Source organism: Ursus maritimus, unplaced genomic scaffold (assembly GCF_017311325.1).
Source record: "Ursus maritimus isolate PB19 unplaced genomic scaffold, ASM1731132v1 scaffold_15, whole genome shotgun sequence".
In the NCBI taxonomy this organism is placed as follows: domain Eukaryota; kingdom Metazoa; phylum Chordata; class Mammalia; order Carnivora; family Ursidae; genus Ursus; species Ursus maritimus.
The window spans coordinates 24,458,608-24,600,854 of NW_024423897.1; the positions used below are offsets into that span (position 1 = coordinate 24,458,608).

At 44.3% G+C, this 142,247-nt stretch overlaps 1 protein-coding gene and 1 long non-coding RNA gene across 6 annotated transcripts; one reads left to right on the forward strand and one right to left on the reverse strand.

Moving 5' to 3' along the window:
* Positions 1 to 42,804: 42,804 nt before the first annotated feature.
* On the reverse strand, positions 42,805 to 57,393 carry LOC103664621. Of its 5 annotated transcripts, XR_005834857.1 has the most exons (6): positions 57,267 to 57,393; positions 56,783 to 56,976; positions 55,977 to 56,079; positions 52,982 to 53,100; positions 47,238 to 47,340; positions 42,805 to 44,948 (listed from the first exon to the last, which is right to left on the reverse strand). It is a non-coding gene; the product is annotated as an uncharacterized LOC103664621 (long non-coding RNA). The 5 variants fall into 5 exon arrangements; XR_005834854.1 differs by lacking the exon at positions 52,982 to 53,100 and having other exon boundaries at positions 57,267 to 57,386; XR_005834858.1 differs by lacking the exons at positions 42,805 to 44,948; positions 52,982 to 53,100 and adding an exon at positions 46,243 to 47,091 and having other exon boundaries at positions 57,267 to 57,387.
* A 574-nt stretch (positions 57,394 to 57,967) lies between these two features.
* LOC103664834 (chondroitin sulfate proteoglycan 4-like) lies at positions 57,968 to 119,856 on the forward strand. Its single transcript, XM_040630623.1, has 10 exons — positions 57,968 to 58,072; positions 68,583 to 68,746; positions 69,082 to 72,645; positions 74,049 to 74,516; positions 79,460 to 79,636; positions 87,660 to 87,858; positions 91,346 to 91,477; positions 99,485 to 99,657; positions 113,806 to 113,989; positions 114,621 to 119,856. The coding sequence occupies exons 3-10, from the start codon at positions 69,244 to 69,246 to the stop codon at positions 116,666 to 116,668; spliced, it is 6,783 nt and encodes a 2,260-aa protein (XP_040486557.1). The 5' UTR covers positions 57,968 to 58,072; positions 68,583 to 68,746; positions 69,082 to 69,243; the 3' UTR covers positions 116,669 to 119,856.
* Positions 119,857 to 142,247: the final 22,391 nt, after the last annotated feature.

Below are 142,247 nucleotides of genomic sequence, written 5' to 3' on the forward strand. Positions count from 1 at the left end.
GTGCACAGTACACGCGAACAAAGGAGGGCTCACCTGCTCTCAGGCGTGGGCATATTTTCTAGCCAGCCAGCGTCCTGGTACTGGTACCTCTCTGCGCCTTTCACTCCAAGTGCTAGGCCCTGTCTATCCTACATTGCCTTCTGACTCTATTCTTCATAGCAGCGAAGGCAAAATCTTTGGATTTTGCCCTTCTTGATTGCAATATTTTTGAGCATGCAGTTTTAAACTGTATACTATTAATGCACTTTGTTCATTGTAAAACATGTACTCAGAGTAGAAACTTTTAAGGGATAAAAAATAAATATGAATAGAAGTTGTGAGTTTTTTTTTTTCCCTGCACCCCTATGGACTATCCCGGGAAACACTGGAGAAGTAAAAGAAAATGCCATGTCAGTGGTCTCCAGGGAGGCTTGACCTCATTTGCTGTTGAAGAGAAGCCAAGCTGGCATATATTCCACGCAACAAATATTTCTGGAATGAATAAATTAATGAATGGATGAATGGATGAATGGATGGATGGATGGATGGATGGATGAGTGGATGAGTGAAAGGTGGTTGGGTAGATAGATGGATAGAAGGATGTTTGGGAAGAAATATGGGTGAGTGGATGTCTAGGGGATTGAATGAAGGAAGGAAGGATTGAACAAACAAACAATGAAGCAGGGGACAAGCTTGTCTCCAGCAGATCAGATGGGGCAGATGGCCTCCCACCCCTTTCACCTGCCAGCTCCCACCTCCCTGATGGCTACTTATCCTGCCTATGGGGACCCGAGGAGATTGAAAAAAGGGGGGGCATATGTGAGAGTCAGTGAATCTGACAAATAGGGTTGTCCAGGGCAACAGAAACAGGGAGTGCTTCTCCATCAGGCAGTGGGGACATCACCCATGGTAATGAAAAGTGTAAGGTAATTTTAATGGTAGCCAGATTGAGCTGTCATTTCCCATGAAAGGCAAACAGGGAGGACTGTTGTTTCCATCCTGTATTTTATTCTTTTCCTTTGTCCTGAAGTCCCTCAGAGTAAAGGATCTGTAGATATAATTCAACATCACACAGATATTTGGAGGGAAAATTGATGATTTCTGATCACCCAGAGTTGGCATTAACCATTGAACTAAGGCCTGGCTTTAAAAGGTGCATGGCGTAGACCAGCGATTCTCTAAGTTTATTATGCATTAGAATTACCTGGAGGCCTTGTTAAAATACAAATTGCTGATTCAGTATGTCTGAGATGAGGCCCAAGGATTTTCCATTTTAACAAGTTCCCATGCGATGCAGATGCTGCAGGTCCCGGGACTGCACTTGGCGGATCACTGATTTAGCGAGATCTAGACTTGCCTAGAAAGGAGAGAAACTAAAGAATGATCCAAACCAGTTATTGCCGGCCTTATGAAAGAATGCACTGCGATACTTCTGAACTAGTTGGTTCATTCAACTTATTTTTGTTGTTTAAAGATACATAATTGGGGCGCCTGGGTGGCACAGCGGTTAAGCGTCTGCCTTTGGCTCAGGGCGTGATCCCGGCGTTCTGGGATCGAGCCACACATCAGGCTCCTCCGCTATGAGCCTGCTTCTTCCTCTCCCACTCCCCCTGCTTGTGTTCCCTCTCTCGCTGGCTGTCTCTATCTCTGTCGAATAAATAAATAAAATCTTTAAAAAAAAAAGATACGTAATTATTTAAGCAACTGCGAGGGTTGAAAAACGTCAGAGAAACTTTAAATTGTGGGGACTTGACAGGGACAAATAGAAAACCATCAAAGAAGGCTGGAGGAGGAAGAACCAGACAATCAGGACATGGTCAAGGGGTGTGTGGTCTCATAGGAAGAAAGGCATTCAAGAAGAGTGACCGGGGGTGCCATGTGTCATGAAGAGAGAAGGCAGAGCTGGAGTTCTCAGGAGGCCCCTGGTGACCATGGTAGAGCAGCGTCCATGGAGAGGTCAGGGTAAAGGCCTTAATGAACGGTTCTCAAAACTGCATGGCAGGTGAGCACTTTTCTAGAAGGTCGTCTGGGAAGGACAGAAGGACAGTTAGTCTGCAACTAAAGAGGAGAGCACCTAGATACTAGGAGAGTATTTGTTTCTTTCTGTTCCCCCAAGATTAGGGAAACCACCCGAAGCAACGATAGAGTCTGATATGTTTGTATTAATCCAGGTTATACAATTCCATTTACATAGATTCTTGTGACATAACTCTCACAGAGTAGATGTGTTTATACATTTTCCAGCCCTCTAGAAAATATAGGAGTACATAGAAAGCCGAAATATTGGCGTTGAGGAGAGGGGCCCAAAGAATTTTAGTCTAAACCTTTTCTTTCACAGATGAAAACACCTAGACCCAAATAAATTTGGTGATAAAATCTTGTGTATGGTGGTGAAAACTACTTATTATTGTATCACTTTTAGCCATTCATTTTTTTTTAAAGATTTTTTATTTATTTATTTGAAAGAGATAGAGACAGCCAGCGAGAGAGGGAACACAAGCAGGGGGAGTGGGAGAGGAAGAAGCAGGCTCATAGCGGAGGAGCCTGATGTGGGGCTCGATCCAACAACACCAGGATCACGCCCTGAGCCGAAGGCAGACGCTCAACCGCTGTGCCACCCAGGCACCCCTAGCCATTCATTTTTTTAAATGAAAACACTCGGATCTGTTGTTTATCTACCACATAATTTAAAAATATCTAAATATATATACCTACATATATCTACATATATATGTAGATATATAAATGAAGACTTAAAAAGTATGCATCACTTCATACAAAAATTCTATTGTTATGAATTTATTCTAAGGAAATAATTTTTGAGTGCACAAAAATATATAAACAAAAAACAGTGGCAATGTTTTTATAATATCGAAAAATTGTAAGCAGCCCGAAAAGGCCATTGGTAGCGTATTTGTTAAGAAAATGACCGTATAGCCAAGAACTGACTATGCTCTAGCCATTGCAAGTCATGAAGTGTGCTTGGAGTGACTGACTTAGATCGAGATCACGCCAAAGCAGAAGGTGACAACGTAACCAGGGCCGGGAGTCAGCCAGGGAGTGTGGCTGCCGAGACGCAACCAGGGTGCCGACTACTAGATTTTCATGAGTCCCTCTCCCCAGTGTGAAAGCAGCTATTTTATAAAGTGATAGCTTTATCAGGTTTCCCTGAAACATTCCCTTTAGTTTTCACAGAACAATCCTGTTTTGTATTTCTAGCTTATTGACCTACATTGAATATTTAATTCAGTTTTGCGACAGCGGTAACTGGCACAAACAGATTCAAGAACAAATGTAACAGACTCCGAGCTTTGATTTCAACTGGTAGAATTGCCAGGGTGCAGATGCATCGCCCAGCGAGGCCGGTATGCCTGCATCCTTCACTGTACAGCATGGACATACCAATAGTTGAATGGTATCGGGAGAGAAGGGGGACGCACGGTGATCTCCGTGAGACGATACAGTGGAGATTGCTTAAGAGCACTTCCACTGTGTGGTAGGTGGAAAAAAGCATGCTACGATGCCACAGGAATAATCTCATTTTTGTGAAAAAGTATATAAATGGATATAAATGGAGATATTAATAGGGATGCTTACCTAATTTTTATATTTTCAGCAATATTCTAAATTCTTTGCCATTAGTTTTAATGGAGAAAACGAATAAAGCTCTCTCCACTCTTGGAAATGTCAATTGCAGCAAATTCAAGCAAGCGAGAATGGATTCGTGGTTTACTGCCTACACGGTGGCTAAAGAACGTAATCGTATATTTCAGTAATTCTGAGACGTGCTTTATCTTGGCACTTGGTTAGATATAGAAATAGGATTTCAAACCAAGTAAATGTAGAGAACTGTAATTTTCTTGTAAATCCTAGAAAGGCCACAAAGCACATTAACACATTATACTTCTCTTCTGGAAAAAAAAAGTCTTGGGTCCAACAGAAGCAAAGCCAGTGAATCCTTAGTAAGTATAGCTGAAGGTCTCTGGATCGTGAGTACGCATTTCAAATTACAATATACCTCTGCACCTGTGCACAGAAATGCTATCTGCCTGGGCTGGTGGTTAGGCCACCAGGGTTTTTAAAGTATTTCCTGACACCTGTGAGGTTGGTAAATATTTCCTGTTTTTGTTGTGTCTAGAGCAAACAGGAATTTACAACTTGGAAGTGATTATTAAACAAACATTGTAATCGACGTCTCCATAGGCACTTTCCTGGTACGAGGCTTCATTTTCTTCAAATCTATCATAACATATTTCTCTTAGGGGAAAAATGTAATTGCCGTACTAATCTGACAACTAATCGAATGGAAGAAGACAAACTTTATAACCAGGAGGAATGGCACCTGTCTTAGTCATGTGGTGTGTACTACGCATTTTCAGAATTTAAATATAAATTCCATCGTAAGGCTTTAAAAGTAAGCAAAGTGAGAAAGTGAACAATGAATTCCTAGTGGTGGCTCTACGATGCATAGCTAGCTGATTTGGAAAATATTTTTGCTTATCTTAAGTAGTGTGGAAGGACCCTGGAGTTTTTGAGTCAAAGGGAGCCAGGATTAACTCATTGCAATTTCACTAATTAATGACTTGGGTTTGTTATTTGTACATGCAGCCCCTTAGCGTCCTCTGCAGAATGTGTGGGTAATGGCTCAGGGGCTAAGTTGTAGGACCTTTGCGCATGTTCAATGTATGCTATTTTATCCTATCGTGGTGTCTGGCATGTACTGAGCTTTCCAAGAAACAGCAGATAATTTAAGGTATTGTCACACAAGCCAACTTTTTTTCTTTCGTATTTCAAATGTCCATTAATTGCAAGGAGACTGAAAGATTTCAAATATTTTAAATGTTCCATTAAAGATGGAGAAATAGAGATTGAACAAAATTGACTGACTCCTTAACATGCTTGAAGATGTTCGTAAAAGGTAAATAACAAATGAGTGAAATTCGATTAATAGCATTTGAAACTCTCTCACAATTCTACAAAAGAAGTGACTATTTTTAAAGAACAAATAATAGTGTTCTATTTAAATCTCCAAACAATTATTAGCATGCTCCTGAAAAAAAAAAAATAAATAAAGGTACAATGCTCCAGGAGAATGCAAGGGAGCCCTACAGATGTGGCACACTTCCCTGTGTGTTATTTTTAGTATTCTATTCCTGCCTTTTATTTTGGGACTTGGCCCGCTTCCTTTGTAGTTTCCCCTTAACTTGTTCATACCTTTCTTTCTTATATAATGCATTTTAAACTGCCTTTTTTTTTTCACCTCTCAGAGGAAACTCAAGGAATGTTGGCCAGTTCAGAAACCCCTGCTAGTCTTGGCAGCAACAGAATTCTTGGTTTGAAAACAACCTTGGAAACCCAGGATCGTGGCTGACTCTCTAGTTATTTAATGAATCAGAGCTATGGAGGCAACCGAGACTGGAGAGCAGTGGATTTTGAATACCATTTTCCTGAAATTATGTCATGGCCTTGAGAAAACCAGAGGAATTGGAAAATGGACTCAGTTTGGTTAGATTTATACAAAAGCAAAATCCAGTTTACACGATGAGGAGAAGGTCCGTGAGTACACTGCACAGGGCTCTTTCACCTTTTACCCATGAGCAGTTAGGCAGTCTGCTGGGAGGAGCGTTCACTCTGCTCAGCTCAACGGAAGCAGAGTGAGCAGATGAGAAGGTGGGGTCCCTGTCTTTCAAGAACCCCAGGCAGATGGGACCGACGGAACTGAAACTCACAGGTGCCCAATTCAATCGTGTGTCTTAGTTTGTGGTTCTTTGGCTGCAAGCAACACCCCAAAAACAGTGGAAAAACTGACTTCGGCCAACTTCAACATAAATATAATGTATTTGTAGGATGGGGGTGCCTCGCAAAATGGGACAACACCACCTGCTGAATCCATTGGTTTGGAGGATGCAGGGCAGCTGGGGAGGTGCAGGTGCCAGGAGCAAATAGACATTACACTGGAGTGCTGCTGGGACAAAGAGCCACAGTCATTTTGTTCATATCCCAGTGCTTCTCGATAGTTCCAAGCCTCTCTGAAACTCCTTTTTGGGGATGTTCGCCTCTGACCTTATGCCCATTGTAATGAATAGCTCCGTTGTGACCAACATTCTTCCTTTGTAGTGGATTTCATTTTTGGACATAGCCAAAGCTGTTCAGAGCCCAGTCTAGCCAATAAGATGTTGATCAATTTGGGCAGTGCCCTTTTGGTGAAAAACAAGTTGCATAAGATATCAAGAAACAAGTAGGAGTAAAATTCGGGCAGGAAGGAGTACCCTTAGAGAACCAAGAAACTCACTCCATGGTCTTGGGGATTTAGGAAGTAGGGGCCCCCTGCAGGTCATTTGTGTTACTGGTGCTTTGGGGAGAAGCACCGAATGTGTTACTCAAGCGTTTTTGCAGGTTGGTTGAGGCTTCTTGGTGGATGGAGCAGAGGCATGGCTAGGTTCAGATGCTACAGGAAGGAGGCAAGGGCTATAGTGTTGATGGCAGGAAATCGTCACAGTTTGTGGCTCGCTTTACCTATGTCGTAATCTGAGCGATGATTACTTGCTTTTTTTTTCTTAAATGACTATTTGACAGCGAAGACAAAAACATTATTATTCACAGTCGCTTTAAGGCAAAATTGTCTTTTTAAAAACCCGGTTATTTAACATCAATGACTTTTTGTTCTTCATCTTGAAATATTACTTTTAAACACCTTCTTCCTTTTGATCCTACCCAATGGTTGCAATTTGTGCTCAAACAGGAAAAACGTACATGTACACATATCGAGAGAGAGAATGGGAACATTCGAGGAGTCTGGATGAAGGGTACGTGGGAATTTTTTCTCTTCTTCATTTTTTCCATAAATCTGAAATTAAGACAAAGTAAATGTTCAAAAAGGTGGTCAGTGATAGTTTGGTCAGCATTTCCAAGCTGCTTCCTTGACTGTCTTTTTTCGTTTTCTTTACAATGATTAGATCAACATAACACCTATTAAAAACCTTGAAAAGTTATCCACTCTTAGGAAATGTGCTCAGGGTGGTGACCACCCTCTTGCTTCCAAGGCCCTGAAAGGCACTACCTCTCTATCTCTGAGTCTGCAGGGGGCCATGACACCCCGAAGTAACAATAAAGACCAAGACTGCATCATCGGGGGACTAGAATACCTACTTTTTGCCAGCGGAGGGCAGGTAGGCCAGAGAGTCAAGACAGCTTCGACACCTGCGGCAAGGCAGTGATTAGAGGAGGTGTCCACACTCCAGTGAGACGATTGTTGGGGGCTGGGAGGTGCTAGGTTCCTCTTAACCCTATCTATGGTCATTGTCATTGTCAAGTACCACCCCTGGTCAACATCGCCTTCTTTTATTTGTGCCGTTATTTGCCAGGCAATAAAGGATGTATGCATTCAGCAATCCCACTTCTGGGCATTCACCCAAAGAAAATGAAAACACTAACTCCAAAAGATACATGGACTCCCAGGTACACTGCAGTGTTATTTACAGTAGCCAAGACATGAAAACAGCGTAAGTGTTCCTGGATGGATGAGGAGATAAAGAAATCGCAATACACACACACACACACACAAATATTATTCAGTCAAAAAAGAAAATGTTGCCATTTGTAATAACATGGATTGCATGGATGGATCTTAAAGACATTATAGTAAGTGAAATAAGTCAGACAGAAAGACAAATACTAAATGATCCCACTTATTTGTGGAATTCCAAAAGGAAACAAAAACAAAAAAACCTAGCTCATAGATACAGAGAACAGATTGGTGGTTGCCAGAAGTGGAGGTGGGAAATGGGCAAAAGTATAACGGATATGTAAATGTAATATATAGAAGCGTATTCTATATATTATAAATACATAAATATATTTATATAATAAATATAAAGGATAAAGGTGGTCGAAAGGTATAAACTTCCAGTTGTAAATAAATAAGTCCTAGGGATAAACACACAGCGCGGTGACTTTAGCTAATAATGCTGGATCGCATCTTCGGAAGCTGCTAAGAAAGTAGATTTTAAAAGTTCTCGTCACAAGAAAAATAAACTTGTAACTAGATGTGGTGACAGATGTTAACTAAAGCTATTGTGGTGATCATATCGCCATGTATGCAAATATTAAATCATTAAGTTGTGCACCTGACACTAACATAATGGTATACGTCAATTATGCCTCATGAACTATGTTTATTTGTTCCTATTCTAGCAAGATTAATACTCCATTTTCAGAGATGAGGAGGTTTTAATAGATGGGGCGCTTACTGCTCTATTTACGTATTTCCATCTTTCTGGGTTGGTGGCTGTGCTGGGCCTGGGCTGGCACGTCAGGTCTATAATTCTGAAATTGTGACATTCAGGATAAACGCGAATTTTGACTGCTCAGGGGGTGAACACTCAGATGGGAAAAGCTGGACCAGATGTTTTCACCTCTTCCAGCGTGTTTTCTTTCCCTTGAGTGCTGCTCTCATGGAGTTTTTAGGTATTCTGAAGTAAAGAGAAAAGGGAGAGAGGGAGCCAGTGGCCTGGGGAAGAAAGCGTACAAGGGCACTGGGCGAAACCTTCTCAGACCCCATGTTTAGCTGTCTCCTGATGGACAAGGGGGCTGGAATGAGAGCGGCTTTGGGGTTTCTTCTTTGAGGACATTTTCTGAGTCTTTTGGAATGACACACCTTGGCTGTGATGAAGTGAACTCCACTCATCGCACTGTGGGAAAAGTTTTTCCTGTAATGACTCAAAAACATGGGCTTGTTATTCTGAAAAAGCAGAGCACATCCTCATTCCACACAAACAATGTGACACAGACCTGGAGCCAGGCCAAGGTTTTCTATGAATAGAACTTCGCAAAGAGAGTGTTAGAAACACTTTGGACTCGCATGCCAATCCTGGCTGCCTGATCCCAGCAAAGGAAAGGACAGGCCTGCTCTTCAAAGGTGGAAATTAAAAGGATTCCCTCTTGAACTCCCACACATCCCTGGACCGGGGCTTCCGGGTTAGTTCCTGTAGATGTCTATACCATTGGGACGATGCTGGTGCCCGCCATGACAGGCGTTTGCTTTTGAGTTGCATTTCGAGAAGACGGGTTTCAACAGAAAGAGCACACATAAACGAGATGGCCCGGGGGCAGTGGATGGTGTCAAACAGGGAAGGGCCATCTGGTCTGGCCAGCACTGTGCTCTGCAAAGTCTGTGTTTTTGTCTTGGCTTGTCTGATTACGAGAAACAGAAATCCAATCACAAGGTTCACGTTAAAGAAAGGGGGATCGTTATTTTAAGAATATAGAAATCTTATAAAATTAGCTGGCCCTGTGGGAATTGAGAAGGCATCTGGAGTAGAGACAACTCCTCTCTCTCTCTCTGTGGTCAGTATTCTTATGACTTCATTCCTAATCTTGTTTGACTCTTTATGGACCAGAATGTCTGGTCCGTTCTCCTTTCTGTCAGTTGGCTTCTTCTGGCTAACAATAATATTAATGATCATAACATAATACCAGTAGTGGCTAACACTTGTTGCGTGTTTATTCTGCACAAGCCATGTTCTAAGAGCTTTTCATGTATTAATTTGTGTAGTCTTCACAATAAAGCATGAGGCAGATACTCCCTTTATACCCATTTTTCAGTTGAGTGCACTGAGGCATAGCAAGGCAGATAGCTTGCCTGGGATCACACAGTTGGTAGGGGCAGAGCTGGGTCTCAAACTCAGGCAGTCTGGCCCTATTCTCATTCCTCCATTACTTTGGCTTATACAAGGCATTACTATGTTTGGACAGTAATTCCTACTCCAGCCCTGCGTAAACTTTTTTAATTTCTAGAGCCCCAGCCCACTGGTTGACTACAGGACAGTCTTTGGGTGTTTTAGTACAAATTTGTGAGAGAAAAATTGTGCTTGGTCACAGGCCAACCAATTCACCTTTTCTAAAAAAATTTATCTATCATAGCTCTTTCACCATGAATTCAAGTCCTTTTTTGGTGGCAAGTGACAGAAACTCAGTATAAACTCATTTCAATTAAAAAAAAAAAAAAAAAAGGAGAGGTATTGTCTCTCCTAACTGGGCAACCCAGAAAGTGGGTCTTGCCAGCTTCAAGACTGGCTTAATCCAGGGGCTGCACTTGTATTGTCAGGATTCTGTCTCCCTCCCCATCTCTCAGGAGCAGGGGGTCTGGGGTTGCCCATTTAATGCGGTGGCTCCAGAAATTCCCCAATTAACTAGAGCAGAAAAGTCCCAGGAGGTGCCTTGGTGGGATAGTCTGAGTGACCGGGTCAGGGTTGGGAGTGTCCATGGAAGAATCTTCCACAGTCGCAATGAGTTATACCTGCAGGTGAGATAGAGCATAGTTCACATGCTACCAAATGAATTTAGGACCTGAACGGCTGGAGGAAGTCTCTAGTGAGAGGGTATGGGCGGGGCAGTGTGGTGACACATGCCTCACACAGTTGGCATTGAGACAACCAAATAGTTGAGTTCTGGGCAGCTTATTGCAGCACCTGTCCTTAAGAGAAAGAAACACTTAAGTGCCAAGGACGTGAATCTGGTCCATGTTGCATGACTAACTAGGGGTATGGCATTCAGCGGGTAACTCATCTCTCTGGGCCACAGTCTCCTCATCTGTAAAATGAGAGTCTTCACTGATCGACCTCGAAGACCCCTTTCTATTATCCTATCTGAAAATCTTGAGTTAGACTTCAATCCTGGGGGCTGTGGCAATTCATCTCATTGCTTGAGAGAGGATCGAGAATAAAGTCTGAGTCCAGGGAGGATGTGTGTATGCGGGTAGATCTATGAGCATACTGCATGATTGGCTGTCCATATAACACAATCCAAAGACACCAGAATTGTCACGTGTCCTCAAATCTCTCCCGGTCTAGCAAAATGCCTGAAACTCCGGTACTGATATATTTTTAGGTTTGGGGTCAGAGACCCAAGTTACTTGCACTACGCCTGTCCAGCTCTCTCTAATCACACGGGCTTTGATGCATCTTGTTCTCTTGCCCATAATGTCCCTGACTCCCATCCTCTGCTGAGTTAACTCTTAGTCATTCCTCAAATTTCAACGCAATCATCCACTTTTGGGGGAAACATTCCCTGGATGCCTTGACATTTATCCTCTCGATATAAACCCTTAACACCAAGCATCATGTAGAATCCAAAGACTCTCTTAAGAGACCCCAAGTTCAACCCTCATTTGGCAAGATATGAAAACCAACTTGCCTCTCCTGGAGAAGGCTGAATTCACATACCCAGGTCATGTTCCTTGTTAACGAGTGTTCGGTGATCGAAGATAGAGCTGGTTGTTGCTAATAGCGGCAATGAGAAATGGAGCAGAGCTTTACTGTATGCCATACATCTCTTCACTGTGCAAGAAAGACTGTCACCTTCACGGATCCTTGGTACCTGGGCCGTGCCATCTGAAGACCAGACACAAAGGCAAAATAGGATGCTAACACTTGAGTTTGCCTCATTGCGTCCCATTCTCCTCAGGATCTAGGAGGACATCAGGTCTGACTGTGTGGTCCTGATGAATCTGCAGAGATCCTCATGGCTCTGGGAAGCAAAGAGAGTGCTAAAGTGGAGAGCATTGAGAGCCAGTGCAGAGGACCATCCGCAGCTAGGAAGGATGAATATGGTTGTGCAAGTCTTCGGTGGGAACTCCAGTGCTATCCAGAGACTCCTTCAGAAATGGAGGACCTACGGCCCATTTGCTGGGCAGATGCCCTCAGCTGTCAGCTTCTAGCTTCTAGCATTGCTTCTGCTGAAGAGAGTCTTTCTGAGGGGCTGTCTGCATCCACAGACTAACCAATATGGGTGTCTAAAGACCCAGTCCCAGTGCCCCACTTGCTATAACTCTTAATGGTATTTCAGCTTCAAAACTTCTAGCAGGGTTCCCTGAAGTTTCCGTGGAGACGCCGTGACAGCTCAGGTTTCCATCAGTCCAATTCTGTTCCCTTCCCCTTTCCTTCCTTTCCCTTCCCTTCCTTTCCCTTCCTTCCCCTTCCCTTCCCTTCCTTCTCCTTCCCTTCCCCTTCCCTCCCCCTTCCCTTCCCTTCCCTTCCCTTCCCTTCCCTTCCCTTCCCTCCCCCCCCCCCCGGTGTTGCTCCTAGAGTACTCCCTAACAAACCACCTGCACATTCATCTCCATCTCAGAGTTGGCTTTACAAGGAATTCAAGCAGGGACAAGGACCCAGCCTAGAGGGTTAGTGGGGGTTTCCACACAGACCCACGTTCGCTCACCAAGGTGCACGTGCTTTTTTGTGATCATTCAGCTTGTGGGAAACTTCTCTGGAACTCTTCTGCCTGAAGGGAGCACCTCTGTGTAATCCATCGGCTGGGAGGAGCCACCTTTAGAATTCATCTGCCTGGTTGGTCACCTTTCACAATTTTCATTAAACCACCAGAAAGTGTCTTTTGCCAACCCAAGCTCTGTATCACCAGAGTGCAGGCCTATTCTTTAAGTTCGGATAAACTACAAAAAAGATAAAAATATTTCTGGGGGGAAAAGAATCAAGGAGGAAGTGAAATATACTGTCTTGAATTTGAGGAAAAAACTAAAAGGAAATTCCACAGGTAGTTCTTCAGGGCCCAGGTCCTTGGGATTTTATTAATACGAAGGAGAAAAATGCAGAACGGAAATCACGCTTGAGATTTAAAGGCAACTCCTCAGGTGGCAGGAAAATGGCTGAGGAGCCACTGCTGTTTGCTATTTAGGCACAATCAAAACATATTTTCTCGTGTTGTGTGGCATCTCCTGGGTATTGCGATAGCTCACCACTATACCCATGGGCTCTTGGCAAACAATAGACAGGAACCAGAGAAAAGGCACAATTCCATCAGGACTACTTACATTTAATTTTAGGCCAAGTAAAAGAAACTCTAGATGAGACATCCAAAGTGACCACATAGTAAAAATAGACAAAATTCCTTTGTAAGTAGCACTTGGGACAATAAGTTAGGTTTGAAGATTTGCCTTGAATTGTTATTTGTATGTGTCACTACCCTGAACAGAATGTAAGCTCCTTAAAGACAGGGGAGATCATTTCGTATCCTTGATAAGCCTGGTCCAACATTTCACATATGTTAGAGGAGCAGTAAGCGCTTAGATGTGAGTGAATGAATGAATGAATGAATGAACCAGCCCCTACTGATCAGTCCTGGTCTTTCACAAGGTATGTTTTCACTAATTTATTCATTCAATAAATTTATTAGCTGCTCTCTATAAACTGGGTCCTGGATCTCCAAAAGAGCTCACAGTTCAGGAGAAGGACAGACTCTTTTACAGAGGGACGACACACCGGGCTAAGCTCCGAAGTAAGGTGTGTCCTGGTCTACCAGCGCCTCAGAAATATCTCAGGAAAGGTCAATTGAGATCTGTAGCGGCCCGCTGAAGAACAATGTAGGTCGAGGATGTTTCAGGCAGAGAGAACAGTGTATGCAAAGGGCTGGAGGTTTGTGAGATCATGACACATATGAGGAATTTTAAAGAATTCTGTGACTAATGTGTCTAGGGGATAGAGAAATTCAAGATGAAGCCGTCAGGGCAGCCTCCAGACAGGGAGAGCAAGGTCTTTAGCGCTGTACGTAGTGAGTCGATTTTCTCCGATTCTGTCCACAATTGTCTAATGATGAATCCAATTCTGTGTGTGCACCAGTGGGACAGACAGAGAACGACAGGTGCAGAAGTGTTCTCTTAGCTTTCTCAAGGTACATGCAGTCCAGCAATGAAACAATGAGGATGGTAAGTACCAAGAGCCGGAAACGACCTGTCAGGCTGTTTATGACGTGGCGGGATGACCTCACCTCCAGACCTGGATAAACACAAATAGTATCCTTGCATGGGTAGAGAATTCCCAGTCCTCAAACTCCTCTAAATATAACACCATGTGGATCCCTACCCTAGACTAGGAGATAGGCTGAGACAGCGCTATTCCAGACTCCCCAGGGGGAGTGAAATGGCAGATCTAAAAACACCAGTGGTTTATGGCAGATACCTTCTTTCTATAGAAACTTAGAGTTGCCGAAAGTGATCCGTTTACTGGAAAGGCAGAGATCTGCAGGTGGGCCTTTCCACACTGTTAGTTAATCATCTCTGTGGAAACTCAGACCTACTGAGGAACAAACCTAAGCAGGAGGTAGGGCCCGGTAAGGTGACCTTGAAGAGGAATGGGTGGGGCATGCTTTGTGATCGCTGATTTACCTGGTACCGATACTTAGTCATCTGCAGCCCATGTTCAGTTTTATTGCATCTGGCAAACTTGCACAGTCTTCTTTAGCAAGATTCCAGAATGGAGATGGAGAGCCAACAACAGTGAAGAAAGCAGTAATCCAGGGGAAGAATAAAATTCTTCATGAAAAAGGAAGTGAGTGCTATTGGCTCCAAATTCTGCTGTTATGTTTAGAGTTTGTTCGCTTGTTTTAGCACTTTGTACAAATGTGACGGTTAGCAAAGTAAAAAAAAAAAAAAAAAAGTCAAAATTTTAAATATATTTGGGGTATTTATCCTAAATATTAGGATAAATAAAGACTCACATTGCTTTTGAGTGCTTTTTATTTTTATTTTTCAAATGGAGTGTTTGCCAAAGGAATGACTGCATTTTAAAAAGTTTGGCCCAAAGATCCATAGATAGACATATTTTGAATTTCCTATCATACAGTTTAAATGGAAAATCTTGCCATATATTTTTGTGGCTCTCCAAAGCAATCATTAGTTTTATACTTACTATGTTCAGCCTGGAATTTAGTTCATACAGAGTGTATTGCCAGGACAGTCCTTTATTTTATGCTGGATGTTTGTTTTTTTTGAAAATGGAATATATTTATGACTTAATAGTCAAGAACCAAAATTACTGTAAAACCACATTGCCACCAACATTTTAAAAATGTCTCCAGAAATAACAAAAGCTTAACTTCTCTTCTTAACAGAAGAAAGAAAACACATTGAAAATTTTAAATTACAAAGTTATCTTTTACAATTTAAAATGAGTTCCCATTTCATATTTTCTACCAGTAGAGCTAAGATTTAAAAGGAATGTGTTACTTTAAAAAAATTTTAAAAAGTAAAGACATTTTTCTTCTTTGTCCTTGAATAGCAAAAGTATTGAACGACTTCTGTCAAAATGTCTCAACAGTTCATGTTTGAGTAATGAAACACAGATACTGGGAAAATGAAAAAAACACAGCCAGATTAAAAGCAAGATAAATGCCCTCATGAACAATCCTCACGAAATGGAAGATGCTTGAATGTGGTGAGCAGGGCTAAAGCCACGAACCTGCCCAGCCGTATCTGGGTTGGCGCTGAGGGTTGCATTTCTGCAGGGGTGGTGGGGACAAGGAAGCATTTTAAAAGGCAGGCGAAGAGGACTCAGGCGCGCTTGAAATGACGAGACCAGGTAGGCTTCCACAGACGTGGAGGGATGTTGAAACCTCTGCCAGAAGCTGACTGAAGGAACATTCTGAACCGGGGAAAACCTGCCAATGTAGTTCTATAAGCCAAGATGCCCTTTGACTGGGAGGATGAATCTCTAGTCTCTCCGAAAACCGTACTACAGAAACTCCCTGGCCTGTTAGGTTACGAGCAGGCCAGTGGCGTCTGATAGAGTCAACTACAAAACCAAATAGGCATGGGAGCATGGAGGAGGAAGAGAAAGAGAAGAAAATCCCACAAAAACAAAATCCTAAAACTTTCCATTCAAAAATAGGCCTCGACTCCAGAATTCCAAAATACATGCAAAGAAATCAACAATTAGAGCATGAATTTTCCGAAAAGGAAATTAATTTTACAAGGCCTGAGGCCCTAAATATACATTTAAATTTTTACACAGACATACATACACGCATGCAAATAGAAAAGAAAGAAATGTATTAAGAATAGATGGCTTAAAAAAATCAGTTAGAAATCTTGGAAATACAAAATATATTTTACCCCAGAGGGTAAAAATAAAAATAAATAAATCCACACTGAGCTACAACTTAGTGAAATTGCAGAATATTAGGAATAAAGACCAAAAAAAAAAAAATCTGAAGTTTCCAGAGTGAAAAGAGAGATTACTTTAAAAAGAATAACAATTGGTCTGGAAGGGTCGTTGGTCTGGCAGGAATTTCCTAGTGGCAGCAATGGATGCCACTAGAAACTGGAATTACATGTTCAGGGTTTTAGGGAAAATGACTATCAGCGGAACTGTAACATCCAGATAAACTGTCACTCAAGGATGAGGGCAAAATAATGGTATTTTCTGACATACAAGACAGAAGGACTTTACCATCCATAGGCCTTTCGTGAAAGAAGAGCTCCTGTATCTATTTCAACAGAAGGAAATTTGCCGAAGAATAGGCATGGAATTAAAGACACCACTGTGAACACAGAAATAATTTTTTTAAGTCAGTAAGTTGAATTAAAAACTGACAGGGAAACGATCATTGTGTGTGTGTACATGTGTTCAAAAATAGGTAAAACTGAATTTTGACGATATGACAATAACAACGTTGAAAGAGTTCAGATCTTTCATTTGTTCAGGATATAATAACTTCAAACTGAGCAAGAAAAATTCAAGCCGTCCAAAAAGCATACATACTTAAGAGTAACCACAAAAAGTAAAACTAATAATTTCAAAACTCACTGAGGAAATAAGGAACAAATAAAGAAATCTTACAATCTTTTTTTTTATTGTTTCTGCCTTCCGTTGGATTTATGAGTACAAAAAACGTGTAAAGATAAAGGAAGAAATGAATTCAAATAAATGAGGAAGTTTAATAAAACGTAAGAGGATTGCCTCCCCCTCCATTAAGAAAACAGAAGTTAGGGGGCGCCTGGGTGGCACAGCGGTTAGGCGTCTGCCTTCGGCTCAGGGCGTGATCCCGGCGTTATGGGATCGAGCCCCACATCAGGCTCCTCCGCTATGAGCCTGCTTCTTCCTCTCCCACTCCCCCTGCTTGTGTTCCCTCTCTCGCTGGCTGTCTCTATCTCTGTCAAATAAATAAATAAAGTCTTTAAAAAAAAAAAAAAGAAAACAGAAGTTATTGGATTGGATAACAAAAAGCTGAGATCTATTTGCTTTCAAAAGTTGTACTTTGACACAAAGTGATATAAAAAGATTAATAATAAAGAAGTGGGAAAAATATATTTTAGGCAAATCTGGAAAGTAGTGCTTGCATATACATATACTTTAGGATTATTTTAAAACTTCAATGTGAAAATGAAAGTACTTCGATAACCGCCCCCCCATATCACCAATGATGGCTTCATGTATAAAAGAATGTGTTCTTGGATTCACCAGAAAGCCACACAGGCCCTAGCATACACCACACGATGCAATAATGGAGATGCAGTTTGTTCATACTGTCTCAGAATTGCTCAGTGTCTAACAGGGATTCTGAGAGCTAAGTTGGCAGCAGCCGTGCTGGGGTCTGAGGCCCCATCCGCGTGCCCCCACGCATCCACTCATTGAGAAAAACATCATCCATATGAAATCTTAATATTAGGAAGACAAAACACTTATCCTGAAAACAAAGGGTATCGGGCAGTGTTTTGCCTTATAGTAGATGTCTTTCCCCAAAAGCAGAGCCTGGGATAAAGTCTTCCATGTATGTTTAAGTACTCACAGGAAGTGGGAGAGAAGCGAAGAAAAGAAAACAGGGGAGCAGGGAAAGGCATTATTAGAAGGTGTTATCAAGCTGGTCAGTTGGGGGCAATTGGTCCTCCATCTATGGGCCTCGTTAGAAACTTCAGGAAATGTATCTCAGGACAGTAGTCCTGACAGGCGACAAGGTGAAGCATTCATGCCTCAGCTCCTATCTCCCATTAGTGAAGGGAGACCCCTAGGGGTAAACTCCCCGACATTTCTAGGTCCTGCTTATCCCCATTTGCATGGAACTTCAAGGAGAAGCCAGAAGCCACAGAGTGAGGGGTACTTAGCATGGATCTAAGGGAAGCGAAGAAAGTTGTGCCTCATGAAGTTTGTCAAAACCCCAGTAGAACACTTTGCGTTTCAGACAAGATATCCTCAAACCGTCTATGCAGCACGTGCAGGTTAACGGAGTGAAAATAGAGGACCATTTTGATGGCTGAGAGCATTAGATTATCTACCCAGAGTCTACAGCTAGACTCGGTTGCCCTCTATTTGAATAACGAGAGCCCACAGTGCTGCACACACTTTAAGTAAACAGAAAAACACAGTCTAGGAGGAGGTGGAAGATTCAGGTCAGGGGTAGGAAAGGAAAGCAATCAGGGTGGCTAGATTGTGCCAAAATTAGATTTAAACCGTTTCAGAACATTCACTCCCTTGGCCGATTCCAGCATTTGCTTGCCTCCCAAAAAGACTCAGTTGGGATACTGTGCCACCATTCAACACGCAGGGCCCTCGGTAGGCAGAATTAGCGCACACACACACACCCCAAGACTGGCTTTCTCCTGTCGCGCCCATTTGTCCTTGCCCTTCATCTGGCTCAGGCACTGAGCTCTGTTCAAATCAGCCGTGGCAACATTTCAGTAGCTGGCTTGGTCTCACTCAGTGGCAGTGGTAAAAATTATAGCTACTTGGGCAGAAAACTGCCATTTAGAGCCTCTTTCCCTAAACGGGATGGGGTAAGCGGTAGGCACGCCAAGGCTCTGTGACCTTCCCAGTATACTTTGGCTTCTCTCTCTAGCTCCTGACATGGCCAGAGCATACTGATTGCCCGCCCTGGCAGACTGTCCCCCGCTAACCCTGAAGGAAGCCTGACGGGGGTGAAAGTGTGATTAAGTAGGAAATAAGACTGGTGGCTATTGAAAATGTTACTAGTGTAACATCTGACACCAGAATTTCCCTAAGGGAAGAATCAATAGGTGGAAAAAAAAAAGGAGAGGGGGGGGTCTCCACTGCCTGGAAACTCTTAGGCAACAGTGAATTCCTCTGCAAGAAGGAAAGGAATTGATGTATTTCTCTAGAGGGGGGAAGACAGAGGGTCATTTGATTTCAGCTTCATGATCCTGGGCTACTTCTCTAATTGTCCCTGAGGTCTGCTACCTTCCATTTTGGAAATAGAGATGCTAGCAAGTCTATCTAAGCAATGAAGATAATATTCCATCTTTTTAGACCGGGTAGGGCTGGAGAGAGGAAAGAAAAGGAGAGAGAGGAGCCAATAAGATGGCAAGAGGCTGAGACCAGGTAAGAGGAAAGGGCATGAAGCTCAAAGTCGCTGCTGGGTGAGCTGGGGACCTTTCAGGGACGGCGATGTCTCTGATTTAACGTGCCATTGTTTTTGCTGCTTTGTTGTAAATGTGCTCTCCATCACCTGCCAACAAACCCAAAATCCTCAGGAGAGTCTACCACACTGTCGAATTGTTTTCTCCTTCCTCTGTGCTTCCTTAGAAGGTCGCTTGTGGTCGTCTTAGGTACTTGTCATATCTTTCCTTGTGTTACCGTTATTTGCATGCTCGCCTTATCACCCCTCCTCGAGTGTGAGCAGCTCAAGAGTGGAGACCATTTGGTTCACCTCTGCTTCCCTCCCGGCGCTGTCCGGGCCTCGCACATGGAGTAAGTGCGTGTTAAATGGAACTGACTATGCAAATTCAAGAGGGAAGAGGAGATCAGCTTATATTGGCACATGTCTTCCGTGTGCTAAGCTCTGGGCTAGCACGTTAAGTGCGGTAATGTGTGCAGTCTTCCCAGTATCCCGGAAAGCCGGCAAGTTGCACGTGAAGAAACAGGGGAACAGCAAGGTTAATTACCTGCAAATGACAAATTTTATGCCGGGGAAAGAGAAACTGTTGAAACTACAGAGCCATATTCTGGATCGTCCGACAGAAAACTTGGCTCTGTAATGACATTTAACATCCCTCTGTCTGTCTGTCTGTCTGTGTAAATCCCCAGGCAGTGGGGAGGAACAGCAGCGGTGTGCTGGAAGCCTGGTCAGAGATTTGTTGCATAAATGCCTTGGCTGGTATCATCCTGGCAAGAATTCCATTTCATGAACTTAAAAATCAATCATTCTTTCATCAACAAGGAAATCCTTCTCCTTAGAATCAAATCTGAGATGACCAGGTACAAAAGGGATAGAACAAAAGTTATTTTTCTCTTTGCTTGGAAAAGAATCTTCTAGTGAAGTTTCGGTGGAAAAATAGAACCAACTGTGTATAAATTATAAATGTTCTATTTGGATAGATGTTTCCCCTCCCTTCTGTCTCATTACACTGTGATTTTGTTTATTCTGTGATGCTCATGTTTATGTTACTTCTTATTGAAGAGTTTTGAAAACAATACCCAGATTAGGCAAGTTAAGTAAGATCATATAAATTAGATGACCTTAGTTTCTCATAAGGAACTTCAGCGTACGATGTCCAGTGGCCCTGACTGGCCAAGATTTGTGGGGTCTTGGACGAGCATTTTAATGCTGAGCATTGATTTACTCATCTCTGTAACAAGGTGAAAAACGCTGATTGAGCATCTTAGAGTTGGCGATGAATTGACGTGTCCAGTTTTCCTGGGACTTTCTATACATTGAGAAAATCAGTGGTTCAGTTTTCTTTCCACGTGACTCCCAGATGCTGTGGCCTTCAGAATCTCACATAGGGCCAATGGTGTAAGATAACTAGCGTCGACAGCCCCTTGCATTCGTGGTGTGCTCTACGCTCACCTGCCGTCATCACACCTGCCATCCCACGCAGCCTTCACGGCAACCTGTGGAGAAGCCCTCCTTTTGTAGAAGTGAGAAGTCATGGCTCAGAAAGGAGAAGTCATTTGCCCAAGGTCATAAAGCTCAAGGTCAGTGGCAGATCCAGGACTGAAAATCTGAACTAGAGGCTTTTCCCTCATTCTTCTCTTTAGCAAAGTTAAGAAATCAACAGACTGGAGGTCTGTGGATGGGGAGATGGGCAATAAAATTTGAGAGACCCTAGATGGGAAGGGCTCCATGCAAAGGGCAAACAGATCATAAAGGTAATTTTCCAACAACTGGCTTTAATGTCCACCTAACTGTGCACTTGCGTTTCATGCTCAAAAGGAGGGGAGAAGAAAAATGAAGAAGCATCAGGCAGATTGTCAGGTGGCCACAGTAAGCACTCTTTCCCCAGGACACAATATTGCAGTCCTTTTTTTATATTCCTGGCTCATTTTTCAGGTTTACCAGATCTATATGCTTTATTAACTTGTTTTCAAAATGAAGGAAAACTGAGTGGGCCCAAGGAATGCAGAGAGACGTCGGGTTTAAAAGGCCACTTCAATCACTGGAAATATAAAAGCGGAAAGGCTTCAAGCCTAAGTTTGAGGTTTAGCTGCAGTTTCCCTTAGTAAATGTTCATCTCAAAAGGTAGTAACTCTCTCGTTACCAGATTTTAATGGCAGTTGAACCTTGCTGCCCAATGAGAGAAATGTTCAACAATGTATGCTTTCTAGAAGATAGCCTCTAGCTGCATGTAGCTATTGAGTGGCTGAAACATGGCTAGTGTGGCAAAGAAACTCGATTTTTAGTGTTTAATTCTGATTACCTTAAATTTAAGTAGCCACATGTGGCTAGTGGCCACGGTATTGGACAGTACAGTTCTGGAAAGTATTTGCTGATGTCAGTCTTCAGCTCCTGTTTTGTAAGCATCTTGATATAGAAAAGAGGATTTATAAAAACACCTGTATTTCCTGAATGTTTTTGATGATAAGGATTCTTGTTTTTCAATTAAAGTGGGCCCTGAAAATCACGATAAATATGTAGTTAAGTGACCATAAGAAAACTTTTGTTCTTATCAGATCATTCCAAGTTTTGTAAAGTCTCAACTCAGTAATTAAGTAATACAGGTTTTCTACTTTAATTGGCACAAATACTTCGGCTTGTGAGAGTTCTAATCTATACTGATTAGACTATTGTTATCGGGCAGGTGACAATTTGGATTCCTGTGTTTTAAAGCTCAGAAAAATCAATTACTTCTCATTGATAAGTTTTTTGAATTGTTTTCTATTTTAGTACGGGCTCTTTCTAGACTGTGGAAGTTCTCCTACATAATGTAATACACATTCACTGAGATAACTATTTGCAGCACGTGGGAAAGCGGAGAGAACAAATGAATGATAACCAATTGTCTGTCTATACAATTCCACAGCGTTGGCCTGGCCAGAGTGTCCAGCCCCTGATGAAAACACATTTGCGAGGTTCCCAGATGATATCCCATGACTGTGATAATTGTCACGTGCCTATTTATTTTTCCCTTGAGAAACTGAATGAGTAAAAAAAAAAAAAAGATCACAACTAAACAAAAGTATATCAATAACAGGAAACTGTTGGTGAGAAATACCCTGATGTTCCTGTAAATTCACGTCACCAGATTCCCCAGGGACAAAGGTGCATGAACTGCATGGGTAAATAATTATGATTTAATACAGAGACCTTGCAATGCTGTTTACAGTAAAACAACAAAAAAGAATTGTTTCTGGAGGCGCAAATAAGCAAATAATAGAAACACATATCAATATAATCAGGAAGTGGTGATGTTATGTCTAGGTCAGCTACTGAAAACAATTTGTAATCTATCAAAGTATCTCCTTTGCAATTGCAAGCAGTACAAGGTGGGACCTTAAGAGGACGAATCATCCTCAGGGTGATTAAAAATGGTAGACAAAAATGGGAAATCCATCCTGGAGAATTTCTGAAAAGATTTCTGCATGGTGATACCTGTCTGTTTCTAGAGTTTTATTCTCATAGATGATAAGAGAGAGAATGAGCGAAGATTCTCCCTTCTTCTTTAAGAGGATTTCCAACCGGAGAGCAATGCGCGCCTGCGAGAGCGTGCCCACGGGTGCGTGTGTGTCACAGCTGAGAAAAGAAGTGGGTGGTGGGACTTTGACTGCTTGACTGTGTTCCTCTGTTTTTATTATAAATGATGTTTTCCTCGACAAAAATGGGAAACCCATAATTTTCCACTCTTCCTCAGAATTTACTTACTATAAAAAGCATGAAGTCATTTGTCTAGTAGCCTGAAGAGAAACTAATGTTTTACTGGGGAGTCTGGTTGGAGGCAAGAAGGGAAAGGGCCAGTAATCCACACCTGAAATCTCTCTGCTTTGCTTGGGTGATAGGATAAGACTGTGAGTCTCATTCTCAGGGTCTAAGAAATTTTTAAAATTTACCCAGCTATTCAGCCAAAGGTAATTTCATTGTGATGTACCCCACTACCATTTCTCCATTCTTAAAAGATTCTGTGGTGGGCAGGATAATAAAGCCCCAAAGATATTCACATGCTAATCTCTGGAATGTGTGAATATATTACCTTACACGACAGGATAGACTTTGCAGATGAGATTAAATTAAAGTCCTTAAGATGGGGGCGCCTGGGTGGCTGAGTGGGTTAAGCGCCTGCCTTCAGCTCAGGTCATGATCCCAGGGTCCTGGGATTGAGCCCCACATCAGGCTCCCCACATCAGGCTCTCCACTCAGCAGGGAGCCAGCTTCTCCCTCTCCTCTGCCCCTCCCCCTGCTCATGCTCTCTCTCTCTCTCTGTCAAATAAATAAATAAATAAAATCTTTAAAAAAAAAAAGACCTTGAGATGGAGAGATTATTCTGGATTATCAGGATGGGTCCAATATAATTATAAGGGTCCTTATAAGCATCTGAGAAGAAAATGTGACAGTGGAAGCAGAGAGAATAAGAGATTTTGCAGATATTGGTTTTGAAGATGGAGGAAGGGACCACAAGCCAAGGAATTCAGGTGGTTTCCAGATGCAGGAAAAGACAAACAGATTCTCCTTTAGGGCCTCCAGAAGAAATGCAGCCCTGCTAACACCTGGAGTTGGGTTCAGGAAGACCCATTTTGGACTTTTGATCTCCAAAACTGTAAGATGATAAACTTGTATTGCTTGAAATCACTAAATTTGTGGTAATTTATTACAGCGGTAATAGGAAATTAATATAGACTTAAACTGTGCTTTTTATGTTCAATGGCAGTATTAGGTCTGTGAAATTTTTATCCATTTTCTAGTTTTAATATTAGACTCTTAGGCTGCACATTGGAATCATTTTGAACACTTAAAAAATACGGAGGCCGGGGTTCCATCCACAGTAACTTAGATTTAGTACATCTGGAATGGAGGGGGCACACTGGTATTTTTCGGAGCTGGCAGATGATTCTGATGGTCAGCTAAGAATGAGAACACCATTGTTAGAGGACTACCTCCTTTGTATGATCTGTCGGCTGTTTAAGCTCAGGGAATAAGCCTTTCATCAGTATAAATGACAGCATCATTTTATTCCCGCCCGCACAGCAGAAAGTGTAGTCTAACTTCTTTGGTCTTGAACATTGCAGTTGTTTTTTGTCCCCATCTGAACATAGTGCACCCCCTGGGAGTAGATGTCTGAGAAGCAAAGCCCCCTCTGTCTCCACTTCTTCCATGTCCTCTGGGTCTCAGTTTCTATTCAGAAGCAGTAAAAAATGACTCCCCCAGCCAGGAGCCCTCCCTCACAGCAACAGTTCTGACATTTACGTAAAAGAGGTATTGAGTGGCCTGGAGTATGTGGCAGGGCTGGTGTCTCGGGATCGAGGGAGCGATACAGAGAAAGGAGCCCACTCTCCCCTGCACTTGTGTATTTCATGAGAGAAAGATGGCACTATGGCTTGGATATCCACCCTGGCCGCGTTTCCAGTGAACATCATAGTGGAGAGGAACTTGAACTGGTACCAGGCCAACTGTGCTCCAAACCTGGCACTGTCACTTACGTTAATAATACCAGCTCCTCCTCACTGGCTGCAGGCGCCGGACTGAGTATTTCACACAGGGTTGATCTCACGTGATCATCATCCATTCATATCTTCATTCATCCAGCAGACGCTGGACTCAGTATTTCACACAGGGTTGATCTCACGTGATCATCATCCATTCATATCTTCATTCGGGTGGTTCAGTCTTCAAAGAATGGTCACAAGTGGTCTCTGGGATCTCTGCATGTGTTGGTCATAAGTTGGAGCTGTAATTTCAGATAATGGAAAATGTACACGAGGAACTGTCTTAGTAGAATTTTCTATGCTTTGCCATCCTCTGGTTCTATACCAGTCACCTTCTGCCATCTCGTAACAGTAGCTGACTTCCGTTGGGTTTTGTAGTTGTTTGGGTCGAGGAAGTAGAAGAAGGAGTAGAAGCCGCTGGCCCATGATCCATCTTTCTCTACCCATTACTGCGGGGGGGGAGGTGCCCCCAAGGGGAAGACAAGAAGGCAGGTGACCTTGTTGAATCTCTTTGTCAACATGATAACTGGACCTCTGGTAAATAGACTAATGATATTTTCTAGAAGGAGAGTCTTTTTCTGTGGATTGCTCTTAACAGGATGTCTTTGGTTTGTTTAGGGAAACATAGCTGGAGTCTATGGATTATGAAGCATTGTTCCCTGGAGAGTGTCTTACAAGCAATACAATTTTCTTGGTTATGAAATGCTCCCTGCTATGTAAGGTGACCTATGACTGTCAGTTAGAGACTTTATCTACACTGGCCAGAAAGCATCACATCTAGTGTGGGAGGAAGGACCTGGGGAGCCACATGGGATAATCCAGACCTCCCTCTGCTTTGTGCTTCCTGAACGTTTGTATCCTTGCATTGGGTAAGATGTCTGATTCATGTGAGTTTGATTGGAAGATCTAATTCTTTGTGTTATCTCACTCTCCTATTAGAATATGTTATCTCACTCTCCTTCATGGAAGGCCAGAACTATACACAACTGATCTTTGTGGGCATGGCATTGTGTCTTTAATATGGTAGCTGCTCAATAAATAAATACAAATCAATATATTAAAGAATTGATGGGTTATAAGAAATCCAGAAGGTGAAGAGCCAATGGAAGATGTAGGAATATAAATATATACGGAGCAAGGATGCCCTTGCCAGCACTCTTTTTTCGGACCATTCTCTCTCCTCCAGGCATAATGTCTTTTAAATGTAAATATAGTTTATTTCCACATTAAACTCAACATTTCTTTATGTGAGTGCAGTGAAAACTGTAAGATGATTTGGGTTTTTAAAAGTTTTTCCACTTAAATTGAATTATAGGGTTTGTAGACCTATTTTGAATGCTGCTTGACCATTTTGGTTCATAACAGCTCATCAATCAGTGGTTGTATCTAGTCGTGCCAAATTTGACTTCCCTCAGCTTTTACCACATTCATCATTTGCAGTTCAGATTGATCCCCATGGAGAAAAAGTAGTTTATAGCTTTCCCTACTGAACGAAGCAGCTTGTTCAGACCTAGGACCTCCACGTGTCCCACTGAGGTTGTAAGTGTAACTATGGGAGGGCACACGCTCCTCTTCACGTGGGGCAAAAGCCTGTACATAGGGGTTTACATGGGTGTCTGGGGTATTTATAGACGCTATATGCCTTACAGAGTCTGCACTGTGGACTACAACTGTGCCACAAATCACCAACCCTACTGTCACCCTTTTATACCAAGGGATTCTTCTTCATTTCTCTAGAAGGGGCATCTGCAATCACTCAAGTGTAATCTAAAAATGGCAACTTAAAAATACAATGACTTGTTGACAGATAGAGTAGGTGATATCTTTTTGGGGTTTCCCCCAAAGGCAGACACTTACACAAAGACTCCAGTGCAGCCGCTTTTCTGGGGAGTGACTCCAGGAAGGTGGGCCGAGAGAGGGGAGCCCAGCTGTCTCCACAGAAGCTCTTTACCTGCCTTCCACTTCCCCTCCCCTCACTTTTCTTACCTCCTCTCTACTCCATCAACAGATTAACCTTTTTCTAGCAGAATTCACATCATTCTGCTTTCCTGCTCAAAAATATTCAGTGGGTTTTTTTTTTTTTAGGGCAAACCAATCTCAGCTCAATTTCCAAGCCTAGAAATCAAGTTTTTTCATAATATGGCCCCAGCCCAACCGTATTATGTTTCCCATTATGTCTCACGGTTGCCGCCACATTAGATGTTCCAACAAGCCTGAGGGCTTTTGACTTACAGTCTGTAGACTTTGTTCAGTTTGTCTTCATTACTAATTTAAATCACTGATTAAGATTGTTAATTATCGCTAATTTAAATTACTGATTAAATTATTGCCTGCCTTAAATTACTAATTAGTTGTTCACATTTAGACATGGAGGCATTTCACGCACACAGAGATGTAGATTTCCAGCTTGTTCTGAAACATTGAAAGATGTGGTGATACTGGGTTCACATCTCTTCAAGGTCACCACCAGCTGGATCTTAGTAGCGGCTATCACTTTTAGATCACCACAAGAACCACAGTGTGCCCCAGTCCCCCACCCACTCATGTCCCTTATTTACATAACCTACTAAGCCTCTAAGGGTACTTGGGTCCCTAGCTCTAAACATGGTCCAGTTCCTGCCCAGCTGTTTAATTCCTTGTTCTCCAAGGAAGCCCTCCCTTTTTGAGCACCTGCTGTCAGCACTCAGCTGTATCCCCTTGACACTCATCGTTCGCTTAGATATCAGTGACTCTCTACCGGGCTCATTATGACTCTTCTGGAGGGATTCTCTGCTCAGGAGCACGATCAGCCTACACAGAGAGCCGGCAGAAAACCAGAGCTGATGCCGCTAAGAGCAGCTCACAAGCAATGACAAGGAAAAGCAAACGGAAAATACCCCAACTTCTTCTTCGCGCTGCAGCGAGTGAGCCTGTGTCCTGTGCTGTCTGCAGTTTGCGGTCTTGCAAGGCTCTCCGGAGGGATCAGCTGCCACCGAGGTGACCTGCTCATGGGACACACCTCAAGGGCTTCTTTCCCTCCCTCTCTCACTGCCCCTCTTTCTACTGAGCTTCTTGGGATCACCTTCTAAACTAACCATTCTATTCAAATCCTTGTCTGGGATCTGCTTCTTGGACAACCCAGCTAAGGTGCTTTTCTGCACTAAACCCCCATCACCCTTGTCCTAGCTAGAATGCCCCTCTGTTTTCCCTTGTCTTACAAACTCCACTCCATTTCCACACCCCGCCAGCACTCTGAGTTGGACTCAAATGTGTCCTCAGCCGTGAAAATTTCCCTGACCTCTCTCATTCCCAATTTACGATCCCACTTCCTTCTCTGAATCCCACAAAGCACTCGGCTTAATGTTTTCCTAATGGCTCTTATATTTTACAACTTTTTATCTATATCTTCATAACTTGTACCACTATCCTCTTTACCCTTTTTGTCAATCAGTCCTTGTACACCATTTCACATCCCCTCTTCCGTAACTGTCTCTTGGTCCAGTTTCCAGCAAGTAGTCAGCTCTGTGAGGGCTGGGAGCAGCTCCGTGAGGGCCGGGAGAGACTTTCATACGGGTGCACTGACTGGATCTTTCCTCATGCTCATTGCAATCTGCCCAGTCTTCTGCTGTGGGGTTTCCCTGTGGCTACTAAGCACGGAATGCTCATGAACTTTGCTTAGAAATGGTGCAGTCACAACCTAGAAGTGAGGAAAGCGAATCTTTGGCAAATGGAATACAAGAGTCAACTGCCTATCTTTCCTCCCTTGGATCAACTGTTCTGTGATATTATAAGGCTTCTCAGAGGATGATCCCGTGGGATTGCTCATCAGTCTCATTTAATAGCAGCTAATTCGATGACACGTGTTGTGCATTGGCTCTTCTTTCTTCCCTGTGAGTGTCCCTTGTCCCTTACCACTGCCCCTGGACTTACATTCCCTAATACTGTAGTAACATATAAGCCTTTGCCTCAAGACTCTTGATTTCTGAGCCCCCAGGCAAAGACATCTACTATCTTGTTGATAAATACAGACAGCTCTTTGAGAGAAGGAAAAATGACCAAAGCTCAATAAGAAAACTGAGGTTTGTGGCATTTTTAACATACCCTATTCTCACGCCCTGTTCCCCCAACTCGGTGGCAGCCGGGAGAGTCACAGCCTGCATGCCTAGTGCCAGATAGAACAGAATAAAGCCTGAGCTCTTTCAAAGCCTCATTCTCAAAGAACTGCCACTCTTTGATCTGTCTGATGGTGCCCTTGGACACCCCAACCAAATGACTTCCTTTATTTGACCTGACTTGAGATCCTCCCCCAAGGCTAAAAACCTTTCCCCTGGATCCTTTGTTGACAGCATTTGTAGGTTAATTACAGCTATCTCACAGCTGCCCTGAGAGGATGGGTAACAGTTGGGACAAACAATAAACAAAAGCTTAAAAGGAAACAGTGAAGCACGAAGCATCCAAAGCATCCGTAGTTGCATTGAAATGCCCCAACATATTTCTGAAAACCTAGACGACCACGTGCATATGTAGGGCTGTGTGCATGCTCACGGCCCCAAGCTGTCACCTCTGGTTGACTTTAAAGCTCTGTGTATGTAGGAAGTGAAGGTTAAAGCGGAGTTGTAGACTGAATGTCGAAGGCATGGCCCAACATGCACCCAGAGCCCCACGGCAAAGGCTGCAAGATTCATTAGTTCCCGGCATTCAAGAAAATCTCTGATCATTAGCTGATTGTAAAGCCGAGTAGAGACTTCAGTGATAACACATGACAAAGAATATATATTTTACAGAATTAGTTAGGAAGAGTCACTGAATAAACAACTATAATGGGCAGCAGTAAATGGGGGAGGGCTGGGGGAAGAGGTGGATCTGATTTCCAGCGTTGGCACATTACATTTTCTGAAATGTACCGGTTTTAACAAAGTTTGTGAGACACACAGAGAAACAAGAAAGCCTCACCCATATACTGAGGGGGAAAAAAGCAATCAATTGAAACTCTCCTTTTGAAGGGGGAGAAAAGCCGGTTCCTCCCTGTCAATTTCAATCTTTTGAATGTAAACCAATTATCTCAGGAAGAGAAAGGGGAAAGTCCCTTCCCTGGAGTGCAAGCACGGGTTTGGTTCCTGGGGAGGTAAGTTTTATTACCCTATGAGTGGGGACGTGTGGTTTCAGATCTAATACCGTTTAATTTCCAAGGTTTGTCCTTTAACACAGGTTTTGCTTTTCTTTGCCTGGAAAGCCCTAACTGTGCAGAAAGAGGAAACTATTTTCTCTACCGTACCACAGTGAGGCTAAGATGAGGGCCACCAGAAGAATGCCTTAGGAGACATAATAACTGGATGATCTTACTTCTTGGCTTGCCTCAACAGCCCCAGTTTATGCCCATGGTAGCTCAGTTAATGCTTGTTAATGATTTGTTAGTGCCTACTTTCACTGGCAAAATCATCCCAGGGTGATGATTAGTTATGCCATCACCTGACCTAAAGCACCACTGGCGCCCTTTCCACATGGAAGGGTGGAGGAAAGCCAGAGGGAAGGGGATGGAGCCTGTGGGTCTTGACTAATTCGTCAGCTGAATGAGTCACACGTGCACAGAGGCTGATGTTTCATTTTATACCGCCAGTATTTCAAACTTGACCCCATACTTCCATGGCAATTAATAAAACGAGCTGTTCATGAAATAACCGTGCCATATTGAATTGAATAAGTCACCCAGTAGGGGAAGTCTAAAGTTCAGGAAATTATAGAAGGTAGATAAGCTTCAGCCAGAGACAATAACAAAGGAAATAGCACAAAATAGCATAGAAATGAGCCAGCCCTGAATCACAGGTAAAAAGAAAAAAATAGCCCTTGGTCCGTTTCAGAGATGTGAGACAGAGGAGAAAAAAAAAAAAAAAAAAGAAAGAGAAAGAAAGAAAGAAATGGTCCCAGAAGAGTTTGGCTTTCAGGGAAGCCCAAGAGTCAGTGAGTATCGACTCTGATCTGTATTTTTCCTCGGGAAACACTTTGATATTAATGATACAGTGGAGGTATATTAGATTCTTTGTATTATCTGAGCTAAGCTCCGGTGTTGCTGGATCCTCAGGGGTTCTGCTCCTGGGTAGTGGAAAGGTATGACATTGAGGAGCTTATCCCAAAGCTCTTTTGTCCATGGATTTCCTTCATAGATGCATAAAGGATTATTGGGGCAACATCTCTGTGAGGCTCTTACTAATCTCCTTTGCTTCTTGGCTTCCCAAGCATTTTACCCAGACATCTACTGCAGATTGATCACTTTTCATCGTTTATACATAGCATGCTCCACCATGAGGAGCCTCCCTGACCAATACACCCTGTACGAGATCTCCATTCTGTAGCTAGTTTTTTTCTGTGTGTCAGTGAGAACAGTTGTCATTGCCTCCAGGCTGACCTGATTCCAACAGAAAGAGAGATTCCTTCTCTCTTTGTCCACATATCAATGTGAAAACAGCTCCAATTATCACTGACCAGTGGCCCTATTCCTGGACCAATTACAGTTTCTAAGATGATGAAATGGTGTGACTTAATGGTTGAGTATGAATTCTCAAGCCAGACTGTCTGGATTCAAATCTAGGCTCTATCATTTTCTGCCTGGAATACTTTGGACTGGCCACTTACCTTCCCCATGCCTCCATTTATTCATTTGTCAAATGGGGATAATAACTAATACATTTTGCATTACTGTGAGGACCAAATGAGTTAATATATAGGGTTAGAACAGTGACTAGAAGAGTGACTTACACTTCAGTCCCCCTGGGTCATCTATGACTGTGGCTAAGAATGTCTACATGCTAGGAGATGTTGTAATTGAAGGAAATATCAGAAGTAGAAATGTTTTGCAGTTTGCAAATTACTTTTTATATCTATTTTCTCATTTGAATTCTTGCCTCAGTCCTGCAAGGTGGTCATAGAGGACACAGAGGCTCAACTAGCCCCAGACCACACAATTCGTAAACAGCAGTGGTGAATCTTGAACCCAGAACTTAGGAGCTTTCCAAGGTACGCTGAGTGGTATGGACAGAGAGGTGGTGAGTGCAGGCATGGGCTGGCCTGAGCAGCTGGATAATGCACTGGATAACACAACCCTTTGCTATCTGTGATTTGAAGTCATCCTCAGGAAGTGATTTACCCGATGCTGCAATGCAAGGAGCATTCTCTGTACTTCAGGGAGCTGACATCTAGGGGCATGAGGCACCATGTTCTGCTGCCATCTGTTGTGGTGCTCATGGGCTTGATGTTTGCTGTAGCCATGGTGTTTGATCTTTGGGGATATTGCTCAGTGTTCATAAGTCTACAAAAAGAGTCTCATTAACTCGGTAGCACGAACAGGTTGCAAATACAAAATGACCTGGGCATAGAACACAATCCCTAAGTCAAATTCACCTTTGTCATCTCTCTTTTTTTACGAATCTGAATGCAGCTCATTAATGTCATTTCATTTACACATAGTATCTGGAGTCTTTCAGCAAGCAGGTGTAACACAAGTTAGAGCCAAGAACTCAGGTACCTGACACAGATTTGGTGTTTGGTTTTTGTTTTGAGGACCAGATTGATTTTCCTTTAGGCCACATGAGGGCAAATAGACTTAAAACACCAAAGGCGGCTAATATGCCCTGATTGGGCCTTGAATTTGGGATGAGGAAAGGGGAAAGTTGCTTGTAGAGAAGGTCTGAAAGCTGCGTGCCAACAGGAAGTGTAGCAGAGTCTCCACATAGAGAAGCTGTCCTTCCTTCCTTCCCTGTTCACACATGCTGCTCCATCCACCGAGAGGTGGGGTCCATTTCCCTTCCACTTGAGTATGAGTCAGCCTTGTAACTTACTTTGGCCAATAGAATGGGCTAAAGAACACGTAGCCAATTCTAGACCTATCTTTAAGGAACTCAACATCTTTTACTTTCCCTCAGGAAGCCAGATGCCATGCTGTAAAGAAATGGTCTAGACCAGCACAGGAGGAGTGATTGTGGGGAAAGAAGCCACATGAAGGAGCACGGAGGTCTTCCAACGTTGTATGTGGTCGCCTGTCTTGTATGTGTGAGTGAAGCCCTCTCGGAAGCCCAACATGGCTGCCACCTAGAGGCAGCTGAGTCAGTGACAGAAGCCAATGCCTTGCGGAGTTGAGCGGCCCAAGCAAGTCCTAACTCAGTATCAGACTCACAGGATTGTGAGAAAGAATAAATAATTGTTGTTTTAGCCAGTGAGTGCGGAGGCGGTTTGTTACAAGGCAATAGATCTTCTTGAAACGTGAAGTATCCCTCAGTTGCCCCTGAAGGGAAGTCAACCTGGTCTATATACTTGACATGAATTCCAGAATGATGATGACACTGGAAAGTTAACCAACACAAGAAAACGTTACAGAAGGATAGGCATACTTTCAAAGATGGAGCCTTAAGGATAATAGCCTCTGTCCATGTTTCTCTTCTGAAATAGTATCTTCTGATGATTGGATAATGGCATTTGCTGAGTCTACTGAAGTGAATCCAAAATCTTCACTCAATTCCATTTAAAAAGTACTGACTGAGCCCCTTCTTTGCAGCAGATTATCTCATGGGAGCTGGAGGCTCAGTACTGGACATGAGAGACAGAGCTTCTGCTCTGATGGAGCATAGATTCCACAGGGGAACCTGAGGAGAAATGACAAACACAGTGTCATAGAAGGTACAGGGAGAAAAAGTGGGAAGATTTCTGTGAGGAAGCCCAGTCTAGGTTGGTACTGGATGAGGAGTGGAATCTAGCCAGGTCCAAGGGCAAAGGGAGGTGAAGGGGCAGGGGAGGGCCAGGCAGGGGTAGCAAGAGCAACAGAGACTGTCACTCAGGTGAGAAAGAGTGGGGCCCGAATCTCCAGAGCAGAATCTGTTGTCACACAGACTCGCACAGGTTGGACTGCACTGGGCAGCCATTTCCAGGTACTTCTTGTTCTCACTCTCATTCCAGAATCAAGGCCCATTCAGGAGCTTGAAACAGTTGTGTGGCTGTTCCTTTCTTTCTAGTTCAGTCCTCTTTCCCTTCCAGATGTAGGTTCTGTTCTGCTTCTCTCATCTCAGGAGACTTGGTTTGTCCATTCAGGTGGTGTCCCATGGGCTCTGTCTGCAGCGACACTATGAGCAGCTTATTCTTTGGCCCTGGTACTTAAACTTCCATTGTTTCCTTGAGCTCCTGAGCTCCGTCTCCTTCATGAATCAGCACAAATGGATTCATTCTCATTCTCTCTTTATCTCTCTCATTCCCTTCACACACACACACACACACACACACACACACACACACACTGGTCTCAGCAGTCTCTTTTCAAGTGAAGAGTTCATGCTCTCTCTTTTTCTTTGTAAACTGCTACAGTTCTCCTCTGGAAAGGTTACAGCGCTCTGGAATTTGTTTTCTCCCAGAGTCATCAAACATGGACTCTACCACTTATCCAAGATTATGAATCAATAGGTCACCTTTCTTATCTAAGATTCAGTTTCATCACCTAAAACTGGTAAAATAATAATAATAATAATAATACCTGCCCCTCAGAGATTTTGTGAGGAATAAATGGATTTATACTCATGAAAATAGTATTCATTACTCTTCCTGGGCAGGGAATCCAAAGTCGCCTGTGTCTGATGACAGCATGAATCATGATATTGGAAAGGTTAAAACAACAACTGCGAGAAAACACATCAGCCAAGTGGAAGCTGCTGGTCCCTGTGAAAGGCAGCTTCAGCCTTAGGCAACCATTCTAGATTACTTAGTGAGCATCTAAGTGATGGGACCACTGGCCAGTATGCTCACTGGGTGGTCAGAACAGCATTGCACAGACGGTGGGAACTTAACAAATCCATTCCGCGCCTGTGGCTGTTGATGATGGAGGCGATGATGATGGCCGTATCAAAGGTCAGCATGCGTAGGAAGATTGGTGCATGGAACTGCTGCTGACAATTGCAAAGATTTCCCCATTTTTGTAATGATGCTCTCTGAGGTCTTCTCATATCTAGATTCACTGATGACTGGGCAATTATTTTCCACAGATCTGGTTTTACCCTTTGGCTTTCCAATTTGCTGCCTGGCTGCAGAACTAATCAGCGGGTATTTGCAGTGGAGTCTTGCTGCTTGGCTGAACCCTGGGCCTGACAGCTGTGTCTGGGGGCCACGGGCAATTAACCACACAGCTTTCTTTCAATGAACCAATTTTCCAGGGACTCGTGATGGGCTGATGTCTTCTGAAATAATCTTGTGGGTTTGGACAGAGGACGATGGGCCACATTTCATGATTCAAGACACATGACCACCTTGACTGTACAGTCAAAGCTCCAGGCAATGATCAGAAGACTTTTGGGGGAAAGCTAGGGGAAACAGGATAGTCACCGCATCAAGTGATACAAACCTGCGGTCTTTTAGACATCTCTGGTGGCAGTTAAAGCTCCTGGAGAAAGTTTATTGAGCTTTCCATGCTGCCAGGGGACAATTTAGTAAGCTACTGCCATGTTTCAATAAATTAACTCACGTTCTGGTGACGATTCACATCTGGAAACCCGTTGGATTCCTGTCTTATTTTAAAGTAACCTGTACTGCCACAGACCGAAAAATTATCCTCTATTTTTTTTTCCTGGGCATCTGGGATCTGACATGTGATTCCCAGTGCTTAATACTGCCCCTCCCACCTCTTTCCCCCCTGTTGGGCTTTCCAGTCTCTGGGAGATGAAGCTGCTTGGTGTCTTGACCAACAGGGTGGTCTAGGAGTCAGAGGCAAGGCTTATGTTCCAGGTCCGCAGCGTTGCCTTGGGTGACTGCCCACCTGGCCCCTCTGTGCCCAAGGTTGGTTCAAAGTCCCCTTCTCTTACGCTGTATGTTAACTAGCTGGAATTTAAATAAAACCTTGAAAAGGGAAAAAACAAAACAAAACAAGGTCCCCTTCTCCTCTCTTGACTGCTTGCCCTTGGCAATCTCACAGCTAAAGCTATTAGTCTGCATCAATAATTCAACATGCCTTCAACTAATGTTTAGTGACTGCGCACCACGTGCCAGGCAGTGTTCTTAATGCTTGCCGAAACACACACACACAGCCTCTACTGTCAGGAGATGGACAATAAACAATTAACAGTAATTTAGTAAGCAGAGAAAATATGCAGAATGTCAGAGGGTGATAAGCCCTGGGGAGGAAAAAAAATAAAAAAACAGGGCAAGGAGAGTTGGTCAGGGGTGGGGTTACTGTCACTTGAAAGTGAGGGGTTGCAGGAGGCCTTACAGAGAAAATGATGTTTGAGCAGAGTCCTCCAGTAGAGAAGGGAGTGAACCACAGGGGTGAGTGGAACAGAGGCTCTCACAGGAGAAGCAGCCCGGGCAGAGGCCCAGGGTGCGGGTGGGACTTGCGGTGCAGGCTGGAGGCTGGTGTTGCTGGGGCTGGGTCAGCAAAGCAGGCGGCGGTGGAGGGTGAGGTCTGAGGATGCTGCCGGGGCTGCTACCCATCATGTGGGGCCCAGCAGGCTTCTGTGAGGACTTGGGCTTTTACTCAGAGTGTGGAGGGAGGCCATGGCCCGGCTTTTGCTGAGGAGCAAACCGAATGCCATGTTAGAAGGATGACGTTGCCTGCTGTGTTGAACACAGGTGGGGGGCAAGGGGGGGGGGCAAACACAGCAGCAGCCAAACCAGTTAAGAAGCAACCACGATAATCAGGACGGAAAGCATTGGTGGCTCGGACCAGGTGGTGTGGTATGAGAGGGAGTGAAATTCTGGATGATGTTTAGGTCACGGCCAACAGGATGGCCAGAACAATTTCCAAATACACATTTCCAGTTGGTGTGCCTCCCGGCCTCCAGTCCCGAGATTTTGAGCTGGGACTGGACAACTCCGTCTGGGTGTCGTTGTAGCGCTCCAAGTGTATCACGCCCCTCCCCCCCCCCCCCCCCACTCTAACCGCCTCGCCTCTGAACAGCTTTTTGCCCTGGACGTAGACTCTTAGAATCACGTGAAACTCTTCCCCACTCTCACATGTACTAGTTGAGAATTCTAGATTTTTTCGGCATTGCCATTTGAATCCACACTTCCCTTCCAGCCCTACTGCCATAACCGTAGGCAGACTTCCTATCTCCCTCTGGAAGGTATAATTCCACACATACTGAGTGCCAGTGATGGGCAAGGCCCTGCTGGAAATGCCGGGAGAAGTTGGATGTGATCCCAGCCCTCCAGGTGGCTGGCTGATAAAGAGAGGAGACCCCAGCGAGATGGGAAGCCTCCAGCTGGTCACGCAGCAGCACCGCAAGGCTTAGAGCCCAGGCCCCTGATAGAACAGGGGAGGGGCCGGTGCTCACACCACCCACGAAGCTGAGCTGGCAGAGGAGGGCTGGAGCCACGTCTCATCACTACTCTGCCCCAGCGCTGGCTGAGTGCTTGCTTGGCCTGCAGCTTCAAATCCCACAGACATTACCCCAGAAAGACAGGCCTCATTGTAGTGAAAGGAGCATAATCTTTGGATCACATACTCAGAGCTTGAATCTCAGTTCTACCACCCATTCGCTCCAGGCCTTCGATGAGTTGCTTAATTCTCTCCAAGCAAGATTCTTGGAGCTTAAAGATAATAAATATAAAGGGGCTTGCACAGAGTCAGCATCGGATAAACAATGACAAATATCAGATGCCAATTTTTCCCCCTTCTGATTAACCTTTACAATACTACTAGATTCATTTTCCTAAAACACAGCTCTTGGCTTGTTACATGGCTTGCAGGATCATTTACCTTTAAAAAAAAAAACAAACCCTGAGAGGGGTTTAATACGTGTGTATGTGTTTTAATATTTATTATTGGAGTATAGTTGACACACAATGTTGTATTAGTCTCAGGTGTACAACATGGGGATTTGCCCATCTGTACAGTACTCAGTGTCCCCAGGATAAGTATAGTCATCATCTGTCACCCTACAAATTATTACAATATTATCAACTATATTCCCTATGCTGTATTTTTCATCTTCGTGACTTTTTTATGGTACACACACGTACACACGCACAGTGGAATATTACTCAACCATAAAAATGAATGAAATTTTGCCATTTGCAACACCATGGATGGTTTCATGCTGAGGGTTTCATGCTGAATGAAATAAGTCAGTTAGAGAAAGACAAACACCATAAGATTTCACTGGTATGTGGAATCTAAAAAAAACCCAAAATAACAAACAAAAAACACGGACTCATAAATAGAGGATGGGGGACTGGGCAGACTAGGTGGAGATTAAGAAGGACAAATGTCCAGTATGGGCGTGTTTTTAAACTTGAATCCATATTTCAAGTCTTTGACATATGGAGAGGAGGAAGATGGCAGAGGAGTAGGGGACCCTATTTCAACCGGTCCCCTGGATTTAGCTGGATATCAACCAGACCATCCTGAACACCCACGAAATCAAGTCTGTGACATCCTCAAGCCTTTTCACTAATAGAAATCTCCTTCTTTTCCTTTAAAGACAAGCAAATGGAAGGAAACTTTCTTCATCTTCTTATTTCTCTTTAGACAACTCAGTAAATTTGGAAACATTAATTATGTGCCCAACATCTTCCTGGGCTGGGCAACAGAAATTCCAAAGATAGAATATTTGTTCCTTATTTTCAGGGGTCTTATAGTCCCGTGGGGAAAGCTGGATTTGTATATGAAACAATTAGAGCAATATAATGGCAGAAGAAAATTTAAGAAACGAAATGATCATTTGGAAAAATAAAAGAAAGCTCCATGGAAACCACGGACCTCACACTAGATTGGGCGAGTTGGAAGGTGGGGACAGGAAATTCCAATCGGGATCAATGCCCCTCTGTTCTGTTCTCTTTAACTCTCTGTCACGGTCTACTTCCCTACTGTATGTCTCATTCTGAAAATGCTGCGTGAACACTGATACAGTTTCTTGAATTTGAAAATCCACTCTAGAGCCTTCAGACACTCTCTCCTGCAGGACGCCTCCACGGCACCTCGTTCAGGAATCCTAGCCTTCTCTCGCATCTACTACTAGTCCCCGCTGAGATAGGACCAGCCTCGGGCAGACAAACCTGAGAAGGAAGCTGAGGTCACATAGCAGCTTTTCTTCTCTCTGGGAGTTTTCAAACCCCCAAGCAAAGAAAAGTTTTCCCCATGGAAACCGGACAGTTTCGATTTCCAGTTTAAAGTCAGAAGGCTCCTATTATGCAATTTGTTCCCACTATATTTCTCACTTGCCATTGGAATGTTGATCTTAAGCAACTGTCTCTTCTACAAAAATACACAGGACATCTTTTAACACAATATCTCTTTTTATTTCATTTGGCTGGGTAAAGGCAGCTTTGTAAAAGAGAATTTAGAACTTGTCAACTGAATCTTGGTTAATCCCACTTGAGTCTAAGGAGACTAGATTACAGTCTCCCTTCCGTTTCCTAGAAGTGAGACCTAAACTCAGTTTTATTTCATAGAACTCGTTGGACATAGATTGCGTCCGAAGACAGCACTTCAACGTAGCAGGAAGTTCTTTTCTTGAAACCTGATGGCGCCCTCAAGTGGCACATCCCATTTCAGGATCCTAAGTCTAACGACAGCCCTTTCGGAAGTTTTGTTTCTTAGAAATTGGAGAGATTATTTTTCTAGTGATCAAAGCTAACGGTTAGGTTTATTAACTTTTAAGATGACTATCCAAATTCTCCCTTATTAGCCTTTGATCCCTGGAGCACTTGAGATATGCCTCGCTACCTGCTGCCGTCAGAAAAAAACGTTTGGAGACATCCCCGGATGTTACAGAGCATGGCTGACGGGGCCGCTGAACATTCTCGTGGAAAGGGTGAATTTGCTCTTATACCTAGAGATTCATGCTGAGTTGATGTTTGAGTAACATATTTTACCCGAAAAAAATAAGTAAATGCTTTGAAACTGAGCATGGTGCGGACCTCTTCCTCCCACATGTCGAGTCTCCAGAAGCCACCGTGATTTATACTTGACAAGGTAGTAAACAGTGCTTCATTCTTTGGTTTCCTCAGAAGTATCAGTGGTCAAGTTACTGGTGGGATGAAGGAACCACTCTGGTCATTATTTTTTAAGGCTGACTGAACATAAAATCTTTGAAGAATTCGAAGTTGTTGGATTCCGAGCTTCCCCCAGGTTGGCAAACCGTTCACCAGACCTCTTCACAACCCCCGCACAGTAGGAATGCGGCAGCTGATATGAGACTCGGGAAGCCAAGGTCCGTGGCTGGACAGTTCAACTGCTGTTGCATGGGTGTTTTATTAGTCACCTGAATGAAACAATCAGCCCTCTAGAGGCTGGGAAGCACAGCACCCCGCCTCCCTCATTCTAGCAGGCTGAGTGGTTTGATCAGAGGTACACCAGAAGCCTAGCTTGGCGTATTTGGACATGGTCTGGGTACTGGGAGAGCAAATTGCTTCACCCAACATCAGTCAGAAAAGAACCGAGCATGAGTCTCAGGCTTACACTTTCCCAATAATTTCGGCGTTTTATACAGACTTCACATAAGGATCAAAGCCATTATCTAAGAGCCTAAAAACTACAGAAATAAGAAAGAAAAGCTCTAATGATGTCCCTTCACTGTTTTGAGAATGGAGGGTCAATTTCAAGAGGGTGTCATAGAGATGTACTGGCAAGTAAGGAGGTTCGTTGGTTTCACAGACCCCAGAAGGAGGTTGCTGTTGTTGCTAAGCTCATTAACATTCCTAGGAGAGCAATGAAGGTACCACTCTTCTGGTTTGGGGAGTACAAGTCCCCACACTGACTTGGTATGTTTAGTTGGCACAAAAGAGAAAGAGTTCCCTGGTTGTCATGCTCCGTCTTCAGGAAAGGGAACCTTTGTATCTTTCTCTTGCCACACAAAGCTGTTCCCATAAAGTTAACAAACTGGGGGATTAAAGGAGCCTCATGCCCAATGCTGTCACATAAATTTGTGTGCATGGGGGAGGGGACAGTACCTGTCCAGGGTAGGACACCCCTTGCGGCTCTTCCACTGGCGGTTGAGCAGACAGTGGGGAAAAGACTGAGACCTGGGGACACCCTTTGGATTTAGGATCCTGAGATTCACAATGGCCACTGGAGGGCGCCCCTGGGACTTAGTCTCAGGATGAATCCCTTCCCAGCAACGCCCACGGCACTTCTAACCATACAGGTGCAGCTCCAGATGTATTCACAGGGTTTCTCAGCATCAGCACTATTACTCTTTTGGACCGGATCACCTCTGTGGTGAGGGGGCTGCCCCAAGCAAGTGTAGCATGCCTAGCAGCATATCTGGCCTCTAACCACAAAATGCTGGTAGACCTGCCACCTCTCCCACCAGTCAAGGCAAAAAATTTCCCCAGACCTTGCCAAATGTGACCGGGGGACAAAATCACCCTCACCTGACAACCCTATGTGGATTGAATGTCGGGTCTAGGCATCAGTAGTCCATTGTTCTAAGGCTCAAATTCACTTTCCCCAAACTCTTATTTAGTCTGGGGTCAATGGACAACTCTGCATTAAAAAGACACAAAAGTTGTTTTGGTCCCCATCCGCAGTCATTGCCCAGTTAAACCCCAGACGCGGAGCTCCCAGGCTGATATGACATAGGTGTTTATTCCACTTGCTGTCTCTGCACCTGCCTGTGCTCTCTCTTCAGAGCCTCTTCCTCCAGCTCTGCCAAAAAGTGCAGCCTTCCAGGAGGTGAGGCATTTCGTACACTGAATTACACCAAGCTTTTTCTTCATCTGGACTACTTCATCACACTATCACACTGAGGAGCACGTGCGTCTAAACTGAGGGAATTGCCGGAAACAGGGTGGGGTTTAAATGATCTCTAAAAGCAGAATTCCAGGCACCACGGAATCTGTAAAACAGGGATATTAATAGTATTTATCTTATAAAGGTATAATGTGGATTAAATGAGTAAAACACTTACAGCAGTGTTTGTTAAAAAGCAAACACTCTCAAAATACTAATGTTTGTGGTTATGATTAGTAATTATTTTTATCAACCCAAGAGACATGTTGGGAAGAGAGGTAGAGTTTACAGCCTGAACCAACTTCCCATTAAACTATTCTTGTCTCCACGACCTGACCTGCATGCCTTTTCTAGACACCTGGAATAGACCCATGCAGATAGCAGAGCTCAATGTGGAAAAATTCATCCACCCTGAAATCACCCCCTTTGAAATCACTTTTTAATATTCCACCTGGAGTCCAGAAATCATTGAATAAGTGAGGGAGTAAACTATAGAGAGAATGGACACGAATATTTGTGAAGCGTCTACCCTGTGCGAGGTGCCGTGAGGCTATCTAAATACTAGATCTACTCTAACTGTGCTTTATAATGATGATGCGGGCACTCAAATCATCAGGACGCAACAGAGCTCAGGCCAGTGGGGGAGTGGGTAAGGTGTACGGTGTGGCGTGACGAGGAGGGACAGGTGACCCACACACAGCGGTTTGCTGGGAGGGCATGTGCCTGGGTGGGGGAGGAATGTTCTGAGCCTTTATTTTGGGGCCCTGCAGTGTGTGTTACCAGGAAGCCACTGCCCCTCAATCACAGAGTCTATGCTTGGCGCGCGGGGCGGGGCCGGGGGGGGGGTCACTCATGTGCCATTCGCACCGCAGCATTTGTGGGATCTGAAACCCCAAACTCACACAAAGAGCCTTTTCTGAACCTTCCAGTCATGCGGCCAGCACTCATGTTCTCTATGGTTTCTGGAAAATGCTCCGTGGAGAGTAAATGAACTAAGTCACGAGTTTTGCTGAGCCAGAGAAATAGGAGCCTCGCAAAAGTGCACACTTTGCCTAATTTCCTCTGTCCCTTCCCATTCAGGCCGAGAAGTGTGTGGAAGATCTGTGTGTGTGTGTGTGCGGGTGTGCATGCATGTGTGTGTATGAGAGAGAGAGACAGAGAGGGGAAGGGGAAGGAGAGAGTTATGAGTGCGAGGGAAATAGAAATAGAAACGGAGAAATTGATGGCTAGTGCTTTACACTGGAAGGAAGGTGAAAGCTACCCATGAGCGAAGGGCACTGGGGTTTCACTCCTGGCAAGTAGCGGCAGAGTCAATGATATATCGTCTTTAGATTAGTTTACTTTAAAATAATTTGTATGAACTATACTTTTTAAAAGATTTTTTATTTATTCATTTGAGAGACAGAGAGTGAGCAACAGCACAAGCAGGGGTCGGGGGTTAGAGGGAGAGGGAGAAGGAGACTCCCTGCTGAGCGGGGAACCCAACGCCGGGCCCGATCTTAGGACCCTGGGATCGTGACCTGAGTTGGGGGCAGACACTGAACTGACTGAGCCACCCAGGAGCCCCTAAACTATAATTTTTGTGTACAAGTTCAGTCCACGCTTCCTCCTAGAGGTGGCGAGGAATTTTTGAAAATCACAGGGTTATTAGTTATGCAGAATGCTAAACAGAAATCTAAACCCCAGGAGTCGATTTCAGGGCACTTAAAATATTCTTATTGAAATAAAACCTAAAAGAAGCATGTTAATTAGTTTAAGGGATGTCAGATGATTATAAGTATTCAGTTTGGTGGTGTGAGATAGAGTTCGATTTCGATTCTCTGTAAGACTCACTGCCCTTGAATGAATGGTATTTAAAATTCTGCAAAGCCCAGGATTTTAATAATTGGTTTCCAGATCTAAAATCCCTTTGGACCTGCTTCTGCTGGCTACAAGGAGGACGTTAACACTGGGCTTAACTATGAAGATGGGCGCCCACTCACTCATGTGAAGGCAAGTGTGTGACATGGGCAGATATGGGGCCTCTTCTCCCCCACACAGGAGAGGGGACTGAAATGGGACTTCGGGTGGAATTTGTCCCTCTCATTGTTCCACCGCCTGGTAGTGGGTTATGGTGAAGGTGGTGTCTTCCAACCCTGCCCCCCACCCACTTCGAATCACCAAAAGATCAGTTCCAGTATTGACCAAAAAAGCACCAGACATGTGCTGATGGTCAAAGAAACTTAGGCTGGTTTGCAACAGTGTAAGCAGACCTTTGACGGCAGTTCAGGGGACGGGGAACTGGTCAAGACCTCTCACTTGAAAGTCTCTTTTGGGAAACCAGGCTTCGTGAAGAGGGGGAGACACAGGGTTCCCCCACGTTCTGTGGAATGAGTAATGGAGTGAGTCACCACCGGGAGGATCTCTCCAATCCCCAAAGTTTCAATGAGGAGGCACAGAGCAACAGTCCCCCAGAACACACACCGTGGCTGGGTCACAGTTGTTTCCTGAATACCGCTCCATCAGGCGACATTTTCCAAGCCCGTGCCTGCGGCCGCTCTCACAAACTGCCTGGCTCGGTGCCAAGGGTATGGGAGCCAGGGTGGCATGGCACCTAAGGGCCTTGGCTTTAGAGAGACTTGGCTTTTGGTCCCGACTCTCTCACTGGTAGACGGGGAGGAGATTCATCACTCATCCCATGGGTTCTTTAGTCACATTTCCCTCTAGATATGTGTCTTTCTCTCTTGTGACGTAAAAACAGAAGCTGTCGCCCAGTTCCTTAATAGGAAGGAGAGATGGTGGGGTTAGAGGCTAGAGGGAATGCAGAGAAATGCAGATACATCGTGATGCTGTCACCTGGAATGCCACCTCTCGGTTTCAGCAACTCTTCGGGCAACTGTGAGGCCTACAAGGGACTTCTGGGCAGCTTGTGCTGAGGGGCTCACCGGGAATCTAATCGTGGCTAAAGGAAGAGTCTCCCACCGCCTTGAGTCTCCAGAGCTGACTCTGAGAGGAAACAGAAGAAGGTCCCCACGGGCCCCTATCTGTTTTCACCTTTCTTCCATCATTTTAAGGTCTGGCTCCCAAATGCTCTGGGAGAAGAGTCCTTGAAGTGGCCAACGGTGATTTCTACTTCCGGGTGGGAAATCTCGGACTATCTTCAGCATCGGCTTTCATTAGGAGAAGTCATGAAGACAGCAGAGGAACAGAAAGGCCCCAGGGCAGCAAGGGCAGGGCTGGCAAAATGGGGTGTTAGGAGGTACACCTCACTGACGTCTAAGTTTTTTCCGGGGCCTCTAAATTCTGCTGCAGAAGGAATTCCTGGTTCTCAAGTATTCTCCCACGAAATCAACAAACAACTGGCAACTTCAAGTTGAAAAAAAAAAATACTTCAAATTCATTCCTTCACCAAATATTGATAGAACACCTGCTATGTGTCAGCCACTGTTCCAGCCCCTAGGGGTATGTCGGCAGAGATGACGGTGACGAGCATGGGGGCAGCAGCAGAGATGGAGTGAGGCAGGCCGACTTGGGTCATGTTTAGGAGAGATGCCGAACTTGCGATGTGAGGAGAAGAGACGAATGAAGGTTGATTCCTAAGGTTGGACTTGAACCACGGGGTCCCCATGTGGTTTTAGACACAGAGATGAGGGAGGACCAGGCTGGGGGGGCAGAAATGAAGGGTTCTACTTTTGTCACATTAATTTTGAAATGTCTATTTGACCTCTGAGAGAGGAGGCAAGTAAGCTTTCCTAGGTAGCCCCGGGCTGCTCTCACAAAATGCCATAGACTGGGTGGCTTACATGACACACGTGTATTTCTCAGAGCTCCAAAGGCTGGGAAGTCCAAGTTCAAGGCGCAAGCAGATCCGGAGCCTGGCGAGGGCTCGCTTTCTGGTTTACAGATAGCCCTCTTCTATCCTCACACGGCCGAGAGCAGAGACAGGAAGACGAGCTCTCAGGTCTCTTTCATAAGAGCACTAATCCCATCATAAGGGCTCTGCTCTCCTGACCTAATCACCTCCCAAAGGTCCCATCTCCTAACACCATCACGTTGGGGAGTAGGATTTCAACACACGGATTGGGGGGAGGTCACAAACATTCAGTCCTTGACAAGGCTTTTGGCAACACGAGTAAGGCTGAAACCCAGGGGGTACATCAGAACTAGAGATACGAATTTGGGAGTCATTTCCATGTACTACTTCAAACCAGGGGATGGGAAAGAGTTTGCAGACGGAGAAGAACGGAGGAGGCAGGGCCGAGCTCTGGGGCTCTGCAGCGGGCAGAGATTGCTTGGAGCACCAGGAGCCAGCAAAGGAGCCGTGCAGGTGCAGGGACTGAGGCGGCCCCCAAGCCAGGAGCTTGTGCTGGATGGAAGCCAGGAAAGGTAAATGCTTCAAGGAGGGAGGAGTCAACTTGAACGCTACGGGTGGGATGTTATGAGAACAGAGACATGCCATCGGATATGGTGACCAGAGACTGTGATGCAAACACATGTTGGGGAGTTGGGATGAGAGACCAGGGGAGAGTTGGCCATAAAGAGTTTCCTTTCTCTGTTATAGGAAGGAAGGTGTGTTCGACTATAGAAACGTGATGAAATTTGGAGTCAGAAGACTGAACCCTAGGATTAAGACTCATCGGCTGGATGATTTTGAGCAAATACTGTTCCACATCTCAGCGTCGATCTGCAACGTCGGTTTGACAATAATGCCTGCTCCCCAGGGTTCTGGTTTTTGTTTTTAAATATTAATATAGTTTTTTATACCCTTGATCACAGAAACTGAGCATAGCTTTCCTGCCCAACAGATTTTCCGAGTGGGAAAGAGGCAACTCACCTACTCATATCTTAAGAATCAAGATTCAGTTACTCTCTTAGAATATCTCCCCAATTTGCCCATGAGAACTTACCAAAATTCCATGAAAACAGTCACTCTGTTAATATTCTTAGTAACCTATTCATTTATTTATTTATTCATTCATTCAACACATCGTCATTAAAAACCCATTATGGCCCAAGCATGGTTATAGATACTGGAGCGAGTGCAATGACCAAACCAAGTCCCTGCCCCATGGAGTCCACATTCTAGCGTGGGAACACAGACAATAACTAAGCACGCGTGGACAGCAGGTGCAGTAATAGACGCTACGGAGGGAAGCAGAGCAGGTTAAGAGGAATGGGAGTTACTTTCCAAAGGTGACCAATTAAAGGACATTTCAGCAGAGACCGGTAGGCATGAGAATGCAGAAGTGTCACGAGCAGAGGAAACTGGGAGTATCAAGCCCCTGAGGAGGGAATGTACTAGTCAGGTGGTTGTGTAGTGTGGAGTCAGCCTTTCCTTATCACTCCGCTCCAGACATAGCTGGCGTCTTGCTGTTCCTTAGAGCTCTGGGTTTCACAAACTGCTACTTAGAGAAAGGAAATAACGTTTAGTAAAATGATAGGTTGCTGAGGTTTGACTAGGAAGCATTGTAATCTCTTTAAAAAGCACACAATTGCCACTCCTTCCATGTGGCCTTTTCATGTTTGCTAATTTAGGGCCTACTATATTGCCCATCCTCTGGCGATCCCTAGATTTCCCCTCTAGCCCAAGGCCCCTCCGTCTCCGTCTGTGTATCACAGAAATCCCACACCCCTCCTTTGGCATAAGGCCGCTCTCGGGTGGTGGTAGTTGGGGTCTGTCTTCGGTTGTAAAACAGTCTGTAACTTTGATGTGTTAAGGATCTGGGCTGTGGTGTTCGCTGAACTTCTAGGCACTTCCCTCCTTCCTTCCCCTCAGTGCAGTCCTCACATAAATTCTGAGGCCATCTTCTTTGCCACAGAGGAATAAACAAGAGAGAAGGGTGGAGGGTCAGAGGTGAGCACAGGTCATATGGGCCTCAGAAGCCTTTGTAAGGATGCTGGCTTTTTCCCTGAGAAATCCCTAAAATCGTAAACTTTTCTTGTCTCCTTACCTGTAGGTCACAGAAGCAGCATTGATCGATGTTATTGTCCCCATGCTGCCCAATTGTCAGAACTTTCGGGTCTCATGAAAAGCCAGCCTTCTACTCCACCTACCTAGAACAATGCCAACACTGGATCAACATTATACTTTACCTCCTCTGTGTCTGATGCAGGAGTCTGCACGACAGGAGAAAAGAACACGGTTGTCAGGCTAATGAAAGACCAATCTCTCTCTCTCTCAAATATACAGTCACTGTATACTTTACTGATCCAACTGGGACACTATAGAGATTGAATGCTTACTATGAATAATTACACCATGACAATAGACACAAACCAGTCCTGTCTTGGACACACCAGGAGTAATGTCAATGTGCATACAAATAATTTTACATAACCAAAGGGAGATAGGAAAGCTGAAGGGACTCCATTTTAGAAAGGTTCCACCTCTGCTATTTTCCTGCTAGACCCTATTTAGTCATGTTCTATATTTTTCCTTGCATCTGAGTAAAAACCACTATGTTCCCACTCAAAGGAGGAAGCAAGAAAGTGAATCATTCTCTGAGTGTCTCCGAGGCCCCAAACACCTAATAACATCTAAGAAGAGCTGGATCCCAAACATGTTCCAGAACATTTGCCTTGAACACACCCTGGCTGACACTGGCATCAGTGACTCCTACCTTCAATGATTTATAAAATAACACCTAGTGTGCACCTGTCACTCTCCCCTGATGAGACCCGACTCTGGATTTCTGAAGGAACATGTGCCCTGGACCCCTTTCCAATATAAACCTCTAGCCCCAAGCAATGAAGAGACTCTCCTTTCCTTTCCGAGTCTCCCAGGTACCCCGTGTGCTATTCTCTGTCTGTCACTCAAGCTATTTAATATACTGTGTTTTCACGTTTTTTTGCTCAAGTTTGATTTCTATCCTGTGCAAACCCAGGGAACCTCTTGGCTGGTCCTGTGGGAGCCCCCTCAGGGTCCTCAGCCCCAGCCTGTCTACATCAAAAGGAAGGGGAAGAAGGATCACACCAAGGACAATTCTAAGTCTTTCCGGCCCATGTGGACCCACCTATACTTAGCAGACACCTTTCATCCCATTTCATAGAGAAAACTGGGGCTCAATTTTCTGTGTTCTGACTTATACACTTGCTATATGTCCCAGTTCATCCTCCCCGCCTCTCCTCTCGTTCCAGACCAATGTGAACTTGTGTCTGGACCCCATTTCCTCCTGCCTCTTCCAGGGCCTACTTCTAGCGTCCCTCTTCTAGGATGGTCCATCTCTCCTTCTTTCCCCACCTAAAAGCAAGCTTGAATTCTAAAACTCCCTTTCCTGATATTATGTCCCCCTTATTCTTCATCTCACTTCATTCCTCCTCTTCGATCCAAACACTTGAAGCACCATCCACACATGATGTCCCTTCTTTGTGTCCCACCCACTTTCGGCACTAACATTGCTGTCTCCCACTAAGTTATTAGAGCTATGTGCATCAAAATTAGCTTTATCCAAGTGGCCAAAACCAGTGGACGGTTTTCATCTTTATCTTACTTGACTTTTTTTTTCTTTTTCGCTGCCTTTAGCCCAGTTGAGCATTTGTAATCAACACTCTGGATTTCTTCAACCCCCATGCAACTAGAAACCCCCGGTCTCTTGGCCTCTCTCTCAGGTGGCTCCTATGTGGTCTCCTCCAGAGTCACCTTCACCAGTACCTTACGGATGAACTAATACCAGAGGAAGACAGAAAATACTTGGCCATTTCTACTTCCTGAAGGTGGCGCCAGAGACACAAGATCACAGGCAGGTGGGCTGAGACGGGGCTGTGCAAAAGTTGCTGCTGCTCCTTATTTCTGCCTTGAAAATACTCAATACTCAGGGCTCTCTATCTGGAGGAGCCGCGTGGCCGAGGGGTCTCCTTAGGGCATGTTTATCTTTCCAGGCTCACCAGTTGGGGGTGGAGGTGGGACTGAGTCATATGTATAACTTGCCTAAGGGGGAGGCCAAGCGCAGCAGTAAGTAGTCTTTGGAAAGCATAGTTCAACAATTTAAAAATCAATTTTTTTTGTCCTGAGATAGCCCAAAATGGTTGCTCGTGGTTTCTTATGTTTCTTTAACTAGGGTTACCAGAACCCAGCTTTGTATTAGAAATGCAAGCTTGGCAGAAATGTGTCTTCCCTAATGAGGCCTGGTGCCTACTGGTATTGCGTCTGAGTCCCTGGGGCTGGTCAGTGGGTGGTGGTGGCACTCTCTGATTTCCCAGTTGCTGAGAAGTCCACAGGCCTCCTGTGGACATACTAAGTGGCCATAAACTACCCCGGAGCTTGGGGACTCAGCACAGGGCTTCCACACGGGGCCTAACTCTACAGGGGCCCTGAGGGTGGGTTTGTGGGGAGAGATTCCCACTTAGAGCTGTCCACGGGGACCCCTTGTCACTCAGGGGGTGACTTTATATCAAAGCCTGTGGCCTGATGGAGCCTTGGTTCTGAATGAAGCCAGGCAGAAAATGGTACAGTTGGAAACGGAGGATTCACCACTTGTGGGAAGGTTACAAGAATTCCATTGTGGCTACAGATAAGAGCCAGCTTTGTGTGCTCTGTGCTGCTGAAAAGCCTCCGTAAGAGTGGATTTGTTCAAGGCAACATGGAATGTCCAAGCTGGCAGGGACCTCCCAGACCAGCTAACCCAACCTTCTCATTCTTTTAAATATGGGTTTCAAAATGCAGACTATGGTGGGACCCCCATAATGGCATCCAGTCACATGATCTCAAAAATTCTTTTTCCCATCCCTTCAATGTTAAGCTATTTGTTACCAACAGCAAAACAAACAAGGATAGTCAGGTAAAACATGGAGATTTTCGAAGCTAAATTCTTCACACTGACTGCTTCCGGGACGACCCTCATTTCTTTATCAACCCATGGCCAACTGACTTCTGCCCTCAGTCTCTATAAAAACAGTTCTCAAGGGCTTTGGGTCCCCCTTCCTCTTGGGTTCTTATGCCATTTCCACTGACCCATTCTTCAAAGTCTAGCTTGAACATTGAAGAGGGCCCCCGCGCCCCTCATATCCATCATATATAGTCTTTTGTTCTAGTTAAAACCCCCTTTGTGGGGTTCTATTCCTGGCAAGCAAACTAGTACGGGGGGGGGGTAATATTTTTTAAATGAAACAAATCCCTGCATCCTTCCACACCCATCTATTTCCTTGTTCCCTTGATCTTCGCACATCTTTGAACAGAATCTTTCAAGGAAGGGATCACTCACTTTGCTTAAGGGCAGGGATAGTGAGCAGTCCAAAATGCTGCCTCCCACCCAGTGCCAAGCATATTATGTAGATGGCCTCATCTCACCTCAAAACATCCATACGGAGGTAGATAGGACACCATGTCCATTTTTCAGATGATAAAGCAGAGGCACGTAGGTTAAATAGCTTGCCTTACTGAGCACTGGAACTGGGATTCGAACCTCTCACCACTCACCCAGTCAGAGGCGATAGAGCCTACATGAAAAGCTGCCTCCACAAATCATGGGGCTGTTACCAAACTGCTGCTCAGCTGTGCTATCCCCCACCCTCCCCCTCCTTACAGTTACTACTTAAACTTGAGTCTGGGGGTTCTTTGACGTCCTGAGGAAAAGGGGGCTGAATGAGCCTAGGTTTCTGACAGACTGGACCAAATCCAGTCTCCCAGGTTCCAAGCCTCCCCCTGCCAACCACCCGCAAATATGCCTCAGCATCCACATTAATAGCTGTGGGTTCTCTTCTGATGTAGAATCTGCCAGAAAGTGTTTATCTTTCTACAATCAAGGAAGAGCAAAAAACATCTGCCTTTTCCCACTTGGAGAAATTTCCCCTTTTCTACTGAGAACAGCTATCTTGAAACAGTTAGCTCGGGCTAGGCTGAGCGCTCCCCTGGCCTGAGTGGAGACTGCGTGCGCTCCAGGCCACGGTGGTATGTGAGTGTGGCATTAGCTGTGTGGGTTTTGCAAGGTAAGAAGGAACCTCTTGGTTGTTGGAGATAGTTGGTTTGGCTGGAATCATTCTGCTCCCCCTGCTCAGTGGTTCTGCTCTTTGAGAAATTCAGAATCCTTGACAGAGGCCCTTACTTTCCTCAGGTAGCTTTCTAGAACTCAGAGAATGTAATCTCTGCAGCAAACTCCAACGAGGTTGCATTTGCCCTTTCTTCTTTTTTTCTGTTGACTTCCCAGGAGATTTCAAGCATCGAGAGCTGTTCTTTTGAAGACTGGTGTTTCCAAAGTTAGCACTGACTTCTCAGAGTTCGCCTCATTTCCAGATATCAACCCCGCTGAGGTCACAGCCATTGCCTCAAAGAAACTGGTACAAATTAATCACCTTTAAACTAATCTCAGAGTAGGTTACGTTCCATGAGAGTTCTTAGCACTCCTGGACAGGCTCCTTGATATGGCAAATACAAATCCCAGTCTACACCTCAGATTTGCAAGAATGGTAACATTATTTTTCAATAATCAAACTCATGATTTCATATCCTATTCTGCTGAGTGGCTAAACGCCATCTTGGTCTATACAGTGCTCTTTCTCAACACCCAACTGGCTTAGAGGAATAGGGTTTCCTGCCTTGGGGGACAGGATGATCGGGGGGAACGGCCAGAACAGTGACATTAGTGGATCCCAAAGAAGGGCGGGGCCCCGTGGAAGCAGTGCAATCCCTACATGGAGATTTATGGGCCTCAGGAAGATGGTAAGACACCAGGACAGAAAATGTCTGTGGTGAGTTTTGGCAGCCAAGGCCTTTACCCAGCCTCACAAAGAGTTCTACCCCAGATTGGCTGAGAACATTCCGAGTGGCTTGGAAGAAATAGAAAAGTTTCTGACAGAGCCATTCATGTGGGAATGAGATTGTCTCTGTGGAGTCTGTATGGACTGACATCCAAAGTCCACATGGGGTAAGGAATGTCTCAGAAGTCGCCCCCACAAGAGCACTAAGGAGCAGATAACCACCATGGCTCTTTTCTCAGTCTTCCCTGATGTCCTGGCACTACGTAAGTCCCACAGAGTGTCAACACAACGTGGGGAGGGCGATGCGGGAGCAAAAACCTCAGTTGACTGAGAAAATTTTGCATCCACCACAGCAAATTGGGAGGTCAAAACGGAAAGCAAGTTGAGTTTGGGAAAAATATAGAAAAATTATTATTCATGCACCCCTGAGTTCGTGAAGCTAGAGTTGTGTACTAGCTCTAGTAAAGTGTGGATTTATCAAAAGAGCTCCGAAGAATGTCATGGAAACAAAATTCCAGAGGTGTATCTGGGCTTCGAGAAAGCCACCAGCAGCTGCTGCCTGAGGCTCTGACTGTCCCTCACAACCAGTTTTTCTCTGGGACATGGTGCCAATCTCCTCTTGCAAAGACTGAGACGGAGGCAGGTGGTTTTCTTTCCTGACTCACAGTCCCTGTTCCTCCATAACGTTGGTGGACATGGGTCTTTGCTTGGTGCTCATGAAGAAGCCATCTCCACGTGACCTACTGGCCCCATGACTGCCACAAACTCATTGTGTTCTTAGTGCCTCTTGGTTGAAAGTTTTGAAAGGGTATCACCTTTGACATTCTTGTGTGCCCTTTAGATCAGGAACCCACCCTGGTTCCATTCTGTGGGGTCAGAGGGCGAGGAGTCAAGTAAATCAGACAGGACTGCTCAAACCAGTCATGTCATCAAGGTATATGGGTTAGAAACTTTAAGAGAACAGGATCTTGGGCCCAGAAGCCTGGCCCAGTCTCTAATTTACCTTTGTTAAAATTACTGCTACATGGGTCTTATACCCTTCTCTATGTTGTCACATCCTTGAAGGTAGAAGCTCAAATTCATTTCTGTAGGCACCGTGACATCTTCGTGTGCCTCTTGCATCTGGGAGAGAGAGTTCAGTGAATACTGCATGAGTGCACATCTCTCTACTCTTATCCCTTCATTTCTCTATATTCATTCTCTTTTCTTTATACCTTAATTTCTGAGCAAACAGTCTTCAAGTTAAAACCCAAATAGAATAATTCTTGCTGCTGAGGCATACCAGGTGAGTGCCAGCCACAATGACTGGATTCGAGTGTGACCCTCATGCAGGTGGATTTTCTGACCAGACACTAAAGAAACATCCCCAGCGTCACCATATTTACATCTGGGCTTTCCCTAACAACTGAGCATCTGAATTTCTCATTATTTTAGAGCTGTCTTAACTGCTATGGAAATTGGAGGGAGACCACATTCAATGTTTGAAGCATGTAAGTGATAGATTACAACTAATTTAAAGAAGAGGAGCAAGTGGCTCTACAGGAAGAGAGCTCCTACTCTCATCTTGACGCTTTGAGCGATTTTTCCAAATTAAAGCTTCAAGTTTATCAGCAACCATGGCCTTGGTTTGAATAACGAAATTCAAATATTTCAAGTTTCTCTGTGAGCTAATTAAAAGAGCTCTGTTTAAATGGCAGGGCTGTCCTGATGCCGATGATGACAAATGAGAATCATAAAATTTTGAGCCTGGAGGGAGCTTACAGATCATGGAATCCAATCCTCTCATTTAGTAGGGAAGGACAGAGAAGCAGCTGCAAGGTGTGTCATTCCTCACACTTCTAGAGCCAGAGCTACAACTCCCACCCACGGGGCCCAGGGTTCTTCTACCTCAAAAAAATCAGAACTACTATGGGCAGTGGGGTAGTGCTAGAAATTAGGAACATGGTATGATTTGTGATTTATAATAAGAAAGAAATACTTTGTCTTCATTTTTTGCTTGTCCTAAAACCCTTGGAAGTTCCTAGACTAGGAGAATGATAAAAAGTATCTTTTGTTATGTTAATGAGGTGATATCTGGAAAGCCCCAGGTAACCTAAAGATAGTGGCTGGTTGCCAGAGGAACCAATTATGTGATTAGAAGGTAGGAACTTTAAGTCCCATCCCCAGATCTCGAGGGAGGGAGAGGGGCTAGAGGTTGAGTTCAATCACTAATGGCCAATGATTTAATCAATCATGCTTATGTAATGAAGCCTCCATGGAAACCCAAATGGAAGGGTTTGGAGAGTTTCCAGGGTGGTGAACTGGAACGTTTCCATGTGCTACTGGGAGGTGGGGCCCTAAGCTCCACCAGGACAGAGAAGCCCCTTTGTTTTTGACCTTGCCCTATATATCCCTTCACCTGGGGCTTGATTCCTGTAACAGTTTCAAGTTCACGTTGATTCCTGTAACTGTTTCAAGTTCACGTTGATTCCTACAAGTTGATTCTTTCAAGTTCTCTCTATGTGGCTGGGGTACAGGGGTGCCAGACCAGGTTCAGCCACTCAAGGCTGACAAAATCTAGAAGGCAGAGAGATGAGTGGTGGTGAAACCAGAAAGTAATTTATTTCGGTGAGGCCAACACCGGAAAGACAGTGTCCCAAATTAGTGTCCCAAAGATGATCTCCAAGTGCTGAAAATACTTCCAGGTTTATGTGAGGAAAACATGGGACAAAGGTCGGGTGGGTTTGTGCAGGTGGGCGGTAAAGGTCAGGTCAATCATTGTCTTGGCATCAATCACAAGGAGTCTTGCTGGCTCAGGGCAGTCCTTACTGTGTGAGGGGGTAGTTTCGTTGCCATCAGGGGATACTTTGCCCACAGGGTCTTTGGAAAGGAGACCTTCATCAGTTAGAAAGTTTGAGGTCAAAATGGAGGTAGTTGAAGTCCTCTTTCATCTGCACTAATTAAAACAGCTCCTTCATATCCTTTAACGTCCTTTGTCATCGAACAGGTTCAGGACAGGCTCTTCTCTCCCCTCAACCCCCAGAATGTGCCATTTGGGCATGCGGATCATTTTGAATTGAAGGCACTTAAGATCCTGCAGGTTCAAGAGAAACTTCTGCCCCTCACTTAACCACACAGAAGAATTTAAGTTGGGGATTTAGATATTCAGAATACGAGTTACTAACAGATATAAATTTTACCCGAGTCACCCATCTGTACAGTAGGGCAAACATTTAATTACCAAACATCTGCTCTTCTTGTCACCTTGTGAAATGCATGCAATGCATTTGTTTCCTCCGAAATCCCAGATCCTCACCCCCTTCTCCTTAGTTCAGAATGACATATATAAACTTCATTTTGTCTGACTGTCTTTGAAATTTCTATGTCTATGTGGACCCCCATATTTATGCCTGCTAAATTTGAATTTCTCTTGTTAATCTGTCTCATGTCAATTTGATTCTTAGTCCAGTTAGAAGGACCTTTGAGGGAACAGAAATTCTCGCTCCCCAACATAATAAACCAGTATGTAGCGAGTAAACTGGTTTCCCGAGTCCTGTGAACCACTCTAGCAAATTAGCTGATCCCAAGTAGGGAGTCGTGGGAGCCTCTGATTTATACCCAGTCAGTCAGAAGGCCTCGTAGCAATCTGGACCTGTGATTAACATCTGCGGCGGGGGGCAGTCTTGTGTGACTGAGCCCTTAACCTGTGGAATCTCATGTGCCAGAACTGAGTCCAGTTGTACCCAGCTGGTGTCAGGGTATTGCTTGATGGTGGGAAAAAGCCACACATTGGAACTGGTATCAAAATCGTTATGTGGATAACATGAGTAGTCTTGAACGGTATATATGGCTAAGCTCATGGAAGGAAAATAAGACAGTCCTCCATCCTGAAGGAAAGATAAAAGATGACTCATTTTTAGGAGTCTGTGTCTCTCCAGGGATGCTCAGAAACCAGCCAGAGAAGCCCCACAGCCCCGACTGGAATCCCAGATACAATGAGAGTGCCAGGGATTCCTTACCAGGTACCAGGCATCGTGCTCAACAAGCACTCCTCCTGAGCTAGCCGAACCACACAACCCACCTCTTGGGATCAGCGTTATCTTCATTTCTCAGAGGAGGAGCCTACAATTAAGACAAATGAGAGATGTGCTCAAGGTTACATACCAACGTCACTCACTAGTACCCAAGCTATCTGCACTCAGTTCTCTTAAAGTGCCAGGCCTGTGTTCTTAACCAGAGGTGACATGTGACTAAGCCTCCTTGGTGCACAGTGGGGCCTCTCTGGGGAATCCGGTTCTGCACCGCTCATATTTTCAATTTATGTGTGTACCTGAGGCTGCCAGGAGAAATTTCGCATGCCTGGACAAGTCTGAGCTAAACTGGCCTTCCGGCCCCAGGCGAACGTACATGACAAGCTGCATCCCCAACTCTTCTGTAGGACAGAGCCAGCCAGTGGTGGCGGGCAGGAAAGGGGCAAGAAGTGGGAGCAATTCCCCTAGGGAAGTAGGGTGACGCTGCCAGGGGGGCTGCTGAGCAGGTGACACATGTCCGCTCAAGAGTAAAACAAATTACAGATTGCTAACAAAAAGGCCAAAATTGGATTCTATGCTTAAAAAAAACCCCACAAAACTTTATTACAGAACTAAAAGAGGAAAGGAAGGGGATATGACATTATCCTTAATTTTATTAGGAACACAATGTCACTAGCATTGATTGCCCCTATAGCACATTCGTTAGCATTTTGTCAAACACCAATGTTGCAGAGAACACAGCCAGGGAAACTGACAGGAAAGAGAGGTTGAGCTGGAAGGCCCTTGGCTCTTACTGGTCAAATCCTGTCCTTGTCAGATCCTGGTCAAGTCCATTTTACTGGAACCCTCACACCTGGGTGGAGGCTCTTCTTCCCTAGGAGCATGTGGCCCAGATCTGAAGGTGAGTTTTTGCACACGACTCTTGGGCCTCGATTAATTCTCTGATAGCGGCTCCAAAAAATTCAATGGAAAAACTTGAGGGACGGTCCTTTAAATACAAATGAGGTTCACATTTAATAAGGAACGATTATGTCACCTTATTACCTCCCACTCTAAGTCACTCATCCGACACGCACTTGCTGGTGCCAACGCGCCAGGTATACAGTGGAGATACAGCAGTCCGCAGAACAGACCCCTGCGCTCCAGGAGCTCCGTCAGTCCGGGGGAGCTAGCCCACCTCCTCCATTAGTCCTTCCCCAGCCTCCCTTTGTCACCACCTCCTGCTAGCCCGTTTCACCCTACCACACCTGTCGCCCGGCTGGGCGGGGGGCCACGTACCCTCTGTCGTCGGCGCCTCTTTGGGCGCCGGGCCCCCTGCCGGCCCGGTTCGGTTTCGCCAGCGGCTTGGAGAAGGCCCCGGCCGGCGCTGGCGCTAGCGGCGCGCAGCAGCTGCAGGTCGCAAATGGCTCTCCCCGCCCCGGCCCAGCCCCCTCCCCCCCGCGCTGGCTGGGGGCGACGCCCCCTGGCCGGGCTGCGGGCTCCGGCCGCGGGGCGGAGAGGGGCCGGCGCAGGTAGCTGGGGCGCCGCCCGGGAGTGAGCGCGACCGCGGGGCCGCCGCGGCGGGATGGGGCGGCTTGGGGCCCGCCGCCTCGTCCTGTTCGCCGCCTGCCTGGGGCTCTGCGGGGCGCGCGGGGCGCTCGGAGGTACGCGCCTAACTTCCCCTCCCGGTCCCCTCCCCTGGCCGCGCCGCGCCCGCTAGCAGAGGGTGGGCGCGCAGGGACGGGGGCGCCGGCGGGGGCCCTCCCCGGACTCCGGGGGCCCCGGGAAACCGCGCGGCGACCCTGACTCGAGCTCTCGGGCTGGGTGTCCTGGGCTGGGCGGCGGGGAGGAGACTGCTCGGCCCTGCGCGGGGGTGTGGGCGCCGCCGCGGAAAACTTCCAACTCCCGCCTCCCCCCCGCCCGCGGCCCCCGCCTCGCGCGGCCCTGCCCGGCCAGTTCGGGGGAGCCCCAGGGTGGGGGTCCTTCCTGAGCTTCGCGGGGCCCTCGCCGCCGATCGGGGGTTTCAGAGTTGGACTCTCGGTTGCACTCGGAGGAGCAGAACGAACGAATCCTGCCGCCCTCCCTTCCGAGCCGTTGCAGCCCGGGTGAGCGGTACCAGACCCTCTGGCGCTTGGGGCCTTAAACTTTTCCCGAAATTCTGTGGTCGCTGGCCTGGCCTTTTGTTCTATAAGTACCTCCACAAGCCCACTTACATTTTCTGGACCTAATTCGCTGGAAAAGCTTTGCACTCCCATGGCGCGTTCCAGAAGTCAAGGATTACTAATAAAAGCATAATTATTGGGACTTTTTACACAATGAGCCCCGCACTTGGGCCTTCTCGCCCTCCATGGCTTCTTGAAATTTAATTTAGTTCAATGAAAGGCTTCCTTTGAGACTTTTTAAGATAAAGCATTCTGAATCAACGGCCTTGTATCTCTTTGTAGGATTCGAATTAAATTCTGAACGCTTATTTACTTCATTTTGGGCATAGAATAGACAAATAGTGCCATTGGGCCTACACCGCCTCATGATTTCACGAGGAGCTTCGGAGTCAGGTTCCAGCCACGATGGCATCCGTAGTATGGACACTTCACTCTCACTCCGGTTGCTCAGGGTCTGACCGCACCCCCCCCCCCCCCCCCCCCAGCTCTGCTCCCACCCTACTGTATGTGGGCCCTTCCAAGCTCCTTCTCCCATCTTCTTCCCTCCTTCCTGATTCCTGCCTGGCCCGAGAGTGGATTGGGTCAAGAACTGGAGGTCTGGGGCTGTGGTCTGAAGCTTTGATGTGGCTTTGAGAGGGAAGGTTCCAGTTCCAGAACAGGGAGATCTGGGAGCGCAGTGAATGGTTCTGACTGGGTGGTGAGTCAGTGAGCCAGTGGTCAGTGTAGGGTGTTGGCAAGTCCATAACTTTGGAGTCAGATGGACTAGGGCTTCAACCTGAGTGCCATCCTATGTTCTCAGAGTGGCTTTGGGAAAGTGACTTTGCTTCTCTAGGTCTTAATTTTGCATCTGTAAATTTGAAATAATGACTTCTTCAGAGAGGCTTGATTAAATACTGTGTTAAGATTTCCTTACCACCAGACAACTGCTCAGTAATGCTCATTTCCCTCATTTTCTACTCATTACCCTCTTTCCTCCTCATCTGTGCAATTACCTTGGGTATAAGGCTGAGAGCCAATGGATTAGATAGCCATCAAGGGTTACAGAACATGGATAGGGAAGTTTTCTTGAATTCCATAGGATATACAGTAGTTCCCCCTTATCCAGAGGAGATACATTCCAAGACCCCCAGTTGATGCCTGAAATCATGGATAGTACTGAATCCTATATGTACTATGTTTTTTCCTATAATACATACCTATGATAAAGTCTAATTTGTAAATTAGGCATAGTCCATGATCAACAACAACTCACAATAAAATAGAACAATTGTAAAAAATATACTATATGAAAAGTTACATGAATGTGGTCTCACTCTCTCGAGATATCTTATTATACTGCATTCACCCTTCTTGGGATGCTGTGAGATGTCTGTGTGATGAGATGAGCCAGGTGGATGATGTAGGCGTTTTGACGTAGCTTTAGGCTGCTGCTATTGAACTTCTGAAGATAGGTCAGAGGGAGGATCATCTGCTTCTGGACCGTGACTGACCACGGGTAACTGAAATCGTAGATAGGGGAGTACTCCTGTACTTTTAACATATATACTGTTTCTCATCCGTGGTTCTAATGGCCACACACATATTGGATACTGCGGTCTTACCAAAGCTACTTTGGGGCACTTTGAAGAATATCTTCTTGAGTAGCTAGAAATCTGATTTAGGTTTCTTTCTGACTTCCTTGGATGATTCAGGCTGTGCTTTGAAGAAATTTAATTGTCAAATGTAGGTGAACTCTGCTGTCAGTGCTTGAGGGCCTGATGTGTCCTCAGCCTGGAGAGTCTCGCCACAGCAGGGAGCCACTTTGTCTGGGAAGCGGATACTGTCTCAGTAAGAATATCCCTCCGCTTGCCTCTCTTTGCAAATCAAATATCAATCCTACTATCACTAACTACTTTCTCACGGTATGACATGTACTTAGCGCTAGACTCATGTTGTCAATAGTTCAATAAATTTTGACTACCTTCTTATCGGATCTCATTAGAATATTAACGCTTTGACCTTGTACCAGCTATGATCAAGAGCTCCAACAGGAAGAGGAGAAATGCCAGCCCTTCCAATTCCTTGTGCATTTACTGGTCCTCGCATTGTTTCTCTATATTTTTAATCTATGGCTTATTTGCAGGAATTTTAAAAAACCACTGATCCTGTTAGTGAGGATTTGTTTAGTTACAGTGAGATAACACGGTTGTAAGGCCGGTTGTCCAGGCAGACTGCATGTGGTGCGTCCCTGACCGGGAGAGAGAGTGAGGGCATCAGCGTCCATCTTTCTGTCTTGCACAGTTCCCGCTGCTCCCTCAGGGAGACTTGCGTACCCAGCCGGTGAGACACATGGCTGGTCTCACCTGGGCAACAGAGGCAGGACACCCATCAATCTGTAAATTAGAGATGAATAAAGAATCCTGATTTTTTTAGATTAAGGCAGCCTGTGAATTCATAATATTTTCTTCTGGCTCCACGGTGCATATCTGGGCACCCCACTTTGCCGATTCTTTCTTTCTTTTTTTTTTCACCTTGCCATTTCTACCCGAGGCTGTGGTGTCTGAACCCAGATACTCACTGTGGTCAGCGTGTTACGGTCAGCCAGACACCAGCTTGTGCGGCAGGAGGTGACCCAGTGTGGTGGCCCCTGGAGCTGGCTCATCCAGCCCCACTCATGGGTGCTGTGCTGCAGGAGTGGGTAGGTCCCGGGGTGGCCTCATCAGCCGATGAGTTCAGGTGTTTGATGCAAATCTCTTTTATTTAATATATCTTAATATTTTAAAAAATAGAGCTGCACAGGCCATACAAAGCACAAACAAAACTCATAACCTCTGCTTCTGGGCCTTTCCCAACGCTCCTGCTTTATTCCCCTCTGTATTTCCTGCACTTAGTCCGGTACCTACAAATGACAGGTGCTCAACAAATCCGAACACCTGAATGACAGAATGCACCTGGGGACTGTGGAAGGCAGAGCGACAGCTCCCCAGGGAAGTTCGCATCTTAATGCCCAGAACAGAGAATATGTTGCTTTACAAGGCAAAAGGGGCTTCATAGCTGTGATCCAATTACGGATTTTGCAATGAGGAATTACCTCGGATTGTCTGTGTGGGCCCTAAGCAAACGCAGTGTTATAAGAAGGAGAAGGTGATATGTTGGAAGCAGAGGTGGGAGTGATGTGACTGCTGGCTGGGGCCACCAGCAAGAAATGGGGCAGTTTTCTAGAAGCTGCAAAAGGCCAGGAGACTGATTCTCCCCTCCAGCTGCCAGAAAAAATGCAGGCCTGCAGACACCTTGATTTTAGCTCAGTGAGACCTATGTTTGGACTGCTAGTCTCCAGAACTGTAAGCGAAGATGGTGTCATATTACGCCATTACGTTTGTGGTAATTTGTTGCGGCAGCAATAGGAAGTGGGGGAACCAACATAGCCCTGCACGAGGGCCACGTGCGGAACATGCAAGTTAGGACCCGGGCTCTATGTCACTAAAGAGCGAGCTGTCCGCTCAGCCAGCACCCAGCTAGGGGCCAGGACTGCCTCACCGCCTCATTGCTGCGGGGCTACGGGAAGCTATGGAGTCTACAGGAATAGCCACCCCCGCCCCCGGAGTGGTGTGGGGCCCTGTCTGTGTGACCCTATGCAGCAGGTATAAGGTGGAGACTAACCCCTGGGAGGAGCTCAGGGCAGGGCAAGGGCTAGTTTTCTTTTTGCAATCTGAGCGGTTGGCATGGAGACTCATGTTTGGGGAAGGAATGAAAAGTGAGAACGTGGCGGGTCCTGTTCTGCAAGAAGAATTCCAGGGCCCCAGATTGCTCTGGCCTCACCTGCAAACCCAAGATCTGCATCTTCACGGTGGCCCCGGGCCTGCTACCCACTCCTTCCCTGCCCTCCTACAGGGCCGGCAACACGGCAACACGGTTGGCCGAGAGATGTGGGGCCAGAGGTCCCTGTCACCGCCACCCCCCGGCCAACTAAGCACCTGCCCGTCCATACCTCTTCTCTCGCTGACTCTCTTTCCCAAGCTCTATGTTAGTGGACCTGAGTTTTGTGGGAGAGACTCTTAGAGCTTCGCTTGTTGGGGTTTGCTTTTAGTGAACCAAGGAGGTTGGGCCTCTCAGGCATGTTACATGCTTGTACTAAGTTATTTCATACTTGGAAGTTTTCCTTTCCGCAGAGTGTTCTGGATGGTTAGTTATCTCTTGAATAAATATTCAGCTTCGGTTTGAGAAAGCGTGCAACATCAGTGCCACAGTAAAACCCTACAGACATTCCTCAGAGCAGATTTGTGAGGCAAAAATGTGGTTTTTCTTTCCAAGCGCAGTGACTCCCCTCACAGGGTCAATGTGAGGAAGAGCTGCTTCATAATGTTGGCCCTCGTCGGAGCACCTCGTCTTAGGACTTTGTATAATGCAAATGCTTTAGCGGAGAAGTTTGCTTTTGTGGTTTTGTATTTTAATTTTTTTTAAAAAGATTTTATTTATTTATTCGACAGAGATAGAGACAGCCAGCGAGAGAGGGAACACAAGCAGGGGGAGTAGGAGAGGAAGAAGCAGGCTCATAGCAGAGGAGCCTGATGTGGGGCTCGATCCCGGAACGCCGGGATCACGCCCTGAGCCGAAGGCAGACGCTTAACCGCTGTGCCACACAGGCGCCCCTGTATTTTATTTTTTAAATAAGCTTCTACGCTTATGCTATATCATCTATAGAATATATTTGGAAGAATGGCAATACATAAAAAGGTACAGTATAAAATTGTCGACAGTGTGATATTATGAAAAGGCAGCTCTTGTTTTCAGGGAAAGCACAGTTCTGAAATCTCTTTTTTGGGAATACTTTCCTAATTAGTTTCTATCTCACTCTGGCTTTGCCCTCATACCGTCTCCAGGCCGATGTTTTTAAAATCCAGAACTGATGTGTCTCCTTCCAGCTAAAAACCATATCTTCCCCATTGTGTGCAGAATAAGGTGCACCCTTCTTCAGATGGTTTGTAAGGCCCCTCCCCAACCCCGTCAGTGGGTCCCTGCCCATGGGACCCAGTTGGTCAGTCAGCCATTTGCTCCCCAAATGTTCATTGAGAATTTCTTGTCATATATGTGCCAACAAAACAAAGCAGAACAACACCGAAGCTTCCCTCCCAGGGTCCCCCTCTCAGGAAGTGGATACCCAGCCAGAAATCTGGAAATTCATCTAGATTGCCCCCCGTCCTCTCTCTTTCCCTTCTGGACAGTCCAGCTTTTAAAATATCTCTTGAACTCAGCCCCTTGTCCTCCTGCCTGCTTCCCTACTCCCTACCATCCCTTGGAGCCCATTTTCTGCCCTTCTGCCAGAGTCATCTGAATTGCAGTCTGGGCACAGCATTGTCCTGTTTGATCCCTTTATGGCTGTCTTCGAATGGAGTCTGAACTCTTACCTCGGCTTCCAAAGTTGTCATTTACTGAGGGCCTCCTATGTGCCGGGCACTGTTGTAGGCACTGAGGACGGAGCAGTGACCAAGACTAGCCAAGCCTCCTGCCCTCAAGTCCTCACATTCTGTTTGGGGTGGTGTGGGACTGCAGCTGGGTAATAACCCAGGAAATAAATAAAGAAGGTAACTAGTGCTTACGATAAGAGCCTTGAGAGGAGTCGCTACTTTAAACTGACGGTTCAGGGAAGGCCTTTCAGCCCTCTGACCCTGTGCCCCCTGACCCCTCATAGCCCTGGAGCGTCACCCCAGTTGCTCCCCCCTCACACTGTGCTCGGCCAGACTGGACCTTTGGCCCCTTACAGACACTGGCCTCTTTCTCTCTTATCTCTCCCTTCGTTTCTCTCCTCTTGCTCTCGCCCGTCCCTCACTAGGTCTTCCTGGAAGCCATTGTCTTGCCTGCCGGAAACACCCTCAGTCCATCCCCTTGACCACGCCGAGTGCTTCCGTTGTGGTCTCCGTTTCCCAGGTGCTGAGCCGCTCTAACTGTTTGATTGGCAGTCTGTGTCATTCACCTTTGAATCCCCATGTTTGTGGTTTATTTGATATATTTGTGGGCAGCATAAGTACAGGGAGGATGGGCCACTTCAATCTGTTATGGGCACAGTGCTCCTTCCTTCATACCCCAGCGGGGCCTTGAACACGTGGCTGTTGTACCAACTGTGTGCTATCGCCTGGATGGGATATACTCTTCTTTTTGAGCAGCTTTCTCTTCTGACAGATGCAAGCCTCCTTAGTCTCAGCAACTTCCTGCTTCCAACTCCTGATACCTGGCACGTAGTAGGGGCTCAATAAATAGTAAACCAAAATACCCCCGAACAAGCAAAACCAAAATCAGACAAAAAACAAAAAACCCAGGAAGATGTAGTTTGGAAAAAGAAATGGGAACCATTTCTAAGGTAGATAAAATGAATCGAATAATCACACACACACCCACACACCCCCCGGGGAGAAATTATAGACAAATAGAAATATTTACTTTCCCTGAAAAGTCTTTTACCCACCTTATTACCAAACTTTGGCTTCCATTCAACCATTTCACCTTTTACAAAAGCACATAAAACCAGGAAGTTGCTCTGATGTTTGTTCACCTTGACTTGCCCTACCCACAGAACACTGAAATCACACTGTTTCCTTCGCTGCAGGTGAAGATCACCTTTCTTTTTCTAGGACCCAGTTTTTGATTGGCTCGTTGCTGTTATTTTGAGGCACTCATCAGGAGCCACAAAAGTTGACTGAGGTCACTTCGGAGATCAGTGAGGACACGACTGGCTTCAGGCTGTCAAACCAAGGGTTTTAAACCTGCTTCCTTGTTTTTCCCCTGAGGCAATGGAAATTTCTAGCCATCAGCTGATCCTGGAATGGATTTAGTGCCAGGGAGGTGAACTGTGGGAAAATATAATATGACTTAGTCATTCTCAGCGGTAGGTTTTATGATTTAGAAAACATTTCCTGGTTTTGAGAGCTTAACAATACAGCCTCTACGTCTGTCAAAAATCAGAGTGAGGGGGATTCGGTAACCGGAAGGCCAGCACCATACACTCGGTAGGATAGCTAGTGGGTTTGTAAACGCTTGTTTCGTCTTTCTGACCTTATTGTTACATTCTTGTTTTCCTGAATTTAATTATTACTGGAGAAGAATGCTTATAGCTACCTGAGAAAGTTTGTAGACATCATATTCGTCTCTATATCCGCTTTGTATCTTGGTGAAAACACTGGATCAGAGGTGGGGAGTACTGGGTTTTTGTCTTAGCTCTGTTTTGACCCTACATAAATCCCTAACCTTCTCTGGGCCTGAGTTTACTCAACTATAGAATGAGGGTCTCCTAGGTTAGTGTAGTTTGGCTCAATAAATGCTTGCTTGCTACTTATCTGACCTTGGGTTCCCTAAAGACAGCAGCATAGGCAGGGATTCTTGTGCAAGTAAAATGCTGAGTGAGGGGACCAGGAGAGAGCTGTAAGGAAGGAGGGAAGTAGGATAGGGCAAGAGAAGAAAGCAAGCAAAGATCTGGGTGTAGCTGACCTAATCTCTGCCTGATCCCAGAGAGAGTTCTAGGATATGAATGGCAACACAGAGCTCTACATATTTTATACGTCTGTTTCAATCAGTCATTGTCTATAGGTCCCCCTCTAGGTCAGGGGGACTGAAATTTCTGGATAACACAGTGAAACACTAGAGGGTGGGTATAGCAGCTTGTTAAAGGGGATCTCAGGGGGCTGCCAACAGAACCTAGCATGCCACCTGTGGCCAGGCGCTATGCTAGGTATTGGAGAGGGAAAGATAAACAAAGAGGTGGTTCCTGATCATAGGAAACTCATGGACTATTCCAGGAGATAGATGAATAAGCAGGGGATTTCAGTACAACATGGTGAATGGTGGAATGCTGGAAGGAATATGCGGAGTGTTGTAGGAACACAGGAGGCGACATTGCAGATCGGGTCCCGCAGGAAGCAGAATCCAAGATGGAGATAATCATGCAGGAGCCTTACCGAGGCCTGTTCTTAGGGGTCAACATTTGTTCTCAGACCCATATATGGTACCTCCTGGAGACACAGCAGGAGGTGTTTAAAGATCTTTCATTAAAGTCTGGGACCCGCACTCCGATAGAGTGTTGCTTCTGAGCCGGCGATTCAGCTGTACCTTCATTAGATGGTTCCAACACTCTGTCAGGTCCTCAGCTTCCTCGTGTGACATACGGCAGGACCAGTGATCCTATGGCCTTAGGCCCATTACCACACCTTCCTCGGAGTAAAGGGTGTATCTTTGACTGCTGTGATGCTATTTGGCCTCCGCTGAGTGGAATAAACACTCCATGAGCCCTTCATATAGTGGTGCAGTCGGAGGCAAGAAAGGCAAATATACGCCCAGAATATGTGTCTATTTTATTTTTGGAAACAAATCACTGGCCACTCTAAAGAGAAAGGGTTTCATTGAGATCAGCTCAAAACCACGTAGACAGTTGATCTCTCTTCAAGGGATCGTAACATACTGGGGATTGGTGTTGGACCCCGTCGGAGGCATGTTGGGCATTCCAGTAGCAGTAGCTAGGGAAGCCTTGGTAAGAAGGAGCCCAGACTCCTGGGTGCTTGTGTAGACTCCACCCCTGCCACCGTGGCTCCCTGTTGTGCCAACATGGGGGGGCGGGGCAGATGCCAGAGGCTGGCTGAGGTCAACTGACCAAGTCACTCTGTCTGCCTGGTTGTCGAATGCACATTCTGTGTGGCTGTTTTCTGGTGGGCATTAACATGCAGTATACAGGTTTTCCCACTTCAAGCGTCAACCCCAGACCTCCTTGTTCCTACTCTTTCAGTCTTTTGCATCCTAGGCTCTTGATCATCTGGCCAGGCCAGTTGCCACTCTCTATCAGCCTTTATTTATTTGAATCTCAGTTCACGTCTCTCTGTGTGTAGGGTGGATGATTGCGTGTTCTACCAAAGTTCTATCCACTGGGAGGATTTTTTCTTACTAGTGTTTTTCATGGCTACCGCTAGGAGGCGCTATGGTGCAGTTGGAGTCTGTTTTCATCGCGCAGCCACACGATGAAGCTGACTCATCTGTGCACCACGCCCAGGTGTTCTGTTTCTCCATCAGCTGGTACCACGGGATTCGCCCGTGCAGACGTCTGTGTGACCTGAGGAAAGGTGCCGGCGCAAGAATGGCGATGATGGAGCACTGGGCTACCATCCTGTGCACTCGCTTGTGCCTTCTGGTCTATTTATTCTCAATCTTGGACCAACCGTTTTCATCCCTTTCATCCATCTGTCATGGTAATTCTGTCCTGTCTCACAGCGGGTTGTTGCATTTTCTGTGCATCTAGGAGTCACTGTAGCAGTGAGTTCACACCATTTCTGGTAGTCTTTGCCAGGGTGTTATATCCTGTATCCTTGGAGAGTCCTCCCAAATCTATAAATTCTTCCTTCCCCAACTTGACGCTTTGCCCCCTTGATCAGGCACCCTCAGCGGTTTGTGTGTTCTGGCAGCTGCAGGTGGTAGAAGACCCCTGGAGAGGTCCTACAGCTACATCAGGGTCTAGTTCTCTTCCACCCGTGTCAAGCGCAGCATGCCCCCACACACGTTATGTTGTGACTTAACCTTTGTTTTGTTTTCGGTCTAGTGGCCAGGAGGGGAGATGGGAGTTTATCTTCAGAGGTCAAATGCTGCTTGTGGGGAGAAGCCTCTGCATCCTCTTTCAGCAAGGGGCATGCCAGCCTTAAAGGAGGAATAGGCCACTTCTGCAGGCTAAGACGGTTCAGAGACAATTAGGGACCCAAGGTATTTGAATGCATCCACCCAGATGTCTCCAGTTCCTTATGTCAAGGTTCTATTCTTTCCCAACCAGGATCTTAGCTTTGTCGGACCGAGCCTGTCATAGATGGGACTTTAACGCTATTTTCAGCTGGTTAGTCTGACGATTATTTCCTGGGTGGGTATCTTACCTTCCACTGGTCTCCTGCTGTAGGAAAGGAGGACTCTATATGCTACCACGGAACCCCTCTTGCTTTCACACTTAGCTTGTAATTTTCAACTGATCTCTCCTAGCGTTTCCTTATCTTTTTCCAAAGCTTTATTCAAATTAGCAATAGACACCCAATTCCATAGTCCTCATGGCTACTATTTGCCCTGTATCTTTCATGGCTTGAACTTTCATAGCTGGCTAATATGTTCCCTTCTGCTCTTACACCAGTTCACCACCAGTGGCTTGGGATTATCCCTGTGACAGGGAAGGAAGCAGGTTTGGGTACATGGAGAAATAGATTTGCAATTCAGTTTCAACAGAAGCCTCGACCACCCTTCTCGAGAGTTCTGAAGAGAGACTGACCCATCAGAGATGTTTGAGTTGGGGCAAGAGAACACTGAGCCTTTGTACCCCCACATCTGATCTGTGGGCTACCCCAGGAACCAGCTGTGGCCTTGGGCAAGGCAGCTTTCTTCAGCAGGGTCAGTGCCTGAAGGGAGATGGCACTCTAAAATGGAACTGTCATTGTGTAATAAATTTACTCATTTATACTTTCCCTAGCATCTTTTTATGGTGAAAGCTATGTGGAGCTCAACATCATAGAAGTTTCATCTGAGTTATTTCTTCAACTAAGATTTCAAACCAGCAAACCACAGGGATTACTTTTTCTTGCAGCTGGGAAAAATGACTACTGTATAATAGAACTTCTATCAGGAAACATACGGGTAAGATTTTCTTAAATCTTTAAAAACGTGTAACTTTTCAATGACTGGAGGAAAAACTGTGGGAGAGAAAGAGAACAAAATAGCTATCCATTTGATTACTGTTATTTTACTAGAATAAAATCATGTGCCATTTGAAAAGTTAGGATATCCTCTGATTTTACCAGCATGCCTGAAATATTCTGACTCTGAAATTTTTAAACCTCATTGTGTAGTCCGTACATGTGGAAAGTGGTTTCAGGTCCAAGTTTCTCTCTCTCTCTTTCCTTGGATGGCCCTGTGTTCTCCATAAAACACTATGAGATGAGACAGATTAATTATGGTTCTTTCTCTTTCAGGTGAGGCTGAATTTGGGTGCAGGTGAACAAGTCCTCCTTTCTGAGCAAAGACTTCGTCTGGATGACCTGCTTTGGCATTCAGTGGAACTGTACTATGTTAAAAACAGTATCTCTCTGGTTATCGATGAACATTATGAGACAACAGGCCAAATCACTGGTGGGATGCACAATTTGCACTTTCAACATGGAATCTACATAGCAGGCCATGGCGGACTTACCGTCCCTTACCTAGAGGGAGAGCTCCCTAGTTTCCGTGGATGTATGGAGGATGTGGTATTTAATCAGAGGGAGATCCTCGCATCCCTTAGGTCTTACCCTGGTTTTAAGAAGGTTTATGAGGTGTCACTAGGATGCAATGATGAATTTTTTGCAGGGGAGGGTGAAGCTATCAATTTCTTCAGCTCCAGATCCTATGTCACTTTCCCAGAATGGAGGGTGCGAAGGGAAGGGTTGTTGGAATTTGCTTTGCAGACTGGAACTCAACAAGCTTTGCTTTTATTTCAGTCAGGTAGAGAAGGAAATTTTGTTGCTTTGGAAATAGTTAATGGTCTGTTGAAGGCTCATGTAGGAAGGAGCAAAAGTAACACCCAGCTCTCTTCTTTTAGCTTAGTTAATGACAATAAGTGGCACATTATTCAACTCAAATTCACTGGAAGGTATCTGGACCTGATGGTGGATGAGCAAGGGGAAAGGACGTTGCTGCCTTTGCAAAGCAAACCATTTGTATCAGAAGGTCCCCTCTTCGTGGGAGGTCTTGATAACCGCAAGGGAGAAGAAGTTAAGAAGTTAGAACTTGCCTCTGTGCCCAGGAAATCTGCTCGAGGAATCTCTTTCAAAGGGTGCTTAAGAGGCTTGGAAGCCAACTCAGAAAAGAGAGCATTAAAGAACGCCCTTGTGTCCAAAGACGTAGCTGCCGGGTGTAAATTGCAGAGTAGTGATGATGAGAACCCTTTCATAGCGACAACAGAAAGCCTGCTTCGGTCAGAAGGTCCCCTTTCCACTAGCGGCCCTGAGGCGGGCAAGCCTTTTCCTCACCATGCGAGTGGCTATTTCCTGAGTCTGAATAACTTGGTGGTCCAGGAAGGTGGGCGGGCCGTACTGGAACAAAGGCATATGAACATGGCTGTAGCATCTGAAGATCTGGGTATCCATCCTTCTCAAATATTATTTAACATAGAGGAAATGCCCCTTCATGGGTTCCTTCGAATCGATGTCACCCCTGCACAGGAAAGGGGGGAGGCTTTCACTATGTTAGATTTGGGGCAAGGGAAAGTTTGGTATGTCCACGATGGTTCAGAAGAACCTAGGGATTTTTTCACATTTTCAGTCTCATCCAAGAGCAAGAAGGAAATGCCATTATATCTGCAAGGACATGTTCCATATGTGTTTAACATTACTGTCCTTCTGGTAAATGATCCCCCAGTCCTTAAGCTCCCCGAAGGAAACTTGCTTCTCCTGTTTGAGAATTCTAAGAAACGACTGACTCCAAATATAATACACGTGTCAGACCCTGACACAGATTCCTTGAGTCTTAGTTTCTCAGTACTTGGCAACTTCAATTCAGATGCTGGGTTTTTAGAAAACACCAATGGTCCTGGGAAAGCCATTACTGGTTTTACACATGGGGATTTAAGAGATGGCAACATTTTCTATGTGCACAGAGGTCATCGGAACTCCCGGATCCTTCTGAGAGCAAGCGATGGAGAGCTGGTTAGCAATACGGTAGTGTTACGGGTCATGGCTGTTCCTTGGGACTTTGAAGTGGCTGTTAGAACCGGGGTAGTCGTCCAGCAGGGTGGCACGGTTCTGATTACACAGAGCAACTTGTCAGTGGAGGTTAACGGTGAACCCCATGAGATGGAGACCCGCTATGCTATCACTCATCCACCCCAGTTTGGCCAGATTCAACGGCAGGGGTCAAGGGGCGAATGGAAACAAGTTAGTTCCTTTTCTCAGCGTTCCATTGATCGGGGTCGGGTCCGGTACCATAGTACATTTCAAGAATTACAGCTAGAAAATGTTACAGATCACTTTAAATTTAAAGTTAACGTAGAAGGAAAAATCAGTGAAGAGCTGATGTTTCCTATTACTGTACGCTGGCTAAAGTTTATACTTCTGAAAAATGTGCCTCTCGAGGTCAGTGAAATAAGCAGACAAGTATTAAACTCTGAACATTTGCAGGCTGTGACAGAGGGTGTGGATGTAACTCAGAGAGAACTGCATTTTAAGTTACTGACCCCACCTAAGAAAGGAAAATTGCTAGTTGGCAATAAAGTTCTAAAAACAAATTCCGTCTTCAGCCAACAAAACGTTGCAGACTCTAAGCTAAGTTATGAGCCACAGGAGAGGCCCAGGGAAGATACACATGATACCTTTAGGTTCCTGATTGCCGCAAAGCACATAGAATCAAAAGATTATACTTTCAGAATAAACTTTGAAGGAGATAAGACACGCATTATTGTAACTAACAGAGGATTACTTGTAAAAGAAGGAGAAGGGAAATTAATTACGAAATCGGAATTATTTGCTCAAACGCTGGACAATCAGACCTTCCAATATAAAATCACCGAGAGTCCTCAGCACGGGAAACTGAAGCTGGTTGACTTTGCAGATCCTCTGGGAAGTCGTGACAATATCACCACGTTCACTGATCAAGACATACTGGGTGAGCGGCTGATGTATGTCCACGATGACTCGGAGACCCAGCAGGATAAATTCCTCCTTGTGGCCTCCGCCACAGGACCAGGCCCAGTGGTCAGGCATCTCGACATGGAACATTTATCCACAGAAATTCAAGTTGCCGTTTCTGTAGAGTTAAAGAATGATGAGAAACCAGTGCGTGTGGTAGATAAGGCCTTTCATGTTGTGAGGAATGGCCAGCGCCTACTGACCCTGGCAGATCTCTGTTACCATGACCCCGACTCAGATTTTGATGATGGGCAGTTGCTCTACACCCGGCGGGGCATCCCAAATGGGGACTTGGTGAGAGCCAGTGATCTCACTCAGAAACTCTACCAGTTCAGGCAGGATGACCTGCAGGAGGGGCGAGTGCTCTTCCGGCATCGGGGTGTGGACTCCGCCCGCTTTGTGCTGTTTGTGACAGATGGTGTCCATTACACATCATCCCTTCTTGAGGTCAGTGTGTCAGACCCTTACGTCCAGATAGCCAACAACATGGGGCTGGTTGTACAAAGAGGAGAGGACAGCAGCCTCACAGCCTCTAACCTCAGTGTCACCACAAACCAAGATGTCAGAACAGACCACGAGATCGAATTCCACATGCTGCAGCCCCCAAAGCATGGCAGAGTGCTGGTCAACCATTCAGTGTCCCACTCATTTTCCCAGCATGACTTGAAACAAGGACGTGTGATTTATAGGCATGATGGCAGTGGCAACTCTGATGTGTTCAACCTGACAGTGAAAGTTAAAGAGATACATGTAGACGTGAGCATCTATGTACGAGTGTACTCAGAAGACCACCAACATCACACCCAAATTCTGCTCATCAAGACCCTTGTAGTTGAAGAAGGAAAACCAGTAAAACTGAGTAGAGGAAGACCCCAGGTAGGTAGTTGTCCTACCACCAAGCATTCTCTCTCTCCCAGAGTAATCTACTTCTAAGGCTATTTTTGTGTTGATTTCTCCGTGGTATTCAGAATGACTTTTTTCTAAATGTAAATGCCATTGAAAAGCAAAGCTGGAAAGTCTCATGATTTGACACTACTGATTTTCCTATGGTTGGAAATGGAATATAAGTGATAATAAGCCTTATGGTAAAGCCAAGTGCACACCAGCACACAAGTATGTGTGTTTGTTTACTGTACAATGAACAGGTAATGAGGAGATGATGTGTGTATTATAGTAAATTAAGAGATCTTTACTTTTTTCATTTTTTATAGAAACACTGCCAATATTTCATTTGATCTGCGTTATATTTGTGATGTAATGAAGCAGGCATAAAAATTTAGAGCAACTTAAACATGAAAAGGATTCCTAAAACAGCAGAGGATGCTGTCTTATGCAGTTAGTTTCCTTAGCTCCGAAGGTGGCCTCATTTCGTTTCCTGAAATTGATGGATAAAATTGGCACAGGCTAGTGGAATGCCAGGGGTGAGACCTTATACCAGAAGCTACCAGGTTTCCTGGGTCTCCTACTTAGAAACTCCCAGCAGGCAAAGCTCTGTTGATCAGAGTTAGGAGAGAGTGTTCGTTTTAGGGTAATCCTGCACGGGGTTTGTGAACTGTGACTTAATGACAGCTGACCATAAATACAGGCTATTCTGAATCTACCCTCAGGACTGCAAAGGAGTTTCCTTGTTTGCTAAATTCAGCCAATAACATCAAGGAGAAATGAACTCAAATCAGAAGCAGTTTACTAAATGTGTTTGCTTAGGGAAATATGGGGCTCACCAGCATTTCTCGATTCTTTTTTAGGGTCTTGGCGAGTTTATGTTTTACCACCAGGGGGCATGTGTAGTTCAGTGACTATAACTCAGTTACAATGAGTTTTGAGGTGGATTTTGCTGAATCAATAAATTAAATCTATATTGAAAACGCTGAGCTAGTTAAAATGGAAGAGAAAACTTTCCTTTACAGTCTTGCAATTTAAGTGATTCAACTTCTGCTTCTTCAACCATCTTTTATTTCTTCTCCTTATACCATCTTATTTCTTTCACCTCAACTTGCTGAGTCCTGGGTGTCTTGCTGCTGTGAATGATGCCTTGTTAATGCATTAGTAGCTAGTCAGATGTTGTCGACAATTATTTTTCTTTGCAACCACGGCTAAATGCAAATATTGACGTGGTCACCAGAACAGACCCAGGCTTAAACTCTGTATCAACCCCGATAGTAACTTAAGCCATTTGTAGACGTTAATAGAGAACAATTGGGTTCATCAAGGGTCTTGACTCTGATGAGTATTGACGTGTTTTTCTTTTTGTGTCTGTGTGCTGTATATACGGACTCAAGGCTGTCCGTGAAGATAGTATTCCTTCAGAGGCAACGTTCACCGTCAGAATTCCGCCAATGCACGGACACCTCCGGAAATCTTTCCCAGAAGGCAGCTTGGGTGCAGATGCCAAGTCCCCTCTGATTTTCACACAACAGGATATTGATGACGGGGCTATTCTTTATGTGCAGACAGCTCCTGACCAACAACAGGACCGTTTTTTACTGGATGTGGTGACTGGTTTCCAAGCTGTGAATGGAATTGAAATCTTAGTGGATATCGTCCCTAAGCGGATTCCTCTGGAGGTACAAAATTTCACAGTCCGAGAAGGTGGTTCCAAAGTACTTCTCGAAGACTATCTCAAAATTCCCAACAAATATTTTGAGGGAGTTGACTGTGAATTTGTTCTACTCAAACCACCGAAACATGGTTATGTTGGAAATTCTCATTTTCCAAGAGTAAAGCTAATGAAGTTTACCAGGAAACAGGTAATCATTCTCAGTTAATACATTTGGGTATGTGGGATAAGAGAAAAATACTGCTATTTATTATTTAGATGAATGGATTCTCAGGGGTGATGAGACTTGAAAGGGTATCTAGTTTAACCTCCTAAGAGATGCTAGAAGCCCCTTTCATGGTAACCCCATAAAGAGGTCATCTAGCCATTGCTTAAATATATTCAGTGATGGAGAACTCACTAGTTCATGCAATGGGCACTTCCAGTTTAAAAATACTTCAGAATTGTTAGAAAGCTCTTTCCAGGGGGGTGCCTGGGTGGCACAGCGGTTAAGCGTCTGCCTTCGGCTCAGGGCGTGATCCTGGCGTTATGCGATCGAGCCCCACATCAGGCTCTTACGCTATGAGCCTGCTTCTTCCTCTCCCACTCCCCCTGCTTGTGTTCCCTCTCTCGCTGGCTGTCTCTATCTCTGTCAAATAAATAAATAAAATCTTTAAAAAAAAAAAAAAGAAAGAAAGCTCTTTCCACTGACCTGAAGTCTGCCACTTAGACACTTCTTCAAAGTCCTGGTTCTGATAGCTCATAGCACAAGTCATACCTCCTTTCCTGAAAGCTCTTTAAATATTTGAACGAAAAAGTTATCGAGTTCCCTTGGATTTTATCTTCTTTAAGTTAAACATCTCTAGGTTCTCCCACTTTGGCTCATAAGTCATGTGTTCTAGCCCCTGTGCCATCCTGGCTGCCCATTTCTAGAGGAGCTCCACACTGCCGCTGTCCCACTCAAAGTGTTACATCTAGATAGCTAACACAGACATGCTTTAGTCATTAGTGGGTTTACTCATTTATTCATTCCATTGTTCAGTCAACAGATGCTGACAGAGTGCGTACTGTGCCATGTCCTGTGTAAGCACAGTGATATCAATGGCTAAATGGCCCAGTCAATGGCCCACAATCAAGCAGCTGGACACAACTTCTCATCTAGTGTTCAGCATGAAATAATCACTCAACTCAGAGCTGCTATCATGTTTCTTTGCTTTGGGCTAGGTTGGTATTCCTGTGAGACTTGGCTTTCTTATCAAGAATAAAAGAATGATTTCCATTATTTTCTAAGTATTGAAAGGAGCTTGCCACCATCTTCTTCATTAGCTCCTAGGAATACATACTCTTCAAGTTGGAAGCTCTTAGCAACCACCTGGCATGTCTGGGTATCTTTGTCCAGTTAGCTGCAAAGCCATGTGGGCTGCTTTATTTTGCTTCTAAGGATTTCATCTTATCAACGGACTTGAATTGATTTGCTAACCCCTTCCTCTTCAAGTTACTGTGCAAGGTTGCCATGATAAGGAGCCATATTCCTTGCCCTCAGGAGATGCTGGGGGGGCGGGGAATAGGCACACAAGCTTTCATGTAAGTACACCCTTCCGATGCTTCGCAGAGCATTCTCACAGTGGTGCTAAGGAAGGGCAGAGTCGGCACATCTGACTCTGATAGAAGAGAATAGGGAAGACTTCACAGAGGGAGTAGCGTTTAAGCAAGACTTGAGGAAAGGAAGAAAGAGCAGGGAGGTAACAGGAGAAACAGAAAAAAAAAAAAAAGCAACTGAGCAAAGGGAACAGTGTGGCCAAGGATATGGAGGCATTGAAGTGAATGTGTTCTGGGGCCTGGGACATAGCCCACAAGACTTGCAGGTGGGCTCAGGAGGAGCAGAGAGAACTGAGGCCAGACTGGGGAGAGTCTTGAATTATATGTCAAGAGGATCAGACTGAACCAGGAGGCATCAGGGAGCCATGTGAAGAAGCAGAGAATCCTGAGGGCTGGAAACGACCTTGGAAATCAGTGCTTCTCTGCTGGGGACCCTGGGAAGGTGATCCTTTAGTGACTTCCTATAGACATCTCTTCATCATGGCTTCCTTCTCAAAGGCTGGACAAACCATCCAAGACGACCAGTTGCTCTGGTGCAAGTTGAATTTAGTACTGTTTACCTCAGGGACGCTAGGGGAGAGACTGAGCACTAAATTTTAGTCCTGTCTTGGTCAATTCATTATTGATGGTGCTTTGTAAGAAGTGTGCTTTTAGAATGGTTGGTTGACATCTGAAAGTCAAGTATGTGTGTCCCTTCTAGGGTCTATGTTATCGTGTAGCCTTGTTCACAGTCAGGGTCATGTGTCCCTGCTCTTCCAGATGACCCCTTGGTACTTTCTCTTCCTGTATGACTCCAAGGTCTCCAGGTTTTGAGACGTTGTTTTCATGTAAAGTGGCACTAACTCCTAACAACAGGTGGCTACCGTGTTTAGTGGCTTGGAGGAGCCCATGGCCATGTTTGCCCTTCATTCATTCAGCAGATCGTTTTTGAGTATCTTTCATGTGTCAGGCATGCCAGTTTTAGATAGTGGGGATACAGCAGTGAACAAAGCCAGCAACAAGCCGTGCCCTGATGCCCTGGTAGGGGAAAGAAGCGGCAGAGAGAGACTGCAGATAAAATAAATGAAATAAATGGCATGTTGAGTGAAGATTAGTGTTGTGGAGAAAAACCAAGCAGGAAAGGGAGCTGGAAAGTGCTGGAGCCTTCTGTGGTGTGTATGTGCGTGTTCAGTTTCAAATCAAGTGCTCAGGGGAGGTCCCATTGAGGAAGTGGCATCTGAGCAAACACCTGGAGGGGGCGATGGATGGGTGAACCAGGGGGACATGGAGGGAGAACATTCAGGAAGAGGGAAGAGCAAGTGAACAACTGTGTGGAGAGCAGCAAGGGGTTTGGTGGGACTGGGACGCGTGCCATGGGAGGAGAGCTGTGAATGAGGTTACGGCGGTCCAGCATGGGAGGGCCTTCTACCCCCTTCAACCCTGAGGGAGATGGAGGGCAAGGGGGAAGGGAGGCGAGCAGAGGCATGACACAGTATGTCCTGAACATGATTGGTGACAGGGGACTGAATACTTCTCAAACTTTTAAGATTTTCTACAAGTGTGTTCTGCCTTTTCATTTCAGGTCAACAGACATTTTTCTAGTGTTAGAAGTCGAGGAATAGGCAAACCCCCACCAAATCTTCTCTTTGCTTTTACATTAGTACATATTAAATGGCATGTAATTTGGGGGAGTGCCACTCCTTTGAAGAAATGCTATATTTCTCCAGGAAAGATACCGAGGAGGCAACTTGTGTTAACTACGATGTTCCTGAAGCATTTTAGGTACAAATTTTCTCACATTCGGATCAATGCCATCTTCTGTGTTTATTTTCAAGTAGCTTAAAACAGCATGTTTCAGAACTTGGGGTCAGGCCTATGGTCTGGGACTTCTCTGCCCACAGAACTCCAAAGAAATTCTCATAGAACCTGTGTACAAACGGCCACAACTTTCCCTTGAGACGCTTCCTGAACTTTTCAACTCTTGTCAGAAACACCTCTGAGAGATCAAAAGTATTTGCTCAAGGGAAGTGCACTATAGGAACAGGCAAAGTTGAACTGCTAAAATTTTTGGCAGTATTTTATCAAAACAAACACAACCCCAGAGACTTTTCTAGAAGTTCAGCTACTCCTGTTGGGCTTCAGAAGTTGTCTGCCATTTTATATTTGGGTCACAGGCTCACTGAAGCCAAGTTTCCTTCTAATTTTAAAATTCTCTTCAACTCTAATTATGATCCTGTGCTCTTCAGCATTTTCCATCAGAGCCTTAAAGACATGAAAGGCATTCTGATCAAATGTGTGGTATTACAAATCCAACAGGAATAATTAATTCATTTGATGGCCGTTTCAGAATAAAACTTAGAAAATGAAATCTAACAGGGATAAAAGTGAGTGTTTGCATTTGTGGTGTTACAGTAAGGGAAATCTGCCTTGATAGAAATTTTTCGATATATTTCATTATGTTCTGTCCCCAGGAGATGTTGGGCAGCTAGTTATGGGTAGCATCTGCTGAGAGAGGCACCAGAAAATGATTGTGTTCTGAGGGAGGACCAGGATGAGGAGGTAGCATGTATAGTCTCTCATACAAAGAATAGTTAAAGGAAGAATGCATGCTTAGTTCGGAAAAGAGAAGTCTGGGGAAACTTAATAGTTGCCCTGGTCCAGATGTCTCCAAACAACAGAAATCCAGCAAGTAGATAGACGGTGGAAGCTTCAGGGCTTACACCTAACATTCTGAATTGTCTAACGAAGTAATCCACAACTTCAAAAATTAGTCACTGGAAGGAAATGAGTAGCGTCTGAATTTTACTGCATATTGCTCCTTTGAAAGAACAGTGGAATTGTGTCGCTTACCTATAGCAGTGTTAGAAATGGCCTGTAGGGGCTCCTGGGTGGCTCAGTCGTTAAGCGTCTGCTTTCGGCTCAGGGCGTGATCCCAGTATTCTGGGATCCAGCCCTACATCAGGCTCCTCCGCTGGAAGCCTGCTTCTTCCTCTCCCATTCCCCCTGCTTGTGTTCCCTTTCTAGCTGGCTGTCTCTATCTCTGTCAAATGAATAAATAAAATCTTAAAAAAAAAAAAAAAAAGAAAAGAAATGGCCTGTAGGGGCTCCTGGGTGGCTCAGTTGGTTAAGCATCTGCCTTGGCTCAAGTCATGATCCCCGGGTCCCGGGATGGAGCCCCATGTCAGGCTCTCTGCTCAGCAGGGAGCCTGCTTCTCACTCCCTGCTCATGATCTCTCTTGCTATCTCTCTCAAATAAATAAATACAAATCTTAAAAAAAAAAAGGAAGAAATAGCCTTTGACTCAGGTCTCCTGATGACCAGTCCAGGGTTCTCTTTCCTACCCTATGTGCTACATCGCTCCATTCCTCCTTAAACGTATTCCTAAGATGTGGCGTCATTTCATAAAAACTATCCCATCCATCATAATTTCCACTCTGAGCGCCAGAATCAGACCTCATAGGATGAACACATGCTTCTGTGTTTTAGAGAGACATAAAAATTAGGATTATAGAAACGTATTCATGTTTTTAAATCATGTTTCAGTCAGTTGGTGATTTTCGTTGGTGGTGGTTACAGGTGGAAAATGAATTGATTTACTACGTGCATGATGATAGCGAGGAGCTCCTTGACAATTTCACCATCTTTGCAAATAGCTCAGAGCTTGGAAAACAGAGTTTGCCCCGAACTCTTTTTGTAACTGTGGAATCCGTAAATGATGAGGTTCCAGTAATAACGGCCAACAAAATCCTGCAGGTAAGTGCTCCGTGCTTTTTCATTTATCATAATAACGTTACGGCTACCAATCTGATTTTTTGTATTATTTCTAATGTTAAATAGTAAGACATATGACGATGTATGTACGGTTAACATATTCCTACTGGTTTTAAATAAATGTTAGCTGTTACCAGGACATTCTGCTGGGTAACTGTTGGGAGTTGATGAATCCCAATGAGTAACTGTCTTGTTGTATTTCTTGAGTGGGTGTCATTCACACTGTATTCCCGGAGGCATCGCCTTTTCCAGTTAGGGTGGGAAGGTGAGAATCAGCTCCCCGGTATTGAATGTGTGACCTTGGGCAAGTTATTTAGTCCTTCAGTGTGCTCTCATCCAGGGGGTAGGAAATGGAGAGTTGTGAGGAGCAAGAGATAAAATGATGTAAAACTCTCCCACAATTCCTGACATGTTGTTGGGACTCAATAAATGGTAGCATTATTACTGAAAACCTCCAAGGCTATACCAGTATTAGAATAAAAAAGCCAATGTACTGTCATGTGATGGTATTTTGCTGTTTCTGGAAACTTCCGTCACCCTTCACTTTTTCTGAGAATCCCCTGGGGGTGCTTCTTAGGCACTCACAGATAAACATGTTTTGGCTATCACATGGTGTCCACTATTTGGCTCCTGTCCTGATTTGGGGCCCTGAAGCAATGTCATGGCTTCTACTGGCCACACAAAGGGCTTGACGCTCAGGAGTCCCTCTGGCTCTGAGGGCGCCATTTCCTCCCACACCAGCACTACCCATGTCAATGCTGATGAACCCATTTGTGCCAGTTTACACTCAAGGATCCCAAAGCTTTCACTCAGTAGATTTTCTTGGTCTTAAATCACTCCTTCTTACTGTCCCTTCTTCTAAGGACTTGGGCATGAATTTGCTATTCTGGCTTGGAGAAGAGTTATAGCTATTATAATAGTAAATGTTCAAAAAAAATTGTTAGCTATTATTACGTACCAGGTATCCCTCTAAGGGCTTATAGCTCACTGAGAGATGTGCTGTCATTTCCCTCATCGGACAGATGAGGAAATTGCATGACAGCTGAATGACAGGCTGAGGACAGAGTGACAGAACAGGGGCCTGATGACTTGTTCATGCCTCTTTTCAGGCTCTCTGGCAATGACTGACACATAGTAAAGAAGAAATATTTGTTGAAGGGATGAGTAAATGAAAATATAAACTGTCAATTTCTGCCCCACATTGGCTCATGTTTCAGAGAGTGGGCTTTTGCCTTGGCTCTTTCTTCTTTTAGTCCAGCTGCATTTCTGGAAGAACCCTTGGCCCCTTGCACATTTCAGCCTCTAGGGGACACATTCATCAGGTATGCCCAGACGTGGGAATCTGAAGGCGTTTACTTTGAAATTTGACAGAGACACATCTTCCACATAAGTTTTTGACAACTTCAGCCTCATTTATACCACTCATAAGACTAAATAGTTAATAATGGAGTCTTTAGAAGTCCAGGGGAAATTGGGTAGTCAGAAGAGATGCAGAAGAGATGGACGCGAATAGAGCTCCCTGGGGGCTGATCTAACTAGAAAATTTTATGTTGTTAAACATGCCTACAGGCTGGGGTTTTTAAAATCTGTTTTTATTTGCTCAAAACAATTGGATTTAGGAATAGGCTCTTTAGTGCTTTTAGTTATTTTAAGGCTTGGTTCATTATTCAGCCTCTATATTTTAAGTGAAAAGCTAAAGGTGTTTATACCTTCGGAATGTGTCGCTTTATCTTTAGTTTACTCCACACAGTCATTGTCCAGACCGCCTGGGAATGGGACGTTCCAGCTGGTCACATCTGTAGGCCTACCTCTGTTTTCACAGGGTCTTGCGGTGTTACTATCTACTGAACGCCTTCTCAGCAAAGCGATCTAAGAGTTGCGTTGTTGGCTCGAGGGAGGGATCGTAGGTGTCAATGATTACGAAGCACAGTTATAAAAGTTGACATTTATTATGTGCTTACGGAGTACAGTACTGAACAGCTTCCAGAAGTGGTGTCATTTTCACAACCCTACAGAGCGACTGCTGTTACTGATGTCCTCATGGTAAGGCCCAGAGCGGCACCAAGGGAAGGTGTGGAAAGTCTGACTGGGTCACCACCATGCTGTGCCGCTTTGCCCACTACCCGTGACTGCCTCAAGCTCTCTCAGTGCAGCCACGTGATCGAGGGCTGTCTTCATTAGGAAGAAAAAAGCCCCAAAGCCGTGATGCGTCTTGCTCCTGCTCACGTGGACTTCCTGGAATAGGTTCACTGCAGTTGTATTGACACACGTGTTCACCCAGGAAACCTCAGCAGGATATTTGGGCATTTTGCTGTGTGGTGCGAAAGACCCAGGGGAGGGCCCTAAAATCTGGACACATAGGGGAGAAGAGCTGGAGCTGGCTGAGCAAGAGGAAGACCAAGGAATAAAGTCGTGAACTCTTGGGCTTCCTTCTGAAAAGGAACTGAAGCCCTATTGTGGGTTTGGCTTTCAGTCCTGAGGTGCCGTTAGTTATAAGATGCACCATCAACTCAATAATAGCTTTATTATATTGAAATAGTCCTGTCAATGTAAGATCTTCAGAACATTAAATTGTGAGAGGAAAAAGTGCATGTGCTAGCCTTTGTCTCTGTTTTCCCTTTAAATTAGGGAAATATAGTCTCTGCCAAGAACCTAGAGCTTGCTCAGGCAGTTTGCCCGCACCCCTCCCCTATCCTTGATTCCAGAGTGTGTCTCTCAAGAAAAAAGGAAGAGTTGCTGGGGGCAAGGGCCATTTCCTTTATTCTTACCTTCTTCCCTGGAGAGCCTGGATCCAGGCCAGGCTGCGACTTCCCGGTTTCAGTGGATGTGGTCATTTGACTCTGGCTCTTTCTGAGTTTATTCATTTATTTATCTGGTAAGAATCTCATCCTCTGCCTTAAAAGTTCTGGATTAAAGTTAGAAGACCAGAGTTCAAGATTCGTGAACTGCTCAATTTAAGCAAAATTTCTCTGAGCCTCGTCTTCCTGGGCAGCAAAACCACGATTCAGTTGTGGGTTGGTGTGTGTGTGTGTGTGTGTAAAGACATATATATATACCTGGATTTATATGAGGAATTGGCTTATGTGATTATGGAGGTGGGCAAGTTCCAAGATCTGTAGGGTCAGTCAGTAGGCTAGAGACGAGACCCAGGAGAGCCAATGGTTTGGTTCTTGTATGAAGGTCAACAAGAAGAGCTGATGTCCCAGTTCAAAGGTAGTCAGAGAGAAAAGAATTCTCTTTACTCACAGGAGGATTAGTTTAGTTTAGTTTTGTTTTTTCTACTTGGGCATTCAACTGATTGTATGAGCCTTACTTATGTGAGGGAAAGTCATTCTGCTTTACTCAGTCAACTGATTTAAATGTTAATCTCATCCAAAAACATTCTCATAGAAACACCCAGAATAATGTTTAACCAAATATCTGGGCACCCCATGGCCTCGTCAACTTGACACATAAAATTAACTATCATAGGCTTGAGATTCTATGCTGTCTTTGACTTTTCAAATAGAACTTTCTCAAGACCTTCAGATTATCCCATATGACCACCCACACTCCTCACTTGTCATCAGAGCTTGGAGCAAGTGGCAAAAAGTGTTATTTGCAGTCTACTTGGGAAAAGGAAGTGGAAGCCTAGGGAGTAGACCAGCTGATAGCATCTCAGACTCTGGATAGGAGTTCAAAGACAGAATTCTGAATGTTAACCATTCTATCCTAGCATAGGATATACTTCTTTCTCCTGAAGTACTTTATTTTTTTTTTCTTTTCCTTTCTTCCTTCCTTTCTTTTTTTTTTTTTTTTTTTAAAGATTTTATTTATGTATTTGACACAGAGAGAGAGACAGCCAGCAAGAGAAGGAACACAGGCAGGGGGAGTGGGAGAGGAAGAAGCAGGCTCCCAATGGATGAGCCTGATGTGGGGCTCGATCCCAGGACTCCAGAATCATGCCCTGAGCCGAAGGCAGACGCTTAACGACTGAGCCACCCAGGCACCCCTTTCCTGAAGTACTTTAAACAACATTTCATTAGCCACAGAACTTGTGACTGGCTGGTCTCCAAAGTCATTCAGTGGTGCAGGAAATCATTTCCTTCATGACAAACTGGAATTAGGAATTGGGGTTAGACCTGCTCCATGAATCCTTTGCATTTTGCTATGAAATATATTCTACTGAGTACTTTTGTATTCAAGCACCACCAGAAATGTTGGTGCATAGCTGATCAAATGTATTTGTGTCCACAAGGGGGCTTCATTTTCCTGTTTTTCAACTTTGGCTTTCAATACTGTACATTTTGTTTTGTTGTTGTCTTTTACACCAAAAATAGAATCATTTGTTTATTTCTGAGAAGCACTTGTCATCACTAAGAAGAGTGTCGGAAGCTAGGAACAGTGGAAGAATTTAGGCAGCAAAGCCTGAGATTTTGACGGAAGGCTTAGAAGGGTCAGACAGTGGGATAGTAACTTTATAAACATTTTACATCCCTCATATGAAACTCAAAACTAAGGTCTGGGTTTCTAAACATTAGAATCATAATTAGGATTGTATTCGATTATAGTTAGGTTTCTAGATCCCACTGACCTTCTGTTTAAGTTAAAGATGAATTTTTAAAAATGTGTTCCAATTAGTGTGCTAATATGTTTTCAGATATGTATTCCTTAAACCATTATTTCTTGGGCTTTGGATCACGTGGAATACTGCACCCAAGTTTGCGACCTTTGTTTTTCTTCTCTCCATCTACCTGAAGTTGCCATGGCCAATGCCCGGGCACGAAATCAAGCCTCACCCAAAGCAGTGGGGCTGTTAGTGGAACTAAATTTGGTTTGAGTGGAAATAAAGATCAGCAGTTACCAGCTCTTGTTTTGAGTGGCAGGTTTTCCACTTGTTTGAAAGATGGTATATTCCAGAGGCAAGAGGGGGCAAAAGCAGAGTTGCACGGAAGAGTAGCTGCAGTGGAAAACATGCTTCCTCCAGCTTTTGTGCACGGTGCTGGAAAAAATGAGTATCTACGAGTCATGGGAAGAGAATGGCAGTACATTTCCAAATCAGCTTGAGTTCTTAAAGAAAGGAAAATAAGATACATGGATGGATTTTAAAATGTAAAACGTGAAAAAGTAGAACCAGTGGCCTTGGAATTTTGTCAAGTAGTCCAATCGTGTATTTTATAAACACTGTAGCCTTTCCATGGATTAACGGAAGGCCAAAACCCTATCATTTAAACATTAGGTTGGTGAGCATTTCTGGTAGCTATTAAAAAACTGATGTCTAAATTTTAACTGATTTAAGAGTAGGTACCAGTGTTACACACTTTTTATAAAAAAAATAAAAATAAATTTTAACTGATTTAAAAAACTGATGTCCTTAGAGTTTAGGGCTGAAAAGTCCTCAGTGGCCATATTCCAAAAGCCAAGACATAGGAGCATCCGTCAACGATACGATCATGAAACAGATGAGCTATCTCACCCCAAAGTATGGAGAGATGCTGTGGGATTAAACAAAACCCACAGTACATGCTATAGAATGGCTCCAGTCATCGTAATCATGACACTCCAAATGACTTTTAAGTATTGTTGAAAAAATCATATTTATCTTTAGAACTGAATCTGATGAAGAAGATGGATGACATAGATCTAATGTTTTCTGAATTCTTCCTATCTGCCAGGTGAAGCTTGCTCTAAGTACTTTACATATCTTAAATCACTCATTATGCATAATAATTCTATCATTCCTGGTTTACTAATGACGAAATTAAGGCACGGGGAAACGAAGAAATATGCCCAAGGTTACATAGCTAACATGGAGTATCATGCCTCCTATGAAAATGTAGGAATCTTATATATTTTCTGATACTCCTTTCTCAAATTCTGTTTAAATAGTTATTAGATAATGAGTGAGCATGATTTAAGGTGTTTCATAAACTCCCTATGTTACCAAGGAAAATAGCCTCTTAGACCAGAGAGATAGCTATTAAATCACTCAGAATTGAATTTTTAAACAAGTTGGTAACAAGCATAGAAGAAGATAAAGGTTCTAGTTAGAGAGCAAAGAATGACATAAGCTTGAAAATATGCATGGTGTTTCTGTAGGGAAGACATTTATAAATACAGATAGAAATGTGAAAATTTAGTGAGTGATAATGCCACCCATTTTTAGTGTTCGTGAAATACCATGTGACTGTATGATTATAGAAACTCAAAACAGCCTCATTCCTTCAAAGGGGAGTTGATGTCTAAGTACACGTTTTCAGCTCAACATGTTCACAACTGAACTCCTGATCTTACTTCCTGAATCCACTCCCTCTGCAGCTCTCCTCATTTCAGTTGATGGTAACTCTGGCCTTCTAGGTGTTGAGGTCCCAACCACGGAGTCATTCTCAGCCTTTCCGTCTTCCACACCTCACCACGTCCGATTCGTCAGACACCCTGTTGACTTCACCTTCAACACACACCCAGAATTTGACCACTTCCTACCACCTCAACAACTTCCGGCCACTCTCTCCTCGCATCTCTCTCTAGGATTACAGTAGTCACTTCCTAACTGGTCTGCCTGCTTCTACCCTGGCCTTCCCATGGTCTGTTCTTAACACAGAAGCCACGGTGTTCTGTTAAGACCAACTTACTCCTCACCTAAAGTCCTGTGATGATTCCCCATTGCGCTCAAGTAAAAGCCAAAGTTCTTACAGTGGCCATCAAGATCCTGCAGGATTTGGCCTTCCATTACATTCCATACTCCTCTTCTTGTCCTCCTTATCACACTTGCTCTGCTCCTGCCATACTGACCTCCTTGCTGCCCCTCAAACAGACGAGGCTTGCTCCCACCTTAGGGCTGTTCCCTCTGCCTGCAGGTTCTTTCTCCAGATATCCATGTGGCTCCACCTTCACCTCCTTTCAGCTCTTCTCAAATGAGCCTCTGATTTAACATTCTCCCACTCCTCAGCCCTTTATTTAGCTTTATTTTAATTTTTTTCATAGTGCCCGTGAACTTCTAAGAGACTCTATAGTTCATTTCTTTTCCCTACACTCCTTCATCCCCTCCTGCGGGAACATAGGCTCCATGAGGATAGGACTGTGTTTTGTTCACTGAGGCATTGTAGGCACCCAGAACATTGCCTGGAACATAGTAGATGCTCAGTAAATGATGAATTGTGGAACTAGGCTATTTAGGCAAGGTAAACAGATTTTAAATGTAATTGGAAAATAGAGACTATTACTCAGCAATAATTATAGATGAGCTATCAGCACAGCAGACATTGCTAAGGACACAGGGGCCAGCTACGTGTTTTCCTGCAGGACAGGTAAAATAAAGGGCAATTTTTAAAATATGCGATGTGTGTTTTCCCTCAAATATTTAAGAGCTAATGAAATCATTCCCTTCTTAAAACGGTGACTAGAAATCCTTAAATCAGCCCTATGAGGTAGGCTCTACAATGATCCGAGGTTCCCTGTAAAATCTTAACCTACGCTTCCCTATTTAGCATACGTCAGGCATACAGAAGGTGCTCAGTTACCATCAGCTTTTATTGTTATTATACTTTATATAAATAAATATTCACATTAAACAAAAATTTTGAATAATTATGAATACTGTTTTTATTGGGACCTTATAAGCATCACAAATTAAACAAACATTACAGCATGCCCTGAATTTCATCTGGTATTTAATTATATGTTTTGAATTAAGAATCTTCATGCTTTAGGGGCGCCTGGGTGGCTCAGTCGGTTGAGTGCCTGCCTTCAGCTCAGGTCGTGATCCCAGGGTTCTGGGACCGAGTCCCACGTCGCGGGCTCCCTGCTCAGCAGGGAGTTTGCTTCTCCCCCTGCTCATGGTCTCTCTCTCTCTCTCAAATGAATAAATAAAATCTTAAAAAAAAAAAAGAATCTTCATCCTTTAAGAGCTCTAGTGAATCACTTTAGTTTCTAAACATTGTGCAAGAGGCCAGAGTAGCACATCACATACTTACGTGATATGATTGGAATTGGTCTTTGCAAGATCTGTGCCCCTCTTGTTTTTAAGGTATGGGCGAATTCTGTCACTGGGATTACCAGGGGTGACCTCTGTGCAGAAGATGAGGACTCCTCCCCACAGGACCTCACCTACTGGGTCACTCCACCCAGCAACGGACATTTGGCTCTCCAGTCCTTTCCTGACCGAAGCATCCAGAATTTCACCCAGGCTCAGATCAACGAGGGCCAGCTAGTGTTTGTACACACCGGTATGTCATAGAGAAAAGTAATGCGAAACTAAAATGTGTTTCAATCAGAGGTTAGCATGATAGTCGAACCCTGTAGTTGCTGACTGAAAACCACAAGCCATCTGAAAACTTGCTGGGGTCTGTAATTTTTTTTAAGTGGCACGTTGTAGTGAGGCTGATGATAGCAAACATCAGAGAGTGCCTGTAACTCACACATGGTTTATTCCCCTGGTCGTGTAAGGTCTACGCTCAAATATAACATTCCCAGAGAGCCTTTTCCTGACCACCCGTTAAAACAGCATCTCCTCTCTGTCCCTCTCCATCCCTTCCTGACTTCCTGCCCTTGTAGTAAAGCTTGCTTCGTTTGCTTGTGTGTTGGCTGTCTTCCTGCTGGAGCGTACAAGGGCAGGATCTTTGTTTTGTTTGCTCTGATATCCTCAGCACCTCAAAGAGTGACGGCAACAAGTAGGTGCTTAATAAAAATGTTGAAATGAAATAATGAAATGAAATAAAAATGAAATAATATTGAATACCTTCTATGTGCCGGGTCACGTTCCAGATGCTAGGGATGCCTTAGCGAACAAAACAACCATATTTGTTAAATAAATGAACACATGGATAAACTAATGAGTGAGCATAGCTGTAATTCTAAGCGACTCGGACATTAAAAGGCTTTTTTTCTTCCTTCTGTTAATCAGTAAGCCAAATAGCTCCTGTAAATCTGGGGAAGGGGTGATCTAGTCTGGCTTTGTTTCCAGGCTGCCCCTGTCACCGGACCGAGAGGGAAGTGAGCCCACTCCCAGGCTGCAGGAGCGAAGGGGGTGGGGGTGGGGGGTGCGTGAGCCAGGGGGCATGATGGGAAAGCTAGCAGTCATAGCTGGTCAGCCATTTTTATTAACTTCTTTGAAAATATAGTCAAGAAAATAAAGACAAAAAGTCTTCTAAATTCAAATGGAGTAATTTCCTGATTTTCTTTGCAGTTAATGCAAAGAATCCGCAGATAATCTGAAAATAATTTACTGTAGAATGCTGTCAACTAGTGGTTCCACACCTGTAGCCTGGGGACCTGGAGGGTTAATTTTTATTGCAACAGAGATACTAAATCTACTCACATATGTACCAAAGCCTTGTTTCTAGACTGGATGATCTTTTCCATGTATGTATGTTCTCATTTTTTAAATGTGTACAGAGGTGCTGATTAATAAAACAGGATTCATTTAAAGAGGTACTGAAGTAATAGGAAATTTCTCCAATTTTGTGTGGTTTTGATTATTAGATACCAACAATCCAAGTATTATTAGATGAGGGCCTAGAAAGGTGGTTTTCTTGAAAGGATCTTCATATTTGCAAAATGGAGAGCACTGCTCTGGAGACTCCCCCAAGGAAAGTTTCGGATTTCTACAACGATGTGGTTTGCAAGGAAGAGGCCTCATTGACTCTCTGGCCCATGCGGGCACCAGAGGATGTGCTTACGTGACCCATTTCATTTCCTCTGCACAAGTCCTCTGAGCCATGTGGAGCAGTCCCCCCATTTTGGAGATGAAGAAACTGAGGCTCAGAACGACGTAAGCTGAGCAGCCCCTAAAGCTGGACTGTCTCTGCTGGCTGCCACCCGTGGAAGGACAGAGCGGGTGAGAGAACCACACTTAACTATTTGCAGGACTAAAATGAACATTAGCTCTCAGGATGTATTTATTAGTCAACTACCAGATCCATGTTCACTTTTGGCTGGTAGAGGAAATAATTTCTCCTAAAAAAAAAAAAGCAGGAAGGAGAGTTAAAGGCGAGCTCTTTGAGAATCAATCCATTGCATTTTCTAAGTGGCTGTGGAGGCAGTAATGGCCCACAGAGTGGCCGGAGCCCCCCCCTCCCCCAAGGCTGTTGTGGAGACCAGCTGGTTCTCCTGCTACATCTGTCCATCATCAGCCCCAAACAAAGGCTTAGGTTTAATTAGTCTCTCTTAGCATTTATATTTGCAAAGTGCTCTACCATTAATCTAATTCATTTTTCACATAACAACCGAAGTAGGTTGATAAAAGCCAAGATGTGGGAGGCTGTGTGATTTAAGACCGCACTTTGCAAAGCAGTGTCGGAAAGATCTGAGGTCGTGCAACAGAAAATCTACAGGTCTCCTCTCCCTTCATGTTTCCCTCCTTTCCTCTCTTTGGTCGTAGTTGGTGTGATAAGTTAGGGCATTCCCAGGACACTATTCTAATATGTATTTTGATAGGATTCCTTTTGATTCTTTTCCATGTTGTTTCTGGATTCATGAAATGTGGAAAGTGCCTGGTGGCAGAAAGCGTTCTCTCCCTCTTTTCATGTTTCATTAAATGCAACCTCAGAGTGCTCTTTCTAGTACAAAAACAAGCAAAGAAACAATCAAAATTTGATTGTGGGCCCCTGTTCGAAATTAGGCAGACTCAGAATTTTCTCTCTCTCTCTCTCTTTTTAAAAACGATGACTCTTGAGTGTGTTGGGACCTTTTTTAAAGTCTGTAACCTTTTTTGTGAGGACTGGGAACTCTGGGTTTGCATAGATAACGGAAACTCAAGAGGCTGTCAAGCCATCGACCAGCCCTTTATTAAATCGTGTTATTAAGGGAGTACTTGTATGTAATTGCAGAGTCTGACCCTGCCTTCTTTGTTCCTTGCCACATGTCCCGGAGGGGAGGGCAACAAAGAGGACATTTCTACCCATTACATGATGCAAAGACCTGTAGGCCTCCAGATTTACCGCTGGTTTAACATTTTCAAAGGGGGATGGGGATGCGAGCATCAGGCTCTCCGCTTTGTGAGTCAGACTGGTAAAGCACTCCTGGGAACGGGATCGATAGGGGCCCGTCTCAATTTCTCTTACACACATAAGTTAATTTATAACTTTATTGATATCACTAATCCTTTGACAGTAGTATGGGAGTACAATTCTCTTCCAGCAGGAACTTAACAAAAGCCGGCCTGGATCTTTCCCCACTCTTTACCAGCTTAGCAGAAATCAGCTAGTTCAGTGAATAATCACAAATTATTTGGAGGGAGGGGCTGAGTGTTATTTACTTCCCCCTAGTTTGGATTTTCGACATTATTAAGTCAGCATTATCAATATTTCAGAAATTGCTTGTCTGTACGTATGTGTGTGTGCCGTGCACACGACATGCATGCATTCCTTTTGCTCGTGTAAAGTGATTCCAAAATATTAAAATGCAGGTGATGAATATGTTTAAAATGATTTTTTAAAAATTTCTTGGAGGTAACACCTTTGCTTTCTTCTATTAGGTCACGGGGAGGAGGGAACGGAGGGGAGGATGCATTTTAGACCTTTATTAATGTTCTTTTAACTTCCCATTATGTCAATGTTTGGTTTGGTGAGTTCAGTGACTCTATTAACACATTCTCCAGTTGATAGGGGTTGCTTTGCGGGGGAGGGGGGGAGGAGGTTAGGTGGGAGGGAGAGCGAAAGTGGGTGGCTTTTGCCAAACAGCCAAAGTGACCAGAGTATAATTCTTCTTTTGAAGGAGCCATGTCAGGAGGCTTTAATTTTCAGGTTACTGATGGTTTGAACTTTGCACCACGACAAATTTTTAGCATCACCGCTCGAACCCTGACCCTTCGCTTAGAAGTAAACCGAGGACTGAGCATCTTTCCGGGTAAGATTTTACTTGAGTGCATTTGGGGTGAAGTGGTGTTCAATTTATTTAGAAAGCTCTACCTGCGTGGTGAAAAGCGTCATTGTTTACCCTAGAGTGATACCAACAACAGTCACAAAGTCCCAGAGAGAACCCTCTGTTTGCAGGATTTAGCGAAAGTAAGGCTGTCTCTGTCCACCTGCTCTCTCTTGCTCCTCCCTTGTTTGGCAGAGAGGGTGTGCTGGTGAAGGGCCATGGGAGAGGAGGCCTGATCCACGTGCACGCTTCCCCTACTCTCTCCATACGGTCCAGGCTCCGCAGTGACCATCGAGATCTTGCATATTCTTTTTCTAAATATAGAAACCCTGTGCATCCGGGGGCCTTGAGGGATTTCACTGAGCACTGGCTTCAGGGCCCTGAAGCCTCTGGACTGTTGTTTGCCCAGAACCTCAGCTTAGTGAGATGGAAAAATCAAAGTGAACTTCCCTGAGTCAGTACCGTCATGGCAGGGATAGGGAAAGATTTACCCCATGGTGGGGGTAATAAAGAAGAAGAACAAACCTACCAGAAAACAATAAAATGTATATTACAGTTAAAAAAAAAAAAAAGCCCTTACACAGTGACTCGTTTACTTGATACGTGTTACCGGTCAAACAGAGATGGAGAAAGATAGTAATCACTTTATTAGTTATGGTTATAATATGGTCACTCTAAGCCAGTTCTCAACCAGGAAGCTTCTAAAAATAGCTGCGTCTGGGCCTCACCTTACCCCAGCTGAACAGGGAGTCTCTGCCGTACGGCTTGGCCATCATTATATTTTTTTAAGTTCCAGGTGGTTCTGAAGGACGGCCAGGATTGAGATTCATGGGGCTGGGTACGGTACTAGTCTTTTACGCTTTACACGCATGTGAGGTAGTTGACATATTTACAGGAAGCTGGCGGGATTTGTGGTTTAGAGAGATGATGTAATTTGGCTGTGTGACCGGTAAATGGTGAATAAAGCTCACATCCTTCTAAGGTAGACCGAGAGAAAAATCACTGTAACTTTAACAGACACACAATTTTTGAGGAGAAATGTTGCGATTTTTAGTTGCCTTAAGCACTTGAGCTCATGAAAAGAAATCTTATTAAAATCTAATTAAAGATACGTTAACCCAGATTCTTCCATTCCAAAGCCTTTTTATATTCCATATTTTTTCTCTGGGAATAACTGTGATGTGTCTATCAATTTTTTTCAAGGAGATGAGGGTGCCATTTAGTGTTTAAAAATAAGCAGACTACTACGCCCTAGTGATCTGAAAAATGTAGCAATCTACCGGGAAAAAGTGTTCTAAAGTCAGAGTAAATCTGGCTGCTGCCAAAGATGAGACACTTGTCATCTATTCTGGCTCAACTCTGGTTTAGTAATTGATGAGAGTTGTGTCAGATTAAAGGGGGCATAGAACACTACAGCTTAGAAAGCCTTGTGTTTCTGGCCCCTGTTTTACTGAATATTAGTTTAGCAAGAAAAATATATGAAAGTGGTCCAAATTCCCTTGTCACCTTTGTGGAACTATGCAAAACATAGAGTTCTCGTAGCCCTCCGTCTACTATTTGGACCCAGCCCCAAGTGAGCGTCTCCTTTCTCCAAGCTTCCCCCTAGCTAGCCCCTGAGGTCTATTGTTCTTGGTTTCCACATTGCCCTCCATTTCCAGCTCCAGCTCCTGGCCGGGGGAAGGAGGATGGATTTTCGTGTCCATTTCCAGTAGGTGGCTGTTACATTTGATAAAATCTCCATTGGAGCGGGTGTGGGAATGACTACTGCAGAGTCACAGATTTTTAGAGTTGGGTTGGACCCTATGGGTCACTCGGTCCAGTTGTCCTTGCCGTTTCTCCTATCCTCATGTCCCAGGTGGTGGGGGTCCACTCCGTTCTGCATCGGAAGTCCCTGCCAAGGGTGTGGTTCCGATGACTGCATCCCCTCCTCTCTCCAGGGACACATGTGAGCCTTGCTCAGCGGCATCCACAGTGGCCACCCGAGGATGTCGGTCCCCGCTGCTGTGTGAAGTTGTAGGGGGGTGATGACAGATACCCCACTCTCCCTCTTCCCTCAGGACTGCCCCCCCCCCCAGCATGACAGGTCCTGCAGGGAGCAGGCTCTGAGTGACCTCTGCCTCCCTCATCTGTTAGGCGGTACTTTGGCTGAGAGGGAAGGGGATCATTGTACCCCTCCTCCCTGTGTGAGTCCAGGTGTCAGCTGTCAGCTACTGCTCTTGTCAGACTCCAGTTGACCTATATGTTCTGAAATATCAGGGAAATCGTATTCCTTTTTATAGAACAATAGATTTTATAGAACCATAATAGCAGGAAATCTATTCCTGTTCTAGAATGGACATCCAGATACTATTAATACCTGTGCTTTTGTTGTGCTTTACATTTGCGTCTACTGCACTGGATTGTTTGAAGGAGTTCAGTGAAAGAACGTACAGAAAAGTAAGTGGCATCATCCCTGTTGGAGCATGATGCAATGTTGATAGAAAACACGGGGGCTCAGGCACTTTCAAGGTCATATAACTAACAGGAATCATAAGCCTCAAGAGCCAGTGCCAACTCCAACCCCAAATCTTATGCTGGAAGCATGGCAGCTTCTCTCCTTTCTGGGCGTGCCCGTGTTCCAGGCCCGGCTCAGTTTTTAGAATAGCAGTTCTCTGAGAATGCAGTCATCATGGAGGCTCCTTATTTTGTCTCCTTGATATTATTGATGGATTGACATACACCATCAGGAAAATATGCATAGCGATTTCATAAACAGCAAAGATGTAGACATTTTGTGTATTTCATTCTCTTGGAGTAGGAAAATCTTGCAACCCAGCATCAGTCAACATTTGTTTTCACTCGCACTGATCCCATACCATTTGGACTCTCCCCAGCAGCCTGGCAGACTTTGGCCGGGCTGCTTTGCCTTCCTTGTGGACTTAGTCTTAAAAAGTGGCCCTGACTTGAGACCTGTAAGAATTTGTAGGGTGAGCCAAAATACTTGTAAGAATACTTAATGGGTGAATATTTTAAGGTTAACCATAGCTTCTGTGCCCTGCCAAATTTGAAAGTCATTTTTTAACTCAGTTATTTTAAGGTATGAAGGACTGCAGTTCTAAATGAACTCTTTTTGTGTATGAACGAAGGAAAAAATGTCTACTCAATGTATATTTTCATTTTGTTATTTTGTGTATGTATATGTATACATAAATACACATACACACATGTGTGCGCACACACACACATGCACCTTCTACTTCTTCCTGCAAAATTTATTCCCCAGAAAATTTTATAACCAATTGTACACCTTGAATGCTCCCACGCAATGCATTTGTTTATCTTCAGTTGTGACATGTTAGAACATGTTGTGGCCTTAGGACCTGGTTTTCCTGCGTATCCAAATGGTACTTGGCTCTTTTACAAAGAGTGTTGAGGAGGGGTTGACCTTGAGACTTTTGTCAAACTGGTCTAGAATATAAGCTTACACAGTAGCTGATGAGTGAAGGGTATTCATAGCAGACTGTGTCACTTCAATACCCTGGGGGTTTGGTCATGCTATAGAGGGAATCACATCTCACTGATGGGCCATCTGTCCCTTGTGGTGGGAATAGAGGGAGAGAAGAAAGCAGGAGGAAATCACAGTGTGTTGCTAGAGTTTAGAGCAGAGATCTGTCGGCTAGTCTTGTAACACTGATTTGAATATTGCAAGACGTAGTGGGAGATAATCAAGGACTATAAGAAAAGATTGTCAGTCCTTAAGGAAAAAAATTAAAGGCTTACTAATTGGGGAAATAGGAGACCTACCCTCACGAGTACACTAACCATGTGAAACCTATGCTAAGGGTCCAGTGAGTGGTATAGATTAGGAGAGTGACACGAGTTCAGGGGAGGGAAATTTCCCATCGACTGGAATAGTCAGGGAGGGCTTGTTGGCAAGACAGGTCCTCAGCTACCTGTGCAGAGCGAGTGGCATTTCGATGAATGGCAGCAAAGAGGGGCGAGCATACCAGAGAGCACAGTATGGCTGCAGAGGTGAGGACCAGACAAGAAGGTTGGCAGTGTGTTCGGAAGGTGGAGAGGAGAATCTGTTGGATTTGTTGAAGGATTCATCACATTTCCTAACTCAGTAATCATTCCAGCACTGAGCTTAAAGTAGTACGGTGTAGACAATATAGTGTCAACTTGAAAAATACTCATTTTGGAGTCCATAAGACCTACATTTGACCATTAGTTAAATAGCTTATCCTCTCTGAGACTTGTTATCCCTTCTTAGTGAGGATACAAATCTGTCTTCCTTAGGGTGATCATGGTATCCAAAAGGAATGGCAGGACCATGTCTGTGCTGTTTCCTAGCATACCTCTACTCCTGATTAGGGCTTGTCACGTATGAGGCCCTTGATAATGTCTGTTGAAGAAATGAGCAAGGCCGCCTAGCCTGGTGGCCATGAAACTCTTGCTGGTGTGGAGGTGGTTGTTTGTCATGAAACAAACACAACAGGAGAGAAGTATGTTAGAGAAATGCTGTATTTAAAAGAAAAATAAAGTAGATTTCTGTACTCCAAGACTTAGAGTCTTTAACATGCTGATTTGCTTTCAGATCTCTAAGAAGTGGATGTGGAGTGAGGGCTTGCCAAACAGATACAGTTATGAGCTCTTGTATTATCACCCTTCTTGTAGGACGGTTACTGTTTGCAATCTACAGTTAGGGGGCACCTTAGAGAAATCCTTCCCATGTTAAGTGCCTGGAGCTTAACCGATGAAACTATCAATGCTTGGATGAAATGAGGTGCGTGGGGGGTGGGAAACGATGTTTGGCTTTCTGTGAATTGGGCTGAACGAGAAAAGATACTCATCAGGCCGTGACAACATGTTGCTGGCTAGTCTTGCTGACTGAGCATGCCCAGATGACTGCGGACTAGGAATTAAACCCTAGACACCCTTCTGGGTTAGACAGCTGGACAAGGGAATGAGGGATTGATGTACCCTGGCTGAGAAAAAAAGCACTCTTGGCCTGGAACACCTCTGGTGGGTCCTCTCCCCCGAACAGCTAAGACAAATTAAATGATATTGTCTTAAAGAAAGAGTCCCTCCCATCCCCCACCTGCCAAAGGTAGCCCTGGACAGGGAGGAATAAGTGAAAAGTTAGAGTCCTTTAGAAGAAGGAGATTATGAAGAAGGCACAGTGGAGGAAAGGTCTAAAAAAAGCTGAAGGTAGAGAAGTTTGGGTGTCCAAAGACTGCACACATAAAAACACGGTCCACCTGACAGATGAGGGAAGCCTACGGTGGCAGGTAACAAAGAATGGGCCTTAGTTTTGACTTCATATTAACACTGACTGCAGGTACAGAATAATTCCTCTCAGCCTCCCCGGGTGGCCTGAGACCCCAGGCCCCCAGCACTGGAAGCTAGAAGAGGGCAGTGTCTGCAAAAATGTCAGCAGCAAAGGAGTAAGAGAAATGTGGGAGGCACTTCCAAGCATCACGTGAGGACTTCTGTGTAACAGCCAAAACGGTGCCAAGACAGCCCTGAACCTGGGGCCCAACTGTGTTCCTGAGGCTGACGTCGCCAGGCACTCCTGCCTCACCCCCGGAGCCCCAGGACCCAGTGTCCATCCCAGGGGCGCAGACATTTTGTTTTGTTTTGTTCTTCCGATTTACAGAGGTATACACTTAACAAAATGTGAAGCTATTCACAGTATACAAAATGATGATTTGATATAGCTATACATTATGAAAGGATTATTCCCCCATCAAGTTAATTAACACATCCGTCACCTCGTATTCTTACCTTGTGTGTGAGAGAACATTTAAGTTCTACTGTCTTAGCAAATTTCGATTATACAGTATAGTGCTATCAACTGTAGTTACCATGTCAGACCTTAGCTCCTCAGACAGTACTCATTTCATAACTGAAAATTTGTACCTGTTACCAACCTCCTCTTATCTCCCCCATCCCCTGGCAAACACTTCTCCACACTCCATTTCTATGAGTTCAACTGGGGTTTTATTTTTAGATTTTTTTTTTTTTTAAGTAAGTGATCCCATGCAGTATTTGTCTTTCTCTGTCTGGCTTGTTTCACTTAGCATAACGCCCTCCAGTGACACCCATGTTTTTGCAAATGACAGAATTTCATTCTTTTTAAAAGCCTGAATAATATATATTATATATGTATTTACACATATAATTATTTTCTTCAAGAAAATGGTTTTGTTTCCTTTGGATACATACCCAGACATGGGATTGCTGGATCGTGCGGTAGTTCTGTTTTTCATATTTTGGGGAACCTCCGCGCTGTTTTCCAGAGTAGCTGCACCGATTTGCATTCCCACCACCGGGGCACAAGGGTTTTCGCTTCTGCACATCCCTCGTCAGCATCTGTTCTCTTGTCTTTTTGATAATGGCCATCCTAACAGGTGTGAGTGATCGCTCATGGCGGTTTTGATTCGCCTTTCCCTGACGATGAGCCCTTTTTCATGTGTCTGTTGGCCATTTCTCTGTCTTCTTTGGAAAATAGTTATTCGGGTCCTTGGCTTATTTTTAAATTGGGCTATTTGGCTTTTTTGCTATTGAATTGTGTGAGAACTTGTGTGTTTTGAGTGTTAAGCCCTTACCAGCTTCGTGGCTTCACATGTTTTCTCCCATTCCATGCGTTGCTTTTTCACTTGGGGGATGGTTTCCTTTGCTGAGCAGACGCTTTTCAGTTTGATGTAGTGCCACCTGCTCATTTTTGGGTTTGTTGCTCGGCATCTTAGACGCAGCCTCCATACCGAAGGCTCAGAACAATCCCTGCACGTCTGAAACTCTTACAAGCTGGCTTGCCCTTGTGTCAGCTGTAGTCGGGTCCCACTTCTAAGAGCCCGGTACGGTTACACACTATAATTGGCGGCCCTCGCTTTCTGAGGCCACAACGCGCAGTAAGTGAACCAAAACAAATGTCGTTCACGAGGCTTCGTTACGATTGGGTGGTTGACTCCACTTCCTAAGCAATTCATCGGGTCCGACTCCAAGGGCTACCCTGTGCGAGGCACAAGGCTAGAGCCCTTCCTTAGCCAGGGCTAAAACGGAAGAGATGCGGTGAGATTCTGGGCCAGGAGGACGATGAGAATCTCTTCCAATCCTGCCACCCTGTATGGCTGGGGACGTTCCCCAAATCCTTGCAAACGAAAGGGATACGTGCTCCAACTCTGTGCCCCCGAACTGTGGTCTGCGGGTCTTCTGGTCCGTGAACTGGTAAGAATAGAAAGCATTTAGAATTGCTCATACCAATCTGACATTGCTGCGGCGTTTTATTGCATTTTATAAAATTAGCGGTCCACAGAAGCTTGGGGGAGGGGAAAACACCGACCCTTCACCACGGACCGTCGGAGAAGCACTGCTCTCACCCACATGGCCCTGAGCCTCTCTAGCTTAGAGTTGCCGCATTTGGTCTCACTAGCACACAAACTCGCCTGTGCCTGGTTCTTCTGCCCTTGGCATTTGCACAGCCCCTTCCCTCCCCACAGTGTCCTCGCAACCTGCCTGTCTGCGGTCCTCTGGAGATGTCTCACGTTTGTTCAAGAGCCAGCTTCTCCCCCAGATGTGCACAAATGGACGCTCCATTAAGCACCTGCAGCCACCATCAGGCCAGGGCACGTCTGTCCTCCCAGGGGAGGGCGCTGTGTCCCGTTCTCTCAGGGCGCCCAGCCGACTCCCCTTCCTGCACCTGGAGCCAAGCCCCCACACACTGGCATTGCCTCTTTTCTCTGGGGATCAGTAAGCCATGCAGGACTGGTGGAGACTGAGGAGCACATCTCATCTGATTTTCCTCCTTCATCTCCAGCCCCAGGAGCAAATCACATCCTTAAAATAGATGCCTCGAGGATTACTAGCCCCTCACAGCACAATTTCGTGCTAGCCAGTCCCCGCATGTAACCATGTGTTTTCCAGAATTTTCAGGGGTCTATAAAGATCCTTTTGTTAACTGGCAGCCTTCATATGCTTCATACGTAAGTGCATGTTTTCATCTTCGCTTAGGTTCCGTGAAGCCCCTTTCATCCCGTGACCTGAGAGCTGTGACCAATGACGCGGACAGCACGGGAAACAGAACTGTAACATTTACGGTTGTAAGTTCCCCTAGACTCGGGAGGCTGGTGCGAATCAGTTCTGACAACAGCACAGAGGATGTTTCCGTGTTTACACAGACTCTGGTGAGTCCTGGCGTCCGTGCGTGCCGCTGGGCAGGGCTGGCTGGCTGTGCCGGGTGGCCCCTTGCTTGTCTTCACCCTGTCAAGCCCGGCCGACGCGCCCCTTTGCCCAGGCAGTGACCACTTCGGCTGCGCTGGTTTTCAAACCAAACGCTCTGTAACGAGCACAGCGTGATGCAGTTGTTAGAAAACTCTAAGCAACCTCAAACTCTGTGTCTAAGGAATGAAGAGGAATCCTTTTATTACAAAGACAGGTTTAAAGGAAACCCAAAGCAGAGGGGCAGGTGTAAATCCTGCAGGGTATGTCTGGGTACGTCTAGATTTAATATGTAAAATTGTATACGTTATTTAGCGTAGTGTAGTTATACGTATGTACATAAATCTTTCTGTGTGTGTATTTAACCTGTATCCAGAACCACGTGTTTTACATTTCACTAGTGTTTTACCACAACCACCATCCACCTTATCCATTTAAATGGATAAGGCTTCAAGCCTTTGATATAGTTTTTTTCTTTTGCATCCTAGGAATGTGACTGGCTATGTTTGCTAATATATGACTTCATTTTCTAAAAGTCTATGTTCCCAAATGATCTTCTTGAATATAACTAATGCTTGCTTGCCATTCAGTCTTCTTTTTCCATTCTTAAGCAGTGTGTACGTGGATTCGATTGATGATTTGGCTGTGGCTTTACATTCTAAGGAATAAAAACACTCCAAAGTCAAGTTTAGAAGAAATAGCAAGAGTGAACTGCCTGTCCGCCTTTAACCTTCGAGCCATTTCTCTCCTGTGTGGTGTAGTGAAGTTGAATTTGGCTTTTCCTTGCAGTTGCCTTTGTCTGGGATGCATTTAAGGAGCAGATCATGAGGCGAGCAAAAGCTCTGAGTGTAACACTGAAAGGAAGAAGTATGAATTCTCTAGTTTATAGATGCGCTCTGGAGGACGCAAAAATAAATTAGGTCGAAAACTAAATTCTGTGAGGAGCTTAATGTGCCCAAAGGCATCAAAACCTGCCCAGGGTCAGGTTGCCTTTTGAATAATGACAAGAATGATATCAGCCCTATAAAGACGCCTTGGCTCTAACCCTTGTTCTTTAAAAACAAAACAAAACGAAACCCACTTTCTAGATGGTGATCATTTCAAGCATTAGTTTCCACTAGTTTTCATGGCAAATATATACTATTTTAGATGACTATGGTCTAACTAACCGTAGTGAATATGGCAGCCAGGCCCCACTAGTTACTTTGCAGTTACAAAGTAACTCCCAAATCTCAATGACTTACAATAACAAAGTCGATTTCTCACTTATACTGTATATGGGCTGAGGGCTGGCTGTGGGTCTGCTCTCCATCTCTCCTTCATTCCAGGACCCAAGGTCAAAGGGCAGCCCCTCTCTTGGGCACCGGGCTGTATTTGCAGCAGAAAAAGAAGTGAGGGTAGAACCACACAATGACTCTTTACATTGTGCTCAGATGTGCCATGTATCACTTACACTCACATCTCACTGACTAAAGAAAGTTGCATGAGCAAACCTAATGTCGGGGGGGGGGGAAGGACAGTCAGTCATCTCACAGAAAGGAGGCCCTGACTGATTGGGACAACAGACCAATCTACCACAGCAGGCTAGCCTGGTAATCTGAACACTGTTTGTAATACATTTTCCTATGAAAACAAACCGCTTTTATAATACGACACAATTATAAACAGGAATTAAAACCCCAAACTAGTTATAAGGCTCTGGGGCAGGCAATAAAAGTCTAGATTGATTAAAATCCAATTATTTTAAGGTTTCATTTTTCCTCTCATTGTTCCTTCCACTTTAAGAACCAAGAGGCGGTGTCAAGGAAATATATTAGCAATGGCAGCTGTTGGCCAGGGCAAGTGAGGTGTTAGGTTGGGGCTCAGGGCTGGAAGGAACCTGCAAAGGGGTGTCTGGGACCAGGAGCCTTGGGCCCAACTGTTGGTCTTTCCTGTGGAGACAGGAGCAGGCTGGTCTGGAAGCACAGCCTGGGCAGTGCCACAAGTCAGGTGTGGTGAGAGAGGAGTTTCATTCTTCTTGAATGGACCAGGTGTGTGGCTTTTCTCAACACACAAGACTTTATCCTCTCCAGAGCAAACACCCACCATGCCAGAAGCCCAGCCTATGCTTTTGTCTCGGGGGACAAAGGCAAGCTCCTTTTATCGTACACAAGGCACCAGACGGTGTATCAGGTCTTTTACGCAAGTATACTCCTGGGCGTGACAATTCCTGTGTCATAAAACAGCATCTAAGATATGTTTAGAGGCTGTAGAAATTCAGCTCAGCGGCCCTCACTCTCTGGGCCTGTGGTGTGTGAGTGTGGAGCAAACACCTCACTGAGGAATCGGGCGTCCTGCTGTTGCTCCCTGATCTCCTGCTCTCTGCTCCTGGCTGAGGACAAGTCCCTTGACCTCTAAAATCAGACCTGGATTAGCTCTGCGAATTCAAGCAAATTACCTATCTTTCCAGCCCCAGTTTCCTCATCTGGAAAATGAGGAAAACAGTAGTAATGATAATTGAAGCCATTTTGAACATTCATCGTGTCCCAGGTGCAGTCCTAAACTTTCTTCCTTACTACTCATCATCTCACCTTGAAGTCTGGGAGCCTCAAGCACAGGGAAGTTCTGCAGCCTGCCCACAGTTACACAGCTCAGGGGCAGCAGGACTTGGATTTGAACCCAGGGCCTCTGACGCTGGGTCATGCCCCCACCTACCAGGCTGCCCTTTCTTCTAGAAGCTTGTGTGTGGATTAGCGTGGATCATGGGTACGAAATGCCCAGAACACTGCTCCTCATGCAGCAGACATGAGCTACCTGCTAGCTAAGGCTGCTGGTACTACCTTTTTGTTCGTGGAAATGTGAGACGTCCTTTGCCTCTCCCAGTAGCGGGAAGACTGGTTTCACAGGAGAAGGCCATTTTTCTGGGACACCAGAATTGGCTGCCGTGTTTATCCTAATGTGCTACGGTGATTTAATGAATGGAAATGAGGTCATTAGAAGAGGATGACATTTGCCTGTCACCCCATAACCCAATTACCGTTTCCCTTTGGGGAAGAGCCCCTGGTGTTCTAGAACACACTTCCCTGAGTGATGATGAGAGCAGGGGACTGAGGAGATCTCAGGTCCTCATGCCTGGATGGAACACTTCCACCGCGGGCCCAGCCTAGGCTGGAAGGCAGAATGAGGCCCCCAGGGCGGGGGGCAGGGTCCAAAGATTGCACCCCAATGGCCAGAGCGAGCAGGACCCAGTGGAAGGACTCCTCCCCAGAGCAGCTGCTGCGGCAAAGTTGAGGTGGGTGAGGCAGGATATGTTTGACTAAGTGTCTATGAATAAATGTCATTGAAATACCCTAACTACTCTTATGCTTCAATAGTCACAAAACACATCAATAATGTGGGGAGAGGAGGGCGTATGCTGAGGAAACTCTGTAAAGCTAGAAACCCAAGTGCTAACTCTGACTCCTTCCGTGTGTGTGTATGTTTCTGAGTATGAAAATAACACATGCTTGTTGTCAAAATAAAATTAGAACACATTAAAGCAGTGCATTAATATTGGGGGGAAAAAGCAGGGCATCGTCAATAAATTCAGTAGAAGTGATATTAATCTGAAGGCATTCTGATAGAAAAATGCAGTTTTATTTGTGCCTTGGGAAGAGGAAGTAACTCACTGTTTATCTTCCTGGCTTTCCCATTTCCAGATCCTCTCTCTTTTTTCATGTGCAAATGGAATGTAAATCTTTTTCTAAAATGTGCAATTTTATGGCTCTGTCGAATAGGACCCTGGTTGAGTCTCAGCCATTCATCATGGCTCAGATTTACTCGGCAGCTCCAGAACAATTTGGGACATAAAAAAAGTGGTAGAGGCAGGCTTTGGAGGTGATGAGGATAATCACAAGCTTTTCTTTGAAATTACTTAATGGAGACATTTATTGAGCATGTATTTCGTGCTTTGATCAGCCCTCTTCACTCTAGTTGGTTAAAAGAGATATGACTCAGGCAGGCATCAAGTTCAATTGTAGAAAGAGTTCAGAACTATTCAGCCATGTTCATGTAATCAAATGGCTTTGATTGCTTTTTGCCATTCTTTACCAGTTTTTCTAATTTCAAATTTTCTCATTTCACTTGGCCAATGACCTCAGTGTCCAATTGGGAGAATGTTGTAGGCAGTTGATGGTTGAGTTTGTTTTCACACCTTTACCTTAAAGGACGAAAGTGTTTCCAGCCCTCTGCCACCCTCAGCTGGGGAGGCAAAGCCATTGTATCATTTTGCACACAAAACCCACACGCTTTCTTGCTTTTTTGATGGATAAACAAAAATGACCATTTTAATCAGTGACTCTGGGCGGTTACAGATTGTGAAAGAAATCTAGACACTCCATCATGCTTAATACCATACACTGGATGTAGGAATAATTGTACGAATACATTTGTTATGTTATAGCTCAAAATATTTTCTTATCCCAGAATAAATTCACTATTTTTTAAGCCATACCATGTCAACCTACCAAGATAATCAAGTAACAGGCTTGTTTTTCACCATCATATCCCATCTGCCTAAATGGGAAAAGCTAAATCACGAAACTTGGGCTGAAAATCTTATACCCTGAAAAAATAAACACACAGACACAGAGAAGGTGAATCATCAATTTTTATGAAATGAAAACTTTTTATAATTTTAGAAATTTAGCGTTCATGTCAAATAATGTGTGAACAAAGTACGAATTGAATTCTATAAAGCACTCCTAGTAGAGCAGAGGGCTAATTGAGTGATTTTCTTTCCAGTGCCTGTTTAGATCATTTGGAATCATTAAAAAGCAAAGTGTTCTGGTTTTGGGGTTTCTGATGTCTGGCCTTTTTTCTTTTCCGTAAAGCCAGTAATTGCATTGAAGCCACGGTGCCGTTGAGGAGGGAAGGTCATCCATCTTCGTCAACGTTGCTGAAATACAATAAACACAGCCTTCCAGGGCCACACTTAGAAAATAATACAATGCATTCTGTGTTGTGAATTTTGTCCAATTACCTCTTCTCCCGGAGTCTGAGTTTGTTGCTCAAGATAACACTGATGTTTTAAGAAATTGCGAGCACATTTTCCATAGGATAGAAATTAATTTATTACCACCTAATGCAGAGCACAGTGGGATCATTAAACTTGGGCCCTTTCATTTTCTTTTCTTTCTTTTTTTTTTAAAGATTATTTATTTATTTATTTGACAGAGATAGAGACAGCCAGCGAGGGAGGGAACACAAGCAGGGGGAGTGGGAGAGGAAGAAGCAGGCTCATAGCAGAGGAGCCTGATGTGGGGCTCGATCCCATAACGCTGGGATCACGCCCTGAGCCGAAGGCAGACGCTTAACCGCTGTGCCACCCAGGCGCCCCTCCTTTCATTTTCTGAACAGAGAAGGGTCAGTGTCTCTGTGTTAATGATCACTCCAGTTTCTTGGGGTCTCTTCAGTAGCAAGCTCCACGGCGACTAGGCTCAGTGGTCATGTTGGACATTTCCCACCAGTGTTTCATTTTGGCAATTTTGGTTTTGCCATCACAGTTAACTGAATTATGTGCCAGCATATTTTCCACCTGTAGAAATATTCAGTTGTCACTTGCTCGCCTATTCATTGTTCAAACTGGAACTTGGCTCGTGGGTCCTGGCTCAATGGCTTTGAATAACCAGAAATGTTTCTTTTTCTTAGAACTTTTGGCTCTTCAGAACTCATTCCCATTTCAGTGAGAGGGGTTTATCTTTTCTCCTTGTATTAATTTCCTATGGCTGCTCTTATGAATTGCCACAAACTTGGCAGCTTAAAACAGCAGAAATGTATTACCTCACAATTCTGGTGGCCGGAAGTTGAGACTCCATTTCACTGCGTTGAAATAAACGTGTCAGCGGGTTGTTCTCCCTCTGGAGGCTCTAATGGGGAATTCCTTCCTTGCCTTTTGAAGCTTCTGGTAGCTGCCAGCATTTCTTGGTGTGTGGCTTTATCATTCCAATTTCTGCCTCCATTGGTCACTTTCCTCTCTCCTCTTTCATCTGAGTCAGATATCCCTCTGCCTCCCTCTGTATGTGATTGCAGTTAGGGCCCACCTCGATAGTCCAGGGCAATTTCCAATCTCAGGATCCTTGTTCACATCTGCCAAGTCTTTGCTAAAGAAGTTAATATTCAGGGAGCCTGGTCACTCAGTCAGTTAAGCGTCTGCCTTCTGCTCAGGTCCTGATCTCAGGATCCTGGGATCAAGCCTGTGTTGGGCGGGCTCCCTGCTCAGTGAGGAAGGCTGCTTCTCCCTCTCCCTCTTCCATTACCCTTGCTTCTGCTCTCTCACTTGTGCTCTCTCGCCCTCTCTCTCTCAAATAAATAAACAAAATCATTTCTTAAAAAAGGTCATATTCACAGGTTCAAGGGATTTGGATCTGATATTTGTGGGGGGGGGTGCATTTTTAGCCTGTTGCACTCATCTGTAAAAAAGCAAGATGTCCCATACTACCTTCTGTTGTTTCCTAATGAATCACCTTTTCTGTGATCTCGTTTGGTAGTTTTATTAAAGGTTTCCATTGCTTGTAATGGCATAAAGCCCGTGAGAATCAATGTTCACTTCTATATAAATGTGGATTTGGATCTTTCTGCCGAGTAGGGCTACAGATGGCTCTATTGCGAGGCTCCTTGAAAAGCTTTCCGATCTAGCATTTTTTATGTGGAGATTGGCTCTATTATGGAGGGATATGGGTAATTATTTGCACCCGGTTTTCAGTTGCCCATTTCTAGCTGGAGATTTCCAGACGGCACCATTTAGGAATTTAGGTCTTCTATCCATTAAGGAGAATCACTTCTAAGACTTAACCCAGTTCCACTTTCTTTAGCATGGTACCTGGGCACCCTCCGAGCTGCCACTCTCTGGGCTGCCCCAGACTTCTGACCTCTTCTGGGAACCTTAAGCCCTCCAGACCCGACTGCTGTCTACACACATGGAAGGCACATGAAGAGGTGTCCTTTGTCTGAGCTCATCCTTCGGGAGCACAGGACCTTGTTGTCTTCCAAATCTTAGCTTATAGGACTTTTTGGTTAACCCTTATGGAACCTTAGAGACCTTACCTTTCTGAAGTGTTTGGCTTTCTGCAGTCTCCCTTCTCCGTGAAGATCTGCCCAAGATAGAGACTTTTTGGCCAGTTCTGTTTACCTTGCTTCTTCTGGACAACAATTATCCTGTCTAGAGACTGGGACCTTTGTGTTGTGGAGAATCAAGTGAAGGGACTGCATGTCTTCCTTTCTTCCTCTCCCTTTTCCCAGCTGACTCCAAGATAATTTGGTTACTCTCTTCTCCATCGGGAATTTCAAAGCTGAGCTTGACTTTTAAGCCCCACCATGGGAGAGATCAGTATAAAAAACTAATGCTCTGATGTTCTTATCAGGACCATAGGGAACTGGATTTATAAAGACCCTCAGAATGAAGAGATGCTCCAGAACATTCTAGCCTGTGTTTGGCCGAGTCTGACAGTTTTATTCTCTAAACACTCTGTCCTGTCCGCAGGTACTTTTGTGGATCTACAGAATGTACACACGATTTTAGGGAAAAAATTGTCAGATTCTGTCTCATGGTTGACTCCACCAAGCATGGTGTATCAAAGCTCCCCTCCAACCCTGGGTTCATCCGAGGCACTCATGACCCTTTGTAATATTTGAATGTTTAAGAATTATATCTTGCCCCAAAAAACAAAAACAGACAAACAAACAAACAAAACAACTATATCCTGCCCACCCACACACAAAAATCTGAACGCTGAGGTTTGTGTAAAATCATGTGGTCACACAATGAGGAACTATACAAAATGCCTTTGGGTTTAAAGAGCTTAGCCTGAAGAACATAGATGTCTGCCAGTCACCTTGGGGCCAGAAAGGAATTGCCCTCAGTCTTGATCCAGGTAGAAACTCTTTTCCCCTCAATCCACCTTCTTTCCTGTAAGGTCCTATGAGAAAGCTTATACCTGACATACAATGGCAGTAGTATAAAAGAAAATATAAAATACAGTTTTTCTTTAACTTTCCTTTTGTAATAAATACAGTATATAGAACGAGCTATTTCTTTGAATCCTCACAAGTTCTGGCCAATAGTGATTATGTCCTAGCCAGGCCGGGCCACAAAATGGCATTTGTCTGCCTTGGCCATATCTCCTAACCGACTTTTTACATTACTAAATTCCTTAAATTTGGAGTGCATCTCTTGTGAGTCTCTTAGTGGCCTAGAATCTCATTGAGCTTTCCATGGTGAAGGAGCAGGGCAGTGGAAAAAAATGTGAATTCTGGAGTCACATGGGACTAGATTAAAAACTGGGCTTTCCCACTTGTTGACTGTGAGTGAATTATTTAAATTTTCTGAGCCTCAGGTTTTTTTTAATCTGTCAAGTGGATATAATAAGGGCCCGAAAACAAAATTAAATAAAATGAGTTACATAAGATGCCTTGCAGAGTGTCTGGCACATATTTAGGGCTCAGTAAAAGGTACTGTTTGTGTTTTTGTTAAATGGGTAAGAAATGTCTTGGATGGCTTTATTTCTATGGCTCCATGATATAAACATACTTATAATTAAATTTTGTAAAGCGCTTTTTAAGTAGCTTATTCATTAAACAAATATTTATTGAAATGTCAAGTATAGGATGGTGAACTACTGCTTATTTACAAAGCAACTGGAAGTAAGCTTCCGGTGTATGTGCCAAAATTCCAGTTTAACTATTTTTTTGTTTTATGAGAAAAGATTTATTTTATTAGGCTTGTTTTAGAAATTTCTAATTGCTTAATATTTTCATGCCATGGTTCTTTATAAAAAATAAGTATAGGCTTCCACCGTAACCAGAACCCTCTGATGTCCTAGTAAGGAACTGCTTAGTGAGGACTTAGATGCTTTCCTGAAAGACTGAGAAATGCCCAGGGCATGCCTTTTTGAACGTTAATACAGCAAAAGACTAACTAGGTTAGATACATATTTACAAGTGAGATGTTATTCCATATTTTAATGCAGAAATGAGGTTCAGAGAGATTAAATGACCTAAATAAAAGCCACAGAGCTGAACGTTGAAAGCATTTATATTTGAATGTACATCTGATCAACTCACAGTTCGAATTCTACTACACTCCTCTGCTTCCATTTTTATATTAATGTGTGTCCTTTTCTTCCTTGGAGGAAGAAGAGTAATCATTCAGGCAGTTGGAGCCAAACAGTCTCCAATAAAGTGCTTTAGGAGAAAGGGTTCTTATCTACAAGTGTGGAGATCTGGCTTCTGGTCTCAGCTCTGCCCCCAACTAGGCCAGTGACTGGGGGGATTCCTACCCTCTTGGAGCTTCTCAGCAGCCTCTCAGCTGTTAACTTTAACCCATCATAGAAAAGTCAGTAGGGCCCTGGCCTTCTTGGAGCCAAATCTGTCTCTTTGGCCTCTGACAAATATTTTTCTTTGTGGTTCTGTAGGAATCAAGGATATGAAATCCAGAAAGTTTAGATCTCAGGGATCCAAGGGGTGTTATCATATTGTCATTTCAAATAAAAGGACTACTCAGGTCTAGGATTTTGACCTGCATATTCACCCACTCATAGGTTAGGGAAGAGTACAGCCTGGTTAAGGTACTAGAGAAACAGACCAAGTTGGAGGGGGGTGGGGGGGACTATGTTGGGATAGGAAATGAGTACTTCTTGATGTCAGAGTGCCTGAGACATGCAAAGGTTCTCCCCCTCTTCCCCATTCTGCACGTATTTGGTCATCAGAGAAAAGAAACTATTGGTCCCTTCCTGAAGTTGATATAGTAAAACACTATGGGATTTACTTTTTAGAATTATTTTTTTTATTTTGAGGTAATTTCAGACTTACAGAACAATTGCAAAAGAGTACAAAGTATACTATTCATCCATATTCCCCAATGTTAGCTTTTAACTGTCTGCTTTATCACACCTCTTCACATGCATGCGTGCACACACACACACACACACACACACTTCTAAAATTTTAAGAGCCAGTTGCGGACATGACGTACCTTTACCTTTAAATACTTCAGTGTACACTTCCTAAAAACAAGGCCTTTCTTGTATAACCACATTATAATTTTTAAAATCATGAAATTAGCATTGATACAATGCTATTATGTAATCTATAGACCTTATTCAAATTTCACAAGTTGTTCAATGCATGTCCTCTAGAAAAAAGAATATCCTAGAATACCCTGAAGAAAAAAAATCCACAGCATAAAATGTAGCGTTGAGTAGTCATGTGTCCTTGTTCTGCTTTAATCTGAAAGCATTCTGCAGTCATGCTGACTTTTGTGGCAAGGTCATTTTTTTAAGGAGAACAGGCCAGTTATTTGTAGCATGTCCTCGGTTTGGTTTTATCGGATGTTCCTTCACAGTCTGATTCAGGATGTGCGTTTTGGCGGGAATGGCATGAGAGAAGCTGAGGTCTCCTCCGGCCTCACATCAGGAAGCACCAACGCCCACTCTGTCATGTTACTGATGATGGTCGCCACTCAGTCAGCTGCTATCTTTCAGGTTTCTCCTTGGTGAACTTACTATTTCCCTTTTTGTTATTGAGTATTTTGTGAGGGACTACTTTGGAACTATTTAAATACCCTGTTTCTCATCACAACTTAGCTTGCTAGTGTAAGCAATCATTTTAGGATTCTTACCTGTGAAATATTTATTACTGTGGTGATTGCCAAATGGTGATTTTGCTCATTCTGTGTTTCCTTCCACATTTACTAGTTGGAATTCTACAAAATTTCATTTCTAATGACATTCCAGAAAGGCTTCATCTGTAAAAGAGAAAATATCCGGACTAATCTAAATCCATGGGAAATAAAAACCTTCCCTCTCTTTTCTCCTTAATCTCAGAGCCCAGGTATTCAGCTAAGTGGCTTTTCTATCTATATTTAATACCGCAGAAATATGCAGAGCTGTTGGAAGTTGTCCCGAAGGCCACTTTCTATTTGAGGTAACGAAATTCCTGATCATGTCTGAGATCCTTCTCTCTTGAGCTTTACCTTATACTTTTTCCCATAAAATCTTGGTTTTGTTCTCCCTTTTCCAGCTCTCTCCACCACACACACACACACACACACACACACACATACACACACACACACGCACACCTTAGACACTGTTTCTTATGTATATATTTTTAAAGTAGGCTCCATGCCCAGTGTGGAGCCCGACACGGGGCTGGAACTCACGACCCTGAGATCAAGACCTGAGCTGAGATCAGGAATCAGATGCTCAACTGACTGAGCCACCCAGGCACCCCTAGAATCTGACTCTTAAAGCTCCCTGTCTTCTAAATATTAAAGACTCTGCTCACCTCAAAGCTCCTTCAGGGCATGACTGCCAAGTTGACACCCCACAGGCACACTCATTCCCTTTGGCCTCTAGCTCAGCACTTTCAGTTCCCTGCGGTTCGGTCTTGAAGCTCCGACAGTCGAGATTAATCTAATTCGATTCTCTCACACTCCAGCATCAAATGAGTCAATAAGTTATTCACAATTTCTCACTTTTGGAATGACTTTTCAAAAACAGAACCGATAGCAGACGTCTCCTCCCGGAGTCTTCCAAAGTACACAGCTATGGTTAGGGCTCCTCTCCAATTAATTTCCCTTAGATTTTTGACCTTCATATCAACTGTTCTCATCTTTGAGAACCATTCTTTCCCTGGGACAATCACTCTTCATTCTGTAGACATCAGAAGACCCTTAGATTATTCCACTAACTTATTATATATTTTTCAGGGAAGTTAATTTTTACTTAAACCAAAGAAGCAAAGGACGAGATCGACTAGCTTCCAACAAAATTTTTCCTCCTGGTCAGTAGACTGTTACTTCTAATATTAAGAAGCTGGATATCTCTTGTCTTAGAATACTGTGCCCCTCTTAAGCAGAATGGGAACTTTAGGAAGCATTCACCAGTCCCAAATCCATGGCACAGTCACTTGTTTCTAGGAAAAGGAATACATTTACGATGAATATTTTATCGTAAATCTTTAGCTAAGAATAGAAATAGTAGAACTGCTAAATAAAACTGATTTATTTCCCAGACTTCTAGGGAATCGAGTCAGTAATCAGTACCAGAAATTCTCTTTGGGGAAACCAATTTTTCATGAGTGACCTTGCTTCTTGATGAGGAAATGTTGAGAAACAATACTTTCTTCTCCCCATTTAATATCCCCAAATGACAGCATTTCCTTGCCTTACCCTTAAATACGAAAGGAACAAAAAACTCACCAACAGTTTTCGGACACTCTGGAAACAGGAAGCTCACATTTTGTGGAAACTCACTAGAGCAGAAGCCTTTCTAGAACTCTGATTCTAGATGCATCGTTTGCACCTGTGTTAAGCCGGAGCAATACACCACCAAACTTCTGTTAATGAATACAGTATTTCCAAATACTGACTGATGAAATAGACTCAACTGCTCTGTAAATTATGTGATAGTTTATCCTAGGCACCTTCGACGTGGACATAAATACCTTGAAAAAACCTACCTGTACGTTCAGATACTATAATAGAAGGCAGGTCAGAAAAAGATGTGACCTATAGGAATGAAAGGGTGAGACATTTTATGTCTAGCCTTCCCTTCTGGGGTTTGAGATTTAGAACCTTCAGTCACTGTTGTTAGGGGAAGGATTACCCACACGGGATGTGGCCAACGAAACACTGGCTGGGGCCCAGCTCCATCAGTTGAGCTAGAAAGGACATTGATAGGCAACAGCCATCAGGGACTTAGATTAAATCTTGAGAAATACCCTAAGCAAGGTGGGAAAATTTGAACATCAAGGAGAATAAGAACTGCAATGGAATGAAATACATTATATATTAAAACTCTTGAGTTTATAGTGATTCCAAAACAAAACAAAAACCACTGGGTATTTTTGGATATTGGAGCCAGGGGACTCATTTTTCTGAAAATTGGTATAAAGGGAAAAAATCAAATACTTACCCTGTCTTTCCTGCATACACTGTACCTCAGTGTAGCCAAATAGCTGATGAGGAAAAGTTCTTCTTTACAGAAGAATTCCAGATAAGAGTGAAGGAGGAGTGATTAAAAATATCCATACCTTGCCATTGCAAAATAAGGGACTTAAGCAATCATATCAATGACTCTGTAAAACTATCAGGTGACAAGGCTGATGGGGAACGTTAAAAAAGAGATCAACCTGGCAGCACTAGAATTCATCTGTTAATCCTAATGTATCCAAAAGAGAAGCAACCTTGTAATGAGATGCAGGGGAAATATACAATACAACCTGTAAAACATTCTTAACAAAAACTTAAATCTGAGTCTTACTGCATTTCTAGATTTAACTACTAGTGTGTTGGAAACATAGGGGACAGAGGACACGTTAAACAATACCACTGGGACACAAGCAACAAAATCTAGACTATAGGAAGCTCTGTAAGACAAACAAGCCAATCTCTTTAATAAATAAATTACAAGAAAAAAAATTAGAGAAGGGGAACCTTAGACTAAGAGACACCTATGAGAAGCATCAAACAAATGTGATGTGGGGACTTCTAAGGGTCCTGACTCAGATAAAGCAACTGTGTTAAAATGACAAACAAAAAAGATATGTACTGGATCATCAGATACATTTGAACACTAATTGGATATTTGATGATATTAAGTAACTATTAATAATATTTAGATGTGATAATGGTATTGTGATTATGTTTTTAAATGAGCCATCTTTGTCAATATTTACTACAGTATTTATAGATAAAATGGTGTTTGGGGTTGGCTTCAAAATAAGCTATTGAGCAGAATGTGGGTAGGAGTATTATATGAAATAGGATTGGTTATGAGTAGATAGTTTTTAAAATTACCATTCAGGCAAATGAAGGTTCATTATATGCTTTCTATAATACACAAAGCATTGCTTTAGTCATCTCAAAATCAATGTGCTTTTGTTTCTCTGATAAATAAACGATTTTTGCAGCAGAACACTGAGGTTTGACATATAAGTTACCACGTGGTTAGTGCTCTTGTGTTTGCATAGATATGTGCGTAATTTGAGCATGAGAATAAACCCTGAAAAACCTTGTATCTCCTTCAGTTAGGATATGTGTTAGTCCTCATATTATCCCTGAAGCCAGGGGCTGATTTTTCTTCCTGTCTGGACAGGTCAGTGAACGGCTGATATTATACCAGCATGTGGACCATGAGAACACTGGCTGGACTGCAGAAGACTCTTTCACATTTACGACATCCTCCCCACCAGCAGCTCTAGGCCCTGAGGAGTTTCATATTACTATTTCATATGAAATTACTGAACCTGGTCGGCAGAGTCGTCTGCTTGCAAATACAGGTAAAGCCACCAAGAGATATGGTCAGTGGCTTATCTATAGTTATTAAAGTAGGGACAATTTGGAAATAAATATTCCCCTTATTAATTGGAAATGCCATGAAATCATATCAATACCATGATATCAACCTTTGAAATAAAACATACATGGTTATAAAAATTTATTTCTTTATGGTCTTTCTCTGGGCCTCTTCTTTTTCCTCTCATAAACTTTACTAGTCGTACTTGGGGGGAAGATGGAAAATTAATTCTAAAGAATTTTATTTGTACCTCCAAATAGGGACTTTACCATGCCTACGACTGAAAACAGGAAAGGGGTATTGAAAGCTGCACCTGTTTCCATGGCAAGAGAAAGTCCAGTAGTAGATAAGTTAGGAACTTAGCATTCTGTAAGTGACTCTCAAGATTTAAGAACTCTCTTGCCTGAAATACTGACTTAATCGTTAGATATGTATACTTAAAACACAATTTGTTACATGCCTTAGGTAACAATGCTGATTCAGGTCCCTGAGCAACCCATGGGTTTAGAATAATCCACTGGTATATGGAAATTTGAGACAGAAAGAGCTTTACAGGTGTCATCCAAAAGTTCTAATGAAATACCACTTTGATCTTTACATTTATATTTTCACAGGAGCTGCTGTCAAGGAGGGAGACAAAGTTCTCATTGACCAATCTAATTTAGATGCTTCCAACCTCTTACTGAAGTTGCCCAAATCTCAGCGATCTTCCTATGAAATCTGGTTCCAGGTTATGTCTCTTCCTCACCATGGAACCATTATGGTTGGAGAGACGAATATTACCAAAGGAAAACCCAATTTCTCCCAGTATATAGTTAATAAATTTGGAATCATATACATTCATGATGACTCTGAATCACTGGCTGATAATTTTACCTTTGCTGTTTGGCCAAAACAAAAGAGCAAGTCCACCACCAAGCCAGAGGCTGACTTCCTTGAAGAAATGTTTAACATCACCGTCTCTCCTGTTAACGACCAGGCGCCAGAATTAAAGACAGAAGGGCTTCGGTTGAAAGTCCTGCAGGGAAATAGGCTGGTCGTGGGACCTGAAAACCTAAGAGTGGAAGACTTAGACAGTCCTCCAGAGGAGATCAGCTACAGGATCATCCGCCATCCTAATAATGGCTTTTTGGCAATGGCGCACCATCCAGACATACCTGTTCACCATTTCACGCAAGCCGACATTGATAACTACCAGGTATGGTTTGTACAGGATGGAAGCCCATCTTCAGGTGTGTTTTACTTCAGTGTGACTGATGGCCAACACCGCCCACTCTATAAGCTCTTCCACCTGGATGTCATCCCCATCTCCATCACCCTCGTGAACCTCATGGACCTACTTCTCCCGCAAGGGCAGACATCTGTCCCCATCACCAATACTCACTTGTCAGCAACGACCAATGGGAGAAGCCCCGAAATCACTTACAGGATGACAAGGCCCCTCCGACATGGGCATCTGCTCATTAAAAACCAGGTGGTTGTCAGCTTTGGGCAGGAAGATCTGCATTCAGGAAGACTCTTTTACCATATGACAAATCTCACAGCCTCAGAGGACCAGCTATATTTCTCACTATTTACACCAGAAAGCAACCTGACAGGACAAATGCTGAACATCAGAGTGCAGCCTTTACTGCGGGTTATGTCAAACCTGACAGTCGCCAACACGGTGGCTTATCAGCTGAGGAGAAAGGACCTTGATGCTACTGAGCTTGCTAATAGGACTAACAGTGATCCCAATTTTGAAGTGACTGAACCCCCTGTCCATGGAAGACTCGTGCGGAGAGTGGGCCGAGGCACAGCAATAGAAAACGCTACTCTATTCACTCAGAGGGACATTGACCAAGGGTTGTTGATGCTTCATCCACAGGCCAACCTAACAGGCATCGATAAGCTGAATGACTCCTTCACCTTCTTGCTCAGGGCAGACCAAGTACAGCCAGCAATAGGTCATCTCCCCTTCACCATAGTGCCACCTGACCCCTTATGTTTGCAAACCTTTACCCCTGATGTTTCTTTATTAGTCACTGCAGATAACCTTGTGACTTCAGCTCTCTCTCAGGAGAAGCCTGTATTTTCCTCAGGACCCACGGCAAAGACAGAAACTCTGGGGAAGCTGACCCAGACCAGGCAGCAGGAAGCAAATCCCTGGGGACGACGCCATGGTGAAGAGCCTACTCTGGATGGCAAGGCCTCTCCAACCAGGGTCACTTGGCCACCAGACACCACCGACGCCAATCCTGGGGCACCCACCCAGCCCAGAGAGAGCAGTTATCCTTTGATGGTCATTGTACCCTTGGCTGTGGTGGTCTTCCTGCTGATAGTAACGGCAGTGGCCTTGTGCATCTGGCTGCTGGGCCGGAAAGCAGAAAAGACAAATCCTCTTATCAAGCTCCAGACTAATCTGGAACCTACAACCCCCAGTCCTAGGCCAGAAAGGAGCATAACTGTTCCCACTGTCACAGTGACGCCCCTTCTAAAAAGCTCCAGCAGTCCCCCAGTCAGTCTTTTCAGGGACCCACAAAGAGAGCAAATGGCTTCTCCAGCCACTGAACCAGTGGAGAAATGTGCTCCTTGGGAGACATGGATGAATCTGGATCCTGATATGGTCAAGCTCTGCCGACAAACCAACCCAACACTGAAGCACAACCAGTATTGGGTGTAGACTGAGTGCTTTTGTTCCTGATTGACCACCTACTGTACTGGGATAGGCACTGGAATATAAAGGCAAAGACATGTTGGTTAGATCAACTGAGAAGAGCCTGGCCCTCCCAGTCACTCGGTGCTCAGTTATGGCCCCATGGTTAGATGTGGGCGAGTGTTTATTGTAACTCATACAACACTCATCTGATGGGCTCTCCACAAAGAGCTTTGTCTGCCTTCTTCTGGACCTGACTCTGAGTATAAGATGTTGTCAATTATTTCAATCCTTTATCAAGGTGCTACCAAACATGCTGGTCCGACTGGGAACAGCAGTATTAACTTGGGTGCTAGAGTTAATGGAGGAAGACTTTGGATATTTTTCACTAAGGATTCATTCTCTCTAAGTGAGTCAGCAAAGAAATGCAGGAACTGTTTCAGCAAGCAGAAAAGGTAATTTGTCAAATCAGTGAGTTTGTTTCTAGTGTATTTCTGTAATGTCTTTTCCTCCTTGGGGTCCCCAGCTTTGACTTCCTAGGACAGGAAATGCCTTGGTGTTCCAGACGGTAGGACAGTCTGACCCCCTTCGAAGGTATTCACTGAGCCTATTGTGTTTCATCAAGAGGCTTTATCTGTTCAGATTTATAAAATCAAGCCTGTGGTACAAATATGATTTGAAGCCCTAAGAAATGGAAAAGTCTGTTAAATGTTTTACGATGCCTCAATTTGGCTTAACTTTACAACGAACTGAAGTAATGGCAAATTTGTATTTGACTTGCTTGGTTGAGCCTTCCATTGGCAGTTTCAAGCTTCCATTTCTGTAATTGTGAAATGAAGATATCAGTCCTTGTTTTAGTTAAGAATGCTTTGGGTTGCAAATCACAAGAAATTAGCTATGAGTGCTTGAGATTGGTGATTGGCAAACTTTATCGACGCAGGGCCACGTAGCAAATATTTAAGACTTTGTGGGGCCCCTATGGCTGTTTATTTTTAACAACCTTTGTTTCTTAACAACCTTTTAAAACTGTCAAAACAATTCTTAGTTCCTGCATTTGACCTACAAATCGTAGTTTGCCAACTATTGATTTGGCTAAGCAGTAAAAGTGTTGAATATTTCAACCAGCAAGCAGCCTGAGATGGACATTCCAAGGCTTTTCAGTGGTTCAAAGATACCTTCAAGGACTGAAGCTCTTTTGTTCTTTCTGCCATACCTTCCTCAAGCTGTTGGCATTTCATGTTTTTGCTTGGTTCCTTGTGATCGTGACGGACTGCTCATATTCCAAGCAGTACAGTCACGTTCAAATACAGACATTCTAGTGGGGGAATAAACAGATATGGCAAAAAGATCTTTTTTTTCTTTTAGAGAGGATCTTATTTATAATTATCACTATTTTTAATCCCGTAAGGGGAGGCCTTCTCAAACATTTTCCCCCTTTTATGTCTCAGTCTAGAACTGAGAAATGGGCAAAAGGGAAAGGAATTCTCATGGCTAACAATCTCTCCTGGGGCTGGGAGAGGATTCTGCCCTGTCAGAGATCAGTGGATGAGTCTACCACGTAATTAGGGGAGGCTAAGCAGTGAATAGGATCTGCTAAAATATTCTTCAAGTATGAAATAATTGGGAAATAAGCATTTTGATCTTTCATAGGGAGGTCTACTTGAATATCTCCTTTTCATATGTCAATGATTTCCTTAAAACCAGTGGCTGGTGTTTCTAGGGTGGAAGGAAGAATGGCCCCTGGAAGGGGGGCATTTGGCAGGGTCTGGAGACATTTTTGGTTTTCACAACAGGTGCTATTGGCACCTATTGGGTGTAAGCCAAGGATGCCGCCGAATATCCAACAGTGCACAGAACAGCCCCAACAAAGAATCTTCCAGTCCCAAACTTCAGCCATGCCAAGGTTGAGAAACCCTGGTTAATGCCATAATGAAGAATCTTCTTGTCTACCCAGTGATCAATTAATAAACCCATTACCAAGTCTAAGCAGCAGCTATATTCTAGAAACAGAATGAAAGGGTGAAAATTCCATTGTATGGTTGAAACTCTGGTTGGCAAATGTGTTTAAAAGAGAATGTATTAAAAACCAAACAAAACTTGTGGGCAGACTCATTTCTTTAGATTCCTTGATAAAGGAGAAGATTTTACCTGATATTAGCAGGTGGGACATAACAGGAGGAAATTTTTTTAAAAAGTGATGTAGGATATTTACAAAGGTAACAATGAGGTCTAAGTGTCCCCAGAAGTCTAACGGCTCTGATGTGTTCCATGTGGACAAGACTTTTTTCTCATCCTTTCCCTTTTCTGCTTCTCTAGGTTGCTTTTCTGTCCCAACCCAATTTTAACTGCTCTTTGTGGAAACAGACTTCATAATCTACAGAATAAATGGAAGCAGAGTGTATTTAGACCTAGAAATAACTACCCGTGTCTTAAATCCCTGAATCTAATGCTATGACAGCTGGTACTGAAGAAAACTTCTCTACTCTTCTTCCTAAAGTGATTCTCCCCTACCTTTCTCTATTCCTGAATTATATGTAGCCCCTTTCAAGTGTTTTTGTACTTGATCCTTTTAGAAAGGAGGAGGACTGAGTGTCTTAACCCAAGGTTGGTTTGATCACTAGGCAGCTCAGAATTAGTCTTAAGCTTGTTCTAAGTAGCCAGGCACTCAGACGGAACGGAATGGCAGTGCGTGCTGGAGCCTGCACGCAGAAAGGGAAGGCTGAGGAACATCTTTGCATCCAGTTAGTGGGTTTTGTTTTCTCTCTCCGCTGGGCAGGGAGAGAGCTGCCTGTTCTTTGTGGAAGAGCCAGATGTAGTTGGCTCTATGACCATGTTGGCCTCTTCCTTGCTTCGACCACAAGATCTGTGAAGTTAGGATTACCAACCTGGCCAAACAAAAAAGCGTGATTTCCCTCCTCTTTTCCTGTTAACTCTGTAACTTCATACAAATAGAATTAGTGTCTGTATTGGGATGAAACAGATATCGAAGCTCTGAAATGATAATGCACATTGTTTGTGAGTGTGCCTGCTGGGGCAAGAACATCAGCATGAGGTCCAGATGTCAAGAGTCGGTAATTAATATAGAGCTTGGAAAGTTTTCTTCCAGAGCATCTAGAATATTCTTCTGATTTACAGATGGATCCAATTAAAAGAAAAATAAATGCCTACCATTTGGTGCTGGCTCAAATAAAAAATGAAATAAAAGTTTTGGCAAATCCTTGTTTAGTGTTGAAAATTAAAGTTTTGGGAATTGAAAATCAGTTTGAAATGGTTTCTCCCATACACAGAGCTACAATTGCATAGTCTCTGTCATAATTAATTCTCTCCCTCTTAACAAATGACTGGAGAATTAATAAATAGATGCCAAAGTTTAATATCAGAAGAATGGCTGACTATTGCTTAAAAGAAGGTATACTTTGGGGTGGGCTGGGAGTGAAAGGTCTAACATTTTTCCGTATCTGGAGGCATTGACAAATTCTAATCTTTCAGGGACCCTGATCCAACACGTACGTGCACTTCCTAGACTCCTGCATTAGTTAGGTGGTATGGGACAGGTGCTCTCCTTACTCACTGGTTTTTCAGATTTCCAGGACTGTAGTAGACACATCTGGAGTGTGGATGGAAGGTAATGGAAGATGATGGCACATATCAGATGACATTCTCTGAGTTTGAAAATGGAACTGTGCTACATACCTCCTACATCTTTTAGAAGCATTGTAATTAATAATGAGTTTGAGGCTGGCCATGTGTAGGGAGAGATGTGGGGTTGAAAGTGGGCATGGAGCCCCCTGTGGGGCATGCTCAGCGATGGAGCCTTTGGCTAGGGTGCTCAAGAACACCACTGGCTGCTTGACAGAGACCTGGAAGAGGCTGACTTCTCATAATGATTGCCAAACATTTATTAGGCACCTACTGTATGTGAGATACTAAATATTAGATCCTGCTCCTAGATATTGCAGATGCAAGACGTTGTCCTGAAAGGATCTTTCTGGTTTGTTTCCTCTAGTAGTTTCTTCCAGAATCACACAAGGAGTGCCAGGAGAGAGGAAGGTATGGAAAAGAAGGACAAAGAGAAATAGAGATTAAGAAAGGGCTTCGTGTTTTCACTTGAAGCGCTTTTAAGCTAGTATTGCCCATCCAGCAGTACTGTGAGAATGAGGAGCTCACTGGCCCGCTGAACACATCAGCCCAATCTTGCACCACCGGTCCCTCGAGGTGCCCCACTGCACCTCGTGACACCATCTGCATCTGTTTTGACCCTGGCTGTCCTCTTCCAAGCAGTGTGGCTTTGAGTAACTTACACAGCCTCTCTGAATTTCACTTTCCTCAGCCAAAAATTGGGGATAATATTAGCACCTACCTTTTTGGGTTTTGTTAGGATTTAGTGATATTAATATTCTCATCATTATCATCCTCATGATCTTTGTACAACATTTTCAGTGCGGCAGGCACTAGGCTAACTGCCACAGAAACATTTTCTTACCTACAGTTTTAACGCATTTCAAAAGAACTGATGCAGAGCGCCTGGGTCGCGCAGTCTGTCAGGCCTCGGACTCTCGGTTTCCAATCAGGTCGTGATCTGTGTGTAGGGCTCCATGCTCAGTGCGGAGTCTGCTTGTCCCTCTCCCTCTGCCCCCCCGCTCATGCTCTCTCTCTCTCAAATAAATAAATAAATAAATAAATAAATCTTTAAAAAATAATAAATAAAATAATAAATTAATATAAATAAAAAATCATAAATAAAAAATAAAATAAATAAAATAAATTTTAAAAATAATAAACAATTAAGAACTGATGCGTTCACTTAAGTAAACCAGAGGCTCACCTTCTGCCTCAGCAGCACATTGCTGGTAGTGGAATTTCAGTGGGTGAGTTGAGGGGAGGTGACGTATTCTTAAGAGGAGCTCGCGCAGCGCTCAGGTTCCACTGGGCAGGCAGCGCTTTCCCCTTCATCTGTGGACGGAGCCTTGGCCAGAAACTGGATGAAAGAAAGAACACACCAGGAACATTCGTAAGGGCCAGCCTGGAGCTCAGGGGTTTTGACGGTTCTCTGTCTTGTAAGGAGTGCTGAACCTTTGATGAAACACCCTGCTTTGTTCCCTTCCTGTCCCAGCAGGATCAAATCGCTACATCCACCAGGCCTTTGATTTTAAACCCGTACCCCCTTCTCCCACCTCCCGTCTGTTATTCTCAGGCATTCACAGGCTAGGAATTTTCTTTCTAAGTCCAGGATTGGCCAAGGACTGCCACTTAAAAAAAATAAAATTAATATCAGACCTTACCAAAATAAAAAGTGCTATTTACCTTCACCATCATTTCATTTCTTAAGTAAGGACAAAATCTTATAATAAAGAACTTTATGGGGAAAAAAACTAAGCGGCTTTACGAAAACTTCACCCCTTTGCCCAGATTTGACCATGGCCGGGAAAAACCTCAGCACACACCGGCCGGGGTCAGGAACCCCGTGGAGGCCGAGCTTACGGTTGCGCCAGAGCTGAGAGCGACAGAGACAGGGAAGAGAGAAGTCAGCTCCTCAATGTCTGTGTTCCTTAAGAAGATGTGGTCAGGCGTCCCTGGGGTGTGTGTGTGTGTGTGTGTGTGTGTGTGTGTGTGTGTGTGTGTGAGGTGTGGGGATGACGGGTAATCTGCTATTTAAGAGTCCAGACAAGGCCAGCTCCAGGGGCACAGGCAACCGGTGCAGCCACACGGGGCTCAGGAGGACCCTGGGCTTGGCTTAACGCTCTGCTGAAACCATCTTAAAATTCCAATAGTTTTTCAGCGAAGCGCTCACACTTCATGCCTCCCTGGGCGCTGCTGATTCTGTGGCTGATCCTGAGACCTCACAGGACTCAGTGGCTCGTTGCCTCCGCACCTCCGCATGGCTTCACGTTCTCTCCACTTGGCTTCTTCCTGCCGCTGTGCCCCTTGCCGGCGTAGAGCTGTCAGCGAGCGCACCGTGTTCCCGCACCCCTCTGTCTCCACAGCATGCCTGCCGGAACCTGTGCTGGCACAAGCCAGAAGTGGGAGGGTTAGCCCCCCACAGAACAGCCCTTACCCAGTGGCAAAGAAGAGCTGAGCAATCAATACTTCTTCTTGTCATCCTGCAGGTGAACACTTCTAAGATGTGTTCTGTGAGGCTTCTCAGAATGGCCTGCAGATTGAAGACGAATCATATGGGTGTGTGGACTGTCTTCCTGCCCTGAGTACTAACCCTGCCCTGGCTCCTCCTCCCGCTCACAGATGAGCCAGGCTAGGACAATAGGCTAAGGCACAGTTCTCCCTTTATCATGTGCCCTGGGACTCGGAACCCTGCTGCTAGGGGTCCCCTGCCTCACGGATCTCACAGGACCCTTAGAACAGTTAATTCCGGGTTACTTACCTTGAGGGCCTGCACCCTGCAGGACCTCTTATCTCAGGCAGCCCAGGTCTGCTGGGACAGTGCCGTCTGCCTGCAGCTGAGAGCCAGGAGGCCTTGTAGTCCTTGCAGACCCTAACCCGAGGCTCTGTTTTGGAATCAGCCAGGGAGGAGTTGGGACTTGACAAACCCCATCTAGTGAAAAATCTCAGTGTTCAGTGCAGTTTCTCTGCTGGTTGTGTTGCGTTTAAGAAACAATAACTCATTAACCACAACTTTTAACAAGACCAAGATTTACTGCATTTTGTAATATTTTAGAAACGCTCTTCTGCATTTCATTTCTCAAAGTAAAGACTACCTCAGCATTTGTTTAAGTAACAGCTTTACTGAGATATGATTTACATACCAAATAATCCACTCAGGGAATACAATTCAATAGTTTTCAGTATTTTCATGGGGCTATGCACTCATGCACTTGGCTGTTTGTAGATCTTCTTTAAAGAAATGTCTTTTGAGGGCACCGGGGTGGCTCAGTCGGCTAAGCGTCTGCCTTCGGCTCAGGTCATGATCCCAGGGTCCCACGTCGGGCTCCCTGCTCAGTGGGGAGCCTGCTTCTCCCTCTGCCTCTGCCTCTCCTCCCTGCTCTTGAGCGCGCTCTCTCTCTCTCAAATAAATAAATAAAACCTTTAAAAAAAATGTGTGTTGAGATCCTTTGTCCATTGTAAAAATTGGGTTATTTGTTCTTATTCTTGAGTTGTAAGAGTTATTTACACATCATGGATAGTAACCCTTATCAGATAGTAACCCTTATCAGATATCAGATCAAACATTTTCTCCCATTTTTCACTTCTTTGATGATGTCCTATAAAACACAGAGGATTTTAACTGTGATATCTAATTTAACTATTTTTTTCTCTTGTTGCTTATATTTTCGGTCTTGTATCTAAGAGACCATCTCCTAATCCAAAGTCTTAAAAATGTAGGTCTCTGCTTTTTTTTTAAGACTTTATGGTTTTAGGTCTTAAAATTATGTCTTTGATTTATTTTGAGTTAATTTTAATATATGGTGTCTATGGTATGAAGTAGGGTCGAACTTCATGTGGGGATAACCAGTCCCAACATTGTTGAAAGGATTGTTCTTTCTCCCATTTAACTGTCTTTACTCCCATGTCAAAAATGAGTTGACCATGAATGTGAGAGATTATTTCTGTACTCTCGATTGTATTCCATTGATTGATATATAGATAATCAATATATATCATCTCAATATAGTCATACCAGTACCACTTTGTTTTGATTACTGTAACTTCACAGTAACTTTTGAAATTGGGAAGTGAGTTCTCCAGCTTTGTTCTTCTTTTTCAAGATAGCTTTGGCTGTTCTGGGCTTCTCTAATTTCCATATGAACTTTAGAATCAGCTTGTCAATTTCTGCAAGGAAGGCGGCAAAGATTTTGATAGAGATTGCACTGAATTTGTAGATAAATTTGGAAACTACTGTATCTTTTTAAAAAAATTATTTTAATTCCAGTATAGTTAACATACAGTGTTATATTAGTGTCAGGTGTACGATACAGTGATTCAACAATTCTATCCATTAGTCAGTGCTCATCATGGTAAGTGTGCTCTTTAATCCCCACCATCTATTTCATCTATCCCTCTACCCACTTTCCCTCTGGCAACCACCAGTTGTCTCTGTATTTACGGTTTATTTTTTGTCTCTTTTTCCCTTTGGTCATTTGTTTTGTTTCTTAAATTCCACATATGAGTAAAATCACGTGGCATTTGTCTTTCTCTGAATGACTTATTTCACTTAGCATTATACCCTCTAAATCCATCCATGTTGTTGCAAATGATGAGATTTCATTCTTTCACTATTTTTGAGTAATAGTGAGTCTTCTGACCCATGAATATCGGATGTGATATCTTTCCATTTATTCAGGCCTTTTTTTAATTTTATTTTTTCCCTAATAATGTTTTGTTGTTTTCAATGTACAAGTCTTGCACTTCTTTGGTTAAATTTATTTCTAAGTATTTTATTCTTTGTGATACTATTATAAATTGAATTCTTTTGTTAATTTAATTTTTGTTTTGTTTATTGCTAGTGTACAGAAATACAACTGATCCTTGTATATTGATTTTGTAAACTGCAAGTTTGTTGCAGTATTTTTATTTTAATTGTTTTGTTTTTTACCATTTACCATTTCCTTAGGATTTTCTATATACAAGATTATTTCACTTGCAAATACAGATAGTTTTATTTCCTTCTTTCTAAAGTAGGTACTTTTTATTTAATTTTCTTTCCTAATTACCCTTGCTAGAATTTCCAGCACAATGTTGAATAGGAGTGGTAAGAGTGGACCATCCTTGTCTTGTTCTTGATCTTAGGGAGGAAGTTTCACTCTCTTGTCACTAGGTATATTGCTAACTGTAGGGGTTTTGTAGATGCTTTTTACTAGGTCAAGGAAGTCCCCTTCCATTCTTAGTTTTTGAGAGTTTTTATCAGGAAGGATGTTAAGTTTTATCACATTTTTTTCCCTGAATCTATTGAGATGATCATATGGTTTTGTCCTTTATTCTACTGGTATGATGTATTACATTAATTGATTTTTTAGAGATTTAACCAACCAATCCCGCTTGGTCATGGTGTATGATCTTTTATATATAGTGCTGGATTCAGTTTGCTAGTGTTTTTTTTAAGATTTTTGCATTCTGTTAGCACTCTTGCTATAAGCTTCCCGTTTTAAGGGCATGAGCTCAAACAGAAGAATGTATACTGAGTGGAAATCAAACAAGTTTTATCCAGGAAGGTTGGTTTTATTACAGAATAGAAATAGAATGAATTTGGGCATTTGAAATGTTTGAATCTGTGAAGAAGCAGCAGAAATATTTTGTCTTTGTTTAGTGTACAGATCATATTTGGAAAGATAGCTGACATTTGACTAGGCCTCTAGGACAAGAGAATCCATCAGAACTACACTGGAGAAGTTGACCATATATTGTTCCACCTTAGGGGGCTGTATCTGCTGCTGTCCCTACCCCAGCTCACCCCAAGATGATTGTTGAAGTTTATGTTGTTCTAGCAAGTAGGAAGAACCAAGAGGGAACATATAAGCTTTGTTTGCTTTGAAGATAGATATCCAAGCATCACAGGATGTTAAAAGGGAAGATTGAGCTAAAACACCAAGCCAAGAAATACCACAGCTAAAAGTTAAAGGCTTTGCCATGTTGAAATATTTTCAAAAGAAATGACAGAAAACAGGCTAGATGACTCTTAAACTCCTCCTCCACGTTTTGGGTGGAAAAAGAGTCAGGAATTAGAAATAGGTGAAGAAGAATTTTAGAGTTGGCTTTTTTGCCATGAGTCCTACCCCTCAAGAAAAGGGATGGGAGTGTCTAAACTTTAACTTAAGCTTCGGGAAAAGGGTTTCAACAGATTTATGTTGAGCTTAATATATGTTCTCTGCACCTGAGGAGCACAGAATGGTCTAAAGTGTGAGAGAGAGACTTACTGTTTGCTTTGATGGTGCTACCTTGGAGACGTGCCCATGATAAGAGGGAGGTCAGCCCTTCCAGAGTCTGTCAGGTCAATGGGTGAATACATGAGTGTTTCTTGTAGGCTAGAAGTGGTCCAGAGAGCAAGCTGGCATGGGGTCATCTTAGGTCCTTTCCAAGAAGATGGCCTAGAGACCTAAGACTTGAGCAGAGAGAAGCTGCGGAATTCCTAGATTCCTAAAAAATGAAGGAGAAAGGCAGTGACCAGCCAGAGAAGACTTGCATTTGCCCTACCAAGGAACTGCAGATAAGAGATCTCCAAAAGTCTCTGAAGAACCTTGTCAAAGCTCATGAGAAAAGTCACTTTGAACCTGTGCAAAAACAGAGATTACAAATTCTAACTTTACAGGTAAGCAGAAACTTTTCTGCTTCCTTGACCTAGTACCCTTACAGTGCTTCAACCCTAGAGAGGTTGAAACATGATTAGTCAGAAGAGCAGATATGAGAGAAAAGTGACCCTTTCCTTCCTTGACTTCAGGCCCAAACCAGAGGAGGGGAAGAAGGCTCAACTGAGAAGCAAATTTGAATTTTGACTATTACATAAGGCTGACATTTCAATGCTAATCTGAAATTGTAATTTGTGACTTGAAATGACCCTTAGAATTTTGTGTATTACTCAAGAGTGACTAGAAAATTCTTGAGAACTTTTCCTACTCCTGACTGAAAAAACAGTAGACACGGCCCCACTGAGTTGATTGGAAGGGTCAGTAGAAGACAAAAATAGAGTGGTTTTCTTCTTACACTTTATGTACTGCTTGTTCAACGTAACTGTGTGAGAATGATGCATTTCTATTTATCAGAATCTCACCTCTGCTACAGGGTTGAGTGCCAAATGCTGTTTAGTTTTATTCCAAATCTGATTTCACTACAACACTGCCCTATCTACATTCTAATTCCTCCAACGGGGCCTTGTTTGACCACTCCAGTTAGATGATCTCAATCACCACCATGGACATTATCCTTATTTCTGGCCAGTAAGCATACTTATGTCTGGGAAATCTCCTATTTTATGAAATAGAGCTCCTTTCCAGAGATAGAACTGAAATGTCAAATACTCAAGTCCCAACCTCCCTGCAGCTAGTGTGTATAGCCAGCAATGGGAGGAAGCAGGGGCTATCCCAACTCCATTCTGGTGACAGATGGTGGTAGCAGAAGTGACATCCAGTTTCTAGAGGCAGCAATGACACATAAGCGCCCAGTTTTGTGGTGTTTGTGGTGAAGCCTGTAGTGTCTGTGCCCAGCATGGGCTATGTAGTCTTTGTTGGTCCAGTTTTTGGGCCAAACACTGTGGGTTTGGCAACAGTTCCTGGCTCTGTAGCCACCACAACTGGTCCTCTGGTGCTCCTGGAGATTCATTGAACTTCTCAGTAGGGTTTGGGTTTTTTTTCCTGCAATAATTATAGATTTACAAAAAAGTTACAGAGATAGTATACAGAGTCCTCATATACCCTCAACCAGCTTCTCCTAATGTTAATATCTTATATAACCATGGTACATTTATCAAAACTAAGAAACTAATGGTGGTGTGATGCTATCATCTGAGCTACATACTTTATTTGGATTTCACCAGCTTTTCCACTAATGCCTCCTCTCTCTTCCAGGATACAAATCAGGAAACCACCTTCCCTTTGGTTGTCATGTCTCTTCTGTCTCCTCTCATCTGTGACAGGGGCTTCTAAGACTTTCCTTGTTTTCTAAGAGGACTGGTCAGTTATTTTGTAGAATGTCCCTCAAGTTGGACTTATCTGATAATTTTTTCATTATTTGATAGGAGTTATGAATTTTAAAGCAAAAATACCACAGAAGTGAAGAGCCTTTTCCCTTCAAGGGATAAATAACAGGGGGTATGTGAAATTTACATGACTTGTCACTGCCGAGATTCACCTTGGTCAATGGTTATGGTGGCATCTGCAAGGTTTCTTCACTATAAAGTCACTGTTTTTCCTTTTTGTACTCTATTTGTTAGAAGGGAGTCACCAAGTCCAGCCCACACTTAAAAGGAGGGGAGTTAAGTTCCATTGACTGAAGGAGGAATATCTTCATATGTCATGTGGAATTCTTCTGCAAGGAAGGTTTGTCCTTTCTCCTCCATCTAGTTATTTATTCATTTCTCAATCAAGCAGAAGAATAGGGCATTTGTTAGTAAATTTCAGGGAAATCTCTTCGAGTCCAACAGCAGGAAAAAGAGCCAGCATGCCAGAGTTTGCACAGGTAGTAAAAGCCGAGACAAGAGACCACATGGAGAAAACAAGAAAGATGCTCTCTGCGGCCTGCTCTGTACTGTCGGCAGTGAACTGGCTTCTGCCACAAGGGGCTTAGTTTCACTTTCCTCGTGGCTTCAACTAGCTGAAGCCTCTAGAAGGCCTAAGCCTCTCCCTTATACCTGTGCCACGTGACTGTTGCTCTACGGCATAACATCATTTGACGACAACTGGAGGTCACATGGCTCAAATTCTCAAGAGAAAGCAGCTCGTTTTCTCAGCCGAGCCTATGCATGCATTTCTCCTGGGCCAGGTGTCTGCTTGAACGCATTTAGCTGTGGCCAGTGATGGGGTGGGACTGCAACTATGGTGCCCCCTCTGCATTAGCGCTCTAAGAACTAGTCGCTTCTAAAAGGAAGGAAGGTGGCAGTCAGGCAATGCAAAATGCTCCCATTGTACTTTCCTTCCACTCTTCCTGGAATACACGTTCTTCTACTAAAATGGCACCATGTCTTGTGTTCATTTCCAGTGTCCGCACCAGCTTTTCTGCTCAACACACCATGCTCTCCGGCAATCATCTCCGTTCTTTGATATTTTGTTGTTTCTGCTGAAAATTGTGTTAAGCGGATAAAACAGAGCTACCGTCATTGAAGCATGGGTGGGGGTTTATCGTGTTGCCCTCCACCCTCTCCATCCTCCCTCCAGTGGCTGCCAGAACGCAGTTTAAGGGAGGTAGACCCAATAAGTGATCTACTTCTCTGGACCCCAGTTTTCAAGTTCAAGAATGGAAAGTCACTGCTTTCATTGAACATTCTCCTCCCTGAGACTATATGGAGGGGTCCTGGGAGATGCAGAGTCCCTACCCCTAATAACACCATGAAGCTGAACTGGGTGATAGAGCCTTCAGGGTCCCAGAAGACACACCCAAACTATGGCACTGAGAAGTCTCATCATGGACTCTATAGAGATGTGGGCAGGACGCAGGAAAAAAACAAGTATGGCTCAATACCCTCAGGGCTTGCAACGTTAGAGAGCCATCACTACCCCTCTGAAAGAAAGGACAAAAGAAAGGAGTGGTTCCAGGGGTTGGAGAACACGGCTGTCTGGCTGTGGCTTCCAGTGGACGGAAGCAGCCAACCTTCTAGAGTCAGGGGAAAAAGCTGGGGAACCAATGACCAGTCCACCTCTTCCCTCTGATCTCCTACCATCAACTGACCCCAACCAGAAGTTAGAGTGTCTCGTTGGTTTTGGTTCAGCCCTTAGGGAGCAGCCTCTCAAGACAGACAGCAGGGTGGAGAGGGTGGGCAATGGATCTGAAAGAAACACAAGGAAGTTCTCCAGCACAAGACAGACAGATGGTTTGTGGCTGAGCCTGGCCTCGACCCCCTTTCCTGACTTACATCGTCATTCTCCCTCCATCCCATCACTCATCTTCTCATTGTCTCCTGTGAATCGGCACTCTGGCCAGTTAGTTCCAAGCTTCTTTTCATGTCACAGATGAAGGAGCAGCTTAGTTTTGAAGACTGTAAGGTCTCGTTTGGCCTGCATTTCACACACGCTTCAGCAGTGAAAGACCTGGGCCTTCACTCCTGCTTCTCTTGGGTTTCCACCCGGCTCTGGAGGCCGCAAGTCTATGTGATGGCCCCTTCATCCTGACCTCTGATGGACTTACTTCTACACAGAGTGTTTGCTGAGAAACCTCTCCTTATGAGCACAGGAAAGCCCCTAGTGATTGTTGTTGTGCGATGGAAAAAGAAGCCTCAAATTACTTTCTGAGTAAGTGAGGTTTGCATTCTTCCTGGAAAGAGTTTTCTTCTCTGAGGCCGCTATTGCCACGGTCAATTGAAAACTAGGAAGCTGCTTTCAGAAATGCTCACCCAGGCTTTGGAATGTAATTGAAAACAACTGTTCTTACTGAAATATGTAGGGAACTGGAACCAACCCTAGCGACTAGTCAAGGAGTGGGTGGGGACAGCATGGTCCTGAGGAAGGGAGGGGGAAGATAGTAGTTGGGTCAGGGCAGCAAGAGAAAAGTGCCTTACTGATTAGAAGAAAGGAAAATAATTTGAGGTTTCTATGTAGAATAAATTTCCATCTGACCTTCCCTGATGACAAAATAGGTTGAGGACAAGAAACGTTGGGTGGCTTTCTAGAGTGACACCATAGCTTCTGGTCTAGGCCATCAGAAGACCAGTCTAGAGCGAAAGTCTGCAACTCTAGTCTCTTTAGAGAGCAAGTCAGTTGGAGACAGGCATTTCTACCCCCCACTTTAAAGAAAAGACACGGAGGCTAGTTCACAAAACTACAGGGGGTAGTTCGCAGAAGACACAGAGATATCCTCTGAGCTTTCAGAAGGAAAGTTCCCATTAACTTTTCAGGGATTGTCTCATTTCAACAAAGAACACTAAAACATTTACCCCAACATATCCTTTGCCTTGTGTTTCCCGCAGGCCCCATATTCTCTAGCCTCAGGCTTTCTGCATGAATAATTGTCTTCCTAAGAAAACAGCCCATACCAAATACAGATGCTGGCTGAGTCTCTGCCAACTAGGTCCACACATGGAATAAATCCCTCCCTGAGCAATGTACCTTCCAGCCCTGCAGAAATAGGGCCTGGGGCTTTCTCTGGGAGGTCTGACATACAGTCTTCCAGTGCCTTGAAGAATACAGAGAATGTGGGAGCTAAGTTCAGAGCAGAGTGCTCTTAAATGTCTTGCCTTACAAGAGAACATTTTCCCCATTATATCGGAGAGAGATCAGAGCTGATTACATTCAGAAGCATTAACAAAGACATTTTAAGGCAAAATCACAACAGTTTCTTCCTAGAGCTTTTTGTGGTTGTAACATTAGGAATGAAGGTCAACTGGTTTGAAGTCCTTCATGCTAGGCATTTTGCCTGGGAATCTGGGCCTCTGAGAGTCAACAGGCCAGTCATGGATAGGCTTATGAGGGGCGTCTCCTTCTTTTCTGGTCTCCTATAAGGCTCCCATTAAGGCTTTCTAGATGTGGAATCTTTGGTGAAAGGCTGAGAGATCATCCGTGTGTTTCCCATAGAATTGCATCTTTTTGACCCAAAAAGAACCTTGGTCAGGAAACCCCACTTTATCCTCTACAGACGAGGACACTGAAGTATGGAGAAGCAAAGGGTTAACTGGTGGCAGAAATAGCGCTGGAATCTTGTACATGGACAGCCACTCAAAGGCTCTTTCTGTGCTTCTGTTCTTCCATTTGGAAATCTCCTGGGACATTCCCAATATTGTAAGTGTGCCATAGATGTGCCATAGATGACTGTGATTATTCCATGTATTCCTCTAACAACCACCAGCCTCCTTTACATTTAGGTTAGAATCACATGACCATCTAGCATTTGACTGTGAGTAAAAGTGGAGTATGTGCCTATTCTTGTAAATTCAGATCAATATTCCTTCTCCATCCTTCATATGCTCTGCAGAGGAGAACTTGGAGATCAGATGAAACATACGGCAAAAGGTACAAGATGGAGGAAGGCCTCCCAACTCATATGCGATGTTACATGAGCATGAAATAAGCCACTGCTCTCTGAAGAAACTGAGATTCCAGGAGTCTGGCATCTGAAACAGCTAGCATCTACTACTCCGAGTCCATGGGATTCTATTTTAGCCAGTATGCCTGAAAAAGACATAATGAGCAAGGTTTGACGATGACAGCCCACCATTTGGAAAAAGTCAACAGGAATGTGACACTTATCACTTGAACACTCATTGCTCAACTCAGAGGCAGAAGGTCTGAGAGAAGGCAGGAGTTCCAAGGTGGAGAGAAAAAAGTTAGTGGCTAGGTGAATACACCTTCCCACTCTTCAGGAAATCAAGCTTCCACAATTGTAGAAAAGGCTGAGTTAGACAGTTTTGGTGTGTTCTACCTTGGTTCTCTTTCTACACCCAAGGGTGGGTTGTGGCCACATTGTCAGTTTAGCCTGAACCCAGCTGCATTCCCTCTCACAAGTACGCTAGGAACTTACAGGAGGAACTGAGTCAAGGCAACTTCTCTGCGAAAGTGCTGCTGCAGACCCCACTTCGTGTCCCCACCTGCAGTGGGCCTCTCAGGACGGGGCTCTGACCTGGGAGCTCATACCACTTCCCCTGAGAGGCACAGTGGGACTCCAGACAAAACCCTGCTGACTTGCTGGTCTTACAGCTATCACTGGAGACTTGTGGCTCTGGGACCTCAAGTTTAAAAGTGGATCGTTGGCCTGTGTTGAGTTCTGTTCAACTGGCCTTGTAGTCTCTGCATTTCCTGCCACCAAGCCTAGCACACCCGCAGCGGTGAGGGAGGCCTGGGTTGTCTGTGCCATTCTTCGTCCACAGCAGGCGTCTTATTTCGGAGTGAGTCCACATTGGAGGGTCATGACCACACATCCTGGTGCCAGCAGGTGCAAGGCCAGCCTTTCATACCCTCACTTCACGTAGCTTCAGATGAGGCTGGCTGTTTGAAGTCATTGATCTGTTTCTTTGATCTCTTTTTTTAGATGTCATTCTAATCCAGAGTGTTTTAATTACTGTGGCTTTAAAGCATGTTTTGATATCTGGGAGGGCAGATCTCTGCTCATTAATCTTCTCACACAGTTACTCTTCCAAATGAAAGTTAGAACCAATGTAGTTTCCCTACAACAAAAAAAAGAGAGAAAAATTGCTCTTAAGACTTTATTAGATTGTGTTACATTTATAGACTCACTTGGAAAGAATTGAAATTTATATGAGATGGACTCTTCCTAAGCAGAAATGCAATATAAAAATCCATTTATTTAAGTCCTTCATGTCTTTCATGGAAGTCTTAAAAAAATATAATTCTAAAAAGATCCCATTAACAATAGCATAAGACTATTGTTGGAACTTTGTAAAATATGTAGGAATATCTAAAATATTTCTGTTATAGGCATAACTGTTACATAATTAAATATTTATCTTTTATCTGAACATCTTCCTAAACTCTCTTAGTTCTGGTTTTGAGGTACAATCCAATTGCAAATAATGACCCCCTGTCTCTTCCTTTCTGATATTTTAGCCTGTCTTATTGAATTGGTGGGCACCTTCCCAAAAATGTTAGATAGTAGCGTAAAGTTGGTCGTGTTTGTGTTATTTCTGATAGAATTTCTAACACTAGAATCAGCTCCATTTGGTGCGTGTACTATCTGTTTGACAAAAGCTCCTTGCCAAATACAGGAAATGCCCTTCCTTATCAGGTTTACGCGTTGAGATATACTTGCACGCATGAGCGCGAGGGCAGAGCTTGAGGGTAAGGGACAAGTGTCACGTTATGTTACTTGAACGTGGCGTTTCCTTCCATCTCCTTTCCTCGTTTCACTAAAAATAATACAGTATTTTTAAAAAATGTGTTTAATGAGACAGTAAAAGTCAAGATAGTTTCTCCTTCTTTTTCCCCCGTGTCTGTCTCTTCTACGTGCAAACCACCTCTGTAAGACTGTGTCTCTGTCCGTGCCTGCGTTAGCTTGTTTGCCTGAAGTGAGTTCAACGATATTTTTTAAAACTACGTCAACCGGTTTTTCTTTATTAATTTTTAATGGTGCAGAGAAAGTTTACCTTCCTCTTCAAATCCTTTGATTAGCTACGTTTATGATTTCTCCATCCTATCCAATTATTATTCTAATAATTCAGGACTTTCCCCTCTTTGTCTACATCCTGAAGAACGTCTCTGGATTATCCTTCCCACTGTGGAAAGGGCTGTATTTTATCTGTTTTCAACCTCAGTTGGCATCTCCTTTCTTGTCTCTGTTCCCTCCCTTACCAACACTGTTTCCCCACCCACCTTTCCAACCTTTTGAATGCCATATTTGAGCACTAATCAGGAATGGAAGGAAGGGAATTTTGTGAAGGAGGGGCTGCAAAGAAGAGCTCCAGGGTGAGGAGCTGAGATGTAGGTGAGGTTAACCTATTTGACTAAAATGTCATGAGCCACTTACAAAGGCCCTTTTCAGCTTGGATACTTTGATTCTACAATTCTTCTTTACCTGTTTGTTTTTTGACTCAAAACTCTCTCTTCCCGTGACATCTTGTAAGTAGAGCAAATTAAGAAAAATGAGGGGTTTTTATTGACAACCAACACAGAGTGCAGATTCTCGCATGCTGAGGCTCTCCTTACCCCAAGCCCCCCCTTCCCTTACACTGTGACCTCGGGGAGGCACTACACTGTATAACTCCCAACAATGTGCAGAATACAGTCAAAAAGCCATTGGACCAGGGAGGCTCTGAGCGCTCTCCCTGCTCTGAAACCCTATATACCTGCCCTTACCTGTCCTCCCCACCTATCCAAACCATACCACCTTTCGAAGCCTGCCTTCTCCAGCCCTCACCCCTGACCTCACATGGATATTTTATCTTCCCCCCTCTGTGCTCTTGCCATGCTGTTCCCTCTACTCCTACTTCCCTTCCCACCTTTCTTGGTCCTGTAAAAATATCGAATGTTCAAGTAATACATTGTATTGCAGTTTGGGGCACAGGACTTTTGAGGGAAAATGATAAGAAAACTGGGTCCAGATCATAGAAGGTCATACCTGCCTATGGTAGCCACTTTGGTCAATGAGCCGCATACACAAATATCAACCACTTGGTGGATCAAACGACTCCATGGTTCCTTTCCAGTCCAGCAGCCCTGACTTTAATGATGAGGGAAGCCAGTAGGTCTGACAGCAGGGCATGGGCAGACTGGAGCCGGCCGGGCCAGGGCTAGCACCAGGTGTTCTACTCCTTGGCCTGTGAGCTGCATAGGGTAGAAGCCACAAAGAGCCAATGTCCACGTGAGCATCTTTCCTTTAGTGCTTTGTGATGAGTCTCAGTGCGTCTTCTCTCCACAAGACTGGGGACTCTGAAATCACCAAGCGTAAGCACTTAGGTGGCAGATGGGGCTTTTGAACTCCTGGCCTCTCCATTTCTCTCTCTCTGCACAGGTGTAGACATTACCTAGCATCGGTAACTTCTTCTTTTTTTTTTTAAGATTTTATTTATTTATTCGACAGAGATAGAGACAGCCAGCAAGAGAGGGAACACAAGCAGGGGGAGTGGGAGAGGAAGAAGCAGGCTCATAGCGGAGGAGCCTGATGTGGGGCTCAATCCCAGAACTCCGGGATCACGCCCTGAGCCGAAGGCAGCCGCTCAACCGCTGTGCCACCCAGGCGCCCCGCATCTGTAAATTCTTGAAAGCACTTCCATATCCACAATGTCATTTTATATTTATAGCAATTTAGTAACAGAAGAAATTATCTTCATTTTACAAAGAAGGAAATGGAGTCCCTCGCAGGTTAAACAATTGGCGAAGATCAGACACAGTAACAGACATTCATGGCCAAACTGCAACAGAAAAGTGACGCACTGGGAGCCCAGGGGCCAGGGAGACACGTGCACACTCCTGGTGCCAAGATGATTCTGCGGGAAGGGGCTCCTCCCTGCCACCGTGCCCACTGCCACGTTGGAGCGACACGAGCTCCGTGAAGTCACAGTCCACTCCGTGTGAAGATCTCCACCTGAAAGAACATGTTTTTGGACCAATGATCTTTGCTTTTCAAGATGTGGGTTTGGGGGAAAATTCGACATTTGGGACGGTTCAGGAGCCGGCGCCATCAGGACAAGGGAGGCTTTCAAAACTGGTCGGAGGCGAGTAGGCCAAGAGAATATGGTAACCAGATTTTGCACATCTAAACTACATTCCTATTTAAGAAAGAGAGACTTTCTAAATCAGCTTAAAGCAGTACAAGATGGAAATGAAGGTCCTATGCCAAAAGTCCAGCCACCACACGGTCTGTCCGGTCCCCTCAAAGTCGGCTGTGCCGCGTGACAGGCTGTCTCCCACCCCTGTCCTGCTGCTGCTCCCCACTCTGCCAAACTCTGGGTCCTCGTTCACAGGCGGGGCTCTGGCACCTTCAGAAGCTCCACGTTTGCAAGGGAAAGCCAGGGCGTGGTGGGGGGGCTCCGTGAGTCCTGGGACAGGGTGTGGGACCTGGGCTGTGGGCCCTGAGGCCCCGCTGACGTCATCCGCTCGCCTCCCTCTGGCTCACACTGCAGCAAGCCCACGAACACTCCCTTTTGCAGCTGTGCAAACTCTTCTCGCTGAAGTACAATATGCCCACTGCTCCCTGCAGCTCTTCCAAACCTCCAGTTTCCCTGGCCATATTCAGAGGGAAATAAAAAACCTATTTCCCAGTTGGCCCCTTTTCAGTCAGACGAAATTAAAATAAAGCTTGAAGATGAAATGCAAGGTTCTTCCAGTTTATGCTCCGGAGTTTCCATGCTCCTTCCCTGGTTAGGGCAGAGCGGGCCAGCTGAAGGCTTTTCTTCCAGTGTTTGCTGAGGAACATCCTGGAAAGTTGGCTCTAAGGCTGCATTTCTGTCTAATATGCTTCTGCTTCAGGCTTCAGAAGTGCCTCCTTCCCTTCTAGTGGAATGTGGAACAGTAGGAATCTATTCTAAAGGCAGGCCCCGTAGAGGGAAGGGAGGAGGGCCCATCAGATGTGTCCTAGGTCTTATGAGAGCTCGTTGTCCCCAACGCTCAGGCATTACACAAACTGCCCAGGACTCTGTCTCCCTCTCTGAGGGTCTCCAGCGAAGAAGGAAGGCCATTTTCCTTGGTGGGAATGAATGTTGGAATCTGTACCTTTCATTGGAAGCTCAGGTCAAAAGGGATAAAGCATCGCTTCCAAGACCTTCTGAATTGTGCTCTTAGAGTTTAACATCAAGAGCGGTGTTAGGGGTGTCTGGGTGGCTCAGCTGGTGAAGCGTCTGCCTTTGGCTCAGGTCATGATCCCCAGGTCCCGGGATCAAGCCCCGTGTCAGGCACCTGCTCAGCAGGGAGTCTGCTTCTCCCTGTCCCTCTGAACCTCCCTGCTGCTTATGCTCCTGCTTGCTCTCTCTCTCTCTCAAATGAGTAAATAAAAAATCTTTAAAAGAAAAAAAAGTGGTGTTAGAGGTTTGGGAGCAGGGGAAATGTGGCACTCTCTCAGTTCCTTCTACTCTCAAGCACCCTGTAAATCCCAGTAGTCTGGGGGCATGTATTGGAAACACCTATGGAGCTTTCTAGAAATAGAATTACTATGCTTCAAACCCAGATAGTCTTAATTTTTTTAAGATTGATTTATTTATTTGAGAGAGAGAGAGCATAAGCAGGAGAGGCAGAGGGAGAGGAAGAGAGAATCTCAAGCAGACTCCACACTGAGCATGGATCCCAATATGGGGCTCAATCTCAGGATCCTGAGTTCAGGACCTGAGCCAAAACCAAGAGTCAGACGCTTAACCAACTGCACCAACCAGGCGCCCCACAGATATTCCCAGTAGGAAGGAGCGCTGCAGGGCCTTAGCATTTATGTAGTTCGAAAAGGTTTACGGTAATTCTTCTGCAGGGGGTTTCATATATTTGCCAATTTCCTCAGCTTGGATATGTATCAAAACCTCCCCTAAGGGTAGAATTCTAAAATCACTAGGGAAAAAAATCTTTTAAGTAGAGATCTGCAGAACACCGGAAAGAGATAGCCTTTTTTAAAAGACTGGAGCATATAAAACCAGGCAGAGTTAGTGTATAGAATAAATGTCTCGTTTGTGTACAAATGGAGTAAGGCCGCTCCCCCACAGCAATAATCAATGGATAAAATTAATTGTACCCTAGCTGCAGAGATAGAACTCAGCCGGGGGTGGGACAGAATAAGAAATATCATCTCTGGAGGTCAGGTAGACAGGTGACATTAGACCCAGCCCCGTAGTCAAGAAGCAGGGATATATGGGGACAAGCACAACATGGCTCTGGGAAGGAACGTGGGCACGTAAGCACCAATATTTTGATCTCTCCTTTCTACTGGTATAAGACACCTTGGATATGTTCCAATTATTAGGATTTTCATTTATTCCTTCACTAAATATTATTGACCACCTGCTATTTTCCAGTCATTGGAGCAGGACTCTGGAAGGACCGTGGTAATGCCACCAGAACTCTTCTTTTTTCTTTCTTTCTTTTTTTTTTTTTTAAGATTTTATTTCTTTATTTGACAGAGACAGCCAGTGAGAGAGGGAACACAAGCAGGGGGAGTGGGAGAGGAAGAAGCAGGCTCCCAGCGGAAGAGCCTGATGTGGGGCTTGATCCCAGAATGCCAGGATCATGCCCTGAGCCAAAGGCAGACACTCAATGACTGCGCCACCCAGGCGCCCCCAGAACTCTTTTTATGATCATTTCTCTTCTTGCTTTATTTTTACTTGGCCTTAGATTTTCATTTCGAAAAACTGTCTACATGGTAGAGAATTTGCTTTCTGCAGCCACTGATTTATACCCTTCAGCTTAGAGAAACTCCAAGAAAAGACGTAACTCCTTTCTTTTGGCAGCTATTGTAGCAGCCCAGGGCAGGCTGCCCCAAAATGGGCCACTTTGGCCTGAACATGATTTTCAGTTAAAAGTAAACAAAACCCAGCAGATGCAGAAAAAGCTCTCTTCTTGGTCCCTGACTGCGGAAATTTACATGGGAAAGGAGAAACTGAACCAGGAAGAGAACTATTAACAGAGACTGGCCTTTCCTTAAAAGACTCTTCTGAATAATAGGGCAACTTTTGCTTTCCAAAACATCTCCTTTAACCTTCCTACTACTGGCCTGTCTTGGCCCTCCTCCTCTCCTTAGCTCAGACAAGCTTCCTAATGCCTCCTTGTCTTTGGAATTCCATGTCTTTGTGGGGTCACCCACAAAGGGACACCATTATATCTGATTCTCTCTTCATCTGTTTCATGTCAATTTGATTCTAAGTCCAGCTAGAAGGACGTCGAAGGGAAGAGGAAGGTCTTGCTCCCCTGTACTATCAATCCTTCTAAGGCAATACTTGGGTCAGCTCTGATACTTAGATCCCCCAGCTGATGAGGGAACAGAAGGCAAGCTGAGGACAAAGCAGGATCCGACACCCTGCAACATCCCCTCACACCACCACCAACCCCCCTCCTGGGTGGGATTTGTGATGTTCTCCAGGAAGTTCCCAACCATCTTAATGCTAATGCCTTGCTACAGGGAAAAACAACCTTAACTTGACAATGGCAAGGCCTCTGGTATCTTGTGAGTCTTCTTTAACATATGAAAGTCCTCTCTCAACCTCCCTTTTTCCTTACCTCCCCCAACCCCATGGTAGATAATCAGCCATCCCTCACAACCGGGGCAGCAGCTCTTTCTGCCCAGGGGTCCCTTCCCCGTGCTTTAGTAAACCACCATTTTGCACCAAAGACACCTCAAGAATTCTTTCTTGGTCGTCGGCTCCGGACGAACCTCACTTTTATTCCACTGAACCTCACTTTTATTCCAAAACTACATCACAACCACTAGTTCAACCATGACAGACAATATTTTCCGTGTATGGCGGCTCCTTAAAGACCACCGCAGACCCTCCTTGTTAAGACAGCTTCCAAGGTCAGCCTCCTTACATAGCTGAAATTCAACTTATGCCCAAACTTTCCTCGTAACACTTCTGAAGTCTCATTTCTCAGACCTTGCTGCATTGAAAACTGTTGCCCAAGCAATAAATCTGAGAAAATAGACGTATATTACCTAGGTCATGCTAGACTACTCACGGCGTGGCAAATGGAATTCTAGAGTGAAACCCAGATCTGTTTTTTCATTTACTGTTGGTGATATGACTCTGGCTTCAACTGTTCACTTGTATATTCATTTATATTATATATATGATAAAATAAATATTATTATATTTTATGTTATAAATATAAAATTGCACACCTTTCCTTGGCGACAGTCATGGGAACTCCTCCCGGGGTGATTGCTGTGGGTTGTGGGATCTCTCTAGCTTGTCTGCCTAGCTACCTTTCACATCTCTTCAGGAACACATTTGCTCCCCTGCTTCCAGAACTCCATCTGCCAGGCAGCAGAGACTGACTTCGGATCTGCAGCAGATCAAAGGGAATTTGCATAACTTCAGGCTGCACCTGAATTCCTCATTAGCAAGAGAAAATATGCTTTCTGGATCTTTCCAACATAAGTTGTTTTTTTGTTTTTTTTTAGTTTTGCTTTATTTTTTTTTAAGAGAGTCTACCAAAATATATTCTCAAACTTTATTGTGTGTAGTTATTTTCCGATAAAACTTCCCATATCCAGACCCATTTTAAAAGCTCAAAACACAAGAGAAGGCTGGGGCGCCTGGGTTCACAGCGGTTGAGCGGCTGCCTTCGGCTCAGGGCGTGATCCCGGCGTTATGGGATCGAGCCCCACATCAGGCTCTTCCGCTATGAGCCTGCTTCTTCCTCTCCCACTCCCCCTGCTTGTGTTCCCTCTCTCGCTGGCTGTCTCTCTCTCTGTCAAATAAATAAATAAAATCTTAAAAAAAATAAAATAAATATAAAAATATAAAAATAAATTTAAATTTATATTTAAATTGACCACAGAGTTAACTGTGTGTGTGTGTGTGTGTGCGAGAAAGAGCATATTTTAGATACTGCTTAATTTATAGTTTCCATCTCTTGTGTTTTGTTTTTTTTTAAGATTTTATTTATTTATTTGACAGAGAGAGAGACAGCCAGCGAGAGGGGGAACACAAGCAGGGGGAGCGGGAGAGGAAGAAGCAGGCTCCCAGTGGAGAGGCCAGCAACTGGGCTTCAGGATTAGGGGCTGAGATAGGGAATAATGACACTGCATTGAGTCTCACCTATAAAGAAGAAACCCAAAACAAGCAGCATTGCGATGTTGTGTTTGTGAGAAAGGCAAGCTTTGGGAAAGAGGGAAAAGGTGAAGTTCCTTGACCGCATCTCCCTGGTGGGACGGTGGTCACAGAATAGAATGTATCCTCTGGCCCATTTTCTTTTCAAACACAGAGATCGCCAGGAAAAAGACTACATTTTGCCTCTCGACCCCTCACGTTAAGCTCCTCATCTAAACTGATGTTGGAACAGGAGAGATGCAGACCACTTCGCAACTGAGCAGGATTGGATCCTGCTTTCTGAGCTAGGATGAGAGTGCTCATGGATGTGAATCTTAGCCAGGCTTTTAAGAATTCGATTTTTTATCACCATAACATTTACACAGCAAAACACGTACCATTTTAACCATTTTTAAGTGTACATTTCAGTAGCTTCACCCTGAACACTCAACTCTTGTGCACCCGTCACCACCGTCGCGGTCTCCAGAACTTTTTCTTCTTCCCCAAACTGAGGCTCCTGACACCCTAACTGCCCAAGTCCCGCCCCCAGCCCCTGGCAACCGCCCTTGGACTTTCTGCCCCTCTGAAGTTGCCTACTCTAATTAAAAATCACACTTATTTGTTACTTTGTGGCTGTCTGATTTCACTTAGCATTTTCATATTCAAGCATAAGTCAGAATTTCTTCTTAAAGGCTGAATAACAGTCCATGGTATGGAGGCTCTCCATTTAGTGAGTTTTGAAGAGGATGGATCATTTTCGGGACAGCCTTTGCGGTTTCTGTTGTCTTCTCAACATTAAACATTTGTTTAAAGATGACTTGATTCTTCTGAGTTGTAAAAATTATA

Excerpts from the sequence above, each read along its gene's own strand:
- LOC103664834 (XM_040630623.1), top strand. The coding sequence starts at position 69,244 with ATGCACAATTTGCACTTTCAACATGGAATCTACATAGCAGGCCATGGC. Across the intron at positions 74,517-79,459 it reads TGAAGTTTACCAGGAAACAG|GTGGAAAATGAATTGATTTA; the intron begins GTAATCATTCTC and ends TGGTGGTTACAG. Across the intron at positions 113,990-114,620 it reads TCGTCTGCTTGCAAATACAG|GAGCTGCTGTCAAGGAGGGA; the intron begins GTAAAGCCACCA and ends ATATTTTCACAG.